Raw genomic sequence first — 119,258 nt, 5'->3', positions numbered from 1 at the left:
AATATTTTAAATAAATTATAAATTATTTAATATTTAAAATAAGAAAAAAATAATATATAATAATAAATATTTTTATCTTTTTATTTTCTATTTCTTTCTTATTCTAAAGTTATTTTTACTACCCAAACTATAATAAATTATAATAACTATTACTATTTTATTTCATTATCTACCGAATTATTTAATAATTATTTTATTTTATTTATTTTTGTCTATTTTGTGAATAAGATGTATTGTCATGAGCTAGCCATACATTAACTTCGGTCTGTTTTGTTCTCTTCAACCCGGCCCATCGTCTCAACATTCGGATCCTAAAAAACATAAAAGTAAATAGCCCGCCCTACAGAGAGTCAGATCAAAAATTCAAAAAGCAAACGGCAAAAAATCTAGAGGGAGAAAGAAAGGGGAAAATTCTAGATTGGAAATTACCACAAATAAAAAAAAGAAAAAGGAAAGGATGAGGAGAACGGAATGGAAAGCGAAATCCGTGAGGAAACCGCTGAGAGATGTATCGAATAACAATAGTACAAGGAGTTTCTCCAAATCGGAGATTCCGAAGAAGAAAATGGTCGACGAAGACAAGATTCAAAAGCACGACTCCCTCGATCGCCTCCTTCTCGTTCAATCCGATCTTTCCTCTCTCCTCCGCCAGGTATGACCAAAACTAAAATTTTAAGTTTTTCTTTTCGGTACCCAGTTATGATTCAATGTTGTTGTTTAGGGTTTAGCTTCTGTTTGGTTCCTGAGGAGATATGCTAAAATTACATGTAAAATTATCCGAGTTTATCAAGGTTTTACTTTTTCATTTTATTACTTATTTTATTTAATTTTTTGTATGTGTTAGATGGATTCCTTAGATTTTGCAATCTAATTGCTGCATTATCTTTTTTCCCCTGAGAATACGAGTTGCTTACTTACCTGTTATAAGCTTTTCAATAAATTTGTACCTAAACTGATATACACCAATCTATGTTTTGCAATGGCAGATTGATGAACTTGTTGCGGAAGCTTTTAAGCTTAAGGCAACAAGCGGAAATGGGAGAAAAGAAATCGAATCTTTCACGAATGTCTTGTCCGAGATGCTTTCCTCTTTAAAGGTTAATCTTTTAGTTTAATTTTCTTAAGTATATATCGCTTGAATTTGAATATATATATATATATTTGTTGCAGGAATAACATGGATTTTCGTGTTCTATAATTGCAGCGGTGGGTTCCCAGATTTCAAAAGGTGCTTTCGAGTCCTTCTGCTGGGGACTACAAAGATCAGCCTGGACAACGTTTGGAAAGTGAAACTGTTCCTTTTGTAAATGTAAATGAAAAGGAATGCTTTGATGTTGGGAGTCCAGAAGAAACCACATTGGACTCGTTAATATCTCCTTCTCCCCTTGTTTCTTGGCGTGTTGCTGACTGCAATGTTGAGGGAGGTAGACAGCTGTTTCTGCTTACACCTCTTCCTATGTCAAAAGCTTTGTCTTCCAAGAGGCGTGATTCGTCTAAATCAGTATTTGAAAGGATTGCTTCCAAATCTACTGTTGAGCTGCCATCTTTTCTCAACATTCCTAGGGATGAAAATGACGATTTGCTTGAAGGTGTTGCCGTAAAGCCAACGCCGATTAAGCCTTCTGATCCTTTTGTGGCTGAAACAGAGAAGACATTGAAGTGTGGGTTTGTTTCTTCACCAGTGTTATCAAGAAGAAACCATTCTATGCTTGTCATGACTCCATGCTTAAAAATGTCGCCTCCTAAATCTTGTGTGCTGCTTGAACCGATTCATAAGTCCTCGCATAGAGGCGACTATGGAGTGCGCAAGTCTACCCCGTTTCCTGTTGGAATTAGCAACAGTGCTTTTTCTGAATCCTCTGGCAGTGAAGCTACTGCGGATCTGACTTTGAAGTATCCAGAACTACTGGGCATAAAACAAACTTACAAATCAGAAATTGGGAAGAAAGAGCTGGAATCCTCACCAACGTGGTTGTTCTCACCTCCTAAAAGTTGCATCTTGTTGGAGCCACCAGATGAGAAATCCATGGACAATGTTGCCTCTGATCACCACTTGCATATCCCATGTGCTTTAAATCAACAAACGGAATTGCCTTTGACAAAAGGAAATGATGTTACAGATGGTGTCCAGCAAAACAAAGCGTTTAACGAAGGTACTTTTTGTTATATTTATGATTAATTAAATTAACTCACTGATGTTTTTTCTTCAGCAGTAAATTGAACATCAAATTCTCTTGTTTCTGCAGAAAATACTTGCAACAACTTGGCACTCGTACAAAGTACTCCAATGTGGAAAGAACCTGAGAGCACAATGCAGGCAGGCAAACGTCCTGGTGAGAGTACTCTGAAGAAAGAGTTATGGACAAAGTTTGAAGCAGTGTCAACTTTTGGACTTCGTTATAATGCCTCTGCAGTTCAAAGGACTGCTAGGAAGGGATTTCTTGACATGCTGGATGAGGTCTCATGCGATGATGAAAATCCAATACCAGATGGTTTGAGATGACATACACCTCTTCATATCTGAAAACAGCTCAATGCTGATTTGTAACTGGTGGTGTTTGCTGATATTTGTCCGTAAATTTCTTGGGAGTGTTTTTTTGGTTTTTACCACATAATTACCACCTACAATACATGTGTATTGTGCCTGTTCAATGTTAATAGTATCCATTTTATAATATAACAGCGAGAGCAGCTCTAGAAGCATCATGCATATATATAAACTTCTACTCTTTCTGCAGAATTAGGTGAAAATTTTGAGAACTTTTCAATTAAGAAACACAATTTCTTATAAAACCTTGTCATTATTTTGTCCCTCTCAACCTTTTCTAGTCTTTTGTCATACAAATTAGCAATACCCATAAGAACTAAGCCGCTGAAATAATCTCCAATGATAAGTATGACACTTCATACTTGTATTTTATCCAAGAAAAGCTATAGTTTATAGTAATTGTTAGTTATTTCTTGAATGCAAAAAGCATGGCTACAATCTCTACAATCCCAAACCCAATTTGGTAAAAGAATAATGAACTACCTCTCACAAAGTCGGAAGAAAAAAAACGTTCACATGAGGCAGCTATAAATATCAATTTTGATTAATTATTATTTTTTGAAGTATTGTGCTATAAAATAGGAACAAGCGTGAAACGTTTTAGGAACAAGTGTGGAGCAACTATTTTATACAAAGAAATAAAAGCAACTCAGAGCGAGTGGTAGGGTTTATAGATTATCTTCACGTTTGGGATATTTTAGAGAGTTTGCTTGGTGGCTCAAATATAAAGATAGTTAAGAAGACTTCTTCTTAACTTTTTCTTGAAATAGATGTGCTTTATCTCTTTCTTTCTTTCTTTCTTCCAATACAGTGCACATGGCGCACTATCAAGTGTCACTACTCCACTACCAAAAACGTACGCCGATTACCCTACTACATGATCATTCTCTTAATATCCCATAAGTCGTTCTTTAACGTGTTCTTCCATGACAAGAACATTTTCCCATAATTGAACGTGTTCTCTTAACTACTCCTAAGAAAGTGCTCCTATTCAGTATAAATATGAGAGCCTTGGAAGTTGAGGGCAATTAGAAACAATTAAGAAATTCAACAGAGATTTTTCTTAAAATACTTTCAAAGCTTTTCCAACTATTCTCTCTACTCAGCCTTTTCCATCCACTGTACTCCACCATTTTCTGTACCTTTTCTTATTCTTCAAAGCTTGCCACCAAAGTATTTACGCTTCAAGAACGACTCCAGTCTTCCTCTTTGCCACCTCTAGTGCATTCCGCTTCACTTATTGCAATACGTCATCTTTCTGTATTAGAAAAACCCTTTACATTTTGGCAACTATATTAGAGAAGAGTGATTGTAATAAGTGAAAAAGTTGTTGAAAAATTCCTTTTTCAGAAGATATGGAGAGTTCTCTTAACAGCCAAGAAACGCTCATCCCTACTTATGTCCAAGAGCTCATGAAAATGCTTCAAGCTTCTTAAAAAATGATGCAAGTGCTAGAGGAAAATAATAAGCGAATGATAGAGACCATCGCCAAGTTGTATCCTCAATTGCCACAACTTCTCAACCTCAACCCATGCCACCCCATAATGGTGAAAATGTCGCTAATGTAGTCAACAATATGAACGAAAATAGAGGAAATGTATAAAGCATGACTGACTCACTCCTTAATACCACTAATCCTTTGTTTGTTGGCAATCTTACTACAACAACTCCTTCAACCTCTACTAAGAGCTTTGTCACAAATGAAGAGCTAGAAAAGTTACTCGATTAGAAGAATAAGAGTTTTAACTTTTTAAAGTTTAATCTTAAGTTGCCATATTCTGCTAGCATAACTGCCAAGCCATATCTCAAGGATTACACCAACCTAAAATTTAAGCAATTCAATGGCAAGACTAGTGACGCTTAAGAACATGTCATGAAGTTTGTGAAAACCCTTGAAGTAAGATTAGACGATGATTTGAAGTTAAAGGAATTCTCCAAGTCCCTTATCCAAAAGGGCTATATGTCAATCTCATTCTCGGTTCTGTGTAATCATAGGTTCAAATGTGCAGGATGTTTAGGGAAAAGTTCTTCTCTACCTAAGAAAAAGTTACTCTTGTTGACTTGGGAAGAGAGCATTAGAATTTTAGGGAAGATCTCATGGAATACAACCAACGCTTCAGAGAAAGGATAATGGACGTACAAGATTCCTATAATGAGAAAGAGCTAATCAAAGTCTGCATCTAAGGTATGTTTGATGAATATAGGTTGCATTTGGAAAACTTACCTTTTCCTACTTTTTCTATTTTAGTCGAAGCTGCATGGCGGACCAATAATATGATTCTTAGGCAAAAATGAGCTAGTCATTTTGAAAAGAGAAATACTCTAACAGTAAATTCAATTTAAGGAGAAGGTAAAGAAAAAAGAGACCATCAACCTCTTCTACGTCATAGAAGAGACAATCTAAGAAGAAGACAATAAGATGAAATTGATTCTCCATCACCATTCTCAATCCCACTAAATAAAGTGAGAGCGTTTCTCCACGAATGAATAAAGGATAGATAAGTGAACTTACCTTACATTTCACAACCATCAACAACAAAAGAAAAGTCCAATTCAAGGTGTTGTGACTATCATCATACAGTTGGTCATTCATTTGCTGAATGTAGAGATCTAAGCAAAATATTTTATAAGAGGGTGCAAGCAGGATAAATAATGGTTGGAAACAAAATGATCTAGAACAATTGGTTTCCTACTCATCCATGATATGTCTATGATTTTTACTATTGATTATTTCATGTATTCAATATTTGATATTTGCAAAATAAATAAGTTATATTTCAGCTGCAAGCTTTATCACTTTTACTTTGGTTGTAATGTTATTTTTGCACTTGGTCACAAGTTCTATCGTTCATTCTTTGATCATATAATTCATCACTCATTTTTCAACTGCAAGCCTTATCGCTCTTACTTTGGCTGTAATATTATTGTTGCACTTGGTCACAAGCTTTATTGCTCATTCTTTAACCATAATTCATCACTTTAACATCAACTGTAAGCTTTANCTTTGGTTGTAATGTTATTTTTGCACTTGGTCACAAGTTCTATCGTTCATTCTTTGATCATATAATTCATCACTCATATTTCAACTGCAAGCTTTATCGCTCTTACTTTGGCTGTAATGTTATTGTTGCATGTAGTCACAAGCTTTATCGCTCATTCTTTGACCATATAATTCATCACTTATATTTCAACTGTAAACTTTATCGCTCTTACTTTTGCTAGAATGTTATTGCTGCACATGATAGAAAGCTTCATCACTTATTCTTTGACCATGTAATTCATCACTTATATTTCAATCACAAGCTTTAATGCTCATAATTTGGTTGTAATGATATCATGCTATTGATTGCAAGCTTTATCGCTCACTTCTTGACCATAGCTTGTTATTTACAAATAGGTCGCAACTTTAAACTCTCATATAAAAGATGCGTTATTCTCTTTCATACTAAGTTAACGATTATTTTCGTTAATGTGAAGTCAAGAATCCCTTTTTGCTTGCAAATAGTGATACATGTTAAACATTTATATGTTTGCAAAGAATGAAATATGGAATAAAATATCTCAGTTTACAAGTGAAGAAATAAAACCGTGAAGAAAACAAAGTAAGTGTTTACTATGGAACACAAGTTTACAAAAGAAGAACAAGAACAAAAAGTTCAGAGGAGAGGAAGATTTATCATTCTTAAAATTGGAAAAACTGTCTAATTTTCCTTGTAACTCCATCTTTCGATCTCCCACTGAAGCCATCTATACGTTCGAAAAGCTCCAAGTGTTACATCTTGTGGCAAGACTGAAATGCTATTAAAGTCTTCCAAATGAATGTCAAAAGCATTAAGTTTATGTTCTATCACTAGAAAAGACAACACATGGAAATAAGAAGTATTGCGAGTTGTATTTGGAACACTCTAAGAGAAGAAGATGCGTTGCTAGTTGTATTTGGAACACCTTCAGGATAAGAAGAAGTATTGTGAGTTATATTGGAACACTTCTAGAAAAGAAAAAGTATTATAAGTAGTATTCAGAACACCCCCAAGAAAAGAAACATTGATGGACCGTCTTTTATCTGGAGTGATTTCACTAATGATAGCCAATAGACGCACATGGATGCCTATCCACTTGTTTTGCATGCACTACTTCCCAAAAGCAATTTTCTCTTCCTTCTCTAATGACACCAACATCTTAATTTTCAAGCATAGGAGGTACTTCATAAGTTCTCCCTACTCGCATTTCTTGGAAAGAGAAGTTGCAGCAATAGTTTTCCTTTTCTTTCCCAAAGTAGCCCTATTAGGCTCACCATAACAAACTTTTAAGGTAAAATGAGTCTTGGCCGTAAGATAACGCAACAAAATTTCTATAAGCACGAACAACAAAGACAACTGGATAAGTTATTTATGCATTATCATTCTACCTAAGTACTATTACGTCCTCCAAATTATAATAATATTTCATGTTTATTTATTTGTTCTTATCTTTGCCCTATGTTTGTTTGTTTATTCTTACCTCTATGTTAAACAAAACAAATAAGTATATATATATAAATCACTAAACATATGCAAAAAAAAACTTCTTTAGGAAAAGCTAACGACAATAATTAAAAAAAATCTTTTCTTTTCCTCCCTATGACGCTACACTACAACAAATAAAAAAAATATATTGCTGAAAAGGGAACATACTTGTTTAAAGAAATCGTAAGGAAAAAACTTAGAAATTGATTGTGAATTTTACAAAACTATTTTCTTTTATTTATAGAGTTTGGGGAATAATTCTCTTTGTAGGAATTTAATACTTTAAATTTTCTTATCAAATTTTTTTCTACATCTCATTGCTTTTCTAAGTATATCTCTACTTCGCTTTCTTATTTTGAATATTTCTTATTATCATACTTTTTTTAAAAAAAATTGTAAGGTGTTCAAGTCTAAAATAAACCCACGTCGTACTTGCCCAACTAAGAAAACAAAAATCCTAGAACAGTTCTTTCTCTTACTCAAGTTCAGCATAATACATAAATAAATAAAATGCGATCTTAAAAAAAAAAAAAAGTTTCTTGTAACAAGATTAATGTTAGAGTCCCTTTTCCAGGATTTGTATAATAGTTTGCGAACCGCCTTCCTTTTCGTATAATACCTTTAAAAAATAGAGATATACATTCAACTAGTATATTCCAAAACTTACAAAGCCATCATGATGCAGGAGCATTTAGGATTGTATTTAGTTTTTGCTAATTTAGTTTATTTAGGATTTATTTTTTTTATTTTATTTAGATTAGGATTCTTTTCTTATTTTTATTTTAATACTTTTAAGATTAGTATTTGATTAGGATAGTCATGTTCTATTTAGGAATAGAACACCTATTTTATTTAAATCTCTTGTTAATTATTCTAATTGTATTAGACAACTAGAAGTATAGTTTTATTAGGATGTGGGCGTATAATACTATAAATAGGACCCTTAAGTTTAGTTATTATTCATATTAAGAGNTTTATTTTATTTAATTATTTTTTTTATTTTATTTAGAGTAGGATTCTTTTCTTATTTTTATTTTAATACTTTTAAGATTAGTATTTGATTAGGATAGTCATGTTCTATTTAGGAATAGAACACCTATTTTATTTAAATCTCTTGTTAATTATTCTAATTGTATTAGACAACTAGAAGTATAGTTTTATTAGGATGTGGGCGTATAATACTATAAATAGGACCCTTAAGTTTAGTTATTATTCATATTAAGAGTTGAGAGTTAATAAATAATATTTTTTTAAGTAGGAGTGCTTATTTCTCTAAGCTCTTTCTAAAGAGTAAGAGGTTTTAATATCTTTGGCCTAGCTAACCAAAGTGAGATTTTAGCTATTTTTCACCTTAGTGGGGTTTTCAACCTTGCCAAGATTAGTGATTCACCTTAGTGGGGTTTTCAACCTCGCAACGATTGATGTCTTTCATAACATCCAGGTGTCTTTACAACGCCCTGGCGTCACTTGGTATCAGAGCGGGAGGATCATTGTTCGCTGTATAAGTTTAGGATCGCTGTCGAGTTTCTATACTCCATATTCGGGTAATTTTATTTATTGCTTTATAAGTTATATCATCATTTTTTTTTGTTTTCTCTACATCACCACATCATCATCATCATACAATAAAATGCCGCCAAGAAGTCAAAATCATCACGAGATTGAGATTGCAGAACTACGTCAGCAAATTCAAGAATTACAAGAGCAACTCGCAAGACGTGATGCTCAAATCAACAATAATAGCTCTTGTGATGAAAAGAATGACACTAACCCGTTTCATCAAAATTTATCCTCTGAAGAAGAAAATTATGTGAATTGGAAAAAATTAGAATTAGTCTATGATGAGTATGATGACGAGGAGATAAAAGAAGTTTCTACTGACCATGGAGAAGCTCTTATTGTTCGTCGTAACCTTAACACTGCATAATGACTAAAGATGAAAGTTGGTTTTGTCACAACATATTCTATACAAGGTGCACATCCCTAGGGAAGGTTTGTGATGTCATTATTGATAGTGGAAGTTGTGAGAATGTTGTTGCCAACTACATGGTGGAAAAGTTGAAACTTCCACTTGAAGTACATCCTCATCCTTACAAGCTACAATGGCTGAGAAAAGGAAATGAAGTTAAGGTAACAAAGCGCTGTTGTGTTCAATTCTCTATTGAAAATAAGTATGAAGACGAAGTCTGGTGCGATGTTTTTCCAATGGACGCATGTCACTTGTTGTTAAGACGCCCATAGCAATATGATCGTCGAGCTCACCATGATGGATACAAAAATACTTATTCCTTCATTAAGGATGGAGTAAAAATTATGTTGACTCCATTAAAGCCAGAAAATCGACCAAAGAGACAAGAGGAAGATAAAGCACTTAGCACTATGTCTGGTTTAAATAAAGCTTATCGTGAGTCAAACCATTTATGTCTCTTATTAGACTCTAAGGAGAATGAAGTATCTTCATCCTTATCCAAGCATGGTCAAACAAAATTGATCAACAAAAGTTTGGGAAACTTATCGAGAAGCTTTGTGGACAACCATGCCGTTAACAAGACTACAGTTAAGTATGATTTTCCTATCCCTCGATTGGATGACATGTTCATTGGCTCTAAAGTGTTTTTGAAGATCTATTTGAAGAAAGGATATCAACAAATTCAAATACGACTTGGAGATGAATGGAAAACAACCTTCAAAATAATGGATGAATTGATCAAATGGTTGGTATGGAATATGACAATATATGGATTCAAACATCAACGAGAAGTATGTCAAGGCTTACTTGTCAAAGTTCAGTTTTTTTCTGACCCGAGGAGAATAACGCATGAGCGTTTATGATTGTATTTAGTTTTTGCTAATTTAGTTTATTTAGGATTTATTTTCTTTATTTTATTTAGATTAGGATTCTTTCTTATTTTTATTTTAAAACTTTCAAGAATTAGTATTTGATTAGGATAGTCATGTTCTATTTAGGAATAGAACACATATTTTGTTTAAATCTCTTGTTAATTATTCTAATTATATTAGACAACTAGAAGTAGAGTTTTCTTAGGATGTGGGCTTATAATACTATAAATAGGACCCTTAGGTTTAGTTATTATTCATATTCAGAGTTGAGAGTTAATAAATAATTATTTCTTAAACAGGAGTGCTTATTTCTCTAGGCTCTTTCTAAAGAGTAAGAGGTTTTAATATCTTTGGCTTAGCCAACCAAAATGAGATTTTAGCTATTTTTCACCTTAGTGGGGTTTTCAACCTTGACAAGATTAGTGATTCACTTTAGTGAAGTTTTCAACCTTACCAAGATTGGTGATTCACCTTAGTGGGGTTTTCAATCTCGCCACGATTGGTGTCTTTCATAACATCCAAGTGTCTTTACAACGCTTAGATGTCACATCATAAGGTGGTAATTTGGTGTAAGATGTGTGTCGATTGTATCACCCTTATTTCCACATTATGATGGCACCATTGTTTCTTTTCTTATTCCAATATTTTATTTGTCAAGTTGATGTAAAGCTGTTTGTATGATCATAAATAGAGATTTTCATGTTGTGATACTTGTTCTAAAATGATGATGTAATTCATGATATATTATTGATTGCTCGTTATTCTTCTAATTATTTATGGAGTTAACGACTTTTATCAAAAGAGAAAACATTAAACAATCTGTTTGTATTTTATTTGAAATATGGACAATCATTTTTAGGAGAATATCTTGTCCCTTCAACAACTCCTGACCTTCTCTTCTTTTTCCCACGATGTGAAATAAATCAATAGCTTTATTTACATTCTTTTTTTTTTTTTGCACACACCAAGGTTTATTTTTAATCACAATAATCCAATTATGCATGAAATTTTTATTTTCAATAATAAAATTTTCATGCAAGGGGTAAAATTACACTAAGGGCATGTTTGGTTGGGGAGAATGGAATAGTCATTCCTCCCCTATTTTCATTATTGAGATAAAACTGCATTTGGTTCAATGGAATGACTATTCTGAAGAATAGCTATTCTAAGAGAAGCCTGAATAGCCATTACCAAGGCCCCCCTTGGTAATGGCTATTCCAAATTATTGAAACAAAGAAAAAAAGTTGATTAGACAAATATATCCTTTTACAATTTAAAAATTTACCTTATAAAAAATACTAAACCTATTTTTTTTTCTCTCTTCCTCACTCCTTCTCTCTTTAAAGCACAAAAGAAACAAAATTTTTTTACTTCAATTTAAAAAAAAAAAAGAAATTAAAATATGTAAATATTATTTATTATATTAATATTATTTAACTATAATAATTATTATAAAATATATTATTTAATATTATTATTTGAATATGATAAATGTAATAAAGAATATTACATAGTATTATTTAAATTTAATGAAGAATATATTTTATCTTTTAATATTAAATATTATTTAATTATAATAATAGATTTAATTAGATTCTAATACAAAATATTATTTAATTGTAATAAAAATATGTTTGTATTTTGCTGAAAATATTATTTAATTATAGTAAAAGTTATTTTGATTTTATTACTCAGAATATTTTTATCTTTTAACAAAAAAAATTCTTTAATTTTAATAAAGAGTATTGTTTTCATCATAGTTTTTTTGTTTTTTAATTAAAAAATCTTTAAATTTTAATAAAGGGTATTTTTATCATTTACCCATTGTTCCTTAACCATTCTTAAAATTATTCCTGCCAACCAAACAATGTAATAAGTAATAATAACAATTCCTATTCTATTCCATTCCCATGAACTAATCTATATAATAGTTATTCTTCCTCTATTATATTCTCTTAGAATGACTATTCTATTCTCATTCTATTCTTTCTAGTGAACCAAGCATGCTATAAATGTTTCATAAGTGTTCTAAGCTTAGAAACTCCTAGGAGCATTCCAAGCATAGAAATGTTCAAAAACATTCCAAGTGCGGAAACGCCCAAAGATATTCCTAAGTGCGTAATACATAACAACAACAAAAAAATAATAATAAAAATAATAAATGTATAAATTTACAAAGCTATTCTTTATTCTTTAAATATATATAAAAGCATTGCCTTACTTATTTTATGTGCATCTTCTTGTTTCATGCATAAAAATTTCTTGTTTTATGCATAAAACTCTTTATAAGAACTTTTATATAAGAGAAAAATGTAAATGCTCAATTTTGACTCCTGACCTTCTCTTCTTTTTCCCACGATGTGAAATAAATCAATAGCTTTATTTGCATTATTTTTTTTTTTTGCACATACCAAGGTTTATTTTTAATCACAATATTCCAATTATGCATGGAATTTTTATTTTCAATAATAAAATTTTCATGCGAGGGGTAAAATTACACTAAGTGTTTCATAAGTGTTCTAAGCATAGAAACTAGCAGGAACGTTTCAAGCGTAGAAATGTTCAAAGACATTCCAAGTGCGGAAACGCCCAAAGATGTTCCTAAGTGTGTAACACATAACAACAACAAAAAAATAATAAAAAAAATTAAATGTATAAATTTACAAAGCTATTCTTTATTCTTTAAATATATATAAAAGCGTTGCCTTGCTTATTTTATGTGTATCTTCTTGTTTCATGCATAAAAATCTTCTTGTTTCATGCATAAAACTCCTTATAAGAACTTTTATATAGGAGAAAAATGCGATTGCTCAATTTTGACTAATTATTATTTCTCGAAGTGTTATGCTATATAATAGGAGCAAATGTGGAATAGTTATAAGAATAAAATTGGAGCAACTATTTCACATAAGGAAGTAAAAGTAATTCAGAATAAATTGTAGGATTTATGACTTACCTTCATATTTAGGATGCTCTAGAGAGCTTGGCTTAGTGACTCAAATATAGAGATAGTTAAAAAAAACTTCATCTTAACCTTTCCTTGGAATACATGTGTTTTACCTTTTTCTTTTTTTCTTCCAAAAAAGTGCACGAAGTACACTATCAAATATCATTACTCCATTATCTAAAACATACGCTCACTACTTAACTACATGGTCATTCTCTTAATATCCCATAAGTCGTTCTTTAACATGCTCTTCCATGACAAGACGTTCTTCTATAATTGAACGTGTTCTCCCAACTATTCTTAAGAAAGCACACTTGTTTCGTATAAATATGAGAGCCTTGGAGGTTATGGGGCAATTATAAACAATTAAGAAATTTAGAAGTGATTATTCTCAAAACTCTCTCAAAGGCTCTTCCAATTATTCTCTTTACTAAGCCCTTTCCATCTGTCATACTTCACCTCTTTCTCCACCTTTTCTTTTTCTCCACCAATTGCTATCAAAGCACTTACACTTCAAGGACTGATTTTTTTTTTGTCGCCTTTAGTACATTCCGCTTCACTAATTGTAATATGTCCTTTCTCCCTACTAAAAAAACCCTATGCAGTAGTAAATGAAAGCAAATGAGTTTTGCAAACATAATCCTTACTATCATTACATGTTTGAAGTTTGAAATTATTAACAAATATAGGCTCTCAAAAAGATTTTTCAAAAAAGATTTTCAACCTTTTCTTTTCTTTGGAAAGGAAATAACTTATTATGAATATAAAATGTTTTATAAATTTATTGGAATAGCATAAAATGTCTTTAAATCCAAGAAGGATGTAAAACATTTTGTATTGCCTTTTTTTCTTGCCATGATCACTTGAAAAATATTATCTTCCTCTTCTTTTGAAATCGATCTACCAAAGCAATAAAATAATAAAATGTCATTATTTTTTATTTTTATGTATTATTATTTTTCAACAAAACAATAATTATTTTTATTTAATCATCTCATATGGATCATATCACTATACTTATTTTTACCAAGATACTAGAATTTTTAATATAATACAAATAACTAAGATCAATTAAAGAAAATTTATATAAAAAAGAAAATAAAATTTTCAGATATGAAAGTGTTTCCTTTCTTTTAATTTCTAATTTATGATTTATTGACTTAAAAAATTAATCAGTATAACAATATGATGAGAAATAAATAAATAAAGATGATTAAATATTATTAATATACAGTATTTTCAATGTTGAAAAAATTGTTTTGGATGTATTGCATAATTGATAAATGTTACTATTTTTATGGAAAAAAATACTTTTTACAACATAATCCAAATAATTGAAAATAATTTTGACAATTTATTCAAATAATAAAAAAAAATTAAATTATAAAATTAGTCCCTCTGCTCTAGTGAAGTTATGAATTTATTCCCTATATAATAATTTTGTTAAAATTGAGTTCTTATATTTTTTAAAATTGACAATATCAATTCAATATGTTAAAATTTTTATATTATCTTTATTGATATGACATTTTCTTGCTGATGTGATTTGAATATGATGATGTGGTATTTTTGATCTATATCACAATATTTTTTTTCAATGTTTTAAATTATGGATCACAAAAATTCAATTCTTCTCTATTTCACAACATTATTTTTTAAAATCCTATAAACTTATTTATATTTTTTATTTATTTCTTTTCCAATTTTATTTAAAACCATTAGCTCACTTTGAATAATTCATGTTCGTACTTATAAAATTTATGTCAATACTTAGTCGCATTATATGGACACTATTATTGCATCATTTGTGAAATGTTACATCATCATTATCATGTCATCAGATTGAATGTTATATCAAAATATCATGTCAATACAACGAAACGCTATATCAACATAAATAATAAAAACTTTTAACACATTGATCTAACATTGTCAATTTTAAAAAATATAAAGACTTAATTTTCACAAATTATTATATACAAACTAAATCCACTACTTTATTAAAATACATGAATTAATTGCATAATTTAACTAATAAAAATATTAAATTTTTCAGTAAAAGATTATAGAATAGATTTTCCTTTAGCAAACGGAGCCATAATAGTAATTTAATTTTTTGAAGCCTGAAAATTTGACTTGTTTGGTAGTACAAACTAAAAAGTGAAAACAAATTTTCTTCGACGGGTCATTCAACAAATAACCGTTTCCTTTTTTTCCGTTTTTCAATTCTTCTGTTATAATAAAACTCCTAAACCCTTCTTCTTTCTTTCTCTCTCTTTCGCTTTAGTCTTAAACCCTAATGTTTCAAAAGTTCTACTCAAAAAAACAAAAAAAGGAATAGTAATGGCAGAAACGAGTCAACTCATCCAGAACATAGAGTCGTTCGTTGATTCATCTCGTTCTCCTACTCAGCAGGTTCACTCACTATTCCCTCAATTTCTTTAAAGTTTCTATCAATTTTAATTTTAGCACAATTTTCTTTTCCTGAGAAGTTCGTGAATATGACAAAAACAAAGGGTAAATTTGTGCCTAAATTATAAAATAGGTCGTAAAAACCTATTTTGTTTTACTTAATTGAGTATTTTAAGCTCCGAATTTTGTGTTGAATAAATTCAATTCTTTTTCTGTCATATAATTTTGAATGTACTGGAAGTTTTACGTTTATATATGCTATATAGGCTGCCAGTTTGGACGTCATTGCTTCATTGTTGAAGAATAATCAGTTAACGATAGAAACACTGGTATGATTCATTTGTACTCAATTTGAAGAAAGGTTGCCCTTTCTATTTCTTTTTCTTTTTTTTTTTTCTAATGGGCCATTTACTTACTCATTTATTTATGCATTTATTTTTTGTGTCAACTTTTCGGCTATGTGTAGCTTGCTTACTTCATCTTTTCTTTTACTTTTGAGATAATAGGTTAGAGAGATGGAGGGGTATTTGACCACTGCAGACAACATTATTCGTGCTAGAGGTAGTAAAATTCAACTGATTGTGTTGTTGGTATTTTTTTTTTGTTCTGTTGATCGTTGTCGAGAATGTCTAGATTTAGTGCTCAATCTATTACTTCATGTCATAGCCTTAATTGCAAGCTCCTTTTTTTTTTCAATATATTTGTCTTTTTTCCCCATATGCATTAAGATTTTATTTGGAATATGTAAATAAACAAATGATGCTTGAACTTCTTGTTATTTGGTGTTCTTTTCCAGGTATTCTCCTTCTTGGTGAAGTTCTCATGCATCTTGCATCAAAGCCATTGGATGATGCCGCTATTCATAGCTTGATACAATTTTTCACAGATAGATTGGTGAGTTTGGCATTCGACGTCAACAATATAGTTCCCTTAAAACAAATGATGACATGTTTGTCATAATTTTGAATCTACTAGTTACTTTTGATTTCAAATCTTCATCATTATTTTTTCATCTCATTAGAATTTGGTCTGGGCATTTTGAGTTTTAACCATTCGATGGCTAGATGCTCACTTGGTTAGACTACGTTCTCTATTTGGATGCTAGCTCCATTGTGTACGTTAGGAGCCTTTTTTTTTTTTTACCATTTCCTAGCACTTTCCATAAGTTAGGCAAAATTTGGTGCTACAAACTAGACTTGGGCTTTCTTTTTTGTACATAACCACCATATTATGTATTACCTTCAAATTTTAGAATTAGATAGATGATAATTTTACTACATCAGGCAGATTGGAGAGCTTTACGGGGAGCACTTGTTGGCTGCTTGGCTCTGTTGAGGAGGAAAAGCAGTGGTGGTATTGTCAGTGAAACTGATGCAAAAGCAGTTGCAGAGTCATATTTACAGAATCTACAAGTGCAGTCTCTAGGAAAGTATGACCGAAAGGTAAAGATATAATTGATATTCCTAATAATGCATGATCATACACATACATGTATTTGAGTGCCTTTCACAAAATAGGTATCAGCCAGATTTTATTCTCTATATATAATATTATAAATTATTGTATATATGAGTGTTGGTTGTTTCACTTTATCTGTAAATGGATCTTCTTGCAGCTTTGCTTTGAACTTCTGCTGTGTCTACTAGAACGCTACCCCAAAGCTATTGCTTCACTGGTATTTTTCTGAGCTTGTTTTCCTTCACTGCATGCTTTATTGGACTGATTTTCGTCTGTTCTTTTATGTATTATTTTTGCATACCATGGGTATCTTATGGAATGAATTTAATGAAGAGTAAAGGAAAGTGATTGATGCAATCTCCTAGATCCTGCTCTGATTGTTTAAGGTTTGGAACTTATTCTAAATTTCTCTATTAAGACTAACAGGGGAAAAAAATTAAAAGCAAGAAGACTAGAAACTACCTGTTTCAAGATTGAAATCATTTTATTTCACCTAAAAAATCAGTTGGAGTTAGTGTGTTTAAAATACCATGATAGAGCCATGGAGCTCATTTCATTCTGTTAATAATTGATAGAAGTGCTTAGGATGATTGTTATAGATTATAGATGAGGTGCTTTGAATATTTTCAATGTCAGAGGGGAGGTAATTCTGATTAGAACAATGGAATTGCGCTAAATATGTGATGCATGCGAGGAATGAACGTGCTAATAGTACACAATTGTGATGCTTGGCACAAGGAATGGAGAATGAGAAAATATAGAATTTCTTTTTCTACAAAGAAAGTGTGAAAATAAACTGCTGTGGTTCTCTCTTTCACTCTTTCTTTTGTGATCATAAAAACCAGCATCTGTGATCCCATCCACGCAAATTCATGCAATATGAAGTCTTAAAAAGTTTGGCAAGTCTCAATTATCATTGTTGTTTTTCTGTTATTAATAATCTGATTGCTGATCTGTGATCCAGGGTGATAACCTTATTTATGGAATCTGTGAAGCTGTTGATGGAGAAAAGGATCCTCACTGCTTGATGTTAATATTTCACATTATTGAGATTTTGCCACAACTCTTCCCAGATCCTTTGGGTCCCTTTACCAGTTTTGCTCATGACCTTTTTGAGAATTTGAGCTATTACTTTCCAGTTCATTTCACACATGTAAGCTTTATGCATGCCAATCTACTCTGCTATATTCAATAGCTGTCATAATCTATTCAGATACATTTGTAGAAAACTGCATTATATATTTATGGTGATGAAATTTAAACTGTCAATACAGGTTTTCCTAGAAACTAATGAGTAATGCATGTGTGGAATTTCCTTTTTGAACCTTTGAATCAAAGATCAGTAATGGTTATTAATTTTATCAATTTATTAAAGATAAGTAGCCAACTTGCTATTGATTTTGTTAGCCCAGAGACCAATATATTTGATGTAAATGGTGTTGGAAGAAGTAAAGGCAATAACCTGATGATCTTTATTTAAGTAAAAAAGGTTCATGTTTTGATGTTTGTTTCTTTTTTTAAAAAATAAAAATTTTAAATGCATACCATCCCTGATACCAATATTGTTCTTATTTTCAACCCTTGTAAAGCTGGAGTTCAGTTCTAAGCTTTTGAACTGACACTTTGTAAGACTTATGTAGCTTCGCTGCTCTTTGTTTCTGGGATTTGTGGTTTTTAGCAGCTGTTGCTGATGAATTTTTGAAATCAAAGTTGAAGTCTGACATTTTTTTTTGGTACTCTTAAAAACTTCATTATATCTCAATGTCCAATGATAGAGTCACTGCTTTCTAATTAAATATGAATACTACTTTGTAACGTGAATTAGCCTTTGTGGTATAATGGGACAGATTGTGAAAGGGAAGCTGCCATATAAAAAGCTTTATACTTCTCTCTCTGTTTAAGTGTCTTTATCAAAATTGCTGAAATGTTATGATAAATTGCCATTTGTTTGGTGCAAGGTGAAATTTCTTGTTAAGGGTATATTTGTGAAGATAACGATTATTTTTTTATTTTAAACAGATATAATTTGGGATGTCCCAAAAAAAAAAAAAAAGGGGAAACGGGGGCACTTAACAGGGACAGAGTTTTGTACCCAAGTGGCCTAGTCTGACCATGGGAATCCTGTATACTTGGGTGGAAGGTGGTTATTTTGGGTTTTCACTTGAATATGGTTATTTAACCCCGTTTTAAGTTGAGTTAGTTGACCAAAGTTACACTAGGGTTAAAATCAATATTTATGTTTACCATGCTGATATCTGGATGTTTCTTTTTATTAAACCTTGGAGTCGTTTGAAATTGGATTCCAAAATTATTTAGGCAATGACTGGGGAAAGGAAATAATGAAGGCCATGCTCATTGACTAGTGCTAACAGAAAAATACTGTGTGCAATAAATCTATTAGAATGTGTACTGACTGGAGGCTTGATTAATGATATTTGGTTCTCTTTTTTGTATTCTCCAGCCAAAAGGTGAGGATGTGAATATTAAAAGGGATGATCTTGCTAGAGCATTAATGGTATGTAATACTTTTGTTTAGACTTCTTCTGTCTTTACAGGTTATATACTTAGTCTTTTGTCCAGAGTTGGGTTATACATTGTTTATAAATGCTGTTATGTACTTTTGGCTGCCAGTTGGAAGAAATATACACAAATTGTTAAGGTCATCTTGCACTTGTTGCTATTAATCCATTTCCAGACATGGAGCTCAAAGTCTGAAGAAAGATACATTAATGTATTTATTTTGCTTTACCGGAAATATGTTGTATACCTCTGTCTTTTTCTTTGTTCTTCCTCCTTCCTCATGCTCATTTATGTTCTTCAAAAATGTCGGTGCGCTTAGATTTCCTTCTTCTTAGTGACTCCTTTTTGAGCAACCTTGTGATCAGTCCATGAAACATGAATTTATTGGAACAGTCAGGAGGAGCTTGGAAAATAATGTACTCTAAGGGTTCTTTCTCTCCATTTGTTTGCTACACTTTGATCTCTTCCGTATGCACAATTTTCAGCAGTCATTTTTTTTCTTCTAATTTTGTAATTCCTGTATTGAAAATAAAGTTTACTTCTTTTATTTCTTAGTTTATTTGAAACCATGTAAATAGTAGAAAAACATATGGAAACACAAGAATGTGGTTGAAACATGTTTTAGAATTTTGGATCAGACCAGCATTGTTGAATAAAGAAGCATTCTTAAAATTTCTAGTAGTTTAAGCTGTATGAAAGTTTCAGCCGGAAAACAGAAAAGATTGTTTATTATTAGCAGTACAATAATGGTTTGCCACTGAAGTAATAAATGATTTGTTACAAGATGTGTACATCTGCATATCATGTTGTAAAATTTCTCAAATGGACATCAATCTTGAATCCACAGATTTGCTAAAATCTGCATATATGACTGTTAGGGAGGTTGGGAATTGGAATTGACCTTTTTTTTCATAGCATTATTACTTTAATATGTTACATGCATGATCTATTTATTTATTATTCTTGCAGCTAGCATTTTCGTCCACACCTCTTTTTGAGCCATTTGCCATTCCATTACTCATTGAGAAACTTTCTTCTTCACTTCCATCAGCAAAGGTCAGTGCACACGAAATAGGGAATTGTTATTTGGAGCTATTTCAATGATCATAATCTTCATTTATGGGCTATTGGAGTGTCTCTTGAAATGTCAAATCTATTGAATGCCAAGTATGCTTGTTCACAGGTTGATTCTTTGAGATACCTCAGTGATTGCACAGTGAAGTATGGAGTAGACAGAATGGCAAAACATGGTGAAGCTCTTTGGTCTTCATTAAAAGATGCAGTATTTACTTCACTTGACGGTGTATTATCATTTACTCCAGAATCCCTTGAAGGTTTATGCCTTCCAGAAAATGAAATTGCAGCAGAAGCTCTAAGTCTTCTACAGAAGCTTATTGTGCAAAATACAAACTTTTTTTTAGATTTAATTGTTGTTGATGAAGATATAAACATGATCTTCAATATGATCTCTAGTTATAAGAGTTACCATGGAATTCCTGCACAGAGCAAGCAGAGACTGCATGCAGTTGGTTGTATCCTTTCCGCTTCTGTTAAGGCTTCGACAGCATCATGCAATAGAGTTTTTGAATGTTTTTTCAGCCGATTGATGGATATTCTGGGTCTCTGTGTTAGAAATTCTTCTGGAAATTTATCTTCAGATGACAGTATTATGATTCCCAAAAGATATAATCATGGAGCTCTTTATCTTAGCATTGAGCTTCTTTCAGCATGCAGAGATGTAATTGCTAGTTCTGAAACAATCATAGCAGCATCTGCTCATACAGAAGAAACATGGAGCTATTTGCTTCGAAGCTTTTCTTCTTCACTTACTAAGGCCTTCTGCTCTGCCTCCATTTGCACTAGTGAAGATAGTCATGATGCAGACGTGTACTTTGGAGGTGAATACTTTTGTCTTGCAATGTAGTTGATATGTCTTCTGTGCTTATCTTCAATCTTCAGCTCAGCCATGCATACTAGTTTGTTCATGGTCCCTCTGATGTAATCGTGCTTATTACATTTTCTCAATCCTGTCTGTCCTTTAGCCTGTGGGGATTAGTAAAGCCGCTGACTTTTATCTATGATATGAGTGGAAGTTATCTTATAGTTTGAAATGCTAAAGTTTGATTTTACTGAAGTTGACTTGTCCCCTTCAATTATATGACTCTCCCCCTTGCTCTGCACCCACCCACACACACACACACACTCTACAGATATTAGAAAAGAGTTTATCATATGATTTAATGTAAACTATCTAAAATGTTTTGACGGACTTGAATGGTTATAATTTTCTGGTTCGGTTCCACCTTTCAGCCCCCTTTTCACTTTAATCAGTAAATTCAAAACCATTGATTTGTTTTGTTTTTGTTTTGATTCAACATGCAGTGAAGGGGTTGCTGATTTTGGCTACCTTCCCTGAAGGCTATTTGCTGATATCGAAACCTGTGTTTGAGAAGATCTTAATGACATTTGTATCAATTGTCACAGTGGATTACAGCAACACATTGTTATGGAAACTGGCACTGAAAGCCCTAGTGCAGATTGGCTCATTTATTGAAAAATGCCATGAATCTGAAAAGGAACCAAGCTATTTGGGCCTTGTCGTTGAAAAAATTGTTTCATTTTCTTCTCTTGGAGATTTTAGCATACCATTTCCATTGAGATTGGAAGCACTCTCTGAAATTGGGACAAGTGGAAAAAGTTATATGCTGAAAGTCGTTGAAGGGTTGGAAGAAGCTATATATGCCAATTTATCTGAGGTTTATGTATGTATGGCCAATTAATTCTTATTCATTAAATAGAATAATTATCATGTGGAAAGATCATCAAATATCCTCATTGAGGAAGATGATGGTTTATCATCTTTAATTTTTCTTTTTTCTGGTAGTATTTGGATAGGTCATGACTTTTCACTGTGCTTAACACGACCAACTCTGTGCAATAACAAGAAGTTATAGACCTTCCTTGATAGTTTTCTAGGGGCTTTTCTTTTACCTTATAAAATCAATTGCCTCTTGTTTGATTGGATGATGATAATTCAGTGTCTCATTCTGTTTGCTTAGGTCCATGGAAGTTCAAATTCAGCAGAAATTGTAACTCAACTTTTGAAATGCTACTCTGATAAGGTGATTCCATGGTATATAACCCTACCCCAAATGTTCTTGTTCCTTTTATTATTTATTTGGGGTGGGCAGTTGGGGAGTGCTTTCTTTCTTCTCCCTTATCCCCATTCTCCTTTCTTTTATTAATACAAAATTATTGTTGGCATGGATGCAGGATACAATGTGCTAAGGGTTTTGATGAAGTCCCGTTGCAATTCACCATTCATATTTGGAACCAAATTGAGCTTAGCATGGTGTTCAATGCTACTCAAACCAACAAAATAGTAAGTTGTTTGAGTTCTTTAGTGAATTTTTCCCTGGTCCTCTGGGATTATGGGGCACTAAATTTTTATTTTTCTTTTTATTTCAGGAAGTTCTTGATGTGATGATGGAAGCAATGAAACTTGCTGTTGCAAGTTGTTCAGAGGAAAACCAAAACATAATAGTACAAAAGAGTTACCATATACTTTCATCAAGCACTTCTTTTCCACTGAAGGAGCTGTTCCGGCAGGAAAGCTTTCAAATTGTTCAAGTGGATAACAGTTCCAGTAGAGATGAATGGATTCTTTCACTTTTTGCAGCAGTGGTTATAGCAGTTCATCCTGAAACATACGTTCCAAATATAAAACCATTACTTTATCTGTTCATGACAACCCTCCTCAAGGGTAATGTTGTGACAGCCCAGGCATTGGGCTCTGTGGTTAACAAATTGGGTCTAGAATCTGCTGGAGTACAAACTGATTGTACCTTGGAGGAAGTGATGGATATAATTCTTAACTTGAGTTTATGGATTTTCCACAGCAATAGCTCTGCTGATATTCAAGCTAAAATGACCAGTGCCCATGACATAAGTTTAATTAATTTATGTAGCAGTATTGGAAGTTGTACCTCCCTTCAAATCCATGCCATTGTTGGGCTTGCATGGATTGGAAAAGGTTTGCTTATACGAGGCCATGAAAAAGTTAAAGACATAACTATGATCTTTTTGCGGTGCTTACAGCCAAATGGGAGAGCAGAAATCTTGCATCAGGAAGAGGGCATCTCTGAGAACAATAATGAGCTGGATTTGCATCATTCTGTGATGAAAAGTGCAGCTGATGCATTTCAGATTCTTATGGGTGACTCTGAAGTGTGTTTGAATCGGGGATTCCATGCAGTAATACGGCCTCTCTATAAGCAGCGGTTTTTCTCAACAATGATGCCAATTTTGCAGTCTCTGATTATGAAATCTGAACCACTATCAAGGTATAGAAGATCTTTCCTTTTCAGTCCTTTTTTTTCCTTGGCATGTGTGTCTATATATATATCAGTAACCAATTTCCATTTTGTCTGGTTGTAGTGCATACTTGAATGATTTATCTCAACATACAAAATAATAAATTGTTGAAACTGAATTTAATTGTCCTTGCTTATGGTTCTTTCTCAACATATTGAAAATGCAGCTTTAATTTCATTACTTTGCTGCTTTGTCACATCATAACAACATCTGCATGCATTTCAATCTTCCTTACTTGAAGTATGTAGGTTAAGAATAGTAACTCTGTATTTCTTGCCTATATATATCTAATAAGATACTACCATGTGAAAATCATAAAACGACATCAGTTCAAAAAGTTGTCTTGTCTGGGTTAAATATCAGAAAAGATATTCTGATAGGAGAAAGTGTTTGCTTATACCTGGTAAGGCTTGTTTATATTATGTTTCAACAAACAGTGAGACTTTAACGAGGCAAATCATTGTTGCGATGCTGTCAATTGTTTGAGCATAATATTATTTGTTTAGTTATTATTGCAATCATTTAGTAATAAATCACATTATATTAAAAGGAAAAGGTAAAAGCATTATCAAACTGTAATAAAGATTTTACCGTATCAATAATATCAAATAAAACCAGAGAGGAAGACAAAATTGACAGCATATATACAATTAATGTTAGATTTTTGTTGCTGTTCTAACTGGATGGGTCTACGTCCTCATTCTTTTTCCTCTTTCATTGTATTGATATAATCAAACACGAACTAGCTGTTTTTTGAGTTACTTAACTTCAGGGCTGCATGTTTCTTAGGCACTGCTGACATAATTGAATTGATTGACCACCAGACTTGTGAGAAATGTTTATTGGTAAATTTGGATTGATTTTTCACTAAACTGCATATTTCAGACCTTTGCTGCTTCGGGCTTCTGCACATATTATTGTAGACACTCCACTAATTGTTGTCTTGAGTGATGCCAAGAAGGTTAGTATTGAAATTTCTTACACTTACTGCAATAGATTAAGTCTTTCTCAGATATATTAGACACTTGGAGAAAGCTGTCTATTACACTAACCCAAAATTTATTTATGTAGATAATTCCAATGCTGCTGGATGGTTTGTCCGCATTAAGCAATGATATTCTGGATAAAGATGTTATTTATGGTCTCCTGCTAGTCTTGTCTGGAATATTGATGGATAAAAACGGTGAGCCTAATTGTACATTGGTAGATTGTTATTATCTGATAGAACTTCTCTTCTGTATATGCATTTTGAGTCTTTTACACAGATTTATTTACTCCTTAAAGGTTTTATGTATTGTGAGAAGATAAAAGCTAAAGAGATTTCATACATTGAATAGTTGTAGAACATCTTAATGTCAACAACTAAATTTATGTTCTCACAAATCACCTAGCTCTGCTTGGTTACTACGTTTCTAGTTTCTTTAATTTTGCAGTTAAGCAAATTGCCAAAAATTGCAAAAACATTTTTGGTAAAAAAAAGCAAATAGCTGAAGAAAAAAACAACTTTACCAGAATGGTTGTAAATAAATGGAAACTGTTTTTTCGTCATCTATGAGAGAAACTTGTCGATTCTTCAAAACTACATTTTTGCTTTTATATCAAACTTTTACTTTTTACTATTGTATCCATATATTGCTCTTTCATTTACTTTCAAAACCCAAAAGTGGTCAGAAGTGGCAACCTAGGTTATCTTATTTTGGGTTGTTGTGCATTGTCAGCAGCACATCATTGCTTCTCTAGATTTACTGTAGAAAACATTTGAAATGTCCGCCAGAAATATGTCTGTTGTTAGGTGGCTTCCAATGAAGGTTGCCAGAATATAAATACAAAGCCATCAAACCTGGTGCTATCACCTGATATAAAATTATTGTATTGTACTATTACATTATCATTTTACATTCACAGTGACTCTCCACTTGAGTTTTCTACTGATGTTTATAAATATTGTGTATGCATACAGGTCAAGAAGCTGTTTCAGATAGTGCACACACTATCACCAATCGTCTCATTGAACTTATTCAGTACCCTCATATGATGGTAATAGATACCTTTACAAGGAGAATGAATGTATTTGTTTATCCTCTTGTGCTCTTAAGCAGATTGTTATTTTATGAAATAGCATTCTGGCAATGGTCAATCTCTCTGCCTCCTCTCCCACCTGCCACCCCTTCTCCTCCAACCCAAAGAAAAGGGGGAAAAAAAAGCCATCATCATTTCATATTTACCTAACAGAACTGTATTTCATTTCCAGTTAATCCATTTACCAATATCTAACGGTGGTATTTGAAATTTTTTTTTTCTCTTTTGGCATCTTAAGCTTGTTCGTGAGACAGCTATTCAGTGTCTCGTTGCCATTTCTGGGCTATCCTATGCGAGGGTTTATCCCATGAGAACACAGGTAGTCAACCATGGAGAACATTTGCTTTTCTGGAATATTTTACTACCTCATTTTGGCTGCAAGATGTTTCTCTAGAATGTACCAGGGCCAGACAAATAGGAGTTCTTGGTCCTGGATTATATTTGATGAGCTATCATCAAGACTCTGTTTCTGTTATTTTTTTGGGTGCTTGTGTTGCATTTAAATCTGTATCTTCATTGTTAGCAGGTGCTACAAGCTATAGCAAAGGCTCTCGATGATCCAAAGAGAGCTGTTCGTCAAGAAGCTGTCAGATGCAGACAAGCATGGTCAGTATTTTACATTTGTATTTATCTTCAGTGTGCAACAACAGCTTGCATGCATATTTTTTCAGTTTTATAGTTGATGTGCATCACGGATGGTTTCACTCATTTATTAAACAGGGCATCAATTGCATCAAGAAGTCTTCATTTCTAACATCACGAGTTTGCTTCGCTTCCGAGGCTAGCCAGGTGCAGTAAATATTGCTACGAATTCTTAAGTGATCATTTGGCATAGTAAGAGAACTGTAAATTACTATTTAACACTTCCATTTGTAAATATTTTTTCAAAGTGACTACAATTTTGTTTTGTATTTCAGCAAAAGAAATGAGTGGCAAGAGGTGATCTTTTTCTGTTTCAACAAGTGATGAGGGGATAATTAAATGCTATTTCTGTTTAGCGAGCACAGAAGGAAGCAAAATGAAACATATTTGTCTTTACGGCTTCAGTTCAAGAAACATGATCTAATCAGATTTGTTAAATAAAACCTAGTAAATAATAAAAAAGTGCTGTTATAGTTTTTGCATGGAATGGAACAGGCGGTTTTTGCTGCTATTGGTATTGACAAATGATGTCTCTGGCTATTATGGTTTTAACTCTAGCTGTGTTGTACTATAACAGCTGGGGGCTTGTCTTTGAATGATCTTACGAGCCGTTTTGTAATGGCTTTAGTAAATGAAACCTCAAATTGGGTTTTTCCAATAACAAAATTGCTCGCTGATCACTTAATATTGTGCAAAATGGAAAGTGTTTTAAGGACATGTTAATAGGATTCAGATGGGTGCATGGTGGCACATTCATGGATTCGAAGTTAAAGAACAGACTACGTACAAGTAAGCCACAGCGGCCAACTAACAAAACTTTGCATTTTTCTATCAAAAGTGGCAATGATGATACAACACCCCACATAAAAAAAAAAGGCTAGAACGCACGACGCAGCGTTTCTGGGAAAAATACAGACTATTCTGAGGACGTTCCACGTGAAAACAGCATTTCTAAGTTACATTTGCCCCGTCCCTTTGTACAATAATATCACTCTTTCGCCTCTTTATGGTGTTCCAAGGAAAGAAAAAAAAAAAAAACCCTATATCTGAACCGAATTTAACTAGGATCCAAAAACAAATAATTGTATATATTTGGGAATACAAATATGGGGATATCACACTCTCTTGATTTATTTGCTTGGAAATAAATCTAGTCAGTCAGTGCCCAACAGTTGCAAAACTCTTCGAAACTTCTAAAAAGGTTGTCCCTATTTATACATGCACCAATCATTCAGACAAGTCATCCTCAGCTCCACTATACTGATCAACATCATGGTGTCGTGCAAGCTTGTGTGATCTTCCGAGACCATCTTCGGCATCTAGCCTTCCTATCTTTGAGCTCGACATACCGCCCCTTGAGCTGGAATAAACCTGATTGCATGCCAGAAAACAAAAAAAAGAAAGATGTTTAAGAATTAAAACCCAGTATACTCATGGTGCAAACTCCCATAGCTTGGCTTTATGACCTTACCTCTGGCTCTTTCAGTTCTATTGCAGCAACAGTTGATCTCCTCCTTACAGTTATTCTAGCAGGTATAGGAAAATGTTCAATCTCATCACCAGTTCTTCCCTCTCTGGCCCTCTTTTTTCGTAAATTAAGCTTTGTGGGAAGAGGCTGCAACATGAGAAGAGTGCGTTTACGTCAGAGAGTAATCAACAGAATTTCTGCCAAAACTGGATTGACAAAGATTTAAATTTTGCTCAAGTGTATACCACATAGCGAGCTTCTCCTTCATCAAACGAAACAAGGTATGTCGTTGGGTCATTTGCATCATCACCCCGTACCTGTAAAGGGGTCAGAAAGAGAGATTTTTGGGCAACTTAAGTGCTAACTCCATCTTGTGCAAAGTACCATTACAAAAAACAAATTACGTACATCCCAATTGTACTCGCGAACCCAAGAATATGAGACATCTTCATGCTCATCATACATACCCTTCGATAGCTGTCACCATTAAAAATGAAAATTAAAATGACAAAGCAATTCACTGAGAATCAACATATTGAAAGTTAGGCAATATGCAGCAAAAACTGCAGCGCTGATACATATACATAATATGTGGAACGCAAGGCATTTCTACCTCATCAAGAGAAGGCACCATGTATGCCAAAAATTTCTCTGGATTAGCCGGATCTGAGCTTGCTGCCAGATAACTTTTCATAATGGCCTGCAATTAAAAAAAGAACAAAAAAAATCTCATACGAACTCAATATATAGTATCATTAGCAACTGTGTCCCATTGTTCCTTAGTGAATTTATATAAGCCTTTCTTTCTCTTTCTAAACAATACCATAACATTCCAGTTATTGCCTAAAATAAAATTGCAGAATAACTATGATCATTACTTGAATAAAAGCAGCAGAAATGCTATCAACTATTTGCAGCATATTCATTGATAACATTAGGGCCTTGAGACTGCATGGGAATTAATGTAAAAAAAAAAAACCATCAATGCATAAAAATAATTTTCTACTTAAGAAAAATTACAGGTTCCATAGAAATCTCCGGGCCAGCAAAAAGATTCCTGAAACATTTCAGGCATATATCACATTAACTTTTATTTTATTTTATCAGAAATAATAACTTAATTATGCAGCACATTCTTTTAATCTTATTCTACTAATCTTCCAGATTACAGGATTTACACTTACCAGAATGCTAAGATACCAAACAACTATAGTAATCCTTCTGATATGTCTCAGAAAGTTAGCTAATTTTATAGCAGAATACACAAGTAATGCTCTGCATGGATGCAATAAAACCATATGTTGACTCACCCTTGATTCATGCTCATCACGAACAGAATCATCCAGCTTGCTGAAGATTTCTGAGTCAGCTGTAGGAGCACCATCAAATGCCACCATAACGAACTGATCATTATACCTGGTACAACCAAATCAAAAACAACAGATATTAGTATGCTGTAACAAAGCACAATAACCAACGATTGAATTCTAAAATTTTTATACTCTAATAAACACGAATATCCCAAGAAATCCTCACTATCTCATGATTCTAGATCAACTAACTCATATTCTAGAGCAAGCTTCATATTCTAACGCATATTCTAAAGCAACAATAGCAAATGATTGAACTCTATAAGTTTTATAATCCAATAAAAACTCATATTCTAGAACAAGCTTCATGCCTATTCATGATCGACTAATGCACAGGGACACTGATAGATTAAACATACAATGTGCACAATCAAGATTTTCTACATGCACGAGAGCCTAAAAAGAAAATAAAAGCAAAAACGTAAAAGCACCAACTAATTTCGTACCGATCAAAATCAGGTAAGAGGGGCATAACTTCAACAGGCTCCAAGTTTTTATTGGTTGCGTGAACAGGACGTAACTTGGATGCCTCAAATGATGCCTCAATTTCTTTAATTTGTCTTTCCCTGATATAAAATTGCCAACATTGCCATTCAAGACGCACAGTAAGTGGAAGTAGACAAGTTTCTCACAAATCTGCTTCTAATAAAAATTTCTTTTCAGAGAGGGAGGTTGGAATAAAACAAACCTATTGTTAAGGTTCTCCAAAATATTGCGGCCTCCCTTAAGTTCTCGCAGTTCTTTTGCTTGCTTTTCAGTTAAAGACTGCAAGTGCCAATGTATTTAGCTTTGACACTGCTTTTGATAAAATTTGTCAAGAACCTCAAATATGAACAGGGTAGTTAGTAATTACCTGTTTTGTTGACTCCATACTAAGTGGGGATATGTACTGTGTTTTAACCAGCCAAGAAACACCTTTGTCAGTGGGTCTTTCTTTTCGTCTTATACCATCTTTCTTTATAGGGGTTACAGCTTCATCATCATGCAAGAGTTCTGCATCTTCTGGGGCAAGAGATGGTCTAACACTAGGAGGACTAGTTAAACAAACAGAAAAGAGATAATTAAAACCGTGGCATATAAATCCAAGATCTAAGAGAAAGTTTTAGGGGACTGAAATATGATACTTGTATACACTGAGGTCAAGCAGGTCCAGTGGTATCCCAAGATCTGGCTCAACAAAAAGTTTAGGCTTGTACATTTTCTCCAGAGAAGTGATGGTGTATTTTGTAAACCTGCAAGGACGAAGTGCATATTAACATGAAATTTTTGACATCGAGACCAAAAACTAAAACCAGCTTATAAGTTCAAACTTTCACAAGTCCAATAATATTTTTCTTCAGAAGCAAAAGAAGAATAACACAGAAGTAACATCATTAAAGGGAAATATTAAAAAAAGCAGGTATATGCATCCAATCAAACAGCCAATAATAAATTGGATCTTGGATTTTTAAAGGAGAAGGTACATAGTAATCTTTCTTTGAAGCAAAAAGGCTAGTTCATACCGATCTTTATCTTTCTTCAAAGCCATGAGTTTGGGCTGTGCACTTGGATCGGGGAGTTCATTTCGGAATCTACAGAATATAAGTGTTTATCACTATATGAAGTAAACTATATATATATATACCATACTCAAAATGAATTACAACAAATCTAAATGCAAGGAACAGTGGAAAGACACATTTGAAAGAAATTCACTTCCCATCGTTCATAAAACTTCTTCAGCTATAATATGCATGAGTTCTACAACATCTTACGTGAAGAAGCGTGAGAACTGATAATTTTCAAGTTAATCTACAATCCACCAACCTATTTGTTCCAAAGTATGCAACAATAAGAGAGATATGCAACACTGATTACTCTATCAAACTCCATATATTTTACAGACCTGTAACACCCCCACCCCCAAGTCTTTGGCCATAAATGATTTTCATCCTTAAATCAGAAGGCCAAAAAGACAAATGGAGAAAGCTTCCACTAGGGACACGAGACAACATCATTCAACCTAAACTATATAAAACATGTTAAGACAAGAAGATAAACATGAAAACTTAAAAAGTTTAATACCTAAATTTGATGTTGCCTAAGAACCAAAATGAAAGTATAAATTAGAAAGAAACAGCATTTCAACATACTCACTTCAACTTGCACAAAAATGTAGTTGGCTTCTTTAACCTATTCTCAATCCTCTCACCACTCAAGAACGGTGTAGCCCTCCTATCTCCCATCCGTGACCCTACCATAGAACCATGCCCTTTCCCAGAAGGCATCATCTGGGTCTTCTGGGACTCCTTCATCTGCTGCCTATGCTTCTCCTCTTGCCTTTGCTTCTCAAACTCCCTCTTTTTCCTCAACCTTCTCTCCTCCTCTGTCTCCACCCTTCCCGCAGGTCCGTTCGGCTTCTTCACAGGAGGCATCATCGGCTTCTGATCTCTAACTCCAGCCGCATGATTGGAATGCCCATGTTCGCGTCTTCCAGACCCCAAAAAATCCCTATTCCCTCCTTTACTGCGCTCATTTAACCCCTTATCCCCAACACTCTCCTTTGGAGGAGGCGGCGGTGGAGGCGAACTCGGGGGAGGTGGTGGAGGGATCGCAGAACCCGGAGAACTCGGGGGAGGAGGTGGGGGAGGTGGCTGCGCTGGCTGCATTGCTGGATTACCATACTGTGATGGATACTGTGAAGGTGGATAGTACATTGGAGGCTGCGAGTTGATCGCATTTTGCGGCATTGTAGGCAAAGGAGGAGGAGGGGGAGGTGGATAGGAAGAATCCGGAGGCGGAGGAGGAGGAGGGGGATAAGAATATTGCTGTTGTGTAGGTGGAGGAGGTGGTGGGTGTTGTTGTTGTTGGGGCGGTCTTGAAGGAGGGTAATGGTAATTAGAATTCGGATTCATTTTATTGTAATTTTGACCATAATGTTGTTGTTGTTGTTGTTGTGTTGTTGTTGTTGTTGGGGTGGAAGAGGGTTTTGATTTTGAGGTGGTGGAGGAGGGAATGATTGTGGAGTGAATGGCCTATATGAGGCCATTCTTTCTGTTTCTTATTTTCTTGATCACAGTATCAAAAACAGAGATAAACCAATACGAACCCCAGAAAAAGGGTAGTACAAGAGCAAAGTTGAGATTCTGAACTCAGGGTTTCTTTTCTACAAGTTGGAAACCGTTGAACCGGGTACTCACTCAAATTGGAAATTTTCAACTTTTTGTTTTAAAACCTGATCAATAAAAACCCCGACAGCAACACGAATTCAAAGTTTTGATATCCCAATCTCCAAAATTCAGCTGAAGTAGCCAAACTAGAGCAAAATCAACCGCCAATTTTTGAATTTTACCGGTCAAGCAAAAATTAACTAAAAAGAAACGTTGAAGAAGCTAAACAGAGCAAGGAATTGAGTTCCCAATACCTGAAACCCTAACAAAGAGATAGAGAGTGAATTGGAATCTAACCTCTAAAGATAAGAATGCAAAAATCATCTCCAAACATATATATTTGAAAAGAAAGCACTAATCGAGAGAAAATCCGAACTACAAATTCTTCAAATACAATTTAAAAATGAAAAAGGGCAAGGCTAAGTCGAGATGGAATGTACAGAAACCCTAGGCTAGATACCAGAGAGAGAGAGAGAGAAAGAGGCAAAACCCCAAAAACTTTGAAGAGAGAGATTTTGGGATCGAAAAGCACTAGATTGAGTAGATTTGAAAGATTGCAAAAAATTTACGAAAGCGCATTGATATATGTATGTACACAACTACAACAGAAAAATTAGAGTGACTAACCGGAAAAAGCATGTCGGAACAATAGGGAGGTGAGTTTGCCCGTTTTATTCGGCTGACTCAGCTTTGGATTTTCTTTCCTTTTTTTTTTCGCATATTTAGTAGTAATATAAATATATATATATTAGTTTTGAAAATAAAATTTAAAATTATTTTTATTGAGNTAATTGTTTCTTATACATGAGAAGTTTTTTATATTTACTTATAAGTATGGCATCATATATAATATAGAAGAAGTGGCACTCTCTTGTCTCCCATATAATATATTTTTTTAATTTAATTTCAATTTCAAAATTTTTATTAAAAATATTTTTAATATTTATTTTTAATTTTATTTAATTTTTTTATTATATTTATATATATACTCTATACATGATAGTGTAACACATAGATAAAAATAAAAATAAAATAGTTAATACGAAATGAATTTAATACTTCTTAGTCGAAGAAATAAAAATAGAAATAAAGCCGTTTTTCAATCAAACTTGCATATAATTATGTATAATGAAAATTTGTACAAAAAAGGATAGTATCATAGTGAATTTAACAATAAATAAAGTAGTCTGAGTTGGACATGAGTACCATAATTTATCTTGTGATTAATAAATTAACCCATGTGTCAAAAACAACAAAGATTTTTTTACCATGTCCCATGGCTTTAGTGGTTAAGTATTTCGTGATTATAAATTAAACGTCTACTTATATATATATATATATATATATGTGTGTGTGTATATATATGTATATATATTTATATGTATAAAACATCTATTCACATATGTATGTATCCATTTAAATATTGAATTTCATACTAATACAATGATGTAGAGCCCAATCTAGCTTGGACTGGGCTTGGACTAAGATAACGAAAAGTACGAAGTTAATTAGATAACATATAATTTGAAGTCTTGCTTTTTAAGTAAAAAATTATATTTTAATTAATAAATCAAATGCTGAAGTGTTACTACGCAATCTAATGTATGAATTTTTTTTTTTTAGAATTAAAGAAAAGAGGATTTAAATTCTACTCTTTAAATAGAAAAATTATATACCAATTAATGAATCAAATATTAAATTGCACAATCCAATGTGTGACATACATGTTGAGAGGTTGACGCATGAAGTTACATTTAGGCGAAAATGATGTGAGTTGATCACCATTGATAACTCCAATTGTACATCTAAAACTTATTTTTCATATGTGAATAACTTTTTTGCACTGGATAAAATCTTGCAGTAGTGTTTTTTTAGTGATTTTCATACTTCCTCTCTTGTCCCTTCGAGGGCACCTCTTAGAATGGACACAAACCAGTGTATTGATAAGCGAAGAGACTAAATCAGCATTTCATTCACGAAACTCAATCTAATTATACATAGCTTACAAGCAAACTCTAAGAGGCCTGCATACCTAATGTGGTGAATTTTGGGCAGACAAACAGATAACAAATTCACCAAGCACAATGTTTCTTGCCACACTGCAGTCATTCCTGCATTCTGCAATGGAGTTTTCTTATTCTTTGCGGCAACATGCGGTCTCCGCTGGGCCAGCTTGTCTTGCCAGCTGAAAATTTGGATAATCATAATTGGGAAAATTAGTAGGAGTTAAAATTTAGCTGGCAACTTAAATACAATTTCTTTTACTTGAGGCGGAAAAAGAGAAATAAGGCACCTGAAAATAAGCTTCAAGCTTCCTTTTCAACGTTGCATATTCTCTCTTCAGTTGTTGGAAAGCCCTCGTGCATCTGCTTGCAATCATGCACATATTATAAGACTCCTACTTTTAAAGTATATGTAGCTTTATATATATTTTACCTCTTTGCATTTGAAGTTGTTTTATACTTTGATTTATAAATACTCAAGCAGGAAGCTTAATTTTCATGAAGGCCCAAACTTGAACTGGGCTGTTGATTTATATTGGATAGATTGGGATGAGAAGAAATGTTCAAGGGGGGCAGAATGGATTACCCTTCACCATTTCCAGACTTGCAATATTCCCTAAACAGTGTGCACTCAGCTTTCACCTTTTTGGCTCCAATGCTGCAACCAATCAAAAAGAATGAAAGACATAACTGGTTGTGTTAAAGCCAGCATAGAATATACTAGATGTTACCCATAATAAGTCTTATTATACAGGATTGTGACTCTTTTTCACATACTTCATTTTCCTTTTCATAAAATAAAAAAAATAATTATATATAGTTAAATGTAATTACCTTGAACTGCTTCCTTTAAACTGATGCATTAAGCCATCCAACTTATTAAAATCAAAAGGCTTCCTCTCCCTGAAGAGCACAGCAAGCAAAAAAAATTAATTACTACTAAGAAATAATCATCTGTGTCTTCATTATGCTCACATTTTATTGTTACAATATTAAGTAGTAGAAACTTGAACTTACAGTGCCTGCTCTAAGTTGAGGATTATTCTGGCTGAATCGCGGTAGTATAAGATGACAACTTCTTCCACGAAATTTGGGTTTGCATCATCCTGGAGTTCCTCCAACTGGATGAATTGCTCATCAAGATATCCCTGCAACGATCAAATACTTTGTTTCACTATAGCTACAGAAATAACTCTGAAGATGCAGCAAATATATAGGAATTTACATGTGCATGCAGACGCATCTCTTTATTTTAGTGGAGTGTGGTGGAATCAGAAGATTTAACTCAGATTACCTTAATCGAAACTTGCAGGTGAATTTTGCAAAAGCATTTCCAGGTGAATTTTTTCTACCCTCTGGGAAACAGTACTGAAGTAAATGTGTGCTTCTTTTGCATTCATTGGTCATTTGATGGGATCATGAATATTGCTTTTGAAAACTTTTCTATGTGCGTGTGATGCTTATTGTATTTGCAATTGTTAAGGAGGAAAACTAACCTGATCAAAGAGGGATTGCCTCATGATTGCAAGCTGCCTGCGCATGGGGTTTCTCTCCATTCAGAAAGCAGGTGAAAAAGAAGAGCAGAAGAGGGGGGAAAGAATTAGGGAGGAAAAAACTTGGGAGGAGGTTTTAGTGATAATGCAATAGAAAGGGCCAAGAAGAGGTTTATATAGGAGAGAAATCCATTCACCCGCCCAGCCAAAAAAAAAAAAAAGTTAAAAAGGTGCAACAACTCAGGAATAGTGGAAGGACAAAAGAGTGCAGGAAATGTATGTGGACATAAGTTGATTTGATGGAGCTAGAAAATGGAGATTTTAGGATCTTTGCAATGTGGGTTTCATTATGATTGGGGCCTGCTATTCTGATTCTGTTCTAAAAAGAAAATATCACATTTGTTAGTCGATTTTTTTATAAAATCAACTGTTGAACCATCAATTAAAAAGGAAAAAAATGCTTTCAGATTCTTTAATACCCCCAACCTAATTCTCAGTCACATAGATGTCAGCCTTTCATGTGCTTTATTTATACATCCCCAGTGATTCTGTGAAAACCAATAATAACAGTGACGAGCTATACATGCATATCTTTAAGGTAACAAAAGATTAATAAGCCCAGGACTACCATACCATTCATTTTGTGGATAGGCTTGGGTGTATGTATTTTTGCATGAAAGGAGATGTGAAATACAGGTTTCCAAATGATTGAAAATGCATATTGTTTCCATGATTCTTCTCATTGTTGGAGATACTATATAGTATGTCTAGATCATTTGATGAGATGTGAGTTTAACCTATCAATTTCTTTATTCATTTCAGTTTATTATCATTCAATATTATGTTGACAAGTTTGTATATATCATTTTTTCCATCTAAAAGATGTTAGATTTTTTTCTTTTTTTCCCCTTTTAATAAGTTTTGCAAACCAATGTGCTATCTCTTATGGTTTACAAGATATATACTAAAGAGTTCTTTTTTTAAATGGGCTCCATACATAAGGTGTTTCTAACAATAGACCTCTTTATAATTTTAACTGTTTTTAGTTAAGAGAATTAAAATTTGAACAAAATTATACTTAATGAAATCGATTCATTTATTTGGCTCCTCGCCTCAACCCAAAACCTATTAACGGGTCAAGTATGTTTAGGTCTGCGCCTTAAGTCGACTCATATTCTTTGACATTTTCTTGCCGTACTATTCATCTCTAAAGTATTCATTACTAGAAAGAAAAACGTTTAAGCATTTTGAGCATTTTAGAGTAATTTTTGATACACGAAGAAAACCTGTGAGCATTTGGAGCATTTTTAAGCATTTTGGAGTGATTTTTTATATATGAAGAAAAAATTTTGAACATTTTGAGCATTATTTGTCAAGTAGGCATATTCGTTAATTATGTTGTTAAATAGAATATGGTGTATCGTTTGAAGTTATTGATCTTATTAAATGAAATACAGTAGTTTTTGTGATTTTTGAAAATTATGTGACTAGTTTTTAGGTATTACGTGACTGATTTTAGATATTACGTGACTGACTTTGGGTATTGCGTGACTAGTTTTTAATAAAGCATTGCGTGACTAGTTTTTGATAAGGTATTGCGTGACTAGTTGATAGGCATTACATGACTAGTTGATAAGACATTATGTGACTAGTTAATAAGGCATTGTGTGACATAGGCATTACTTAAAAATCAGTCATGTAATGCCTAAAAACTAGTCACGTAATACCTAAAACCAATCATGTAATGCCTAAAATCAATCACATAGTGATTAAGTCACGTAATGCCTAAAAATCAGTCTCACAAAATTTAAAAACCAATGTAATCAATTTCAACTCTTTAACTTTGGGGTTCTATGAATACACTAATAAACTCATAAACTCAAGAACATAAAACATATATATATATTTTTTTGCTAAGTTATAAAATTGTGCATATAATAAAATATAGGTTACAAAACTCCATAACCCTCCAAAGGAAAACAAAATAAATCCCTATCAAGAGGGCCTTGCTCACTCCCCTTATGCAAAACAAAATATACTCCATTTACAAATAGTCCTTGAACAATTTCAATTCAAAATCTTGTAAAAAAAATCAAAATCTCCAACAAACATGCTTAACAATCATCTCAATTTCAGACACAATAAAACCGTGAACCACCATAAAACCCATTAAACATACTTTAACTATTTTTTCTCCTTGAGCTCATCATCTTAACCAATCTAATCCAACTCATCAACATAAGCATTTCCATTGCAGCACACGTTTCGAAGCAAGTCATCACCAGAAAACATCAAATTATCAAATTCATCATGTTGCTTGCAATCACCATAGAAGAGCAAAATCGTTATTCATCGTCCTTGAAAACCCCAAGATCCACCATCTAAAAAAAAAAATAAAATAAGAAAAAGTTTGATCTCATCTCTGGATGGCGAGATAGACAATATTTGACCAGAGAGAGAAATCAAAATTTAATTTTAAAATTTTTGTATAGCTAGCGGGATAGAGAAAACTGAAATCATTTTAACTTGTCTGAAATTGTTTAAAGTATATTGTTGTCAACTCATGTAAAAAATTGACTAAAAATAGTTAAAATTATAAAAAAATAATATTTTTGAATTGAACTTATGAAAAAGGTTATTTCTCACAATTTCCTCTATACTAAAATTGGACTTCACATGAGAATATGTTTCCTATTCATAAATTCAATGAAACTACCCATCATTCTCACTCAAATGCACTTGCATCAAATTGATAAATTGCTACTAATACCAAAGGAAAATATAGTTAGCATAATGAAGAAGCTGAAATTGAATGCACTAAATATTCTTTCCTCTAGGGGTATTATTGTTTTGCTGCTTTTCACTAAGGTGAAGAATGTGCAAAAGTCTAGACAATGATTTTCCAAAAGAGCCGCCAAAGAGCAATAAAAGGCCAAAACAAGTGATTAGCATATGCCATCTTGAGCTTCCTTTTGTGTATGCTTTGGCCACAAATTGGCAACAAAAACAGATTTGAGTGGGCATCAACAAGACAAAGAATTTATACTGAATAATATATTAAGGCTAAACTATTAATTAGTTAACAAAGTATAATCAGGCTAAAGCCGAAGTTTGGATTTTTCCAATGTTGCTCAAACTCTATCATCACGTTACATTATGGTTTGATACTTGGTAGGAAGATTATTATAGGAAAATATCTTGCTTACTTTACCATGCTAATTACATTCAATCACTTTACTTGGTTTCAGAATAGCAAGATTGGTAGAAAATGGAAAGACGGAAAGCCAGCGTAACAAATCCAAAAGCGGGGACAGCAGACTTGAGTTGTTCGATTCTAAGCAGAAGATCATGTACGGACGACCTATTTTTTACCATTAAGTTTCTAATCAATTTCTAATCAATCGTAAATTCTCCAAATTCTCTTATTATAAAAAGAAAAGAAAATAATCCTGCTATGCAACTCCTTCTCCTAAATGACAACAAACTAAGAATTGGGGTGGAGCCAGTCATTGCAATACCTAATTGATGATATACACACACAATCCATCAAGGTAACATCTATTCTTCTTCTTTGTTTTTAATAAACAAATAGATTTTTGTTTTCTTAATTTACCATCTTAATATATTAAAAATATGTGTGTGTATACATAATATAATCATTATAAATTTTAAAATTATCAATTTGATGTACGATTATTTAAAATTTTAATTCGACCACAAACACATTATCTCTTGTTTTGAAATCTTTTGATTACGTACTAAAAGCTAATGGGTTGTTTATAATAAATCTTTATTGACAAAAATTTAAAAATACAAATATTTGAATGTTTAATTTATTAATTAGTATATATATATTTATTTAAAAAATAAAATTCAAATCATATTTTTTAAATTAAAAAAATTAAAAATGCCAATGAAGCGTGCAAAAGGCTATAATATGCCAAATTGTTGCGACAGATTCATTGCCTGCCGTAAAACAAAGAAGGGAATCTCAAATAGATCCAACATTGATTTGATGTGAACACTGGTCATTGCTGCCATTCAATGAACCCAATTAAATATTTGGACTACTTTTTTCTTCAGCTGAGATACTCCACTGCAAAAGTCAGCCCTCCTTCCCCACGGCTCTTTCACAAATTTTCAGGGCTTCACAGATATCTAGGCATCTCATGTAATTTCACTGCCCACGTGTCAGATACGACAAATGATTATTTAAAGACGTTAAATCTTTAAATTATTTAAATAATTCTTTATTTTTTATTATATTTAAATAATAAATTTTTATTAATAATAAATAAATAATTATTAAATAAAATGTTATAATTAATAATTATTTATTTATTTTTAATTCAAACAATATGTATTATTTTTATATCACTTGACATTGACATGATATATTAATAATAATAATAATAATAATAATCATATGAAGTATTGATAAAATATAATTATGTGATTTTATGATAATTTCATTTTTCTATATTAATGACATATCAATATCACATGAATGTAAAAATAACTTTTAAGATAATTTTTTATTATTATTGTGATTATGAAATAAATCATTTCGAGTAATTAATTAGAATAATGACATCCTGTATGGTTTGGAATAAGCTGTCATTAGTCATTAAGGAGATGCACAAAATGAAAAGAGTTGATATGATGATGAAAACTGAAGATTCTAAGTGGTGTAAAATGTGAATGACATTTAATGTGGGAAAAAGGTTTAAAGTGTAAACCAATGATTTAAGTATGCTTTTGAAGATCGGATAGAGAATTTAAATATGCTATATCTTAATTTAATTGGGCAACCTATAGCTAGGGAAGAAGGATTCTCTTATAGTATCAGCATAAAAAGTGCTTAATAGTGACGAAACCATAAAAAGAAGGTACCCTACAACCAGAAAGGCCATAGGCTGCAGATTTCTTAAGCTACATAGGATCATATCATAGCATTCTGCTATAATTACTAGCTTTATTTTTGTTGCAAATTATACTTGTTTCAATGAAGAAATTTTATGAGTTTTGTTATAATGGCGAGATTTGATGGGTGGAGAATAACAATATGAGGGTACATCAACAAGAAGAGAATAAGATTGAGTTTCTAAAAAAGGAAAATAAATCATCAATAAAGACACAGAAATCCCAACAATGATTGACGCAAAAGAACTTTTATATACTCTCCATGCAGTGGTCCTTATCATGTCTTTCTCCCTGCTTGCAAAATCGAGCAACATGTAGAAAGAAGGAGGGAAGAATTGTTTGGGAAGAGATTATGCCTTTATTCCTCTACCTCCCCCACAAGTGAGAAGAGAAAATATTTTACACTACTACCCTCCCCTCTCCCCACTCTCTTTCATGTTTTTCTTTTGGAAATGTGTGGTCACATCTACTCCTTTGTTAAAGGAGTTAAAAGCTGTAAGGGGGTGTTGGTGGAGTGGGATCAGAATATGATTTTGTGTTTTTTTTTCTGGGCATCAATTTTGATTCTATTTCCTATCACTATCTCCTATGTTGATAAGAACCCCACCCTGGACACTGATCAAATCCCAAGCTGCTACTATGAAGTTTGATTGCTTGTGTATCAAAGTTCTTTCTCCTCAAACTAAAAAAAGAAAAAAAGTTGCATCAGCAAACCACCAATTACAGTTTAGTTTGGTCTGGTTGTTGCTTTTTCCAGCCAAAGCATTGAGGACTAAGATTTATATTCTATTAGGCTATGGAGTTATTTTAGAATTCATTAAATGTTAGTTATAACTTAGTGCCTAAAGTATTTTGATGGTTGTATTAAAAATCTGACATAAGGGAGAGGATTTCCACCATTGTACAGTGCAACTCCAAGTTGCTTTAGTCGAGTTCGGTTCTAGGCTTATGTTCATGCATTATATTTCAAATTTTTGAATGCTCAAATCTGGTTTTTCTTTTTCTTTTGCTGATACAAGAGCAGAGTATTAAGGCTCCAAGTTTGATTTCTACTTGAATCCAATCTAAACCACTATATTTTCCATGTTGTTTTATACAATAATAATTGTTGTAACTATCAACATATTTTAATCATGAATGACTAATAACTTGCCTGAACTGACCCTTTACCAAGATCTTTATGAAAACATAAACAAACATGTCATCTTTTACTTATTCCTTTTCTAGAAGATATTTATTTATTCTATTTCTATTACTAACAAGAAGGACAAAGATTGAAAAAAAAATATAAAAATTTTGACAATACTGGTACCCAAGGGCAAGAGACCATTCTAATTATATGAGAATCTTGAAAGACCAGAATTCTTCTGGTAAATTATATTGACCCAAAATACCTTATGGCTTTGCATGAAGGAAGGTATGGGAAAAAGTCACTTCTAGATGTGCCTTGTCTGAAACAATCTATCAACAGCAAATTCAGATCCAGACAGTTTTCCATGCTGATACAAGAAAAAATATTTTTATGTCCACATTGTCACAGATATAATCTGATAATAGTTTATCAGTTATGGTCGAGACATAACTTAATATTAGCCACACTTTACTTCCAAAAGAGAGCCTTTCTAGAGCTATGTACTTGTGAAGGGAAAATTTCTTCTTATGAATTAGCTGAAAACCCACCAAAGCTCCTATATTATTTTGCATGAAGGTAAACAAAAAGGGGCTAATTGTTTCTTTTGCCTTTTGTTTTGTTTTCATTTTGTTGAATAATTAAGTTCACTTTTGAGTGAACCCAGGGATTGATATAAGATTGACACACACAACACATACACACACCCACGTGCGCACACACACACAACGCACACCAAGGCAAAACCAAGGATTGATCTCAAATTGACACACACAATACACACACTCACACATGCGCGCGTGCACACACACACATGCAACACACACCAAGGCGAAACCAATGATTGATCTCGGATTGACACTCACACATGCGTGCGTGCACACATACACACGCAATGCACACCAAGGTAAAACCAAAGATTGATATCGGATTGGCATACACAATACACACACTCACACATGTGTGCGTGCACACATACAACAAATACATATACACACAACACATGCACACGACACAACATATACATACTAGAGTGAAACTAGGGATTAATCTTGAATTAACACACCCAACACATACATATGCACACATGTGCTCACACACATACATACATATATACATACATACATACATACATACATATATACATACATATAGATACAACAACACGCTCACACACACAATCCTTACATACACACACAACAACACACACGCACATATGCATGTGCACACACGCAACATACACCAAAGTGAGGCTAAGGATTGATCTCGGATTAACACACATATGCGCACACGCATGCACACGCACACAAAATGCATACATACATGCACACGCATACAACACATACACGCGTGTGTGAACACATATATACACATAACACATGCAATTGCACAAACACAACATACAAACCAACTAACCAAAAGATTTAATAGCTAAGTTGTAGTTGGTAGCCATGCCTTAAGGTCAAAATTGTTAGAAAAATAATGTATTCCATAATATTTAAACATTTCACATTGTTGAGGTACATAAAGATGTGAGTACTTTAAATAAACAAACTCATTATGAGCTTATTACAAGGAAGGAAAAAAGAGTGAGCTCACACGCACACAAGATTAGACTAGATCTTGAGAAAATTTAGATACCTCCCTATGTGACTTTTTTTTATATTCACTTACCTTATTATTTTTATTTGTTTATCAATTTTTATTAATTGTTATCCTTTCTTTCTATATTCACTTTTATTTGCTTATTTATTTTTATTTATTTATCAGTTTTTGTTAATTGTTACCCCTTCTCTTTATATTCACTTATTTTATTATTTTTATTTGTTTACCAGTTTTTGTTAATTATTAACCCCTTCTTTCTATATTCACTTTTATTTGTTTATCAGTTTTTGTTAATTGTTACCCATTCTCTTTATATTCACTTGTTTTATTATTTTTATTTGTTTATCAGTTTTTGTTAATTGTTACCCCAGCCTTTAATGAGAAGACTAAATTGCAAAAGTTTGAGTCTCTCTTCCCCTATCGGACTTTCTCGTCTATACAAAAAATACACGAAATTAAGAAGAAATGGCTCTTGCTGAAAAATAAAAGCCGGCATCTCAATGACAAGAAAGGAACAAATGTCGGCATGACAATGCCTAGAATTAGATGGCAAGACTGCCACGTTAGAGGAATTAGCTGTTCGCCGTTAAACCTGTCTCCAAAAATACCCCCCTTTTTTTCCTTCTTCAAGAATGTGCTTAAGCGAATAATCCTAACTTGTGGGCATTGATGCAATCATACAGGAGTTAGCTTTAAGGTTGCTTTCTCACTAACCTTTTCATAGATATTCTTCCTTCAGCATCAATTCTGCTCATCTTCATAAGATTCTCTCTATTAAATTGCTGGGTAGCAAATTATTGAAAGTAGCATTCTTCCCACTACAGGCTATAGCTTTTTTGGGCTCCGTCTGCCAAAATTTTATCCAGATAAACTGATTGAGACATGATAATCCTCGTATCAAACCTGAAAAAAATAAGATAGGAAAAAAAAGAGGAAGAATCGAATGATGGGTAGAGCCACCGAATTACTGATGATAGCACATCAGTCTACACATTCAAAAGAATAAACCATGGTGCTGCCAAGTGGCTAACGCTGAAGCCATATTTTTCCCTGCTGCCAGCAAATGTAGGAGTTTTTCACTTTCAGGTTTTCCCAGATGTAACTATTGAAATGATATGCAGGCCTCTGCTTGGGTTGGGGAAGTTATCCGATGTGGCCGTACCATGGTCCAAGGGTTTGAGATCAAATCTTGCCTTCACCAGGGTTGGGTTGCGTTGCAGGGGTTTGGGGGAGGGCCGCTTCCTGTTGTTGCCTAGGCCTGATCACTTTCAAACGCCACCCACCCATTGAGAACCTTGCATCAAATGTAACAGGAGATTTTTAGCTGTCGCGCTGAGCATTTCAGGTTCCGTTTATTTATGTTGTTTCCTAATTCCGTATCTTTGCCTGTTTTAGGTCGAGACAAGTAATTCTCCCTAGTGCCATTGATGCACAAACACGTCAAGGAGAAGGGAAGTGAAAAGATAATGAGTTGATGAGACAAGAGAGTTTAGACATAATGTTTGCTAATGCTACTTTCGATAGCTGGAACAAATGTGAAGGCATAAATCTATAGTGGATGAAAAGAAAGAATAATTACATCCTATCCTTTTTTAAACTGTGCTCAACAATCAACACCGCTTAATTAAAAAGACATGGTTCCAAGTTTAGCAAACCATTTTACAACGCGACAGGGTATTCCTTTTCTCTTTCTATGTTTTTGTTTCACGTCTCTTTCATTACAGCTGAGCATAATGTAATAGTCGGGAACAGTAACATAAAGGTGCAAAGTGAAGGCGAGCAAGACAAAATACTTGGAAGGTTTTCTCCTTGCTTCTTTGTCCACCTCGGCGTGGGAAGGAGGTTGCCTTGAAACTGTGAAAAAGGAAAGAATATGTGGTCTGCATTTTTATGTGCAAAAAGTAACTGAAACTGTGGATCTTGTGCTACTCCATTGTCAGATAGCAAGGAAGATTATATTACATCTGGTTTTCTGGCTATTTGCTGTTTCATGCAATTTATAATTGAAGGGCTGGTCACTGGATGGGTAAGAATTTGCGAGGGGGAGGAGTAAAGGTGTATAGAGAATGAGACCTCCTTGTTCCACAAGAAGTACCTGGAAGTAGGTTCTTCACTCATTTGCTGAAAAACGAAATAGTGGGGTGGGGCAGCAGACTGTTAGACGTTTTGGTCAACCAAAAAAATCATCAAAAATGCGATCATCTATGAGCAGATCATTTTAAAACTAAAACTTTCCAAAAGCATGCCATTAAATCTTCCATTGAGAAGGCCAATGTATAGTCCTGATAAGAAAAGCTAAATTGTCATTGAAAGTCATTTACTACAACATAGGCAGGTATACAAGCCTTAAGTTTCTCAGGTTAGAAACCGCTTTGTCATTTACAACTCTGTATCTTCATCATCTTCAACATCAGTGGTCTTTTCCTTTTCCTTTGTTCACAAGTTCACATCCCTGTCAAAAGAAGTAATAACCTTAACAACCTTCTTGAGGATTCATTTGGTTTAAATATACCACGGTGATATTAAAGCAAGGATTCTAATCATCTTCAGAAAGCATGTAAAATCCCCAAGAAGACTATGCAATAGTCTTTTCTGGAAATGCTAAACTCTAGGCTTCTGCAACTATTTAAATCAAAGGGGAATAGAGGGTAACACAAAGCTGCAGAATTACTCAGTGAATCAAATTTCATTGTCTAATATCATTAGGAAAAAGCCCCTCCTCCCCGCTGCTCCACGAGTGTCCCTTTTTTTGTATCTTCCCTCATGTTTGTGGTAGCAACTGGAATTATGTATGTCCCCCGACAAACAAGCATTGATTATCATGTAAGAAGCCCATCTACGCCTGACCCTAGCTGACTCTGGTAAGAGCCTCAACAGCAATAGTAGCAATAGTGAAATAAAACTTGAAGATAAATCACATCCCAAAGGAAGGGAATTATGCAGTGGCACAGCCTAAGCAACTCATTAAAAAAGTTATTAAGATTGGTACCTTTTGATAACATATATGATATACAATAATAAAAACAGAGTCCAGTGACCTAGATATTTAACACTCAGTCAGGGAAAGCCTTATTACATTCTGAATGTTAATTTTAACAGTCTGATAAATAGGATTACTACAGGGTCTCATTCATAATATATGAATTACTCCATATGGCAATTCACAATCTGTTAACCATCATTTAACTTGAACCAATGTACATTAAATTACGGACGCAGGTAGCAAAAGCTCCAAAAAAAATGATAACAAGAATTAGAGGCTAGGGCAAAGACAGAAGCTAGCAGTAGGACATTCAAATAATAATGAGAGTTGTTCAACAAACAAAATATGCAAGTATTTTCATGGAATAAGCTGCCAAAAGAAGTTGTTGGTAACAAAGAGTGAAAGACTGCAGCAAGCATTAGACCATCCAATATAAGGCAAAATAATTTGGGTAATAGAAAAAAACAGAGTACTTGTCCTATATGTGGCCAATTGATTTTTCAACCTTCTTCACTCATGGAAAAGAATAAACTAGTTTATCATAATATACTAGATAAGACTTGTAAGTAGGAAGTAATATATAATTTTAACTCCATAACACAAAAAATTATGACCAATTACCTCCTAACTGGCAGATATAAAGGTAAGGGTGTTGATAGAGAGAGAAAGTACCTTTTAAAGCTTTTTTTTTGGCATCTTTTCCTCGGATTTTTCAGGTCAACAACAATGACAGAGATGTTATCATAACTACATGCATCAAGAGCTTGCTTAAGAACCTGCTGAGAAACAAACCAAGCTGGTGGAAATGTACTATCATTGACCCCAACTAGCCTCCGTTGCTGTCTTAGTTCTTTGCGAGCTAACTTTACAACCTCTTCATTGGATAAAACATCCCAAAGACCATCACTTGCCAAAATCAAACATTCATCTTCTTCAGTCCTAGTCATGAAAGTAACTTCAGGCACAGAAATTACCCATGGTTTCAGGTCATGGTCACCTGAAAGTCACACCATGCAAAGCAATAATGTAATAATTATACATACAATCAATCAAAGGAAGTATGATATTCTCCACACGCAGCTAAAATGGTAAAACTTAGTACCAAACATAGCTTCAAAGTTTTGAGTTGTGATATTCTAGGTCACCAAGAATTTAAGTGAGAGGGGAAAGAGACAATGCATTATTATTTTGATAACAGAGACTGTAACATACAACTTTGTAGATACATAAAAAATCATCTGCTTTAATTCTGCAATTCTTCTTGAAAACCATTTTGGTAGAAGAAAGTTGACAGCTTTATGAAGTAAAGCAAGAAACATAATTGTGTTACAAAATATATCAGATGACTTTGGAATGTGCTTTGTTTTTATTGGATAAGAGTCATCCAATAGATAAAAGTACCATAAATTGGCTGAGATAGGCTATTCTATATCTAAAAGGAAACACAGGAAAGTGGTGTTTATGGTAAGATAAAAGTATACACGTTTTACTATCAAATGATTTGCTTGTTTGAGACAGGTGTGTTCAATTTTCCCTAAGATTTTCCTTATATTTGGCAGGACATGCCTCAGATACGTGCCCACTTTGAGGTGTTGGATACATACTTCGCACAGATACTAGATGAAAAATAAGAGTAGGAGCAACATAGGATTTGCCATAGTGCTACTGGCCTACTTGCAGATAGGTTCTATAGTGTCTCCAGTTTTTTGTTCTTTGACATGTAAACAAAACCTGAGTAGCCACAATATTGGAATGAATTTCAGCAAACACAAAATGAAAAATTAAATCACTAACATGAATAAAAGTTGTATAGCAATGCTCTCACTCATGCCATGGAAATGAAGAAATAATTCGGTGGTGTAGAAGCAAAAAATACCTATTGCTCTTGACATGGAGAGAACTCCCTCCACCCTTAAACAGCCCCAATTGAGAATTCTACCTCCGCTACTAGTGATCCTTTCTAACTCATCTGCTCGGTCAAGCTACAAAAAGACAGGTCCACATTTTTAGCAAAGTTCCCAAAAGAAACAGGAGGCAGCAGGAAACAATGCACAGATATTGCACTTTACAGTGAAGCATGTGTGTGCTTGTCAGATATAAACAAGAGATAGCAATAACATATCCATCAGCTGATGAGATATTTGGGCCATACTTTTGGAGACAATGACAAACAAAAGACAGCTTAATCATTGTAAAGGTTGTAGTAGCTTACAATGAATCCTAAAAGTACTCCTCTTTTATTTAAAAGTAGGAATGTGTTTGATACTTATGATGAATCATGCAAGTAGTTCTAATTTATTCATAAAAGGAAAAATGTTCTTGACACAATATTTGATGTGAAAAAGCACAAAGTGAAATGCCTGTTGACACAACAAGTGAAGTATATATCAACTCTCATGTGCGAGTATTAACCACATCAACAGGTGCATATATAAGTACTAGTTGTAGAGACAGCCAGATAAAAAGGTGCCTTCAAAAGCAATAATTAATAGGATCCTCTAATCCTCCTTCTGAAAGGAAGAATGTAAAATCCATTTTCCTTTCTACAGGATCAGGAGATTGGATCATTAATCTAAGCCATTAGAAAAATGCTTGGCTGATAAAAAGTTTACTTCTTGATCTTCAACCAGGCCAGTCACCAAGAATGCTCCTAATCAATGCAATGGCAATTGTATATTTGTTTATCTCTAGACTTGAAAACAGCAGCAGGTTTAGAAAAGAATCTTAGATTGTTCAGGATTGGGCCATAAGGTATTATATCACAGTGATTGCCTAAATAAAAAGGCAAGAACTAAAAAGAAAAAACATGAAGGAAGAAGATAAAAAAATGAAAGACCTTAGTTTTGGAACATAGAGCCTTAGTCTAGTGTAAATAGATAGAAGAAACTGAATAACAGAGGGAAACCTTGTGGTCAACTGTCAATGGGATTGCTTGCGTCCCACGACAAAGCACAGCCCTGGAGTCACCACAATTAGCAGCAATTATCTGGCAGGCTGAGATAATCAGCACCAAAGCAGTTGATCCAACAGACTTGGGTGCTAATGCCTCATCTTTGAAGGCGTTATCAGCCCTCTCAAAAGCCTTGCACAGTGCAAGCTCCCACCTTTTATTCCATCCATCTAAACAGCTTCCTCTTTCCCACTCCTCTGCCACAATTTCACAAAGTTCATTCGCACAATAGCTACTCACCTGCAAATTACCATCCAAATGAGAAAAACCACATCAATATGATTTTCTTTACATCTATTGGCCATTAGTGTCAGGTGATGAGCATTTGCTTGTTAGACTATGCAACACTTGTTTGACAACTATACTACACCATCAAATTTGTGTTTGTCTCATCCTTTACTTTTTACAAAATAACATACTTTATGTTAAATACGCTTGACCCAGAGGATATATACAGTAATATCATCAAAGCTTAGGTTTTTCAGTAATTGACCCATCATTTCAAGCCATGCCAGTCCACTGCTCTTAATGGTCCCCTTTACCTTCAATTATAATGTGTGAATAGAAGCCTAGCTAAATATATATAACAACATCACCACTATCACTTTAAACTTCAGTGACTCTACAAAATGATCCATAGACAAACAATTTTTTGAGTAGTTAATCCATCATTTCGAGCCTTGCCAGTCCACTGCTCTTAATGGTCCCCTTTACCTTCGATGATAATGTGTGAATAGAAGCCTAGATAAATATATATATATATCAACATTACCACTATCACTTTAAACTTCAGTGGCTCTACAAAATGATGTATAGACAAACAACGTTTTTCAGTAATTGACCCATCATTTCAAGCCTTGCCAGTTCACTGCTCTTAATGGTCCCCTTTACCTTCAATGATAATGTGTGAATAGAAGCCTAGCTATATATATATATATCAACATCACCACTATCACTTTAAACTTCAGTGACTCTACAAAATGATCTAGACAAACAATGTTGTGCCATCTGCACGAGGTAGAAAGTATATGCACATGTCAAAATGAAAACAAGAGCACCTTAGTAGCACATGGCAATTTTTTTAATCAGAAGCACCACTTCACAAATTAGTAATCCTAGCTAGTCTGTCAAAGATCTCAATAAATATTCATATTGCACTAACATTTAATACGAAATCATAGAGTTGGAACATTTAAAATTACTGATCACAAACACAAAATATGGAACAACAGCTGGAAATATCAAAATGTTTTAGTTAGTTTCCATTCTCAGTGCCTGATAGAATATGGCATATGAAGACAGGAAAAGTCAAGCAATGAAGCCTTGAAGCATTCAATGCCGTACACAATCAGAAAAATGGTGTAGATGGTCTTTCTGTTATCTTTTTCAACAACTTTAGAAGACCATTATCATATGTGGTCGTACTCTGATATCTTGATTAATTTAAAAAGCAAATTGGAACTCAGAATAAGACCTAGAAAAAGATTAAGAAAACATATGACGTGGATACAAGGTGAAAGTCTATCAATTTCCAAACAGCGACAAAATTGCATTCAATGCCTTACAATATCAGAAAAATGGTTTAGATGATCTTTCTGTTATCTTTTTCAACTACTTTAGAAGACCATTATCATATGTGGTCTTACTCTGAAATCTTGATTAATTTAAAAAGCAAATTGGAGCTCAGAATAAGACCTAGAAAAAGATAAAGAAAACATATAATGTGGATAAAAGGTGAAATTCTATCAATTTCCAAACAGTGACAAATTCCACCATTTGTTTGTTGATCTTTAATGCAAAAGGTTTTTAAGAAACCCACAAAAGCATCAGCCCAATAAGGCTAATTAATGAGAAAGAAAGTTCATGCAATTGTAAGCATAAGACTATACTCAGCATCTATCTATGTAGGCAAGACTTTTGCTTCCATTTTCTATTAAAATAAGGAAAAAAAAAAGGGGAGGTGGGGGGTGGACTTCAGCCAGAATAGATCCAAGGAAAACTGCAAATAGCTTAATTTAATTCAATAAAGTAAGTTAGAGAGAGGGACAAGAAGAAAGAATAGAAAAAAAAAATACAGGGATGAAAGAAAGAACACTACTAAATTATGGAGAATTATAAAAGGTACAAAACCTACCAGGATTTCTTTTGCATATTGCTAACGAGAATCATAGATAACTTACTAAGACCTTTCAGTTATTTTCAATATTGGAAAGTCATCAAACCACTTTCACCACTGCAAAAAACTTGTCAGTGGCTTACAGTCTGCTCTACTCCTAAGAGCAACTGAACAAGTGAATTTTCTTCCAAGATCAAAGTAACTTCTAAAGTTACCACTCTCTTAATTATTATGTTCTCTAATATTCTGCCGTATTCTAACACAAACTAGAGCAAAGATACGCATATTTTTAGCATTAAAGTAGACACCATGTCTCAAATATCAAATATGAGTTTCCTGTCTGTCTCCACAAACCATATAGAAAAGCAATTTCTACTAAGATTAAATTTATAGAACATAAATGAAGAAAGAGAGAATAAAAGAAAGGTAAAATCACTCAGCAATAAAAGAAAAAAGAATAAAGAGAGAATAAAAGATAGGTATAAACATAAAAAAGGGTCAATGTAACATGACTATACTTACCTTTTTTATTTTGAAAAGCATTTATACTCATCTAAAAGGTCGTAGTTTTTAAATAAACAGTACATGTATGATGCACAATTAATGAATTTAATGTCTTCAATCATCAATTAAGTGCAAGGGCTCAATCCCCAATTTGTTCAAGAGGATTAGACAAAAAATGAATTTATTGCTTCAAAACTACTTACAATACTTATTGCCTCTATAAAAGCCTAAAGTATATCTAGGGATCCAAATTTTAATTGGGTTGTATGTGAGCTGCTTGACTTACAGTCAGCTATAAGCTTTAAGTGTGTAATGGGTCAAAAAGAGAGACTATTAATTTCAAATATATGTACTCTATAACTTTTAGTTGTTTATAATTTTTTATTTCTTTGGTATATGTACTTTATGACATGGAGATTGTGTTCACTATAACATGCTAATATTATAATTATTAGACCTTCAAAGAAAGAGAAATAAAATTAATGGCAACTTCAAGAAAACCTATTGATAGATTAAACATGTCTACACAAAATTATCTGTTCTAAACATTATTATCTTTGAAAACATATTGAATTAAAATATAGCAATTTCTATATCATCAGAGAATTTATCTGATGCACAACAAATAATACTCATGGTTCATAAAAATTCATGACAAGAAAGCTATTTCCCAATAGCTCAAAGATGGGCACTCCTTCAACAATCTCAAATCAAGTTACATATTTTCAATGTCAATATCGTTCAATACTTAAGTGGATTTGGATTATCATATTTGTTTGCAGAAGAAAAAAATGATCATGATATTCACATAACTGGAAAGCTCGTGTGACATACATCAGAAAACACCTTCAGTTCAACAAAATCATGACAAAAGGTTAATTTTCTGATGACTCAAAGATGAGAAATCATTAATGTGGGATTGAGGGATCGTGGGAAAGTATCCTACATTTCCTCAACTATTGCAGAAGAAAGGTCAAAAATAGAACCGACCAATAAAAAAGACCTTCCCCTTTTTATTTCCTACCTTCAAGTGTGAGTTGTGGAGTTCAATGACAAAAGGGTCTCCTCTCGATTTTCCTTTTAAGCCTTACCTACTAGAACCCTCAAACAAGCTATGCTCAGAGCTTGGCTCATTTCTGTAATCAAGCTGAGTTTGAGCTTAACAAGTTTTTGACAAGCCGAGATTTAGCTTGGCAGCCGGAGTGTGTTTTGAGCTTTATTAGGGCTTGAACTCATTAAAGGCCCAATCCAGCCAAGATCAAGCCAGCTTGACTTATTTGTACACCTCTAAAATGTCTAAATTTATTGATTTTTTTCCAGTGAGCATAATGTTTGTTTTAATGTTCGTAGGCTATTAAATGCAATTAATGCTTATCCCAAAAGGCATATAAATTTAGATAATGGTACAAATATAGTTACCAGGGATATGTTTTAACTAAAACATCTATCCTACTATCTTTCCATTACTCACAAGCTTTCACCACCAATCAATCTGTCCCTCTTTTACAGTTCATTACTATTCAAAAAAAATACCCATAAAACAAGTGAAAAAGTTTCAACTTAAAACTTGTAAGCTTACAATCTGATCTAAAAGATAATAGAATCATGTTAATAATTATATGGTAAGATTATAAATAACAAGATTTTAGCCAAACTATCAAATAGTTATTGAGTTGGAATCATATTCTAACTAAGATTGTTATTAAGTATTGCGCTACGAGAAAATCACACAAAATTTTCACTAATCTTTCTTTGATAGGTAATATGCAGAAGATCTATAGACACTAACAATGAGCGAAATCCACTATAGCATCAAGGAACAAACTTAGGTATTTTAATGCAATTAGGACTAGGAAACCAAAACAGAAAGATCACATAAAGTAGTGTAGCACAAATGAGTAGAAATTTCTCATAAAATCATTCCTTGAATCACAAAAGGGAATTGCACACCAACTAAAAATGTCATGTTATACCAAAATTAATGTAAATGAAGTAAAGGGAACTAGTGGTTGTTGAGTTCTATAGTTCTCGATTGATAACCTCAAATCAATGTGACTGATATAGTATCACATGGTGGATTGCAAGTCCATTTTGGACTAAGAAAGGAATAGGTCGTTTTAGTCGAACTGATACTCGTTGAGGCTTCTTTTCTTGCCTTTTTACCCCCCTTTGGGCTGACATTTGCTTTCAGATAAGTATGAAAGAAATGATAAAGAGATTTATGACAACTTTGTCGAGAAATGACTTATTGACTAAGGTCCATTAGGTTAGAGACTTTCTTTAGTTATCGGAGATTTTCTTACATAAAAATAAATAATCATGACTTTGTTTGAAACATAGAATTACTGTATTTGCAATTTCCTTCTTTTTTTTTTTTTTTTGAGGGGTACAAAAGAGGGTTAACAAGCCCAAGACTACTATGCAGGATTGCTACACCCTCCATCCTCTAGTATGCCATAGAATTCACTCAAAGGGGAAACTAAGATCACTTTCTAAGATAAAATAGTTGGCCCATATTTGCCAGCAAATCAACACATTTATTTCCTTCATCGACAACATGTGTAATTATGCAGCTTCAACCTACCTTATGAGGCACTTACAATCTTCTAAAACCCTCAAGAGCATGGTCCTTCCCTAGCCAACCAAAACTTTGAACCCAATTCCACCACAATGGGTTGTCTGCATATCCCATGGATAAGCAGTAGACCTTTCTCAAAGCCCATGTATCCACCAATTACCTATCAACTCTACCACTATCAGCTATAAAACCCTTCAACTTGCTACCATGATGATCTCCAATCAAGCCCCCTGCACTAAAAAATTCAGTGCTATCTTTTTTCATTCCATCCGTGTTTAACTTAAACACATTTTCAAGAGAGATGTCCAAGCTATCCAACAACAAGATCTGTTTGAGCCAAGTATCTCCAACGTGAATGCTACCACAATTTCCTAGCTGTTTTTCCCACCCTAAAAAGAACTTCCTCATACCTTTCCCTTCTACCATCGAAGACTCACCAGTTCCTACCTCTTCCTATATACTAAATCACAAACACAACTACACAACTACTACAGACCGAAGGATAACTCATCTATCAAAAGATTTAATACAAAGACTATAGCTCATCCCTCCCTGTAAAATCATTACAAAAAACCTGTTTGTGGCATACTCACACTCCAAACATCTGCAACTAATGGATAGATTAGAATAATATGATCCAAAGCTTCATTCCCTACTCTTCATGTTTGTGGCACACTCACCCTCGAAAATATAATCCTTGATGGATTATCAACCATATTTCACCTGAGCCTCTTGTTATTGATCACTCTATCCTGCATACATAGCCACATTGAAAACCAGAATTATTCTAAACATTTTAGTTGCCTCATCAACTGCCAGTTCTCATTCTGCCCATAGGCACATCCCACCCTATCCCCAACAAACTTATATGTTGATCTTATGGGAAAATAGGCTTTTGAGGCATGGAAATTCCCACTTCTCATTTTTCTTCAAATAATGTCATTCTCATCATTTTAAATTTCATTATCCATAATCAAAATTAATCTCAAATTTATAACAATCTAATCCAAACCCACATGAAGGAAGAGACTAAAGACACTAAATATGTACATAAAAAATTGTCTCCTCTAAGATGGATCTTCCTTTTTGACTCCATCTCAAATGTAACTTTGAGTCATCCCTAACGTTGCCAATTAGTTAATTCCAATTAATGATCCCACATCTCCTTCCGGTTATCTTATAATGGAGGGTGAAAGGAGATTCTCTAATAATTTGTCATTGTTATAGTTATTTTAAAAAAAATTAACTATTTAAAGACACCAACCAAATTCCTCATATATGTTAAAAGAGGAAGCATTATGCTCTTTCAGATAGACATACTGCAGGTTACTTATTTAGTCATGTAAAGAAGCCCAAAGAAGTGTCATTCATAGCCTCTCATCATAACTTGCAAAAAGCAAAGGAATTTCCACTAGTTATTAAGTATAATTTCAATAAAAACATCATGAGACATTTTTTACTTTACCAATTAGCTAATAGATTCCCTTTGACTAAAAATTTGTTTTAAATGTATTATTCTTTACATATAGAGACCAAGAGTACCTAATGTCCTAATATTAGCATAATAAGCATATCAAATAATCAATTCCCCATGCATTTATACAAATGGCTTATGCATGATTGTAAGGCCAAAACCAAGCTCCATTTCATAGTAACATTGAAAATTCTAATAAATAACGCAAAATCCAACCCCTTATCGCACTCCGTTCCTCGTAAGTAGCCCCCATAACTTGCTATGAGAACAATCCTCCAAGATAAATGCCTGCATTTGACAACCTAAAGCCATACAAGCATAAAGTACTTTAACAACAGCAATGAACCAGTGCAAATTTCGCAAACATTTCCCTTTGTATCACAACATCGGTGCTCAAATAAAATCAAAGCCTTTTATTTCATCTAAGAATTCTATATTTGTAATACCCAACATCTCACATCTGATGTGAATATAATTGTTAAGACCTATATAACAATTCAAGCCCACCACTAGTAACAACTTGAGCTTGAGCTTTTGAAGGCCACGTGGTTTAGGCCCAAAAAATTGTTGGACCAGTGGTTGGACTTGGGTTGTTACAAATGGTATCAGAGCTTGCACCAATCCAATGAACTTTCACATTGCTCTGGTGAGATATTGGTTCTGTGGATATGATGTGTGGCCTTGATGAGGACATCAAGGATTTGAGTAGGTGGGATTGTAATACCCAACATCCTACATCTGATGTGAATATGATTGTTAAGACCTATATAACAATCCAAGCCCACCACTACTCGCAACTTGAGTTTGAGCTTTTGAGGGCCACGTGGTTTAGGCCCAAAAAGTTGCTGGACCAGTGGTTGGACTTGGGTCGTTACAATATTAACTGCCCAACAAGGGAAAATATTAATTTCAAGAAATAAACAAGATAATAAAAAGAAGCTTTGATATATTCCTTAAACACGATTAATTAAAGCCACTTTTTATTCACCCGATTGCACAAGAAGAAAACCCTTAAAGCAAACGTACGATCAATATCGATAAATTGAAGAATTAGAATCGAAACGAATGTCGATGGAAATAGTTACCTCGTTGCTGCAATTTTCCTTTTCATTTTCTCTTACTTTCTCTCATTTTCTCGACAAACAAACACAGGGCTTTCAGATGTTTTGGAGCAACAAATTTAGGGTTTTCGTTTATTGACAAAGAAACTGATCAAATTGGGAAGGTATTGGGCCAATAGAGTTAAAAAATCGAAAAAAGAGACGTTGGGTTTGAAAACTTTTAGTAGAACACTGCCATTCAATTGCTACGTAAGTCGAAACCGTCGTTTGGGCATTCGAATTACAATTAAATGAATTTCCCATTTTATTTTTTTTTAAAATTGAAGAAGAGAGATGCCAACGAAGATCATGCATGAATCCTCGAGTGCTTCCTCAATGTTATTATACTATAACAGTTACAAGGATTGATAACTCTTGGAAGGTCTTTATTGTACAAGTATATAGGAGCTATAGTATCATAATGATGGGAACGGGTAAAAGAGAAAGAGTGAGTAATTCTAAAGAGCTTGGGTAGTGGTAGATTTGGTGAAAATTGATAGATTAAGGATTAGATGGTGAGATGGGAAGGGTATATTTGCAGGCAAGGTATAACTGAGAGATGATATTCATATCTCAATATGTCAAAAGGTGAGAGAGATTAACAATTTATAACGTTAGAGAATGTAACAATCAATTAATAAAAGTGAATTTAAATATTTAAATATCATGTTTGAATCATGTCATTCAAAATATACATAAATATATAAAAAAGGTATAAGATTATTTCCTAACAAACTTCACTTTAATTTCGTCCATCCAAAATTCTCTTAAACATCTCAAGTTATTGAATTAAACTTTAAAATCTCATCACACGTCTTAAAGTTAAAATCACACCGATTATATGACTAAAAGTTAGACCAAAGATATAAATATAAATTCACAAAATACAAAGTAATATTATATAACAACAAAAGTAAGCTATATTTGCAAGAACACTCAATTCCAAAAAAAAATGATGGGTAAGAGAGAAGGCAGTAGGCTTAGAAAGAGAAATAGGATTAGGGAGCAAGAGGTTTGGCAGTATGGTCAGAACACTTCTGGTGGGGGGAAAGAGGATCCATGAAGGGTTAAAAAGTGGAGAAGCAGGCTTTTCTCGGCTTTTATGGGCAACTTGAGTACCGATGTGGATTGGTGGCTCTTAAAGGAAGTCTTTGACAAATTTAGTGACATGGTTGATGTCTTCATTCCAAGACAGAAAGCCAATGCGGAAGCAAAATATGCTTTCGTTAGATACAGAGAAACTAATGAGTTGAAAAGAGCTATCCAAAGGGGAAATGGCAAATGGATTTATGGAAAGAAAATTCGAGTATCTGAAGCAGAAAAACCAAGAGACAAAAGGGAGTTGCTTAATGAGAATAGTAAAGGAAGATTCATAAATGTAATGATGACAAACCGAAAGATGACCTATAAAGAATATCTCATTAGAAACACTAACAATGAACCCTTAAGATCATAGGGAACAGTGGCAACAGCGAAAGTCGAAGAAGGTTTTGTGAAAAAACTGCTAAGAACAATAATTGTGGGAGAGATGTTAAAACGATTCTGATTGAAAAAAATGAGCTTGATTGGCTGGAATGCAGTGCGCAGGGGGAACTAAGACGACCTTTGTGTTTCAAAGCCATCCAAAATTCTTTGTTTTGTCAGGGGGTTAATGCTCGTGTTCGACCCACTCGGGTCAATTTGTTTTGGTATCTTTTAAAAATAAAGAAGAAATAGAGACTCTGTTGAACCATTATTGGGACATCTTCGAACCTTGGTTCCTGTCCCTTTCGCCCTATAATGTTGGGGAAGAGGTTAGGTATTACAAAGTTTGGGTCAAAATTGAAGAAATCCTTCTTCATATATGGCATGAGGAGAGCTTTAGGGCAATTAGGAATGTTTGGGGTAGGTTTCTTCAAACAGATCAAGACACAATGGAAAAATGGAGACTGAACTATGCTAGCATTCTTGTGGAGGTTAGATCTCTTCAAGATATTTTTCCATTCACGCCAATTAAGGTCAACGGTAAAGGTTTCTTAGTCAAAGCTTCAATAAAAGAGGTGTTAAGCTGTGAGGCAATTTCGAGATGCAATGAGATGCCCAGTAATACATCGGAGGAGGGTGACTAGGGCTCGAACAAAAGCAATTCAAGGGTAGAGGGTGCGGTGGAGAGTAACAAGGGAAAGGTTGAAGATGCTCAATTGGTGAGGTCAAAGAAGGAAAAAGTAACAAAATGAAGGGTAAAATCATTTAATTGGCCAAAGAAAGGTACAAAGGGTGACAATTCAAAGTTTGAAAGGGGGACACTAACTGGAGAAGGGGAAACAAAATTGAGTAAAAAGTCACGTGTCTATTCTACAAGTGAAAAAAGAATTGAGAGTGTTGAGTCAAACCTAGGGGAAAGAGTAAGTTTGGGCCAAACAAGTAAGACAAGCCCAATCAGTGAAAATATTTTTGAAGACCAAACCAAAAGCCAATGTGGATCGGAGGCTGGTAGTCAAGCTCACAAGTTAAGAAAGAAGGAATTAACAAGCCAAGATTTTGTAGGGAATGAGACAGAGGGGCCAAAGCTGTGGGAACGGGTTGTGAAGATGAAAAAGGGTAAGGCTAGATCAAAGGAAAAAAAAGATAGGTTGTCAGGGGATAAGGAAATAATCAAAGTCTTGAGGGGTCAAGATGAGGGACAAAGCAAGTAAGTGAAGATCACATTCGAGGAAAGAAGAGGTCAAGATCAGAAGAATGAAGGTAAGCCAATATTGAAAAGGAAAAAGAAGCTGCCATATTAGTGGTTTCATTTGAACAAGTTGAGTCTTCACAAATTACCAAAAAAATGGATTAGATCAGGGAGCCAGGACTCAGAAAGATAAGGAAGAAGAGAGTATCTGATGAAAACAATTGGAAAGAAATCAAAAAGGAAGGTTAGAGGGGAAAGTAGGAAGGAAAAACAAAGGCAAAGAGATAAAAAATCTGAAAAAAAAAAGCTGAAGGTTTTTTTAGAGGCAGGAAATGTGGGTATAAACTCCATGTTGATGATAAAAAAGATGAATTGTGCTTTTCGGAGAATCTGACTCCAAGTAAGGGTGACACACCATTGAAACTGGAAGCAAAATTGGGAATGAAGAAGGGGGAAGGAAGGTTGTGTGCACAAAGAAAAAAGGAAATGGGCAAAACATGATGGAAAGAAAAGATGAAAAAAGATATGGTAGTGCCACCGCATAATTAAGTTTCGATGATGAAGAAAATACTGATGGGGGTAGTGTGGACACAAACAACAAAAACGAATTGATTTTTGAAATGAGCAACTTAATGGGTCTTGAGTTTGTTAAAGGAAAAGAAGAGGTTCTGAAATATTTTACGGATATAGAGAAGGTCAAGACTGAAAAGGCTCACAGCAAGTAAGTGTTCTGAACGTTGAAGTGTTCTTGTGTGTTTTCCCTTGTCATGATAACAATTTTGTGGAATGTTAGAGGTTTGGGTAGGAACAAAAAGAAACGAGCGATGAAGAATATTGTTAAAAGATAAAGGCCTGATATGGTCCTACTTCAAGAGACAAAGTTATAAAAAGTTGAAAGAAATTTGTTTGAGCAATTATGGGGAAACATAAGGGATAAGATTAATGGAAGCTATGCTACCTTGGTAAGACGATCAAGGGGTTTAGTTAACATATGGCGGGTTGATTTCTTTCAGTTGTGTGAACAGGTGTAAGAACTACATTTTCTCATAATAATAGGGAAAGTAAGTGGAGTGGAAAAATATTGTGGGTTCATAAACATCTACAGTCTTAATGAAGGGAGTTTAAAGAAGAAGCTATGGGAGGAACTTGAACAACTGATGAGAAGTAAAGATATTATATGGTGTTTGGGGGGGCTTTAACATAATAAGAAACAAACAGGAAAGGGTTGGAAAAGGAAGAGTGGGAAAACCAGAGGAGATGTTCAATGAGTTTATTAATAACCTTGCTTTTTTTGACTTTAAACTAACAGGGGATAGATTCACTTGATGTGGCTTTAGAGATGGGTGGGTCTAGAGCAGAATTGATAGGTTCTTGTTGAGGGTTGAATGGCTTCAGATCAAACAAAGACTTATCTAGAGCTACTTTTCTAGCTCATTATCAAACCATAATCTTATTGTGCTAAGGATAGCTTCTTTTAAATGGGGGCCTAGGTTTTTTAAAATGTTCAATTACAGGCTTGATCGGAGAAGCTTTTAGCAAATCGTTAGGGATCATTGGAACAAAGACAAGACTGAGGAGGGGGGAACAAAAACTATGGGAAAAACTAAGAGGTCTAAAGTCACTAATCAAAGAGTGGCAAGTAAAGGAAATAAGAAGCACAAGTAAGAAGATTCAGAAGGTGGAAGAAGATTTGAAGACTATGTTAAATGCCAGCCAAGACCAAATAGTAGAGGAAATAAAAAAGGTTGAAATTGTAAAAAATAAGGCTGAGTTATGGAGACTTTATAAAACTGAGGAAGTGGAATGGAGGCAGAGATCGAGATGCAAATGGGTTCAAGAAGGAGACTAAAACATAACGTATTTCCACGCCATGGCTTCAGCTAAAAGAAGAAGGAATTTCATTGAGAAAATGAAGTGTGACGAAGGAATATTTGAAAATTTGCAAGAAGTTAAAGAAATTATTGAGAATCATTTCGAGAATCATTTTGCGGAGTGAGAAATGCTTGAGTTGAGAGATATGAGATGCCAATTCAAGTCTTTAAAAAGGGAATCAATGAGGCTGCTAGAAAGACCTTTCTCAGAAGAAGAAAATGAGGCTGCTAGAAAGACCTTTCTTAGAAGAAGAAATCTAGGAAGCAATACAAAGCTGCGATGGTGAGAAAACGTTGGGACCGGATGGGTATAGTTTGGAATTCTTCAAAAAACAATGGCCAGTGGTAAAGAAAAAAGTGTTGAACTACATGGCTGAGTTCTACAGTAATGGTAAACTTATAAGGGGCATGAATTCATCTTTCCTCACACTTATCCCAAAGGTTCAAAGCCCATTGAGATTGAATGACTATCGATCGATAAGTTTAGTCGGATACGTGTACAAGATTGTGGCAAAAACTGTAGCCAACAGAGTGAGAGGTGTTGTGGAAGAAATCATCGATAGAAACCAATTTGCATTCATGCAAGGTCAACAGATTATGGACTATTCCCTTATAGTTAATGAAGTAGTTGACGCTTTCAAAAAGGGAAATGGGGGTTTGATGTTCAAGATTGATTTTAAAAAGGCATACGACTGCGTTAGTTGGAGTTTCCTTGATCTGATCATGAGAAAAATGGGTTTTGGCGATAATGGAGGTTATGGGTTAAAGAATGTGTCAGTTCGGCCATGGTGTCGATTCTAGTGAATGGGTCCCCAACAAGACAATTCAAAATGAAAAGGGGACTTTGCCAAGGTTGTCTTCTTTCACCATTTTTATTTATCATTATTGTTGAAGCTCTAAGTTGTATGCTAAAGAAGGCTGAAGCGAATGGCAAATATAAGGGAGTGCGAATTGAGAAACGAGGATTTCATATTTCTCATCTCCAATTTGCTGACAATACTCTATTGTTTTATAACAATGAGCTTGATGAGTTGATGGTTCTTAAAAGAATCCTGAAGTGCTTTCAAAGTGTCTCAAGGCTCAAGATTAATTACCATAAGAGTCAGCTTCTGAGCATTGGCATTAAAGAGCAAATGGTTAAAAAATGGGAAGATTCATCTATTGTAGAGTTGGTAGAATCCCTACTACCTATCTCGATTTACCGTTGGGAATAAATCACAACTCAATGGGTTTTTAGAACCTAGTCATTGAAAAGGTGGAAAGCAAGCTCGCAGGTTAGAAAGTGAAATACTTGTCGATGAGAGGTCGCATTACCTTATTAAAATCAATCCTGACAAACCTTCTTTGTTACTACATGTCTCTGTTTTACCTTTCAAGCGGTGTCAAGAACAAAATAGATAAGTTGCAATAAAAGTTTCTTTGGGGAGATAATGAGGAAAAGAAAAGAGTTCATTATATTAAATGGAAGGCTGCTAACAATTACAGGGACTGTGGAAGGATAGGAATTATTGATTTGAGAGTTCAAAATAGAGCCCTTCTTAACAAATGGATTTGGAGGTATGAGAATGAAAGAGGGAGTCTTTGGAGAGAGATGATTGCAGAAAAGACCAATAGTGATCCATCCATCCTTATGCTAAACACGAGAGAAAACAGGAATTTTTCTAGCCAGTGGAAAAAAATTATTAATCCCCTTTTTATCACTAATAAAATTTTCTTACAGGTCACATCAAATTTGGGCTTCATTACAGGCAATGGTGAAAACATACAGTTCTAGACGGACAAGTGGGTTGAAGGCATTTTGCTTGTTGATGCATTTCCTCGGATTTATGCGCTCTGTTCAAACAAAAATGGTAAAGTGGCTGAGTTTGGGAGTTGGTCAAGGAACGTATGGATATGGGACATCCCTCTGCGAAGAAGTTTGTTTGATTGGAAGAGGAGCCAATGGTATGCTTTAGGGGACACCTTGAAAGAGGTCCAACTCAGTAAGGAAATGGAGGATGCTCTGATATGGAAATGTGAAACCAATGGCAGGTATACGACCAAATCATTTTGTAGAATGTTACTAAATATTGACAACAAAAAGAGCAAGATATGGAAGGAGGTTTGGTCCGGCATGGCTTCACATCGAACAAAAGCTTTCGTTTGGCAACTGTTGTATGAGAAAATTAGCGTCAAAGCTGAATTAGCTGCCAGAGGGATGCTTCATGCTATTTTTTACTTGTGTGTTCTGTGTAAGCATGAAAAAGAGACATGCTATCATCTTTTTATCAGATGTGGTGAAACTTGGAAGATATGGGGAATGTGGTGTAATCTGTTCAATATCAAGTAGGTTGCCCCGAGAACTGTAAAAGCTTTTTTTGTATCTTGGAATGATTGTGTTACTGGTAGTTATGACTTAAGTTGTGGAAACTAGCTTATTATGCCATCGTTTGGACAATCTGGAAAAACAGGAACGAGGTGGTTTTCGAAGTGAAGGAATGGGACGAAAAACAATGCTGGGAGCTTGTTAAGTTTAGAATCACATCATGGGCAAACTCAAAAATGGCTAATGGATTATAGGTCAATTTTGGATTTTTTTTCGATCCCTCGACAGGTAGTTACGGGAAGAATTAACATAAACAAGTAAAGAAGAGAACAAATTGGACTACTCCAAAATAGGGGTTTATGAAGTTTAATGTCAAAAGCTCAGCAAAATGCTATCTCGGACCAGCAGGTATAGGTGGAATTATAAGGAATGAGTTTGAGGAGGTTAAGATCAGTTTTTCCAAACCGATAAGCATGGCTGACTCTGCCCAAGCTGAGATCATGGCTATGAAGGAAGCTATCTTGATTTTCTCTACTTCAAGATGGAAAGAAACTCATCTTCTAATTATTGAAAGTGATGCTAGTAATGTTATTAATTGGGTCAATGATCATACCCAAGTGCCGTGGAGGTTTCGCAAATGGATGATTCTTATTGAAAGAATTGAAGAACAGCTGGAGTAATGGGAAATAAGACATGTTTTGCGAGAAACAAATCAGGAGGCCAACACTCTCACCGAGAATGCAGTGAGTCTTGGTCATAGTACTTTCTGTGTGTTTTGAAATTTAGGGGACGTACAGATTGAGTGGTTTTCTTGGACTGTGAAGTATGGCTATGGTAATCTTTTACGATTGTGTTTTCTTCCCTTCTTTTCATTGCTTGCAAGCAGTGCTCTTGGATTGGAATCTCTACTGTAATTGTTTTGGTTTTCAGATGATTTTCTTTGATCAAGGGAAGGCTCTTTTGTTGCTTTCTGTGTACAGGGGTTGTTTTGAGTTTCACTGCTGTTGTTTTTGTTTCTTCCCCCTTCTGTTTCGGGGGTTCTGCTTCTCTTTATATACAGGATGGCTTGTAGCCATGAAAAGTGACTTCGAGTTTTGATTTAGGTATATTGGAAACAAGTGGATATACCAATCAAACCTCTATCATCTTGAGAATTTTGTTTTCTGGACTTGCTTCAGGGTAGTGAGTTTTTTCACACCTATGGTTTAATGATACCTTATTACTATTCAAAAAAAAATTAAGCTATATTTGCCTTCCGTATGAAAATCTCTTACAAAAAGATTCACATGCATAAAAAAAATCATATTAGAACATATTAAAAAATTTGCACGAGACATATGAACATTTCAATGTAGATATATGTATCTATGAATTTGTAAAGAAGTAAGTGGATGACCACATCATAAATATAAATAATTGGATGATATATATCAAGTTATCATCTTTGTAGGGAGGTTTTAATCACAATGTCAATAACATATCTCCATGCATCTTGTTTTGAAAGGAAAGTTATAACAAAGATTCTAAACATCAAACTATAAATAAATTTTTAGGTGGGTATTATTTTTGTAAGAAAAATGTGACAACCAAAAAGAAAACAAGGAATATACAATTTTTTTACAAAAAGTTAAATAAATTTAAATATATTTTTATTCTAAATTTTTATGATGTTGAAAACAATATTATATACCATCTTAGAAAGGAGATATGATGCCACCTTGTAAATTAGGTGGGGATTGGATGACCTTTAAGAGGTGCACCCTCTTAAGAAGAGAGGCAACTCTACATTGTGAGGAAAGGATTATTGCCTTGAACACCTCATAAGGAAGATGCAGCCTTGCATCCTAAACATCACCTTCATGGTCTAGATGCCTTTGCTTGAATAATAATTATAACTAATTAAACATATAATTTTAGTTGCAAGATTTTTTTTTCTATCCTATATGAGTAGGCAGAATGGGATCTTTGCATGTCTTGATAACACAATCACTTGATGAATTGTTGGATCAAAGGGTATTTTTCAAATTGAAACTTAATTTTATAAGTTTATATTTTTTTATTTTTATTATAAATAAAATTAATCACAAATAAGTAAACTAAAGGTATCGAAATAAACAATGTGAAAAGATAAAGAGAAATGTTATGTAATTATAAATTGTTTGGATTTTGTCATTTAATTTTACTCAAAAAAAGCTTCAAAGTTTAAGAACCACATATTGTTAGGAATTATGAGGGGAGGTTAAAAGCCTTTAAAGATATGTTTGATTCGCGGAATAGAATAGAATAAGATAAGTATTCTGTGAAAATATAATAAAATAATATAGAATTGAAATGTTATTATATAGTTTAATTGACGAAATAGAATAAAGTGAAAATTACTATTATGATTCATTGCAAAATTTGGTTGGTAAAAATAATTTTAGAATAATAAAGGAACATGTGATAAAAAGATAAAAAAATCTTTTATTATAATATATAATTATTTATTTTTATTTTATTTTATTATTAAATATTAATAATTTATAATTTATTCAAAATATCAATAATTTATAATTTATTATTAACATTTTTAAGTATTAATATTTTATTTATACTTTAACTATTATTATGATTAAAATATTAATAATTTTAATTAATTTTCAAATTTAAATTATTAATTTTTTATAATATATAATTAAAAATTTAAGCTTTTTATTACAATAAAATTTATTTTTTAAAAAAACAAAAATACCCTTTATATAATTTAATAAAATTTATACCAAATGAAAAAATAAATAAATTTGTTATTTTTTAATCATTTAATTTTTATTTTCACTAAAATTTTAAAATTATTTTATTATTAAAATATTAGTATATTTTCTATTTTTATTTTTTAATTTACATTTTAATTAAAAATTTAAAATATTATTTATAATTTAAACATTATTATGAGTAAAAAATTATTATTAAAATATTATTTTTATTTTAAATTTTTAATAAAAGACATTTTGATCTTATCAATTTTAAAGGCTATTCTCTCTCAATTGTGGAATAATAAATATCATGAGAGGTTAGGATTAGTTAAAATCTTGTTTTGGAAAATTTTAGAAATTAATTAACTATTCTTTGAACCATTTGCAAACCAAATAAGGAAAGAAATAATACATAGGAATAGAGGGTGAGCTATTGCATACCGAACAGGCTATAATGGCAATTTGACTTTGGTTTGGGCCTTCAATAACTGTGACAAGTGGGCCGCACGTGGCTGTAGGCATGCGTGCAACTGTTCCAACTTCTAACGCCGCCAAATCCACAGACAGGCTGCGCACCACCACGCGCTGACAGATCGACTAAGGTCATCACTTCCCCCAAAACAGAGGAACGAGACAAAAAAACGACTGGTCGTCTTTCACCCACTCGTGGCAATCTTGGGCCCCACCCCTCAAACTGCCCCCGACTAAATTTTTTCATAGTGACTCTTGCTGGGCCCCAGGTATTTAGAAGACCCAAAAGCGCGATTCCTCTGGAGGAGAAAAGACGTTACCCTATTTTGTCTCGTTCTTAACCCACGTGTCAACCAGAGTGCCTCTCTGTCACTGGGTCTAGCTGACAGCTCCGTGGCCCAAAGGCCACGTTTCAGGTCACCATGGCTGGCCTAATTTTTTATTTATGGTCACAGGCTGGCCTAATTAATTGACTAATTGCTTGAGTTGGTGAGACACAATTGTGACTTTATTTGGAATTGCCAATTGAAAATGGACAAAACATAAAGCAAAAAGGAGGGAAAGATATAAAGTAGTGATGATTCTACTTTTCTCGTTAAAATCTTTTGGGTGTAAATTTCCCACATTTTGTAACTTTTAACACGATCAAAAAGTGATTTACAAATGATAAAAAATGAAAGTTAAAACCATTAAAAGAAGAGAGTTTAAAACATTTTTTCCTTTCATGGGACTAATTATCTTCTTCAAGCGTCCAGTTAGTAGTGAACTTGTAGAATACTTTGTTGAAGCTTCCATTGAAAAATAGAAAATAAACCCAACAAAAAGACTCAGATAAATATATATTGTGAGCATCCATGAATTCTATGCATTATACTATAGTTTATTTATATATCGTGGGGATTTTTTTTTTATCCTAAAAGGAATATAGTATGAATTTTTCTACACTCTTATTCTTAAATGCACGGCATATATGTATATAAATAAAAATATATATTATATCATATCAAGCCACAGCATATTATCCTAGCATACCGATGTGACAAAACAATGAATACATAAAGAAAATAGAAGTAACAAACGCAAACCTTCTGCTTTAATCATCAAATGAGAGAAGCACGCATTTTATAAAAATAAAAAATAAAAAAGAAAGATTTCATTTTGTAAGGAGATGAGTTACCTGGTCACCTCCATGCCCGTCAAATATGCCAAAATAATGCACCGGCGATTTCTCCATGGCGTATTTACACTCGGGTGCCGTACACCCACCAACATCCTTGCAAGAAACCTGCATAATCCCTGGATGAACTGCGGCAGCATCCTCCATTGTCGATCGCCTTCCTTGCTCCACGCAGTATCCCCACGAAATTCCTTTGTTGCTTCTCCCAATGCATTTTGCCGCCTTGTTGCCTTCCAGAACAGTAATGACTTCGTTACCGTTGGTATCAGAGCTGTCTGACTCTGTAACAACAGCAGCAGTGTTTTCAGTCTCAACACCTTTGGTATCGGTAGATGTGATAATGGTGATGGAATTGGCGTCGGAATCCATTGGTTTTGGATTGGACTCGACGACGGTGGTGGTGTCTTTGTGGAAGATTTGTTCACTGCCGGTGGATACGTTTAAGGTTTGCCATTTAAGAGATTAAGACAAAAAACGAGAGAGAAATACAGAGTAAAGGTTTAGAGAAACAACGATTAGGGGTGATATTGGGGAGGAAAGGGCCGGGGGCTAGGTATGAAGGGTCTGCGGCAACGCGTGGAAAGAGCTATGACTGTACATGGCAGACGCTCTACGTTGCATGGCAAATGGTTAATGTCACAGTCATGAAAGTAAATGTCAAGCGACCTTCCCAATTATTCGGTGCCAAGTAATAGGGGATATAGTGGGGTTTTCTGCCGTGGCAGGTTCCAATTGGTGAAGCAATTTCAGGGTGTGGTACAGCCTACAGGGCGTCAGACTGGCTGCGGTTCTTACACCTCAGACCCAGGCCCGTTCCAGGATTGACTGCCACATTTGTAGAATGAATTTAAGAGGGGCCAAGCTAGTGTACAATAGGCCAATGTACAAAAAGCCTTCGATCAGTCACGCATGCGCCCTGTTGCTATTGGTGATCAGATCTTAAAGTCAATAATCATCGTATATTTCAATTAAATTTCCTCTTTTAAGCTAGAAGGTTTTTGGTAGAAACAGGATGCTATGCCCTTTGAGTATTGGTGAAGTGAATCACTAGTCTTTTGCAGATTTCATTTATTGATTTGTTAGGTCTCTCACCTTCTTCGGGGACAGAGGGGCAAAGGAGAAATCGATTTGGCTCACAAAAATATAAGATGGGTTTGAGTTCACTAATTACTTCAATTAGATAAGAAAAATAAACTAATGCTTTTAGTAAAAAATTTAGCTCCAGAAAGGTATTAATTTTTTAAAATAATAATAAATTTTTATATTGAGAAAAAAACTTTAAATTAATTCTTTAAATTAAAAAGATATACAAAAATTATTAAATTAAATGATCGAGATACAATAATAATTTAAATACGTGTCCTTTAATCTGATGAGATTGTAACATATACATATTTTAATTAAAAAAAATCAGATAATAAATGGCTAATATTGGTCACATGTTGCACGTATTCATTTGTTCTAATTCCATCTTAAAAATCCAAATAGGTGATGGAAAATTATGATAGATATGGGTAATTGCTGTTCGACAACACCGCTACGTACTTTAGCTAAAAGCTCAATTAAGATATTTTAATATTGGCCAAAAGAGTCCAAGGCTCAAAGGCTAACATTTGATCAAAAGGTTGAGGCGGCTGAGGGTTGCCTTATCAACTCAATATTAATGTATTTGAACTTGACAACGCTTTCATCTAGTTTATCTTTAAGTTATTTTAGATGTAATTAATAAATTTTATTCAATTTGCAAATAATAATTTTAATTGCACTGAACGATTTTCATTAAAATTATTTTTTATTCCAAATATTTATAAGATTTATTATAAATAAAAAATTTAATTGTATTGAATGAATTTCATTAAAAAATATTTTTTAATTTTAATTGTATAGAGTAATTTATAAATTAATATCAATGTACGTGACAACAAATATTAAGAACACAAAAAAGAAAAAGAAGAATTCTTTTATTTATTTTGTCGTCTCTGTTGACACCATTGCCTAATATATATTACAGCTCTATACGTATCTTCTTCTTCTTCTTCTTCTTCTTGGTTCACGCCAAGAATGTACGAGAAGAGAATGACCCACCCCCTTTTCATATTTTTACCTATTATTTGTACACATCTTAATTGAAAAGTTTGGAGGTGGTAAATTTTTCAGGTGTTGGAAAATTTATACATGCAATTGTTACTTTGTTACCACATAAGAGCAAACCCATCAAAATCTACAACCTAATATACAGTGACTCATCTAGAGTAGATACCATTAAAGCATTTATTGGTAATTAAATTCGTCTAGTTATTCTAATCTCCGGAGTTTAGAAAGACAGCCATGCAGCGTAAATGTTGATCAGAAGTTTAAAGACTAGAGGGTTATTCTAATCATCACACACCAGATTTCCTCAAGACTTTGTAAAAGCTTTAGGATCCTGGAACATTTGACTTTGGTCCTTTTGTTTTAAAATGAAAAGGAGTAGGGAGATCGTTTACAAGAGGATCGCCAAACATTTCAGATCTTATATATCGTTGATACGTATCCCAAATTTACTTTCATTTACTTACATTCAAGATTAGAGGATATCAATCTTATTTTTGTTTCAATATTACGCCTAGTATCAAATTTGTGATACAAAAACATAATTTCTTCACAATGCATGGTTCCTCTTAACATCATTAATTGTATTTGGCAAAAGAATAGGTTTTATACCCAAACCCAGGAGAATGGAATCACATTAATCAAGCCTGGGATAGCTAGTTTGTGTACACCCCATCCGCAAGCTGGAAAAAATAAAATGTTGTTCCTTCATGATAATAGCCCATTAACAGTCCAATTTATCTCAACTCAAAGCTGCATGCTTACTCTTTTCCAGACAATTAGGTACTCCAGCTGAATGATGAAAAATTTTGCAGTTGCTCGAGGTGTTTTGCAACTATGACCGACTGAATTGGGCCAAATCTCATCAAATATCAAACTAGGCATTTTCCAATCACATAAAATGTAAAAATGCACTAACAGATCACATTATGCTACCGTGGTTCTCCATGTTTCAAAAGGCCAAAAGAACCTAACATTCACAGGAACCATACGTACACTAGCCCAGAAGAACAGTGTGTGAAAGTCAAAGCTAAGATACAAGGACTTGATATGAGACCAAGGCATTCACTGCTAAAACGCATTTGATTATTCGAACATCTAGCTGTTTACAGTTAGAATGAATAAATATTTCCCAGAAATTGATCTTAACCTATGTTGTAAGGACCAGAAATTTCATACTATCAAAAAATAAAACTAAATACCTTAGAGTAACTATGGTAATGCAAAAAAAAAAAAAAGACACAAAATAAGATAGAAGTAGCATCCTCCTTCCCTGCAGTTCAAACCGCTTGAATTGCACCAGTCTTGCCCTTGCTCAAATCTGTGCCACCAACGGGTGCATTTGCATGAAATGCTGATTGTCGCGATGGTTCTCCTAGCAGTTTCAGGGATAGTGGAGAGGGCTCTCTATGGCCATTCTCAGTCTCTCCTATACTAAGCTGAGACATTCCAACTAGTTCATCTAGATTGACAGGTTCCTTGGGAAGTAATGGAATCGGCTTCAGTACCTGATGTTGAGATGCCTCTACGCCCTTCTCTTCATGAGGAGGGGCTGGATTTGGCGGCCAAAATGGGTAAGGAACAGGTAAATAAGGTGGCAAGAAACCATGGATCATTGGTGTGAATTCACTTGATCCCATCATGGTTTCTTCAGTTTCTTGAACTGTTTCTTGTGAAGCAGCTTCTCCATGCTCAAATTCAGAGTTGAGAGAGAGATTTAATGAAGGTATTGAATTTGCATTATCCGCTTCTTCCACCTGTGAAGAAGGCAGCAAAACTTGGTCTTCAGGCACTGGGGGAGTATCTGTAGCCTGCAAAAGAATGGAGAAGAAAATCAAACCAGAATTGATGAGAAAAAGTACCGTATATTTAGTTTAGAAAATAAAGAAACTACCCCATCCAGATGGCACACCATACAACCAATCCCAAATTCAATCAGAATTCAACAGCATGAACCCTATTGGCATAAAAACCAAAACAAACTGAACCTAAATCTGACCTCAAACCAAATTCAATTGCTATTTGTTAGCAAAGTAAGTACAACAAATGTTAATCTGAACCTGCACAGAACGCAAACTCAAATTGGCTCAAGAGTTGACAACTCCCAAATAGCCCAACCTGAAACCAACCACCCTGCCAAATTGTCACCTCTAATTTAGATTGTATATGTAGTTAATCTCCTCCGCTATACAGTGACACCATTTCATATTCACATGCACATTTGTTGACAATGATCCTAATATGCTATTTGTTAAAATCCCTTCAGTAATGGACAAAGGTAAGCTCTTTAGCACTATTATAAATTGATCCTCTTTACATTGATTATGTGGCTATGTTCAGATAGACCATGTTGCATGCCAAATCTAATGTGCTCAATGATATGATGTGTAGCTAACGTTTAGCAAATGCAGAAACAACATAAAATAGCAAGACAAACCATATCATCTGGGACCATGTCGAAAAGGCTTGAACGTCTCTTTCTTCGAGTAACATTACTCTGACGGATGAAATACTTCTGGGCATGACTTGCTACCTGAGTAGGTGTCCTTGACATTACAAAGTTTCTGGCTATACCCCGCCAATCCCCTTTCCCTAATTTCTGGAGGCCAATTAGAAAGAGCCGATGTTCCTCTTCAGTCCATGGGACACCTGTAAAGCAGCCAAAATTTAATTGGATATCTTCAAATATCATGGCTAAGAATAAATTTAATTAAGTCAACATATATATTCATTCCATCCCAACAGTTAAACTGAAAACCCACCCCCTATCCTCTCCTCTACTATGGTTGAGTCAAAGTAATATTGTACATAGGGTGTTCAAGCAGAAACAATGCGATAATTTGCCTGCTTGGAAGGTCATTCCTAGCTTTGAAAGCAAATAATGCATGTAACTAAAATAAGTAGTTCAAAATGATAACCAGAATGCAAAGTAGTTACCCAAACAGCTGTACTGCTGGAGGTATATCCAGTAGAGTTGGATGTCCTCATCAGCCATGACACAACATAAGGAAGGAAACAGATGATGGAATCACCTTGAAATGCAGAGCATATCAATTGTTGCTACCAATATAATCCACAGAAATCTACCAAAGGATCCAAATACCAACAATTACATTATCATGAAACTCAATGCAATACCAATCATATACTTGCAGAAACTGGCACAATTCAAACTCTTATACAAGATCATATTGCATTGGCTAGATCCCTGCTCTGAGTTCACAATCATGAGCCTATTTTCCAAAAGAATGGGGTAAGACACTGTTGAAGCTTCAATCTTGCAAACCAATACTTCACTCTCTCAATTTACTTGTAAAGAAGCCTACTAGATCACTCAAATAACTCATGTCACAAGGTAAGAATCAACTTATTCAACACATGCAGCAAAAAGTAGTGTTCCCCAAAAATTAAGAAGAAAACATATAACAATTATTAAAGTTAATCTAAAACTTAAAATTACCTTAATAGTATGGAACAAAACTTTCAGCTGATAATTTACATAAAGAAAGTAAACTAAATTGAAAAGGAATCCAAGTTCTCACCTAGAAACTACTTTCTATTTCCCAGGAATGACAGTTCTGTTGGAACCTAAATATTTCGGGAGACTAGAATCAGCAGGTATAAATAATTGAAATATCAGTTTCACAACTAAATATTCATTATGGGTCATGGAACATCTCATTTTCTAAACACGGTTCTGCTATGAGTTACCTATTTATAGCTATTCGATTAATACAACAAAAATTGAGTAAACTTGAAAACAAAGAAGTCACTTAAGCTTCACATCATGTACCAGCCAGTGTTTATTTGTATCTGCCGACACATGGACGGACATCCAAATAAACCACTTAATACAGCTTACAGAGTTCTTTTCCCAAGGTTTCTCTTAGCAGTTAGGGTATCTGCCTTGAAATACGTGGAGATCATGACAGCACAGAAAAGTCAAAACCATAAAGCACGATCCACGCCTTAGACTGTTCCCCCTGTAAAGGGAAAGCTCGCATTCCTCTAAACAATAATTTTTCAGAGACAATATAACCTTAAAAGCTCCATTCACAGTTCAGACATGGTGAAGCAAAAGAGAGATTCAATTATAACAAAGCAGCAAATTATCCAATATCCCTTACTCATGTGGTCCCCAAAAGACCAAACTACCCATAATAACAACATAAAAAGGTTTAAAAAAAAAAAAGAAAGATAGAGGAAAGCTCTACTAGGCGAGGCTATTAAAAAACAGGGGAAAACAATAATACCCACTTTCACTAAATCAAGGAAATTGACTAACACATGAATTAATCTCTTTTCTCCAATTTTATTAGCTTAATACACATGCTGGAATAATTGTTCATTTCCTAATCATGGTTATTTCAATAATTAAACTAAATTTACTAAAAGTAATCATCAGTACGGTACTTTTTAATACATTAAAAAAAACTGAGGTATATATAGACAAGTTTAATCTTAAAAAATAAACAAAAGAAGATCATTTGCTCATACTTAATCATCTGCATATAATTTCACAAAACCCCAAAACAAAGAAAAATCGAAAAACTTGGTACTCGATTTTCTTAGACAAAATTTTACTAAAACTCAAGAATTTAATATACGATAAATAAATTGAGAACTACATAAATTGCCAATCAATGAGAAAACACTTAACAAACTTTAAAACAAAAAAAATATATTTTTTTCAAAAAGAAAGTTAATAAGCATAATTAATACACGATGGATTAAATAAATATTTTTCATTTAATTTGGCACAAAGATAAAAACAAGCAAATAAATAAGTTAAGAAGCAAAAACAAATCACAAAAAGAAAAAACATAGTTGATCATCAACATACTCTAAGGTCTAAATTATGTCTTTCAATAAATAATAAACAAACCAAAGAACCTAATCCAAAATCCAAATAAGCAACCTTCAAATCCCCGGAAAAAGGTTAGATAAGCAAACAAAAAACTCAAAACGCGACGTTTTGGAGTAATCACCTTTCTTTCTCTCTCCGCGACGGTTTGTAGAGGCGTGTGCGGCGGGGTCATCAGAGAGGTAGCCGTCGGGCACGTGGTTCGGGTCACGGACGTGATCCGATAAAGGCGAGTCCGGATTAGGTGAAGCGGCGGCTGATGACGAGCTATGGTAGTGCGCGGACGACAAATTTCCCATACTCGCACTCTTCTTTATTATTGACCCGTCCGTCAAACGAACACCGAATAGCTTCACTCCTCCGCCAACTCCGCCGCTTCCGCCACCACCCCGCGTGGGACACGTGCGGGAGTTGTGGCCGTTGTTGCTGCAATGCGAGCATCGCCGAGTCATGACTCGCCCGAGCCAAAACCAAAAAAAAAAACTAATCTTATTTATCTATTTGTTAATACAAATTTTGAAAATAAATCTAGATTAATAAATATAAATAGATTTAGACAGAGAAAGAGGGTTTTTCTAGAGAGAGAGAGGGAGGGAAGGAGGTTGCATGGAAATGAAGGAGATTAAGGAGGGAGGAGTACAAGAAGGGGGCAAAAGGAGATGGAGGGTATTTTGGGAATTTAAAGATTTAGATCAGACTTGGAGGATTAAGAGGATCACGGTGGATCGTACGTTGGACACAAATGCAATGACGGATTCACCCTTATATGGAAATAACGTCCTGCTTTTCTTCTTTTTTGGGGTCGTCGAATTTGCGCGTGCTCCTGTTGTTTCGGATTTTTCCATTTTATTTCAAAATTTTAACTAAAATTTACTCGGAAAAAAAGTAACTATGAAATAAATCTTAGAATTTTGTTATTTTTCTATCTGCTTGTTACAATAAATTAAATTATATAAATATTATTCAAATAATAATAAATAAAGCAAAAGAGTTCTTTACTTAAAAATATCTAAAATAAATATTAAAAATATCTAAATTATAAGATAAATCATTCAAACTACACAAGTTCTTAGCTTTAATATGATTTAGATGGTATCGTGTTCTTTTTTTTTTTGAATGAATCTTATAACTTGATTTGTAAAATGATTATCGAATAAATATGATTTATATGTCATTATGTATTTGTTTATTCTATATGAAAAATTACATAGATATCATTTTTTTATAAAGACATTAAGTATGACAAAAAATAATTTTATGGCATGTTGTTAATGTTACGGACTAGGCATGTTATTAATGCTACGGGCTTGAAACTTTAACCAAGATTCGTGTGACGTTTGAGTCTTGCTTAGTCTTGCGTATGAATACTAAGCAAGCTTATCTCGTAAAGATACTGAATATTGCATATACTAAGCAAGTTTATCTTGTAATGATCTATCTTGTACTGATGCTAAATATTGCGGAAACTAAGCAAGCCTATTTTGGAATGATCTATCTTGTAATGATGTTGAATATTGGGGAGACTAAGCAAGCCGATCTGTCTCATTAATGATACTAAATATTGTGGATATTAAACAGGCCTATCTCGTAATGATAATCGAGACTAAGCAAGCCTATCTATCTCGTAATGATACTAAGTATTGTGGATGCTAAGCAAGCCTATCTTGTAATTGAGACTGAGCAAAGCTTATCTATCTCGTAATGATACTGAATATTGTGGATACTAAGCAAGTCTATCTTGTAATAATCTAACTCGTAATGATGCTGAATATTGCAAAGACTAACTAAGCTTATCTTGTAATGATACTGAATACTGCGGAGACTAATGCTAAGTATTGCGAAGACTTTGTAATGGTTCTGAATAATGCGGAGACTAAGCAAGCTAGAATATTGCGAAGACTAAACAAGCGTATCTTGTAATGATCTATCTCGTAAGCAAGCCTAAGACTCTAGCTTTCGAATAACTTGGTTTATAGCTTGATTGGTAAATTTTGTGCCTTACAACAAAACATAAAAAGGTTATTTATCAAGAAAACTCATCCTAAACCTAAAGTGACGTTTGGTATTTTGCTAGTTATGTGATTGTTGAGAAAATAACATTATAGTATTTGCTATAACATAGGAAAGTTATGATTACAGGGAATATAATTAGTAGGAATATTTTATTATAATATTTGGTTTAAAAGCACTTTACTGAGAATATAGTGTGAATTAACAAAATTACCTTTATGTATGAAAATAAAAAGTTGAATAAACTTACATTCTTTTTAATATAAATTTTTAACTTTTCAATTTTATCCCTTGAAATAGTAAATAATAGGATAAAATACCCCACCTCTTAATTTTTAGTTATAATTATATGCGGATCTATTAATTTTCAAAATAGATAGTCCACCATAAAAGAATAATTTTCACCGAACACATAAGTCTAGCGATTAGTCCATTATTAATATTTTCGTTAGTTTGATGATGTGATAATTGAAAAAATAATTTTACCCTTCGTCAATTTTAAAAATTATCATACTATATAAACTATAATTTTTTATTTTAATTTTTTTCTTATTAAAAAAAACTAAGCACTGATCGGGTGTTCCTTGGGAAGCACCCATCGTGGGTGGGAGCATTGATCGAGTGTTCCCTAAGAAGCACAGATCGTGTGCTCTTTGGGGAGCACCCAACATAGTGCTCCTTGAGAGCACTGATCTTGGTAGTTTGGCAGCACCAAATTTGATGTTCCTTGAGAAATTCAGCTGAATCTGAGCTAGATCCGGTTACGAGGTGGGCGGTCGACATAAGAAACATCATTGGCAAGTTAAAAAAAGTAAAAAAAAAAAGAAAAGAGAAAGACATATTAGACATTTCAATTTAAATATTAACATCGTTTAGCTGTTTGAGGCGAAGTGTTCATTTTACAAACTAGTGGACTCGTGTGTAATTATGTTTAAAAGTTATGGATGATAGAGTATTTTATCCTAAATAATAACATGACAAAAATAATATAATATTTTAATATTAAAATATACAAAATTACTAAATATTTAGTAGTACCTTAAACTTATAAATATTAAAAATAATAATGCCTAAAATTATCACATGAACAATAAAAACCATTATCCAAAGAATTTTCTAATTTTTTCATCTTTAAACTTTTGGACTAATAGTTTCTCTTTTTATTTTTTAAAATAAATAATAAATACTTTTAATAACAATTTTTTTAACAAGAAAGCAGGCTGCTCCAATTGCCCGCAACAAGAACATGGCCAAATATACTGGTAAGGATGCTTTCCATTTGAGAGTGAGGGTTCATCCCTTCCATATTCTACAAATCAACGAGATGCTTTCATCTTCTTCCTCTTCTTCTTCTTCTTCAAAAAAAAAAACTAAATGCTTTCATGCGCTGATGCTGATAGGCTTCAAATTGGAATGAGGGGTGCTTTTAGGAAACCCAAAGGAACATGCGCAAGAGTCAAGTCCTGACTTTTGTGTGTTGTAAGGACGGCAACAGCCATCATGCATAAGAGAATTTCACTGAAATGTGCAGGTGACCTGGGGAGAGGACGAAGAAGAAGAAAAAAAGAGAAAATAAAGACAGAGTGTGGGGGGATAAGTTAGGAAAAAAATATTTTAACTTTCTCTTTTCCTCCTTCAGCTTACCCCATTGTAATGACATTACAATTGCAAGCGCATTCCCTTCACTTATTTACAAACCAAACATTATAAAGTCATTACACCCATTTAAATTGCAAAGAAAGTAGAAGACTTCCACAATACCAAAGACTTTCTAAAAGAATTTTAAATTTACTTAAAGTACAAGTAAAGTAAATAATATAAAAAAAACATAAATAAGATAAATATTCTATGCCTAATAGAACACAATTAGCCTAAAATCCTAGAACTTAGTCACCTCTTTTGTTGGTGACATTACACAAGGATTCTAACCTAAGTAAATTACTTTCATACGGCCCAGCTTTGTTGGCGTGTAATGGATCTAGAAACTTTCAATTATTGCTAGTTCGATGGTGTTTGTTGTTAGTCCAATACCTTATCAATCTGGACAGGATCAAGATAGTTCTTAAATTATATTAATCAAACCTGTTCAATGCATTTGGATAACAAAATAGGATGAAAAGAAATGCCGTGTGGGTCGAGACACTGCTGAATTTGCAGCTCAAGCGAACAACAACTTGCTCTCTGTAGCAATAAAATGCACATTGTTTGCCATTTCTCCCTATAGTTCTGACCAAGAACGTGTTTGGAACACAACCATTGCAACAAAAATAATTTTTTTAAAGCATCCTAAAATTTGAGTAAGATAATTTGAATTCCCTTTTTGAAATTAAAAAAAGTAGTAAATCATTTGATAACATATTGTACGTGCTACAGTTTTGCATAATAGTATTTTTCTAATTATGTCCAAAACTCGGAAGAAGAATAATGTAGATACAGTCATAAATTTCAATCTTGTACGTAGGTTTAACTATCCTAAAGGAATCTTTATTTTAGAAGATGTATAACTAAATAATGTTTTATAGTTATTAAAAATAATATCAGACGGAAATCTATTTGTTAATATTTATTTCGGATTATTAAGGGAAAAAAATAAAAATTGGAAAAGGGCTTTGATTTTTTTCTTCGTCAAAGTTTTGGGATATAAAAGTGATTGCAAGAGATTCCGACATAAAAATTGAGACTAAGATTTGCGTTTCCATATTTATGGAAGGGATGGTCAGGATGTAATATAGGAAGGCACAGATTCACCAAATCAGATCACTCTTAAATGTTTTGGTCAATTTTTTTAAGATTTCAATTATTACAGCATTTTCATGTCAGAAAAACCGTCTTCTTTTTAATGACCAAATTGCCCACTTTTTCATCAATTTGGTTAACTTGGTACTTGATATGGAAAGAAAGGTGTTTCAAATCAATTAGGACTCCTATAGAAACCCTAATGGGATACTACTGGACCACTTCAACAATGCCACGTGGAATCAGGTGGTAGCCCACATTTGATTGTTGGGGGGGATTGATTTCACGGATCACTGTACACTTGTACTAAAAAGAATGATGGATTTTTTAAAAAAATTTTTTACCCTTTTCTTTTTCTTTCTTACTCCATTAGGAATATATAAGTTATTATTATGTCTTTCACAGACTTTTGCTTGTAAAGTTGTATTTGGTCAATAAATTGAATGTTTTGATGGGTGGTCGCTATCTATCCAAACCATTTTATGCCCTCGTTAACATTTAAGTATTTTTAAAGATTTTGGGACAGCATATGTTGAAATAAATCCAAGCGAGTGTTGATTTTATGCATCATAGACATATTTCTCTTATTGACAAGAGGAGATAAAAAAAATAAAAATGTTAATTTTGAATTTTCTACCAAATATTTTAATTACTCGAATTTTTTTTTTGTTTAACTAAATAACTAAGAAAGGGATATAAAGATGAAACTAGACTTGAGAGTTGATTTTAGATATATTTTTTAAATCCTTTTTACCATTGTCTTTGAATGAGTCTTGTGAGTGTTTAAATAAAGTGCTTATTTATTAGATATAGTTTTTTGTTTTATAGATACTTTGGGAACAAGAAATGAGTCAAAAGAGCTCTTTCTACCCTAGATTTTATCTCATATATCCCAAACCTTGATTTGGATCTAAACATCTGTTATAATACACGATATGTGCCAAACTTATCATGATTTGTCCAATATAATTTGTCCTTAAACCTAATTAGGATAAGTTTGACTCTTAAAAATCTTATCAACAAGGCATAAACCTAGTAGCAGATCTCCTCCTCTTAACATATATCACAGAGAAAAAGAGAGAGAGAGAGAGAGATAGAAATGGACCAGAAGATCCCAACCCGCCAACCAATTTCGCAATTGTAGACCATATCCAATGTATTTTAATAATGTGAGACATATTTTTTCATTATAAAAGAACCTTATCTTAGGGCAAAGATTAAAGCTAACTTTGTACGGACACGTGAAGGCACTTGATTGGTGCTTTTAGATATGACGCGTGGCCTAAAAAATTGGATATTTTTCTTTGGATTGATGAGAGAGAGGGTAGCAAGCCAGCAAGTGCAAAGTCAAGCTTTTGTGGACTTTTTATTTGTCATCAAGAAAAAAACAAAGAGGTGTCCTCCCTTCTATTCTTTCTATGGAGAAAACAAAACAAAAAAAGAGGAGGGATTGGCATAAAACCAAAACAAAAGTATGTTATCTTGAAGGTGAACTTCCGGGAATCTTTGAGCATGACTCCTATCCTACTTCGTAAATTTTTAATTGGGTAATGAACATGGATTTACAAATGGAAAGCTATTTGCACCAGTGAACTTTTGCATGTGGTGTTGGGATTTGATTTTGTCCTTTTCCCCTTCCCAAAGGAAACCCTGTTTAAGTGTGAAAACAGGTAATACTTTAAGCCCATCAGCACGTTAAGCGGTGGTAATCTTCCTTCTTTCTGCTCCAAAAGATTTGAGGTTTTGGATTTGGTTTTAGCATATATCATCATCAGTCTAGTCACTCTAGTGTGTGTGGGTGAAAAAATGGAAAAAAAAAAAAAGTACATATATTTTTTTCTTTTGTTTTTTTGGCATCAACCCATGTGAAAGAAGATCACAAGCATTCTTTTATACAGATTGTTTGCTCATATTTTTTGTAGTAACAACATCTTAAAAAAAGAATAATACACATATAAATAAAAGATTCATAGTATAATTAATAATATAAATATTGTTTAATCAAAATAAATAGTTTTTCTTTTTAATACTGACCACATATTTCTCTCGAAGAAAAATCCAAAACCAATTGTCCAATTCTCTCTCTCATGTGCTACAAAAGAAAAGAAAAATGGCATATGCATTGAGAGCTACACAAATATCACCAAAAGTGAAAGAAAATGATAGGGCCAAATGAATTAAATCTGGAATCCAATCATCGTTTCTCCTTTTAATATGACGAGCTTTAATTAGATTTTTCTCTTTGTTTTTTAGTAAATTGAAGTTCAGATATAACAATAATAATAAAGATGATACGAATATGAACCACACAAAATTTTGAAAGGTGAAGAGCACAAATTCCCACATCAAATCAACCATTTGTTTTTAGGCTATAATCAGACCAGCAATTTGCACTTTTCCTTCTAATCTTTTCAAGGTTTCTACTTATCCAGTTGTATTAATTTTGCATTTCATGCCTATCCAAAATGTGTGGTTATATCGCCAATATTTTAACAAAAAAAAAGAAAAATAAATAAAATCTAGAGAGGGACTTTCTGTTTATTTAATTTTAACCCACATAAAGATATTTTTAATTATTAATGATGGGCAAGCTTTCACTTGAACGTGGGTGGCAGTCAAGAGAAGTGCCCAGATTTTATACACAGCAAGGAGAATTTCAGAATTGGTAGACCAATGAAGAAAGGCAAGTGTGTCTTGGGTCAGTTCTCGGAGCAACAAAACCAGAAGAAAAGGAATTCAGCGATTGCCTTAAGCTTAAAATTGATAGCCTTGACCTTAGATTTGGATTGCTCATCTCTAAAGTCAAGCATTGTGGCTAGCCGCCCTCGTGATTATAAAGTTTCCAATCATATGGGATTACGTGGACACCATATTTTAATTTCAAATTTCTTTTATTTTATTTTTTGGGTAGTATGCCCTAATTAAGAACATAAAACGAAAAATTCTACAAAAGGGTAATCAAATTTTATAAAAAAAAAAAAATTACGATTTAATTCTACATTTTCAATCGTAACAAGCTTGGTGCTACATCTTAGTATATCCAATATAATTTTTAACCACATTTGAGTATATGGTATTTATTTTAGGAGTGTTGTCTTAAATTATTTGCTTTATATAATGTGGTAACAGTTTGTTGATCAAATTCTTATATTTTAATTGGTACTAACGATAAAACATCATTCATGAATTTATCCATTACCTAAAAGCAAGTCAATAAAATAAAATTACCTATGAATCTATTCGTTTACCTTTTTTTTTTCAAAAAGAAAGATTTTATAGGTCAACCAATAATTTTTTTCCGTATAAGTTCCCATACCCATCCCTATCCCCGCCTTAAGAAAGAAATATCTTCTCATTCTCACCTCCACAGGGAACTAACAGAAATTTTTTTTTAATTTGAAAATTCTTAAATTTAAATACTCAATATTTTGTTAATTTATTGTGTTCAATTAATCTAATTAATTAAGAATAATTTAAACTAAATTCAATAGGGTACACTATTCAATATAGATCAAAGTAAAATTATTAAAAGTTTCAACATACAAAATACAAATATAACTAGAAAATACAAACACAACTAAATCTAAAAGTACGCAAGTTCACCAAATAAAACTTATAAATTCAAAACAGTTACATCTAGTATAAAAAAATATATCTAATATTTTAGGGCGGCGAATTCTTCATCTCCTCCATCTCTATTTTTGTAATCGTTCATTCCCGTCAAAGTGAAGAATCGAATTTTTAACTAAATTCCAATGAAATTGACATCCCTAAAATTAACAATATTTTTTTTTTATCAAAGTACAACTTCTATTATAACGCAAGCCCAAGACAAGTTGAGGAATGGGCAATTACATGACACCTTCATTTTCCTGGTGTGAACATTTTATAGAGCCGTGGACTTGCGTTGTTTGAGCGAATTTTCAACGACAAGAACAAGAAAAAGAAGGAAAGAGTAAGGAGATTGCCCACTTCAAAAGAAACAATCAAGACTTGAGAACGGTCTTCTTCTTAATTTTTCTTTACAATTCAAACTAATTCCTGTTTCTGTCTCATAATGTAGAGGGGTCACTATTAAAATCCAATTGATATAATTACTTGTAATGTTCTCAAAATTTTCAAGTAAATATGTGGTAAAAATAAAAAATATATAATTTAATTGATTTTATTATAATAAAATTCAACTTCGATTAATCAAGATATATGTTTTAAAAGATGATTACAGTAATAGAAAAAGGGAAAGGTAATAGAGACAATATAATTTAGATGGTTTTTCTAGCATAGAGAGACGTGTTGCAACAAGTAAAAAAGAGTACACTATAGGCAACTGAGAAAAAGATCGTAGTAGTCCTTAAAACGTAAGTAGTATTGTAATAGCTGATGAGGAATAAAAATCAAAGAATATGTGGAAAATTCGCAACGATTCATTTAGATTTTTCAGTCATTACGACAATAACTAGGATGAATGGAAACAATTATAAAGGAAAGAATGTGCTATATAAAAATTAGAGGTGTACAACTAAAAATAAAAAATTTATTATTATTATTATTATTATTATTATTATATATACTTTACATGTGATTAGGAAATAGATGTGTTACATATTTGAGAACGTCATTTATACGTTACGTACTTAAAAGCATCACTTGTGCGTTACACACTTGGAACGTCACTTGTGCATTGCGTACTTGAAATGTGTTATATATTTGAGAATGTCACCTGTGCATTACGCACTGGAAACATTAAGAGTATGCAAATGGTTATTTCAGTTAGTTCGGTTTTTGATATCTAATAACTGAACTAACTGAATTCCTATTTAAAAAATAACTAAAATCAAACCGAACTATACAAATAACCAAACTAACCGAAACCGAAATAATTCTATTAGTTCGGTTTGGTTTTCAAAAACTGAACTTGATAATTTTTTTTTTGTTTGTATATATTTTATTTATGCTGTATTTTTCTCAATAAATCAATACTACAAAAATATTAAAAATGATAATAAAAAATTTTAATAAATAAAATGGATACTCATATAATTAAAGAGGAACTAAAGAGGATAAGAGATTAGGTTTAGGATTTATTTTTTATGCAAAATCTCCATAATACCCTTACTTAAGTTCAGTTAGTTCGGTTAAAAATTTTTCTAACCGAAACTGAACCAAATAAATTTTAATAACCGAACTATTCAAAGAACCGAACTAACTGAACCGAAAAAATCAAACTCATTTCAGTTCGATTTGATTATTCGATTCGATTTACATTTGCTCACCCTTAGGAAACGTCACCTGTATGTTGCATGTCACTCGTGCGTTACGCATTTGGGAACGTCACCTATGTGATACATATTTGGGAACGTCACTTGTACGTTACATATTTGGAACATCACCTACGCATTATGTACTCGAAAACATTCTCCATGCGTTACACATTTAGAACATCACTTATGAATGTATAAACCTTTCTGTCTCTTGTGTGAAAATTTTATTATTAAAAAATAATAATTTTTTAATAAATAATTATAATATAAGATAATTAATATTACTAAAATAAATTTTGGATTCTAATGACAATTTTTTAGGTAATATATATATATATTAAAATCTTGAAAATTTAACTATTTTAAACTTTAATTTTTTTTGTTTTTAGTAGTGATATCAAATAGTTTTTTTTTTGTTAATGTATGTGACCTTTATAATGCTATTAAAATTTTGTATGATGCAATCAAAAATTACAAAAATATTATAAAAAGTGTTACTAACAAAAGTACTTTTATAATCATTTAAAAAATGTGTAGTCATTATAATGTATGTAAAGATAATCTATAACATACTTAAAAGGAAGCTCTAAAGAGGCTTCCTCCACGAGCCATGTGGAGGGCATAGAAAAAAAAAGAAAAAGGAAAGAAAAAGTGAGGTAGAAAGAGAAAGAAAAAAACAAGTAGAAAGAGGCTCGTGCGTTGCACACAGGCCAGCATAATCCTTTCTTCTCCCGACAAGTCCAATAAAGCTATTACTGCTACACAGAAGAAAAAAAACCACTGCCAATATGAAGTGTGCCTAGTAAAGTTATTATTACTACATAGAAGAAGAAAACCATTGCCAATACGTGACAAGCCCAGTAAAGCTATTATTGCTACACAGGAAGTAGAAAACCACTATCAATATGAGGAAGAACATCGTTCCACGAGCTTTTTTTCTTAACAAAGTTTGAGTAAGGAGAATTTGTGAAGTGCCAATTTGGGTATGATTACCAAGTGAACCTCTTTCACTTGGTAGTTTTCCTCGTGTTTCTTCACTTCTCCTTGAGGACTCCATATACACTTGGTAAAGCTAAAATTATATTCCTCCAACTTATGATTGAATTGGTATTCAAAATTAGTAATGCTTTTGTATAAGACATACTTATTAGATTAATTTCAAAATTAACATTCAATTGCCAATATTCCATGGGCAAGACCTTCATGGGTTAGTATAAGTACTGCTATTCATATGAATGTTACTCATTATTATACGTGACCAAGAGAGAACACTCAACTTCACATCAAGAAAGTTACCTCTTAATTTGATATGAAGGAGATTAGTTCAATCTTTTAAATAAGTAAGCATAAAAAATGCGGCTAATTTGTGAATAGTAAGTTATGTCCAAGAAGTGAGCGGTAAAACTTGTGACTAATAGTATAATATCATTACAGTCAAATTATAAGCGCTAAAGCTAACGATTGAAATATGAGTGATGAATTATATGGTTAAAGAATAACATTAAAGCCAAAGTAAAATAGATAAAATTTGCTACTGAAATAAGACTTTTTTTTCAAATGTCAAATTTTTAATACGTGAAGTAATTAATGATAGAAATCATAGACATATCTTACATGAGCGCGAAACAGGTTGTTCTGGATCCTGTTGTTTTCCAACTACTATTTTTCCTACTTACACCCTTTTATAAAATATTTTACGTAGGTCTCTACATTCAGCAAGTGAATAACCAATTCTATAGTGATAGTAACAATACCTTGGATTAGACTTTTTTTTTATTGTTGGTGGTCGTGAAATGTAGGATAAGTTCACTTATCCACCCCTTATCCATTCATGGAGAAGTGCTCTCACTCTATCTAATGGGATTGAGAATGGTGGTAAAGAATTAATCTCATATTCTTGTCTTTTTCTTAAGCTGTCTCTTCTAAGACATAAAAGAGGTCAAAGATCTTTTCTTTCTCTGCCTCCTTATTGTATTGTGTTTATTGTTGGGGAATTTCTCCTTTCAAAACAACTAGCTCTTTGTAAATTTTCCAAATGTACCCTATACTCATTGAACATACTTTGGATGCAAACTTTCACTAACTCTTTCTCATAATGAGAATTTTGTATGTCTGATTTCCTTTCTCTAAAGCATTGGATGTATTTTATGAGAACTTCCCCTTAAATTTTGATGCTCTTTTCCTAAATTAATAATAGTAACTTTTTCTTAGATAGAGAAGAACTTTTCCTAAAACATCTTGCACATTTGAACCCACAATTGCATAAAACCAAGAGTGAGATTGACATACCAAGCATAGGCCTTTTCGGTAAAAGACTTAGAGAATTCTTTTAACTTCAAATTATCATTTAATCCAACTACTCCAAAGATCTACACAAACTTCATTACATATTCTCGAGCAACACTAGTCTTGCCATTGAATTTCTTGAATTTTTGGCTGGTGTAATCCTTGGGATATAGCTTGGCCACTACGATGGCGAGATAGGGCAACTTAAGATTAAACTCTGAAAAATTGAGGTTCTTATTCTATAGTCAAGCAATTTCTGAAGCTCTTCTTTTGTGACAAAACTTTAGTAGTGGTTAAAGGAGTTGCTGTAGTCAGATTACTAACAATAGAGGGATTAGTTTTATTGGCCAGTGGGTTAATTGTGCTTTCTCCATTTCCTCCATTTCCATTCTTGTTGTTCACCCTATTAGTAGCATTTTCATTATTATGGGGCGACATGAGTTGGACTTGGAGGGTTGTAGCAAGAGAAGATGCAAGCTAGAAAATGGTCTCTATTATCCACTTCTTATTATTCTCCAACATTTGTATCATTTCTTAGGAGGCTTGAAATATTTTCATGAGCTCCTTGATATTGGTAGGAACAAATGTTTCTTGGTTCTCCGGAGTACTCACCATATCTTCCAACAGTGTAATTTTTTTGCTAACACTTTTAGGGTAACACATTTTATGTGGGAGAACGTATTCGTTATGGAAAGAGCATGTTCATTATGGAAAGAACAATTTATTAGGCGTTATGAGAAGTGCACATAATTGGAACCTACATGACAATTCTAGATAGTGGAGTAGTGACACTTAACAATGTATCACGTGTTTTCTTGAAAAAAAAGAAAAGAAAAGTGAAGCACTCATACTTTAAGAAAAGATTAAGATGAAGTGCTCATAATTACTTCTATATGTGAGCTATCATGGCAAATTCTCTAAAACATCCACATCCCAAGAGTAAAAATAACCCATGAACCCTATTATTCGTTCTGAATTACTTTTACTTACGTATGACATAATTATTCCATACTTATTCTCACTATGTAAGATAATACTTAAAAAATTAATAATTAATCAAAAATTGAACGTCTACAAGTAATTAGAAGAGACACCATAGATGAGATTAGACTGAACAATACTTTATCCTAAACAGCTGTCATTGACTTCGCTTTGTCCATCACCACCCAATGATAAAACATGGACAAAAATAGTTGAATTTAACATGTGGTAAATCATTGGCATCATACTGACTCCATTGGATTCTCATTATTCTCACCTTCATAAACAGACATTTTCTTCTTTTCGTTCACTCCCACCTTTTAACCTGTAGTGTTAAATGATCCGAAATTCAAAAGGAAAAGACAGATGTATATTTGGATTATACAGATTTTATGTTTGTTATCCAATTATTCGGATCATTTTATTTTTGAATATGTTTGTATCATTTTCATTGTTTACTGTACAAATCGAAAAAGGAAAAATAATAAAAAAGGAGGTCGTAGTCCTTTTAAGTTGCTCAACCAACATTTTCCCCATTCGATTTTCTTTCTGTCCAACCATACTTTACCCTGTTGGAAAAACCAAGAATTTTCCACTTAGCAGGAGAGATGTGACTAAAGATTTAGGATATAAGGATGCCACAACTCTCTCAACCTTTTCCTTTTTCCTTTTCTTTTTTACCCTTTTCACCAAATCATTGAGAGGAAGGAAAGCACCCATTTTGGATGCCAAATTAGACAACAAACATATATGCACATATATATTCAGGGGTGGGCGTGAGAGAGAAAGAAGATGCTAGATGATGAGCCCATCCAAAGGTCCAAATCAGTTCGATCGATACAGCTAAACTCCAATATTAATATATCTACATCAGCTGCACGGCCCACAGCTAATCCAACTTGAGGTTTTGGATTGACATGAAGTGAAACTGAAAACATCAGTCTGTGTCAGAATCTTTCTTTCTCACGTTCTTCAGTAAATCCCTTCTCGTGTTCGCTTCTGTTTTTATACCTTCGGACAAGATCAAGCGAGGAGACCTCTCTTTACCCTTTTTATTATTATTAAAATTTGAGAAACCAACTATCATTTGTTGGGATTGTGCTACAAAAATTTGCAGCTAAGAAGTATTCAGCACTTCTTAAGGCATTATTTTTACCGACAATGTTTCGGCCTAACCAGCGGGCTACCAAAGTCCACATTGCCCCAGACCTCTTACCTAAGCCCAAGCGAGCCCACAGGTCGATTTTAGTTTGGTTTACCAGGTCATAGTTTGCGTTGAAAGTTGAAAGAGTTGAAATTCAAACTTTGACCAGTGCGAGAGAGATGAAGACCTTACAAAAGTAGACCATCTTTGACACTTTGGAAATTTCTACTTCATGTGAAACTTTTCCAAGTCCAGAACAACATTTTCCCTGCTATATTTGACTTCATTTATCTTAACTACCATCACCCACCATGCATCTTCTTACCCACCAAGTAACTAGCAGGGCAGGAAAGAAGAAAAGGGAAGGAACAAAACTTAAAAAATGAGAAAGAAATGAAAAAAAATAAAATTAAATAAAGACTACAAGAAATAATTAAAACGGATTTTCTGTTTAAGACATCCAAAGCAGAGGCAATCTCGCTAATTCACCGGTAGCTTCGGTAGCCAGGGCTGTACATGCAGCTTTCCGCATACTTCACAAGATCCTTAGGCTGAGGCATGCGTGTAGCCAAACCTATGAAACAATCGGATAATTATATTAAGATTGAATAAAGTGGAGTTGCATCTACGTACTATACACGAGAAAGAAATTTACCAAGTTCATATGCTTTAGCCGCTACATTGGCAGCAATATGGGCCGAAATCTTTCTGATATTTTTGAATGGTGGGTAAATAAGTCCCTTGTCAAAGTTCTCCGGTGTCACCTGTGCTGCCAAAGCCTCCGCTATACCCAGAAATAAAGCAAAGGTTTAACAACTTGCAAAAGAACCTAGCAATACTATCGTTGTTTTTTTCGGATAACAAATACTACCTTAAAACCACTGAAAACAAGACAATTTTTGGATGGGGTCAAAAGGTCAGGGATCAAATTTATAAGTCAGTTTTCAAAAGCATCCTACATTCCTATCAATCTAAACTTCTAAAGCAACTATTAAATGTCAAATATACACTTACAGGCTGCCAGAAGCATGTCATCATGAACACGGATTGCACCAGACATAATTAAACCCAGACCAAAGCCAGGGAAGATGTATGCATTATTTGCCTGGAGGACAAAAATATAATACTCTAATCAACCCTCTGCGCAAAACTTAACCAAAGAGGGAGTTAAAACCACTTTAGGTACAAGTATAACCTGCCCAGGCACAAAAAGTCTTCCCTCGTATTCAACAGGGTCAAATGGACTTCCACTAGCAAAAATGGCACGACCCTGCAAGTGAACAGGTTCATTTTAAAGGCTTCAGAAAGGCTGAACTAGATAATATGATAAATCTTAACAAATGAGATATACAAGCTGCATGACTGAATTACCTGACTCCATGTATAAGCTTCTTCAGCAGTACATTCAGATTGTGAAGTTGGATTAGAAAGAGAGAAAATAATAGGTTTCTGCGTGCAGCCACATAGACAAGGGATAAGTTTAGGCTTTAGCTTAATTGTTTCATTTATTTATAAAGAAAATTTATAGAGAGATACAGTACATCGTTCAAGGCAGCCATAGACTCAACAACTTCTTTAGTAAATGTCCTTCCTACTCCTGATGTTCCAATCAACACTGTTGGCTTGATTCCCTGTCAAAGTAAGACAAAGAATTGGAGAGTCTAAGAACCCTTTTTCACATAGTTATTTACTTTTCTTTTGGTGTGGGTGGGAGGGGTTGGGGAGTGAGAAAAGAGAGAGAAATGGGAGAGAGATTTCACACATTAACAGCATCCACAAGTTTCTTGATGGGTTCATGATCGTGGGCCCAGGGCTTCTTGAAATGCTGAAGAGAGTCAATGCGAGATTTAACAATCAATCCCTGCAAAAAGAAGAAAATGGATGCAACATTTAATCACTGGAAAAAAAGCAAGGGGGGAAATGAAGAACAATCTGCTTTGTACCAAAGAGTTTGATCAGATTTGTACTACCTTGGAGTCCACAAGCCAAATCTTCTTCCGAGCCTCATCTAGTGGCATATTTGTCTGCATGTATAATCAAGTATTATTTCCAATGGCACCATGATGTAATTTACATAAGGCTTCTTTAAAACATATTATAAAAACTGTGATCATTAATGCCACAAGTATAACCTGTTTTGAAATTTCAAGGGCTATGAGTTCTGCTATGCCAGTGCCAGCCTGTAGATCACCAAACAAAAAATCAGACACAGCAATAAAATGGCAGTGCATAGACTAGCAAAAAATAAAGCATGAGAGAAGCCAGTGAGAAGAGCACTAAAACGGAAACTAGAACTCCCACAGACCGTAATTTCCCAATATATACTGTGATACGAATCATCTTTGAGTAGAGACTTAAATATGTTAACCTTTCAATGAAAGTTGCAATAGTCGTAAAGCAAGAGGATTTGACAGATCTAGCTCTCCTTCAACTGTTTGAATATGAAAGAAGAAAGAGGATAATTTTACAATAATAGAGTTGTTGTTTCTTGTTTCTTCAGGACGCAGGGAATATGATTGAGCTATTACAAACAAAATTGAAATAGTTAAAAAGTGTTTTCTCTCCAAACCCCTGCACCCTTCAAGTAAATTAATAAGTGTGTAAGAAGTGAAATTATAGGAGAGAATATCTCTGAACTGTTAACTTAACCTTTTAACATTACTTTCCGTTTAAGAGGATATTTTCATCCAATTAACTTATGTTGTCCACCCTTCTCGGAGCTATACTCATTGTCAACAAAAGAATGGGTCTTGCAGGAGGAAACCTTGTCGAACTCTCTTTTATTCCACTTAGTTAATTTAAGATTTTCTTGATTGTCCCCTCTTTAGAATGAACCAAGAACTTTCAACAAATTTTCGAGCAACTCACCTCTCCAGCACCAAGGAATAAGAATCTATGGTCAGCCAAAGTTCCACCTACTACTTTCAGTGCAGCAACAAGCCCTGCAAGGACCACAGACGCTGTTCCCTGCAAAAAAGTATTTTCCAAATCATAAGCGAGATGTTTAAGCCCAATTGATTCAAGAAAATAAAGCTCAAAGAATAACCTGAATATCATCATTGAAAACCAGATGAGTTGTGCCATATTTAGCAAGCAAATCGAAAGCATTGTGGTTCGCAAAATCTTCAAACTGCAAAAATATTTGAAGAGTATTCAGAAAACATAAACTTAACATATAAACAAACATTAAAATCGTATAATCCAGCCAATATTTCATAGAGGTCTTCGCCTGAGTTCACTACCTGGATGAGAACTTTCTCTCCATAGGTCTGCTTGACTGCAGTCATGAATTCATGCATAAGTTCAGCATATTCCTAGAGACAAGAAGAGCAAAGCCACTTTAGTATGACATAATTTTGACCAAATCCATAACTAAAACTAAGCAGGTTTACTCTAAGATTATGTACCTGCCCAGTAGCTCTCCTTTGCCTAAGTCCTATATAAAACTCATCATTCAACAATTGCTCATTGTTTGTACCAACATCAATGGTTACAGGCAAGCACTGCAAATGGCAGCTAATATATCAGCCATAACATGAGATGCAATAGAGTAACATTGTTAACAGTAAGATATAGTTAATTGTGAAGCTTTGCTGGATTCATAACCTCCTTGATGTAAGCAATATGCAATGGACTGCCAGTAGTTCTTACTGATAAAGCAAACAATGGGTGGTAATAACTACATTATAACTGATCATTAAGGATACTTACAGCTGAAGGACGAACCCCTCCTAGTGCTGTATATAAAGAAAGCTTCCCTATAGGAATTCCCATTCCCTGAGGACATAAGTTATCATTAACAAATCAAAAACACATGAGAGAGACAGATAGAGAGAAGCAGTTATCAGCAGATGTCTCCAAGTGCTTATACCTGACATCCAAGGTCCCCAAGACCCAGAATCCTTTCCCCATCAGTGACAACAATGACTTGAATATTCTTCTGAGGCCAATTTCTCAGAACTTCATGTATCTTCCCCCTACATAGGGTATGCATCAAAGTAAACAAAAAGAGAAAGAAGCACGAATTCAAGAGTTCCATATCAATTATAATCTGAGGAACCAGTTCTGATATAAGGAACAAACTTTTCTTTCAAACTGATAAAAAGACCCTGAGGGCGCCTGAAGATGCTCCCATATTTCTGGCAAGCTTCGCCAACAGTTGGAGTGTAGACAACAGGCAGTAACTCCTCAACATTGTCAATAAGAAGTTTGTAGAACAGCCTTTCATTTGTCTCCTGAAAACCAGAAGAATCAACTCAAAACTGTTAAAGTCTTTCATGGCAATTAATTAAAGCACCAAGTATTATTGCTTTCTGAGTACAATATACAGCGTAAGAATTTGTACAAATATTTAAAACAGAATAAGAATAGGAGGAGCTAATTGTGACAGAAGGAAGTAAAGATTTTGCAATTAAATATAGAATAAAAACCATTAATACAGATGCACATCATTTTCACATCAATAGGAAAAAAAAAATTTTGAACCAAGCTATTAAAATTAAAACATATCACTCACATGATAAACTAAAGTGCAAGAAATCATACAACTGGGCAAAACTCCATATTTGACCATTAAGAAACATGCAGCAATAATTCCAGCCAAAAGACCTATGACTCTACAAGCAAAAACAAATGTGACAGAGTGAATCAATACCTGCAAATCCATCATGGCCATGTACTTCTGCAGAGGAACTTGATATTGGCGGATACTTCGCATCATTTTCTTCACCTGGTGAGTAGTGGTAAAGTTCATTAAAATATTACACAAATCTGGAAAATCAACAAAATTTAAACAGAACAAATCCAATAATGGTGAAATGTAAAAGCACTCAAACAGGGTAGATAACCTGGAGCTCTTGAGAAATAACAGTTGGGGGAAGAAGACCACGCAAATAATGAGCATCTCTCTCCTTCTCAGTGAAGGCAAGCCCTTTGTTGTGGTGAGGATCTCGCAACAAAGAATACCCACTGCAGCAGATGAAGAAGAGTTAGGACTTGATATCAGAGTTGTGCATCGAACGCATCATGCCTTTTAGTATCAAAGGAACCTCAATCATCCCAAAGACTGACACAAAGACAAAGGTGGTGGCGGGGGAAGAAAGAAAAGCAATATAAAAGTCTATTTTTTCTAATTTGTGAACTACAAAATTTCAACAACAAAGCAAAGATCTGTATTAGCCTGGGAATATATTACTATTGACCAGAACATCAAGATCTAGCATCCAATACAAAACACATACTCTACATCAAGGACATCAAAAGCAAAACCATAAACTTAAAACACAAACAAGAATAAAGAAAAAAAATGGGAAAAGCGTCAGCCAGAGAAACCAAAAAATGAAATAAGACCCAACACATAAAAGAACATCTTTTCATTTGAAAATTATACAAAAACAATGATACTAGATCTCAAAAACACGGATAAAAATCTCAAACTATCATGACATAACCAGCAAAAATTATTAATCTCATAACACAATAAAATAATAGCAAAAACAAACCCCAAAATTACAGAAAAACAGTTATTACAAAGGATAAATAATAGAATCTTACCTGGCAACAGAGATAGACCAAGGGGTGACAAGCTGATCCTCGGTGGCGGCGTCATCATAGTAGACGTCACGATCTCCGCCGGTAACGGTGGAATTGGAGTTCACGTCAGCAACAGAAGAAGTGCCTTCTTCTCTTATTTCTTTCAACGTGTTGCTGTTCTCAATTACAACGCTGTTGTTTCTATCCCTGTTAGGGCCTAATGCTGCCACTTTGAGTGAAGCTGGTGGCAGCTTCTTCAGCTTGTAAGAGAAAGGGCTTGACGACCCAGAAATGCCAGTGTTGTTCTGTTTCAACAAGATGATAACAAAATTTAAAATAAAATACAATTGGAAACAAAAGAGACTTTTTCTTATTACTGTTTGTAACAAATCTTGAGATCTTTAATGTTGTAAAGAGACTTAGATGTGGAAAATTGCAACAAAATTTGCATAAACAAGAGAGGAAAAATAGAGGTAAGGCTTTCATGATTTTTTGTTTTGGAATGTAAAAGAGCTAGAAAGAAAAGACCTTGAAATAAAAAAAAAAAACTTGAGATTTTCAATGTGAAATAGATTAGAACAAACATGTAAAAGAGATTTAATTTTCAGGCTTTAGAATTAAATTCTATGAAATGGGTGTTCAAGAAATTGTTAAAATAAGAAATGGGTTGATTTTAAATTACCAGAAAACAGCTTTTATGCAAGGAGATCATTGTGAAAGAAATATGTGGAAAGACGAAAGTCTTCAGCTATTTTCGTGCACCCTTCGAATCTCTCTCTTTCCCTAAAGAATGAGCAAAGAAAGCAAAGAAAGAAAAGAAAGAGTCTCTGCTGAGGTGTTCTTATATAGTATACAATTATAAAGCTAGGCTTGCTTTGCTCTCTTCTCTCTCTACCCGCTGATTTTATGTGTAAGAGAGACAGAGAGAGAGAGAGAGCACAAGCAACGCAGAGAGGAAAGAAAGGAGGAAATGGCAGAGAAGGAGGCCTAAAAAACGTGTCCGGTTTTTCCCTCTCTACTTCCCTTGTTAAATGACATGTGGGTTACTGATTTGTCCTTTTTATTTCAAAAGTGCCACCAAACCCCATGTGGGACCTACAAACTGTGGTGGTCCCTCCCTCTTCCAAGTTCGGTTGAGTGGGGGGATTTGTCCTGTGGGTGTTTCAGTTTGGTTTTGTGGTCGTCATCTGATCTTTCTAGGATGGGGAGGTTGGGAGAAAACTGTATTTATAATTCTTTTTTCTTTCTTTTTGTGATAGGACAAGGATATACCCTGTGGGGTTAAGAGGGGATCCAAGGGTTGGATTTGGTTTGGACCTGCTTGGTCTAGCAGATGAGTAGATGATACTTGACCTGTGAGCAGAGAGAAACTGGTTTTGGTTGTCATCAGAACGTGGCTTATGGTGTAGGATTAGCTCATTTAAAATTCTGTAGGTGGCCTCTTCTTCTGCGTTGGGTAGTGCTATGACAACCAAAAAAAAAATTAAGAGTTTGGTCCACTTAACCCTCAACCAGTTTATTGTCTTTCTTAATTATTAATTGAATTTTATTAAACAGTTGTTTAAACAAGTATATGTTTACATCAAATATAGTAGTTGAGTAATTAATTTCAATACTTTGATGAAAATATTATCATATAATCTAATATCACTTGTAAAAAATAATAATCATTAAAGATAAAAGTAATGAGAACCTGATTCGGAATATACTAGTTTAAACCATTTTTCCAAATTTTTTTTTAAAATTTTCTATTGTGCAGCCGTTTGATCAAGAAATCATGGAGATTTGTAGTGGGATTTGTCTGGTTGTGAATGTTGAAACATAAAAACTCTCCATCAGCAGATTCATTTCCATGGCTAAGAGAATGGGGACGTCTTCTTCATGGAATTTTGTGTGACATTTGTTCATGTCAATTCCAAGATTGTTGGCCTTTTCCTTTCTTTTTCTTGTGCGTGTGTGTGTTTTTTTTTTTTAGAAAAAAAGCCAAATAGTTTTCTGAATTTTCTTTCTTTCTTTTTTCCTTTTTCCAACTGACGGACGAGTCTCGGCTGTTTCCAGTGAGGTTGACATCCGCCGTCCGGATGGATGAATCTTTTAACTGGAGGGCAATTTAGAAATTTCGCTCAATTAAATTCTTTATTAACAAATTTTATGACAGAAAATCAACTTTACTAAAAGATAAAGGATTTTTTTTTTTGTATTTTTTTATAAAAAGTGAATTTCTTTCATTAATAACCATCAAACTAATTACAATATAAAAACTCATCACAGGATACAATAATAAGCCTTCACATTGTAATTTTATAACATAAAAAAAAACCTTGTTAAAACCTTATCATGTGAAAACCCAATGAAATAAAACTCATGAAAAAAAAAAAATAAAGAGTATCCTTCTAACATACCAATCTAATTATCATCTAAGTAATATCATCGTTCCAAAAAACACTTTAGGCCTTAATAGGAAAGGCGTTTAAATCCCTCCACAACACCTGTTTCATATCCAAAACCTGAACTTATCTAGCAATTTTATGAGCCATCCCATTTTCCTCCCCGTTTGCAATGCTCAATAGAGGAACAATTAATTGGATTCATCACCATGCAACAATCCTCAATAACGTGACCCATTTCACCATTGAATTGTTTGCTTTTAATCCAATTCACCACCTGCTTGCAATCAATTTCAATTTGAGTCACCAACACATATTCTTTGCTACATATCAAGAGGGCCCACAATAAGGATTTCAATTCAGCCATCGCCACATTTGAAAGATAATCAAATTTTACCCCACCCGCTAACAAAAAATCACCATTTGAATTTCTAAGGATAAAACCGGCACCCGCCCACCTTGCGCCGTCCAACTTATAAATAGATGCATCACACTTCAATTTTATTCCCACAGTTAGTCTCCACCGTTTTGCATCAGGTGCAGTTGTCAATAGATTCGGCCTTCCTCCACCCATTGCTTGTTGATATTGGAAGCACATGTCAGTGCCCAACTCGACAACCTCCCGAGGGGCCTTTTTCTCATGTTTGAAAATAGCTGCATTTCTTGATTTCCATCGCGCCCACATAATAGATAAAATTTCCTCAACATCAGCCTTATCAACATGTTGAAGAAGTGCCATGATCCATGCACCTAGAGAAGAAAAATCTTGAGCAATATTCCTGAACGCCCATTTAGAAACTAGCCAAACTACTCTGGCAAAGAGACAACCGCATAGGATATGGAAGTCTGGTTCTGGTTGAGCATCACATAATGGGCAACCTATATCAATATTAATGCGACGTCGAATCAAAGCCTCTCTTGTGGGAAGACAACCATTTAGCACCCTCCATATGAAAATAATTATTTTTCGTGGCAGTGTTAGGCTCCAAAGCTTTCTCCAACTCAAAAAGTCATTGCCAGACCTACTTGGCATGTTTACACCATCTATTGTAGCACATAAATCTGTATCCCAATGTAACCATATAGTCACCATCTTTACCATTAAACCACATCAAGCGATCCATTGGGCTTCTTATGCTCAACGGTATCGATAATATTAAGTTGCTTTCATACGGTGGGAAACAAACTCGTACTTTCATCCATCCCATAATATCTGGTTCGATAAGATAAACTCACTTACTTTTATCACATCGGTCACACTTACATCATAAGAAATAACTGGGTTTCGGGGTATTGTATGGGATCTAATTATCCTGTTTGACCAAAATATTATCCCCATTACCAACCCTCCGTATAATTTCACTATGAAGTAGACTCTGACTTTCTCTAATACTACGCCACAAATAACTCAAGACTAGAACCCATAAGTGCTTCTAAGAAACTCACTCCAGCAAAATAACGAGTCTTAAGTACTTTAAATGCAATTGTCGACTTCTCCATCTGCAGCCTCCAGCTTTGTTTTGCCAACATAGCTAGATTAAACTTCCTAATATCCTTAAAGCCCATTCCTCCAGTATGATTCGAATCACACATTGTCTTCCAACTTTTCCAATGTATCTTGGAATCTTTATCATTCCGTCCCCCCAGAATCTAGCTATAGCAGAATCAATTTCTCGACATAAGTTTTTTGATAACTTGAAGCAACTCATCACAAAAATGGGAACCGCTTGCACTATAGCTTTAATTAGAATTTTTCTGCCAATTATAGAAAGCAACTTATTTTTCCAATTAGGAAGCCTTTTCAATACTTTCTCCTTAACATAACTAAATATCTATCTTGCATCCGAGTATTTATCTTATTGGTTGGTATATAATCCCTCTACCGAAAAAGTAGAGATCGAATCTTCTCTCTATCAATTATAATATATATATATCTATCTTTTCGATCATCCTCCAATTTGGGATATCCCAAGATACTTCCCACCCCATTGATCTCTTTGCACACCCAGATTTTGACAAATTGACTCAATATCCAAGACACTTATATTTTTGCTAAATAAGACCATAAATTTCTCAAAATTTATTTTTTATCCATAGGCAAGTTCATACCATTCAAATAAAATTTTTTTCTGTACTTTGTATTAACCTCCAACGCTTTTTTTTTTTCCTTTTGTTGCTTTTGCCGATTACAACGGACTCTTTCATTTAATGACTCTAATGAAAAATAAAGCCCACAATTCAATGAACTTGAGTTTAAACAAGACAAGAATTATATAAAAATTATACATTATTCTTTGAACTAAATATTTGATAAGATGTTACAATATCTTTAAAATCATTTTTTTATATGAAATTAAACAGACATATGATAAGTCTGCGTTTACATCTAACTTGTAATGCAATTGCCAATTCGCTACAGATAATAAGCTTTGTCCATTCATGTAGTCTTGTTTTCTTAACCTCACACATTATTAGTTGAATCCAAATTCTTGCATAATTTTCGAAGATTAGTGTCTGAAATTCTTACATAATTAGTTAAAAAGCCATAAATAGATAAATTTTACAATATCAATCCAACAATTGAGAATGAGAAGGATTAAACTTGTTCATTGTAGGACAAAAATAAGCATATAAATGTGTGTGAAGATTTTGATGGTAAGCATGAGGACAAGTAATGTGTGGGGGAGTTTTAGGGGAGCAGACATTGTGAGATCCTCCCTTCCCTTTGGTTAATGATGAAGTAATCCACAAAGGAAGCCAACCGTGCGAATCAGTAACATGTCCACCATTTTTGGTCACTGATGTGCCTGTCATTTTCCTAAAAGATAGGGCTCCTTTTTGATGATGTGGCTGATAGCTATCTACCGGAGTATACTTGCATATCTGGCTTCTCCTGCACGTTGACATCGGCATATGCTTTCCTTTGCCTCATTCCTTTCGGAATTTTAATAATAGCAACTGGATTTAACCCAATTTGGTTCATTCATTGGCGAATCGCAACATGATCCCACGTGCTTTCTTATTTTTTTCAATTATTACAAAGCTTAATTCACTTAGAGATATGGATTTTCTCATTCTTAATATCATCTGAGCTAATCATCATTTTAGACTCAGTAGTTGGCTGGGGATGGGTAGGTGGGCATGGCAAAGCCATGTGGCAATTGCAATGGTAGTTGGAAAGTAGATTCTTTTAAGACAAAAGCACCACCACAAACCAGTTGTTGTACATGTCTTAAATCCCATGTTGATCCTCAATTGATGTCTATATATATATACATTCGATTGATAAAATCATTAAATTAGCAAACAAATTTGGGTCTAGACTCTAGAGTTATGCAATAAATAAGTTACCTCCTAAATAATAATGTAGTCAGTGTCCCAGTCTCTTTCCATCCTTTATTCTTTTTCGATCTGATAACCAAGAAAGGGACATGAAAATTTTAATTAATGAATTATTTTTGTTCTAGAGGAGCACTTAAAAACGTTGTTCTTTTTTTCGCTCCCTCCAAACATGAAATGATTTCTAAACAGGAGAATGAGAGGGTTGTTGGTGCCAATGGAGTTTAGATGGAATTCAAGAACCTACAAAATTGACTTTAAAACGAACCTTTTAATAAACGTTATCTTTAAGACTTATTTCGTTCCTATCACTCAGTATGTAAAGGGAAAAAATACGAATAGTTTTAGAGATATAATGAAACCAATGTTTAACTTCAACTTACACTTTATGAGAGTATACCGTTAAATACACTCGGGTTTACAAAATTATTCGACCTTAAAGCCTTCTTTTTGTAATAAGTAGATTATAAAAAATTTGAATGCTTTTGTAGTTGATTGGAACTTAAGAGTTTATGTTAATAAAACACAACACTTATCTTACTCTTGATATTTCTGCACTTATTTTGTTTTTGATTTGATATGTCAAAATGGTTAACAACAAGCCCTTTATATAAGCTTGCAAATGTCTTTTCTTTAAGGACACAACCTTTTCATTAAGACATTATTTTGTCTAAAAGACATTTTTATATTTTCTCAGATACAACTTTTGAATAAAAATATTATTTCAATAATCATCTTATAAAAAGACAACTATTCATTTCATAAAACATAATCTTTAACTTATAATTTAAAATAATAATTTTTCATATTTAACTTTTGAGCTATGGTATATTTTCAATTTGTCTCATAACTTTTGAATGTCATTTTACTAAGAAACATAACCGTTTACATAAAAACCTGCCTATAATCCAATAGACATACTATGTCACTTTATGTGACATAATCTTTGAATTAAGATAGCTTTTCATTATATAACATAATTTTTTATTTTGAAAATACACCAACAAGAGCTTGCCCTTTTCTTAATGGTGGGGAATCAATGTTAATTTTTTTTTTGAAAAAAAAATTAACATGTGAAACATATTTAACATATGGGAACCAATTAATAAAAGTTTACAGGGATGAGATTTGATTTGATTTTTTTTTTGAAAAAGGGCAAATCAATACAAGTATAATATTATAAATAACAAGTCATAAGACATCTACAAATTATAAAAGTACTTATCTAATGAAAAAGATCTCAAACCTATAATTTGCAAATTAAATTTCGGTTAAAGAACAAAACTAAAAATGATAAGTATAAGATTGATTAGATAATTTCATAACTTTAATTTAGAGAAATTTTATTTTTTTATTGTTTAATTTCAAATTTCAAATTGCATTGAATAACTTTATTAAAATACTACCCTTGAAATTAATACTGTTTTTTTGTTGGTGAAAGTCGAAAGGATCCCTTAATGTTTATTCATTCATTGAAAATGATTTTACTATAAAACAATGACCATTTCATTGTAGTAAAAAAGGGGGGGATTTTGATTACTGTTACGTGTACGTGCAATCAAAAGATACATCACGCAATGTACACACAAGAAAAGCATGCATTACGCTAAAGAAAAAAAAAAAAACAATTGAACACCGTTGTATCTTTTCATAAAAGAAAATCAAAATTCAAAAGCAATGTACGAATTCAAAGTTAGTTGTTAGATTTTGCTTAAAATAAAAACCATTTGAAGGGTTCACTGTTTTACGTCAAAGTCAAAATTTTTATCTTTAAATAAAAACAAGTTAGCTGTATATGCCCAATGTATTCTTTTGTTTCAAGGAAACACAAAACTATAGGCCATAAAATCCTTGAACAAAACCCGTCATATCAGATTTTTAAAATCAACATCTGCTTTCTAATTAATTAATTCATTAATTAATCAATCTTTTGTTTCTAGTTACCCCTATTCAAAGTTGACGTCTGGATTTGCCCCTTATGGACTTATATTTCTTTGAATCCAAGTCTAACCTTCCCAATATGTTACTCTTTTGAGAGGTTAAATTTGGTGTGACTATTTGAAATGCAAAATTCTGTCAACATATTTGTAACCAGCAGTTATTGGAATAAGAGAATCAACCGAGTTGACACTTCTAAAAATATTTAGATTTTGAGTTTCAATTCGACTTTCTCATTTAAGCTCATTTTAATTAAATTTATTATTTAAAGATAAAAATGTATTTTTATATAGTAATAATTAAAATCCTTTAAACATAACATTTCATCAATATAATAATATCTCAAATTTAACACAAATCCAAAAAATTAAGGTTATTGACTGAATGGATCCATAAATAATTCTATTGAAAATTACTTCTATCCTCTACTTATTTGTTTGTAATTATTTGATTGTCTTCCGTTTGCTTTTAATTTTACCCCAAAAAGATAACTTAGTAAAAGTTATAGTAATTTAAACTCTATTTTTTTATGTTTTATTTTTTTACAAAAACAGAAATATAAAAAAATATTAAAAAATAAAAAGAAGAAATAACTAATAAAAGTATGGACTAAATGAAGTTTTAATTAATTTAATTGTATAACACATTCCTTTTGTTAGCATTTGATTAAGGATTTAAATTCAAATTCCAACTTCCAAATTCACTATTAGAGGCTAGCGATATCTCTGGTTATGTAATATTCTAACAATTGAAAGAAAATAACAGTATGTGCATGATTACCATGGATTTAGTTCTTATGTTTGCCTTTTGAACTTCATTTGATCTTCTGGAATATTAGATTGAACATGTTAGTATATGTATAGAATCTTGACTGCATTGAACATCATTTAGATAAAATAGGGTTATGGTAATCAATTGGACTTCATTTAAATGATAAGAGTGGAGTAAGAATTTAATTGAGATTCTAAGTTGGGATAATAATGTTTTCATTTATTAGCAAATCACGTGCATTTTGTATTATTTTTCACCAGCTATTTCTTGAACCACATTTTAATCTTTCCCTGCAAGGAAATAATATGTTACTAATCTTTAAGCAAGATTTGGCATTTTAAATTGGGTTATTATTATTATTATTATTATTATTATTATTATTATTATTATTATTATTATTATTATATAANCTTTATAGTGGAAGGCTGTGTTGTTATCATGACATTCAATAGAAGAGACACTTAGAATTCAATTATTTTTCTTCATATTTCTGAAAGAGAAATGATAATGGATTATCAAGTGCTGATAAGACGATCTTGGACGTGGCCGACAATTTAATCCACAAATCTAAAGCTATGTTAGAAGGACCCTACGTACAATTAGACCGGTGCTACTCTCTTGTCCACCAAAAATATAAAATTAAATTGCATTATCCTAACAATGTGATTTAGTGTACATCGTTCCGTCTATTTGATTTAAATTCCTTCTTTGGCTTTATTGAATAAAGTAAAATAATTGTTAAATCAATCTAAAAAAGAGGACAGTAAATCAGATTAGTACCAAATTTGAACCTAATAATCAATTAATGCTTTCAAGGAAGAACTAATCATTAATTATTTTATCCTTTTTCTTTATTTCCGTTTGGGATGAATAACCAACCAATGGAATGATGTAATTCATGACTAGATATTTGAGATTAAACAAAAGCGTAATTAAATTAGGCCAACTTGCCTGTCAAATATTAATTAAGCTCGCACTCTTACATTTTAATGACCAAATAATTGATCAAGTTGACATTGTGCCTGCCCGCTTTCATTTAGCTTGGCCGGATGGGTGGTGAGATAATTAATAGGAGTGTGCAAATGGGTGAATTGGGTGGTTTGGTCCACCATACTTAAGGACCAAATAGATCAATCATTTTTAAAAAACCGACCAAAACCGATCAAATATAATGAAAAACCAAACCGACCAAATATAGAATTAGTTTGGTTGGTCCAGTTTTGAACCACTGGACTATAATTTTATCACTTTTTTTTATAAATTATAATATTAAAACTTATAAATTTCATCCATAATTATATATATATATATGAAATTAATGATATAACGTATATGTTATAATGTTTTATATCAAATTCTGTATAAATAATTACTAATTATAAACAATATGTTATAAAATCTAAAGTGAGAGTTAATAAACTTATTAAGCGTAATCATATAAATAATATTTATTATAAGTTTTAGTAATACTTATATATAAATTAAATATATATATATATATATATAATATACTTTATTATATATAAAATTAATGACACAACTTATATATTATAATATTTTATATCAAAGTTTGTATAAATAATAACTAATTATAACAATATGTTATACAATTTAAGGTGATAACTAATAAAGTTAATTATTAATCATATAAATAAAGTTTATTATAAATTATAATAATGCTTATGTATATGTATATATAATATATTTATATAATTATATATATTCATACTATTTTATATTACGAAAAATTACTACGGTGTAATAATTATAACATATTAATATGTAATATATTTACTGTCATATATTATAATATTAACATATAACTTTTATCATTGAAAATATATTACTTGTAATTTTATATTATTACAAATTTATAAATAAATAAATATATATAACTAATATTAAATTACTATGATTATGATTTGTATATGTACGTATAATATCTTTATATATTTTAAATATACTATTAATTAAATTTATTATCAATTCTTCTTAATAAATAAAAAATATTATATATATGACTATATATATAAATATATAAAAAATTAATTTAGTTTTTTGAATTGATTAATCTAAAAATTTTAAAATTAAAAATCGATAAAAAAAACTAAACAAACTAAATATTTTGAATCAATTGATTTAATAAATTAAATAAATTAAATATTTTATTAAATATATTTAATTTAAATAAATAATTGATCTAAATTAATTTCGCTCATTCTTACATTCGAGGATATTTGGCTTTGTCTAAAATAAATATTTGTAGAAAAAGCCCGTGAGGCCACAGGGCAGGGAGGCCAGCTTCTTCGTGACTGCGAGACTTTTGTTTGGGATGATGAGCCAACACGTGTCAGCTTTCAGAAGACGCCACGACACGACGTTGAAAGAAATAGCCGCAGCCCATATCACCCTCCCCTTCTTTTTCTTTGTGCTGTAACACACGAAGCTCTGTCAGATTTGTACCATCGAGATGCCGCAACTGGGCCCCACTCAACATCACTTCAAACCCGAAAGCGCTTGCTTCTCGTACAATAATTAATGTAGTGTGTACTATCTACAGCAGCATGGAATGCGAATAAATTGCCATTTTATATCCTTAGGTTGGCAAATTGGGTCCCGATCCAAAAACCCTGAAATGCAATCCCGAGTCCCAACCCAGTCTATGGGCTGAGTTGAATTTATTTCCTCTGTCACAAAGAAGATATGAAAAGGGCTACCTGCCGCCACAGGTAAGGACTACCGAGAAGAGGGCTACTTGGAGCAAGATGAGAGTTATCCTGAACGGAAGAGGGCTATCTGTTACTAAAGTGAAGCTGACATCGGTCTTGGAGACTTGCTATGTTCCCAAAAGGAAATCACTAAAGTAAAGGGTGGTGAGTGCAAACTTAAGGCTTTTGGGTTCAAGTGTGGCCCCAAGTTATATATTAATTCCTAATTTTGCTTGGTTGATTCTTTAAGCGCATAGAAGGCACACGACACCGTCATTTTCTTTTTCTCATATTAAACGTCTTGCTCAGGCTAGAGGAGGTGTTGAGAACTCAGTGATTCGAGCTGTTAAAGAAAGAAGAAGAAGAAGAAGAAGAATGATTTTGGGCGCGAATCAACATCCCGTTGAAAGAGATGGGGAATAAGGGTATAGTGCCATTTTATCCCTCTAGTTAATGAGTGAGTAAAACGCCTAGAGTCATGTCGTTTTGTTTCATGTCTTTTGCTGGCTTAAACGCCACTTCTTATGTCGTTTTGCTTATATTTTGTAAGGCTGAAAAGCCACGTGTCTGAGTGTCTGTTTCCTTTACTTTCCTAGCCGATTGAGCAACCGTTGTAAAGCACAGAATTCCAATTCCATGTCTGGAATCCTGTGCTCAGCTATTTTTTCTCTCTATGCTTTTCACTCTCCAAAGCCGATTTACTAGGCAGAGATTGTTACTGTCATATAAATACCAATATGAAAATGAGTGAGGTGGCTTTTTTCTCCAATTTGTTTTCGATTCCCAAATTCATTCTCTGCTCCTCTGTTTTGGGTGTTTTGATTTTCTCAGTTTGAATACCATTCCTGATTCATCAGGAATTTCTTCAGGAGGGTTATCTGGACGGTGACCTCATCATCAATGAAGTTAACTTCAAAAATCAATTTATTTTCTTGCAGCTGTGTAGACCCCTTATTAAGGTTTAACTTTAACAAAGTGAATTATTAGCTATCTTTATCTTGCAAGTTTCTTTTTTTCTTATAACTTAAAAGAGTAAAAGAAGTTGTCTTCCGAAGCATTTATTGCGTGGTTTTGGTACATCAGCTGAGGAAGACAAGCAGTGAAACAGAGAACAAGATTAAGAAACCAACAAAATGACTAAAGACTGCATTGTTCCTCGAAGGTATTATTCAATCCAAAAGTTTTTATTAGTATAAGAGGGAGGCTAACCAAAGAGCCGAAGATCTTGCTGCGAGAAGTCGGTTACGAAGTGTAGTCCTTAAAGAGTTTTTCAGTAAGCTTTTATTGGTTTCTTATTTTTCTTTGTGGAGCTGTCTATTTGTGGTCCTGTTGGGTGAAGATGAGCCCTTTTTGATGCTTTTGATTGTGAATTGGATGCTGATATCAGTGAATGTCCAGGCACTGAGTTAGGGTTTTGTTTATACTGCTCTGCATAGCTTTGTACAAGTCTTTTTGTTTACAGGTCCCCAAGATGATGCTAAAAGTAGTGGAAATAAGATTTGGATCCCTGGTATTTTTTGCCTTTATGCAGGGGTCTGGGATAGGTTCTCGTTTGTTATTAAGGGATGTTGGAGTGAGCTGCTTACCTAGAAAAATTGGGTATACCACCCTACATTCTGGTGGGTGAGTCGGTTTGTAATGGTTATTCATTCCTTAAAGCTGGATGATGATCTTCAAAATATATATAGAAAAAATTATGAGGAATAACACTCCTCATTAAATAATTTTAAAAATAATCACCCATATAAAGTTATTTATTTTTATCAAAAAATAAACATGAGTAGATCAAAATGCTTTTAAAAACATCTTGGCAAATTAATTAATCTTCTGATATCTCCTTTCCGCCATAGAGAAAATAAATGCTCAACTATTTCAGTTTGCTTAACTCTTTTAGTTCTCTGAACTATATCAATTATGTCAACTCTTTATTGAGCACCATCGTCATCAGGCTGTGATCTATCTCTCGGTATCTGGTCATATCGTTGTCAATAGACAGACCCTAGAGCAGAGATGACATCAAAGTATGTTATTGGGTTTATTGCTGCAACACATTAATTTTTGAAACTTTTTGCATAAATTAAAACATTGCCCAGAATTGTTATATGGCATGCTTGTAAAAAATACATTAAAAGAAAAAAAATTACATGTTTTAGTACAGGGCTTATAGTAAAATTTGTCTATACAGTAGGTGTGGTAAACATGACATGTAGCAAAATCATTAGAATATTGCTCAGAGTTGTTATGTGCCATGCATCTTTAATGCACATGATGTGTAAAAAATATATTGAACTAACATGTAAAAAATATATTGAACTAACATGTGTTAGTACATGACGTGTAACATTTTTATTGAGCATGGTGTGTAACATTTTTTGAACATGACGTGTAACAACATGACTGTCAAATTTTAAAACACGACATGTAATGTGTAAAATAAGTGACAATTTTTTGTTTTCAAAATTTCAGTGGCGTTCCAATTTTGTGACTTGTGATAAGATATGGTGGTCAGTAGGTGAATGGCATTTACATCGGTGGTGAGTCACAAATGTGGGGGGTTAGGAGTGATTTGTCGTTTGTGAAATTAATAAAACTGTTTGAAGATGTTGTTGGGGTAAATTCAGAAATTCATGAAATTGAGTTACATGCATTGATCAGTACACTTAGAGAGCTATCACGCCCAATTATCAAGAACGATGAGGATGTTGCATTAATTCTGCTAAAACAAAGGAATGTTCCGACAGTGTACATCACTATTAAAGAATGCCATACAAATGTTATGTCACATGACAAAGCTATACAACATGGTAATCACCTCAATCAAAATGAGATTTACAATGCTTTACATATACCACAACATTAGGTCCCTAACCCACAACAATGACAATTGATGTATGCACAAGAGTTTGTGCAACTTGGTAGACACATGACATTCTCAGAATAGTTGGCTACATAATTCCGATCATCATGTGCATTGAACCAATTACTTACTTTTGTCCAACAAATGCAAATATCGGGTGAAGCTGTAGAGGGTGTATTACCATTTTCAAATGAGACTGCGACACTTGAGGACCACACTACAACATTAAAGGACAACACTGCGATGTTGGAGGATGACATTGCAACGTTGGAGGATATTACTGCATTTGATGAAGGAAATGATGATCTGTTCCTTGTTGATGAAGATAGATTCGATGACAATTCAGATGACGGGCCTGATGAATGGCATGATGACAGTGAAGATGATGACTGGCATTATGACAGTGACATTCCAATTTGCAATAATGTTGAAGGCAAAATGGAACTTGTTTGAGGTGTTGATGTAGAAGATGTTCAATGTGACGACCCCATATATAATAACCCCATCACTAGTGAGAGCGAGATTCGTTCGCTTGAGACATTGCTGGATGATAGTTATCAAGAAAGGGGAAATGCAGGGATATCTCTTACGTGGCTAATTTAAGGTGCATAAAGGTTTTCATTCCAAACAATTACCATTGAGGAGTCGACATGTGCCGATGATCATTTATACAAAGGAAAAATGTTTTCCTTGAAGGCCGAGTTGAAACAAGCTTTGAACATGTTGGCTCTAAAAGAGCAATTTGAGATAAGAGTAAAAATGTCATGTAAAGGTCGTTTTAAGGTTACTTGCAAGGACAAGGCATGCAAGTTCAGTGTGTGTGCAATGAAGTTACCTGAAGGAGAATATTGGCAAGTTCAGACATTTCACAAAGTACACGTGTATTGTCGATGGTTTGCCAGGGCGATTTTGAACCGTGAGTGCGAAGATAATTGCTGAACTTATGTCACACAAGCTTCAAGCTAATGGAGTATCATTGAGACCTAAGGACATAATTAGTGAGATGATGGTTTAGTAGGGATTAAAAAACTTGTATGGTAAGGCCTGACAAGCAAAGGAGTATGCGGAAAGGCTTGTTTTCGATCCACCAGAAGAGTAATTCAACTACTACCCTCGTATTTTTATATGCTGGAATGAGAAAATCCTGACACAGTCATTGCAATGGCTATTGATGAGGTACAAAGATTCAAATATTATTTTTGGTCATATGTGTGAGATCTCGACCGCTAGAGACCCGTAACTAGAAGTAGACGCGATAGCACGGACCAAGGGTAATTTTGTCATTTCTCCTGGTGAGCCCCTGAAAGTAGTTTTCTAATGTTATTAAGGTCCAAGTAGGCCTAAGGAATGAATGAATAAGGGTAAGATAATGAAGAAGATAGAAATAACGATAATTTTCACGATAGGGGTAAAACGGTCATTTTGCATCTCGAGTTGAAATTTTTAAGTTTTCATGAACCCGAGCATTTCTAGACCCTTGTGGACATTGTCTCAGTGTCAAAGAAGTAAAAAGATTGTATAAAGGCAATGGAAAGACAAAATGACATTGTTAATGGTATTTTGGCAATTTCATGAGAATATGGATAAACATAAAGCATAAATATCTAAGTTTCTAGGAGGTTCTTCAAATTTTCAGCACTTCTTCTTCTTCTTCTTCTTCTTTTTCCTTTCCCACATTTTTGCACCCCCCATGGAAGCTTGCTTTGAAACTTCCATATATTTTCTCAAGTTAACCTCGATTTTCATGTTTTTGTGCACCCTTTCACAAAGTTCTTTGTGCTCTTTTACTTTTTCACCATAAAACCCTCAAAAACCTTTCCTTATTGCACTCTATCACTAGCTGGACGTTCTAGAGAGTGAAAGTGAGATTTTCATGATAGTTTGAAAGCTTTTGGGAAAGAAATTCAATTACAAAGCTACCAAGGTGAGTAGTGAAATTGAGTTGATTTTTTTAAGTTGTTGAGAATGGCTAGTGGCTAAATCAGTGAGTGTTTTGTAGTTGAGGTGGGTTGTTCATTGTAGTGTGACTAGAATAGTGAAAATATATAGTCATTTAATGGTAGATGGAAGCTAGTTAAAAATAACTGGTAGAACATGATTTACTGGATAACTTTTAGAACTATAATTATGCAAATCGGGTCTGTTGTGATGTTGTTGTGATGATAGGTCCCAACGAGGCCCCACAGTTCCATTTGGACCATTAGTGGAGGTTGGAGTCGAATAAAGATTCAATAAATACCGGTGAGTGAACTTGCACTAAAATGTGCTGGGTAGATGTACCTATGTTTGAGCGAATCACTTGAATTGTTTAAATTATCTTTTCTTCAAAATGCATGGGAACAAGCCTTTAGTGAAATGTTTTTGTGATGTGGAACATGATTGTGATGAATCTATGTACCTCTATATGACACTGATATGTATATAAAGATATATGGTATGTATTGTTGAGTAATTTTGTATAATTGATGTAACCGTGCATGTACGGAGTGGGTAGTGCACACGCCGGTTGAATGACAATGTTGTGACAATTACAACCATACATGTATGGAGTGGGCAGTGCACATACCGGTTGAATGATAATGTTGTGAAAATTACAATTGTGCATGTGCGGAGTGGGAAGTGCACATGCCGACTATGATGTGTGTGTGGGGAGTGCACGTTGGCTGAGTAAGGTGGTGGTAGTCGTGTTTATATATATATACATACGTAATAGAAGGTTTATGAATATAGTACGTGATTGTAATGTATGTGGAATCTTGCATGTTGAACATTGAAAGTTGCTAAGTATTTTCAAATTGATGTTTATTGTAGCAAGGAGTTTGGCTGCAACGAAAATGGATTCTTGCTGCAGCCTGAAACTCTCAGATAGTGGTGCAGTGCTGTCACTTTGACTGCAATTTTGACCACCTTTCGATCAGAACTGAGCAAAGTGGTAAACATTAAAGTCATAGCCCTGCCTCTTATCTTTCTAATGACCTAACAAGCATGTCAATTAGGCTTCTGTAGTGGAAGATATGCTTGAAAAACCAAAACATATGCAAACCAAGAATGCCTTGTGCTACAATGAGAAACGTGCTGTCATGTTGCTACCTTGCTCGGATTTTGATATAATTTTTCTTCACTCCTTTATCTTCATGATTGAGCATGGGTCTTTGCAACACTAAGAATTTACTAACCAATGTTCGAAACAAGGGGTTAGGAAAGAAATTAAATTAAATTGCATTGTTTTCAAAACAAATGCATCATGATTTTCAAATTTTCTTTATCAATTGCTTGTTCCCGTCCTTTGTTCTCTCACTAAGTTTATACTCACGGTTTTCAACTTCGTATTTTCAGATCAGGAGGCAATTGGAACCTAGGTCGAGGTGTCCACATAGACTCGTCTCTTTGGTAGGTATCTCGGCATTCAATAGCTGTACCTTCGCCAAGGTCGCTCCGCTGGAAGTCGAGTGTCTTTATGCTGTATATAGATAAACGAAATGTAAATTTTTAAGATACTTGTTTTAGACAATATATATATACTTTGAATGGTAACGCCACTATGAGTTGGCAATGGTTAGCACCATTTTGGGGTAATATATATATGCGAGTATTTGATCATTGTAGCATATCATTCAAGTACTTGCAGTTGAAATCACGAAATGTGACTTTAGGAATATTCAATAGAATGATGAACAAGTTACATAAATAGGCTTGCTTGGACTTAGTGAGCTATACTCATTGGGTCCATGCGTTGGTCATGGCCCGAAAATTTGGGTCGTGACAGACTTGGTATCAGAGCCCTAGGTTGTCTAGGTCCTAGAACTTCCTTTTGTAGTTAGCGGAGTGTCGAGTCTTTATGTGAAAACTTCGGTTGTGAAGTGTGAACCACGACACATTTTACAACCAAGGGATAACATAGATTCCTTACCTTAAAAACCACATTTTCCTTTATGAATGATTATAGAAAAATGTGTTTAATAATAGGTGTTTGCTTTAGTCTAGGTAAGAATGCCGCTTAAGACACAAGCTACCTCAAGACAGATGGGGGAGCAAGATGCCCATAATGAGATGACAGACATGATCTCCAAGTCAATCGGTGCCTCCACGAGTGCAACGACCGAAAGCATGTTCAACTTGCAAACAAATCTATCAGACACGCAACATCTTCCAATATGAAAGAACAATGTTTAAGAACATAGGGTGTCTTGTAGATGAAGACAATGTGTTGGCCTAACTAAATGTCTGAGCCATGTCCAATACCTTTCTCAAAATTTCCTCTTGTAGTTTCTTACATTTATTCATATTTTGTGTTTATTAGTTAATAATGGACTGAGAAAATGTAGTCATTATATCCATGGGTAGAAACACGTTGGAACGAGTGGTGTAGATATATTATGAGTCTTTATTTTTTTGATTTATTTTGTAGATATATTATTTGATTATTTGAATTTTGTATTTAGTTTTGATCATTGAATAGAAAATTATCATATTGTTTGTTACTGAACCTGATAATTTGCTATGCAAGATAATAAATTATTTAATGCAACTATTTTAGTTTAATTTATGTCGATGAGTAGAATTTTAACAAGTTTTATAATTAATTTTAGATAAATAAGTCATGGAAAGATATTGTACCAAAAAATGATTTCACAAGACTGTGATTTCGGGCAACAATTCTATTAAGTCATATTATATTGTCACAAGTCACGCTCCAATTGATAGATGCTGTTGACATCTTGTAGTGACATGCTTAGTCGTTGCAGTATTATAGGGTGACATGCCACGCTTCAATTGGTAGATGTCGTTGACATTTTATGGTAACATGCTAAGTGGTTGCAGTATTATGGGGTGATACGTCACGCTTTAATTGTTAGATGTTGTTGACATCTTATGGTGACACGCTAAGTCATTGCAGTATTTTGGTGACACACCACACTTGTTAGATGTCGTTTAGGGCTTGTTGTGACATGCCATCAGTAAAAAACCCATAGGTTAAAGGTAAACAACAAATTAATTTAATTTACATAAGCTTTTGATCATTATATGCACTGTGTTTGAATTGAAAAATTAATGTATAAAATGTACGAATATTAAAATTAATTGTATCTATAAAAAATCTACATACAATTCCCGATATGTTCATGGTGCAGGGTTTAGGGTTCGCTTTCACAACTGTTGCTAAAAATTTCTAGAGCATATTAGCGATGCATATTAGCAATCATCTTCTGTCGAACTTTGATCCGTTCTTATTGCAAAATATCATCAATGTACCTTATGGTAAACATATTGTAGTTGACACTATCATTCTAGCAATACACTAATGATTTTGGCAAATGAATTTCCAATGGCATCGGCGTGGAATCTCGTCTCTTGTGGCACGTTTTGTTCAAATAACCAGATTGGTGGCAGATGATAGGCATCATTGTCGTAAAGGATGTCATTTGAGTTGCACGCACTCCATTATCCTTAGCAGCCGAAGTTCTCATGGAGTCCACCACCTTGATCATCCACTTGACCAAGTCGATCTTCGCAACTACTCAATGCCCACTCATGTTGCAAGGCGCGAGGATGAAATTGACATCTTTCCATTTTTTCTGTATGTCAGCCTATCACTCTTCACGTACTTTCGTAAATCATTTGGAATTTTCATAAGTGACTGTTCAGCTTCAGTTAGATATACGATGTAAAGCATACAAATAGTATCATGTGAAATATGTATACATCAGCTTACACGCCATGCAATCCAAAACTTTAGTATTTTCATAATTGAAAAATGTGTAAATAAACTTACGAAGAATATCATATCAACCACGCATGCACGGGTCTTGTACAACTTGGACTTCGATCTTGTCATTTGCTTACATAGTACGCTGAGGCATGAGTCGAGTTGTTAACTTGTCATATCCTCTTTTCGATCCTCTAATGATGTGAAAAAGTTAGGCTTTTGATCCCTTAAGAGCCCAACGTTACACCTGCACATGTAACAAATTGAATTTTAAGAAGCTTGGTGGATTAATATTTCATTCAAAAACAGTATTTGCAATGTTATTTATGAGCTTACCTTACATGGTCGTCTTTCTTAAAAGCTTTGTATGCTTCCACCATTGAGTTCTTCAGATCCCAATGGCTCACTAATAGGTTAACGTATTGGCTTGCCATGTATTTGCTGGTCATGTTGACCTGTACCCATTCAGTTGGGTTTGAAATGAGTGCATCACGATGATGGACATCAGACAACTCTGGTGACGACACTCGTGACACGTTGCCTTCGGGAGTGTTCTGAGAAACATGGTTTCGTTAAGCCTGAACTGATGCAAAATGCCCATCTCTTCCCGCAGATGCTTCGATTACCACATTGACTTGAAGAACATGGTCTCCTTCAGCCTCAACTAATGCAAGGTTCCCATCCTCACCCGTAGCTACCTCAACAACCGTATTGGCCTAAAAAACATGGTTTCCTTTAACCTCAACTAAGTGAACGTCCCCCTCCCCTCTTGCAGCTGCATCGATAATCGCATCAACCTCAAGAACATGGTTTCCTTCAACATCAACTGATTGTAAGGTTAAATCCCCTGCCACAGCATCATCGAGAACGTCATTGACATGAGTTACATTGTTTTCGGCAGCATCAACAACGTCATGCTTAATGTGAACACCTGGTTCATCATGCTGCCCATCATCAGCATTATCATGGTGTAGACACCCATTTCAAGAAAAAAAATAAAAAAAATAATGAAATAAAAAAACTAAAAAAATGATAAATAAATTTTTTTTTAAAAAAGAAGAAACAGGGAAATGACTGAGCGTACGCTCAATCATCCCTCCCCAGTAGACATGGTAGAGCATTTAGAGCTCATGAAAAGGGAAGAATTGAGCTCCGGCTACCAACTCCCTGGTGTCAGAACCTCCACCTCTAGATTGTCTAAAAATTTGGACAATCCAACCTTTAAAGGAGGATCTGAAAGCTATGGAAAAGGGGGGGGGGGGGGCAGCAACAAAAAAAAAACCTTTAGAACAAACACCCAAAAATCCTACTCTAGCAGCCGAAAAAGTAACCAAAAATAAAAAAAAATCCCTAGTTTTCTCTAGTAGCCAACCGACCACAATAACCATAAAAAAATAAAAAAATAAAAAAATATATACAATAGAGGGTGAGAGAAACAAAGTAATTTTGAGATTTTTTGATTTGGGTTTATTGGGAGATCTTTATTTTTTGTTTAGTTTTTAGGTTGAAGTTTTCAAAAGGGATAGCTGCCGTGTGTTTAGAAGAAAGATTAGGGGGTTTAAGTCATTGGTTAGAGGGAGGAAGAGAGAGAGAGAGTGAGCGGCATAGAAGAAGGGAGAGTGAGTGGCATGGTAGAGGAAAAGGGAAGGAAATGAAGATGGAAGAAAGAAAAAGAAAAGAGAGAAGAAAAGAAAGAAAAAGTTGATCGGAGAAGAAGAGAAAAAGATAAGAAGAAAGAAAAAGAAAGAGGAGTAGAGAGAAATGAGAGGAACGGCCAAAGAAAGAAAATGAGGGAAGAAAGTAAAAAAAAAAAGCTTATATACCCAAACATAAAGGTGGGCTAAATGATGCCATTTTGGGGCCGCTTGAAGTGGCCATTCAAGCACCAAAACAGTGCATTTTGAGAGCAGTAGTGTGGGTATCAAAAGGCAGATCTGGTGTAGCAGGCTTGGGCCTTCTATGGGCCTTCGAGTTGGGCCAAGCTTGGCCCAAATAGGTATAATTCTTACCTTTTTGTTTGTGGGTCTATTTTAATTGATTTTGGGTCTAGCCCATTTTGCCTAATTAAAATGTAATCTAGGTATAATTTTAGACCATTCTAGGAAACTATGTTAGGTAAATTAGCAAAATAAAAAATATATTTAGGATCAATATTTATAATTAGGAAAGTTCCAAGGTTTGGTCTAAAAAGTCAATAAATAAATAAATAAATATAAAATAAAATAAAATAAAAAAAATACGACCTAACATGAAATTATTAAGTATAAAAATATGATGTTTGATTTGAAATCAATACCGATGATAGGATGCCCATTCAAAACGTGAGAAGTTACAATTTCAAATGGATTTCCTTGGGTTAAGGATTTTGATTAAGACCCCACTAGTATGGTGGGAGAGTCCTAATTTTGAATTTCGATGATTCTACTTTTAAATACAAATTATATACTCAATTACAAATTGGTCAAAAATGCAAAAAATAAGGAAGTAATGATAACAATAAGTATGTTAACAACAATAATAATTGTGAAATAAAAAATAAATAAATAAAATAAAAATATTTGGTCTAAAAATATGATTTTGAAAAATTTCATATAGTGAAGTAAATAAGTACTTACGTAGCAAAATACATAACGAAATAAAAATGGAACAATAAGTAAATATAAAATATTTAGTCATGGTATATATGCTCACACGGAGAAATAATAAAATAAGAAAAAAACACTAGGATTTATGTATACATCATGTACCATTGTTGCATTGTTAAATGTCATGGCATATAGAAATATTCTATATACGAGTATAACCCCGATGATGGGACTTTCAGAGAAAGCTTGCGAAGGCGAGTTTCTTCGGTAAACTCCTTAGGTGAAAAGGTACCTCCGGATCCCACCAGTATGATGGGAGGGTTTGGAGAAATATCTTTAATAAAAAGCTTTTGCTCGTATTAAGATTTGTATTCATGAAAATATTATTTTACTTGCAAATGACTACCCCGATGATGGGATCTACCTAGTAAATTTGTGAAGGTGAGATTTTCGGGTACTTCCTTAGGTGAGAGTACACTCCTGGATCCCATTAGTATGATGGACAGATTCAGAAAGTACGCTCAATAAAAGGTTTTCGTTTGACATTATCTTGATTTTATGTCATGCATCTCATAATTGCATCTCACAATTGCATCACGTGCACATCAAATTCATAAAACAAATGAAACATTTTAACTTGTTAAAAGAACAAAAAATGAATTAAATAAATCAGATTAAGGAAGCATAAAAATAAAATTAATGGGTTAGGATAATATATGATTAAGTGGTATTATTCGTGGAAAGGGCATCACAAGGGTGCTAATCTTTCCTTGTGCGTAATCGTACTCCTGAACCTAACTCTAAATAAAATACGTAGACCAGTTTATCGTTCTTTCGACGAACTTAAAATCAATTTAGGATTTCGTCAAATAGAACCAATTTAATAGGTAACCAATCACACTTAGGTAAAAAAGGATTAGTGGCGACTTCTTAAATTTTCCCACGTCTAGTAGTCTGATTTTCGGACCCGCACGTTACGACACATGGTGCTTACCATCATGATGAGATGAAGCACCATCTTACAGATCGAGACAAATGGGAAAATCCATTAACTCATAAAATACCATAAACCATAAACCAAAAACAGAAAATAGGACTACCCTCGTTAAACGTAAACCACCAATATATGAACAAAGAAAGAATAACGTACTTGTAATTTCAGGCCATTTAGAATTCGACCAACAATATGGTCCTCAAACGTCTGCATTATGAGAGTCAATGATTGAATTAAAGCCTTCAGCTCCAACATGTTTTTTTTATGCTTACGCATGAACTGTCGTAGCTGACGTTTGGTAACTACACCATCATTGACTCTTATCGAGTGGGTCAACTGCAATAATAGATATTACCGTGTTATTCAATAATCATATATGGAATTGTTGAATATAAACCGTTCTAACTTTAACATCCTTATAGGCGGCTCGTTAACACTGTGAGGTTGAGCAGGATAAGTTGGTGGTGAGGAGCTGTCATCGTTTCTTTCAACTATAATAATAGAAATTACCATGTTATTCGATAAACATATGTGGAAATGTTGTATCAAATCGTTAGAACAGTTTTTATCGGTGGCTCATTAGCACTGTGTGACTGAGCAAGACCTTTCGATGATTGAGGAGTTGTCATCGTATGGCTGTAGACACTATATATATATATATATATATATATATATATATATATATTA

The 119,258-nt window shown here is 33.6% G+C and overlaps 8 protein-coding genes and 1 long non-coding RNA gene across 14 annotated transcripts; 3 read left to right on the top strand and 6 right to left on the bottom strand.

Annotated features, from left to right (window-relative positions):
• On the top strand, positions 355-2,734 carry LOC18596023. Its single transcript, XM_018122687.1, has 4 exons — positions 355-652; positions 987-1,097; positions 1,205-2,153; positions 2,247-2,734. The coding sequence occupies exons 1-4, from the start codon at positions 458-460 to the stop codon at positions 2,501-2,503; spliced, it is 1,512 nt and encodes a 503-aa protein (XP_017978176.1). The 5' UTR covers positions 355-457; the 3' UTR covers positions 2,504-2,734.
• Positions 15,017-27,364, top strand: LOC18596022 (MMS19 nucleotide excision repair protein homolog). 4 transcript variants are annotated; one of them, XM_007024248.2, is made up of 21 exons: positions 15,020-15,256; positions 15,520-15,582; positions 15,760-15,814; positions 16,050-16,147; positions 16,537-16,695; positions 16,869-16,928; positions 17,676-17,864; positions 19,173-19,226; positions 20,201-20,287; positions 20,415-21,129; positions 21,614-21,993; positions 22,291-22,364; positions 22,505-22,613; positions 22,700-23,574; positions 24,491-24,566; positions 24,677-24,788; positions 25,566-25,642; positions 25,923-26,003; positions 26,211-26,290; positions 26,405-26,473; positions 26,602-27,364. In XM_007024248.2, exons 1-20 carry the CDS (start codon positions 15,185-15,187, stop codon positions 26,436-26,438), a joined length of 3,450 nt encoding a protein of 1,149 aa, XP_007024310.2. In that variant the 5' UTR covers positions 15,020-15,184; the 3' UTR covers positions 26,439-26,473; positions 26,602-27,364. The 4 variants fall into 4 exon arrangements, 3 of the variants coding, with proteins under 3 accessions (XP_017978850.1, XP_007024310.2, XP_017978849.1); XR_001928520.1 differs by having other exon boundaries at positions 15,021-15,256; positions 26,405-26,518; XM_018123360.1 differs by having other exon boundaries at positions 26,405-27,364.
• LOC18596021 (protein PAF1 homolog) lies at positions 27,171-32,966 on the bottom strand. Its single transcript, XM_018123362.1, is given in 13 exon segments — positions 27,171-27,697; positions 27,798-27,941; positions 28,040-28,111; positions 28,203-28,271; positions 28,408-28,494; positions 29,105-29,210; positions 29,611-29,730; positions 29,853-29,929; positions 30,018-30,198; positions 30,289-30,396; positions 30,667-30,735; positions 31,301-32,115; positions 32,118-32,966. Coding segments are annotated over 13 exon segments (2,067 nt in total). The 5' UTR covers positions 32,193-32,966; the 3' UTR covers positions 27,171-27,553.
• On the bottom strand, positions 34,252-35,956 carry LOC18596020 (histidine-containing phosphotransfer protein 4). The gene is made up of 6 exons (XM_007024244.2): positions 35,813-35,956; positions 35,334-35,464; positions 35,151-35,219; positions 34,903-34,974; positions 34,607-34,679; positions 34,252-34,498 (listed from the first exon to the last, which is right to left on the bottom strand). Exons 1-6 carry the CDS (start codon positions 35,870-35,872, stop codon positions 34,448-34,450), a joined length of 456 nt encoding a protein of 151 aa, XP_007024306.2. The 5' UTR covers positions 35,873-35,956; the 3' UTR covers positions 34,252-34,447.
• Positions 45,465-68,861, bottom strand: LOC18596017 (probable protein phosphatase 2C 6). Its single transcript, XM_007024241.2, has 5 exons — positions 68,381-68,861; positions 49,355-49,639; positions 48,326-48,431; positions 47,122-47,446; positions 45,465-45,918 (listed from the first exon to the last, which is right to left on the bottom strand). The coding sequence occupies exons 1-5, from the start codon at positions 68,747-68,749 to the stop codon at positions 45,903-45,905; spliced, it is 1,101 nt and encodes a 366-aa protein (XP_007024303.2). The 5' UTR covers positions 68,750-68,861; the 3' UTR covers positions 45,465-45,902.
• Positions 71,523-75,961, bottom strand: LOC18596016. 2 transcript variants are annotated; one of them, XM_007024240.2, is made up of 3 exons: positions 75,460-75,961; positions 72,909-73,120; positions 71,523-72,282 (listed from the first exon to the last, which is right to left on the bottom strand). In XM_007024240.2, the coding sequence occupies exons 1-3, from the start codon at positions 75,785-75,787 to the stop codon at positions 71,752-71,754; spliced, it is 1,071 nt and encodes a 356-aa protein (XP_007024302.1). In that variant the 5' UTR covers positions 75,788-75,961; the 3' UTR covers positions 71,523-71,751. The 2 variants fall into 2 exon arrangements, with proteins under 2 accessions (XP_007024302.1, XP_017979215.1); XM_018123726.1 differs by lacking the exon at positions 75,460-75,961 and adding an exon at positions 73,409-73,549.
• Positions 89,936-96,225, bottom strand: LOC18590261 (NADP-dependent malic enzyme). Its single transcript, XM_007015677.2, has 20 exons — positions 95,968-96,225; positions 95,307-95,590; positions 94,601-94,721; positions 94,408-94,482; positions 93,837-93,988; positions 93,625-93,730; positions 93,465-93,530; positions 93,161-93,256; positions 92,996-93,067; positions 92,800-92,883; positions 92,622-92,720; positions 91,886-91,933; positions 91,724-91,777; positions 91,516-91,614; positions 91,295-91,384; positions 91,125-91,202; positions 90,949-91,023; positions 90,768-90,858; positions 90,409-90,537; positions 89,936-90,327 (listed from the first exon to the last, which is right to left on the bottom strand). The coding sequence occupies exons 1-20, from the start codon at positions 95,995-95,997 to the stop codon at positions 90,239-90,241; spliced, it is 1,938 nt and encodes a 645-aa protein (XP_007015739.1). The 5' UTR covers positions 95,998-96,225; the 3' UTR covers positions 89,936-90,238.
• LOC18590259 lies at positions 97,812-98,765 on the bottom strand. Its single transcript, XM_018122820.1, has one exon. It carries the CDS (start codon positions 98,763-98,765, stop codon positions 97,812-97,814), a length of 954 nt encoding a protein of 317 aa, XP_017978309.1.
• Positions 106,287-107,208, top strand: LOC18590258. Of its 2 annotated transcripts, none has more exons than XR_001928339.1 (2): positions 106,287-106,593; positions 106,738-107,208. It is a non-coding gene; the product is annotated as an uncharacterized LOC18590258 (long non-coding RNA). The 2 variants fall into 2 exon arrangements; XR_001928340.1 differs by having other exon boundaries at positions 106,310-106,593; positions 106,679-107,208.

The sequence above is a fragment of the Theobroma cacao genome, chromosome 6, assembly GCF_000208745.1.
Source record: "Theobroma cacao cultivar B97-61/B2 chromosome 6, Criollo_cocoa_genome_V2, whole genome shotgun sequence".
Lineage (NCBI taxonomy): Eukaryota > Viridiplantae > Streptophyta > Magnoliopsida > Malvales > Malvaceae > Theobroma > Theobroma cacao.
This window is presented reverse-complemented; position numbering and strand designations above follow the sequence as displayed.

Excerpts from the sequence above, each read along its gene's own strand:
- LOC18596017 (XM_007024241.2), bottom strand. The coding sequence starts at position 68,749 with ATGGATTCCGACGCCAATTCCATCACCATTATCACATCTACCGATACC. Across the intron at positions 48,432-49,354 it reads CATTGACAGTTGACCACAAG|CTTGACCGAGCAGATGAGTT; the intron begins GTTTCCCTCTGT and ends GTCTTTTTGTAG. Across the intron at positions 47,447-48,325 it reads CTCCATGTCAAGAGCAATAG|GTGACCATGACCTGAAACCA; the intron begins GTATTTTTTGCT and ends TGTGACTTTCAG.
- LOC18590259 (XM_018122820.1), bottom strand. The coding sequence starts at position 98,765 with ATGGTGACTATATGGTTACATTGGGATACAGATTTATGTGCTACAATA.
- LOC18596020 (XM_007024244.2), bottom strand. The coding sequence starts at position 35,872 with ATGGAGAGAAACCCCATGCGCAGGCAGCTTGCAATCATGAGGCAATCC. Across the intron at positions 34,680-34,902 it reads AAGTCTGGAAATGGTGAAGG|ATGCACGAGGGCTTTCCAAC; the intron begins GTAATCCATTCT and ends GATTGCAAGCAG. Across the intron at positions 34,499-34,606 it reads AGCTTGAAGCTTATTTTCAG|CTGGCAAGACAAGCTGGCCC; the intron begins GTGCCTTATTTC and ends CCAAATTTTCAG.
- LOC18596016 (XM_007024240.2), bottom strand. The coding sequence starts at position 75,787 with ATGACTCGGCGATGCTCGCATTGCAGCAACAACGGCCACAACTCCCGC. Across the intron at positions 73,121-75,459 it reads TCGCGGAGAGAGAAAGAAAG|GTGTCCCATGGACTGAAGAG; the intron begins GTGATTACTCCA and ends GCTGCTTTACAG. Across the intron at positions 72,283-72,908 it reads ACATGGTCCCAGATGATATG|GCTACAGATACTCCCCCAGT; the intron begins GTTTGTCTTGCT and ends ATTCTTTTGCAG.
- LOC18596023 (XM_018122687.1), top strand. The coding sequence starts at position 458 with ATGAGGAGAACGGAATGGAAAGCGAAATCCGTGAGGAAACCGCTGAGA. Across the intron at positions 1,098-1,204 it reads AGATGCTTTCCTCTTTAAAG|CGGTGGGTTCCCAGATTTCA; the intron begins GTTAATCTTTTA and ends CTATAATTGCAG. Across the intron at positions 2,154-2,246 it reads AAACAAAGCGTTTAACGAAG|AAAATACTTGCAACAACTTG; the intron begins GTACTTTTTGTT and ends TTGTTTCTGCAG.
- LOC18596022 (XM_007024248.2), top strand. The coding sequence starts at position 15,185 with ATGGCAGAAACGAGTCAACTCATCCAGAACATAGAGTCGTTCGTTGAT. Across the intron at positions 15,583-15,759 it reads AGTTAACGATAGAAACACTG|GTTAGAGAGATGGAGGGGTA; the intron begins GTATGATTCATT and ends TTGAGATAATAG. Across the intron at positions 20,288-20,414 it reads CTTCACTTCCATCAGCAAAG|GTTGATTCTTTGAGATACCT; the intron begins GTCAGTGCACAC and ends GCTTGTTCACAG.
- LOC18590261 (XM_007015677.2), bottom strand. The coding sequence starts at position 95,997 with ATGATCTCCTTGCATAAAAGCTGTTTTCTG. Across the intron at positions 93,257-93,464 it reads GAGGGGTTCGTCCTTCAGCT|TGCTTGCCTGTAACCATTGA; the intron begins GTAAGTATCCTT and ends TGCCATTTGCAG. Across the intron at positions 93,068-93,160 it reads AAAGGAGAGCTACTGGGCAG|GAATATGCTGAACTTATGCA; the intron begins GTACATAATCTT and ends TCTTGTCTCTAG.